The sequence below is a fragment of the Mesoplodon bidens genome (assembly GCF_964165515.1).
Source record: "Mesoplodon bidens genome assembly, chromosome: 3".
NCBI lineage: Eukaryota > Metazoa > Chordata > Mammalia > Artiodactyla > Ziphiidae > Mesoplodon > Mesoplodon bidens.
In genome coordinates, this window is record NC_138178.1 from 55,054,077 (window position 1) to 55,162,622 (window position 108,546).

Sequence of the window (108,546 nt, forward strand, 5' to 3'; positions counted from 1 at the left end):
CAGCACCAAAAATTGGAAACAGAAAATATAAATGGCATTATTTAGTATACCATATATTTTTCTTGAGTGCATATGGAAATCTATAATTCCATGGAAAAAGGCCTGGGAGGATACCATACCATGCAACAGCAATGATTACCCCTGGGAGAGGGACTGGGCTTGGGGCAGTTGAGGGGGGACCTCCATAATATTTTACTTTTTTTTTTAACAGTGAGAATGTTTTTGTGTATTGCTTATTTAACTTAAATTATTTTTATTTATTTATTTATTTTTAAGAGGTTAACTACTCTATATTAAAAATATTGATGGGTGTTCCAGGGAGTTCACATTCTTACAGGTATTATCTCTATGCCAATAGTTTTCTACATGTTTGGGACTGAAAGTTGGGAGACCTGAGTTTTATTTTTTATTTTTATTTATTTATTTATTTTGCGGTACGCGGGCCTCTCACTGTTGTGGCCTCTCCCGTTGCGGAGCACAGGCTCCGGACGCGCAGGCTCAGCGGCCATGGCTCATGGGCCCAGCCGCTACGCAGCATGTGGGATCTTCCTGGACCGGGCCACGAACCCGTGTCCCCTGCATCGTCAGGCGGACTCTCAACCACTGCGCCACCAGGGAAGCCCTATTTTTATTTTTTAAAATATTTATTTATTTGGCTGCATCAGGTCTTAGTTGCGGGATCTTCATTGTGGCACATGGGCTCAGTGGTTGTGGCACGCGGGCTCTCTAGTTGTGGCACGTGGGCTCTAGAGCGCGCAGGCTTAGTTGTCCCGCGGCATATGGGACCTCAGTTCCCCGAGCAGGGATCGAACCCGCATCCCCTGCACTGGAAGGTGGATTCTTAACTACTGGACCACCAGGGAAGTCCCTTAAATTAATTTTAAAAAATTGAAAGGCATAGAGCTACTTGAAGAAGAACCAAATTGATCCAGAGGGAGGAGGGATATGGGCAAGAATAAGAGAAAATCCACTATAGACTGGAGTTGGGGAGAGAGAGAGGTTTGGAGGTGAAGGTGAAGCCATGAGATAATAAGGAGGAAGATGGTCAAAGAGAATATTCAGGACTCTTTAGAATATGACATGTAAAATAATTGATCCTCCAGCACCTCTTCCAGGCTGTTCAGCAAGCCCCATCAATGGTGGTCTCTGCTACATTGAGACAAGTCATGCAATGAGGCAGAAACACGGGGCTGCGGAAGCAGAAAGGAGGGAGCATTGGTTCTGCCTTAGAGTCACGACAGCCTCATGGAGGTATGAAGCCTTGACACAACCTTAGTAACATTCCAGAGAGAAGAATTGGGCAAATGCATCTCAGGCCACGATGGGTAGGCTTCTTCCCAAGGTTCAAGGTTGCAACCTGTGGGGCTGGAAGAATCCCAGAGAACGAGCTTCTCTGGTGGCCAGTGCTGACAGCGCCCCCAGGTGGAACCATTCACACTCCTTCCCTGCAAACCAGGAAGCCCCCAGGAGGCTGAGAATAAGCATTGGCCTTGGAGCTGGAAATCCTGGGTCCCTTGCCAAAAACAGCTGGCCCCATGGGCCTCCAGATATGATGCCCTACATACTGTAACTGAGCTGGAGCCTATGTGGCTTCCCCTCCCACCCTGTCCTCTGCCTGCTGCTTGTCTGTAGAAAAACTTTAGCCTCCAGGCCTTCCCCCAGTTCCAAAGAATACATTTAATCAGAGAAGTGAGGAAAATGCAGAAGCAAAGGAAAACAGTCAAATAAGACAAAACAATAATAGTTTAGCCATTAAACAAAGTCAAGAACCTTTAGTTCCTCCTCAAGGGCTAGGGATAATATCCTGAGCCACATCCTTTGAGCTGTTTTGCAGAGACTGAAACCCCCACCAGGTGTGAGAAGTTAACTGTCTGCTGTTCACAGGCACATAGACCCCAGACTGGTTGGAACCTGAAGGTTGATGATGTTGATTCCCAGTTACTTCACCACCAAGCAATCAGAAGAAGGTCCACGAGCTGATCACACACCCCACAACCCTCTCCCCAGCATGTAGCCCCTTCCTCTTTTCCCTATATAATTTCCGAGCAAAACCTGGGGAGTTGGTTCTCTGGGACATGAGTCCACCTTCTCCCCAGGGTTGCCAGCTTCCTCAGTAAAGCCTCTTTCCTTTTTACCTGACACTTGTCTCTCAGTATTGGATTCTTGAGCAACGAGTGGCCGAACCTGAGTTTGAGAAAAACAGGACACTCTAAATTGTCAGGAGGAAACATAAATCCACATGTGGGTCACTCTGCAAGACAGCTGACCTTGTTTCTTCAGAAACATCAGTGTCAGGAAAAACAGGAAAGGTTGGTGCTGTTCTAGAAGAAGGGAGAGGAAAGAGTCAGGATAACCAAGGGAGTGGGCGAGTCTCTGAATCCTGGATGGGGAAAACACGGGTGAGGGGGACATTGTTGGCACAATTGGGGACATTTGACAATGGACTGTATATTAGATAACAGTTTTGAATCTTCTTTCTTTAAACGATGGAAATGAGAAGAACATTTACATTGTTTCCCTGGGGTGGGAGGATGGGGGTGGGTGGGAAGAATCCATTGTTTTACAAGGAGAACAAAATCTTGGATTGCAGTCCTGGCCCTGCCACTTCCTACCTGTGATAAGTGGGACCAGTTTTGAGACCACTCAGAGCCTGTTCCATCATCTGGGAAAGTGGGAATTGAGCTCACACAGGAGAAGCTGTGGCTGGTGGGTTAACTCACTTCAATGGGCAAAGAAGGCTTAATGGGGACGTGGCCACGCTGGAAGCATCCGCTGAGTCAGGCCCTCTGGGGCTCCCTTCCCCCTGTGTGGGAGAGGCAGACTCCGGGGTCTGCACCCCTTTGCTTCCCTCCCCTACCCCACCCCCTTCCCCAACCGGCTCCAGAATAGGTGCTCCCAGCAAGATTTAAGAGCTGCAGGGTGCAGCCTGGAAATGTAACTTAGATCCCTTTTGTTGGTTTCCAGCAAATTAAAATTTCTCTCTCAGGGAGGAAATGAGGGGGTAGGGTTTTTTTTTCTTCCTCTTAATGGGCCCTGATAAAGGAAATGAATGCGAGGAAGGGATCAGAAACACGATCCTCCTCTCACAGCCTCGGAAAGGTCTGGGGGTTCCCTGCACCCGCAGAGGGGGCAGCTGGGCACAGTGTGTTTTATTATATAATTAACCTTGACCCTTCTGGGTTCAAAGAGAGAGGTTAGTTGGAAATAAATCAATAGTCTGGTCTGGTCACTTCAAAGGCTTCGGAACCCGCTGGAAAATTCCATGTGGGTTCAGTGTGTAAATTGGAATAGGGTGCGCAATTCTTTTTGAAAGGTTGCGGGGTGGTTAGGTCTAAAGTTGAAATGAATTGTGTATCCGCTTCCTTTCATCAAGCAATCAGGAGTCTTTATTGTGTGTCTTGTTAGGGGGAGTTGGGGGTGGCGCCCGTGGGAAGGCCTGGGAGAAAACACGACACGGTGTGACCTCTATGTGACCACTGGGCCCAGCTCTAGGACAATAGGCATCTCTCCAAGCTTAGGAAGCACGGCCCCTCCCCAGCAGTGCTCGGCCCTTTATTCTGACAGGTCTGGAATTCTTAGAATCACCGAACCATCACCATCATAATACACAGCATTTATTGAGTGCTTACCATGGACCAGGTGCCAGGGATTTTCCAGTTATTTTTTCATTTGATCCTCGTAACAACCCAATTAGATAAGTACCATTATTATCTCTATTACAGATGAGGAAATTGAGCTTCAGAGGGGCTAAAGAGCAAGTCCAGAGCCACTTTGAGGTTTCCGGTTTTTTGGGTTTTTAAAAATATTTATTTATTTATTTATTTGGTTGTGCTGGGTCTCAGTTGCAGCAGGCAGGCTCCTTAGTTGTGGCATGCGGGATCTAGTTCCCTGACCAGGGATGGAACCCAGGTCCCCTGCATTAGGAACATGGAGTCTTTACCACTGCACCACCAGGGAAGTCCCTGAGGTTTTCGAAGTCTGTTCCAATGCCATGGCTCAAGGGATGAAAAGGAGACCCAAGGAAGAGTTGCAAATGACCCAAAGTCTCCAGTCACAGCATTCTTTTCCCTGAAGTGGTTGGAAGCTGAATGGAGCTGGTTTCTCTTCAGGTGTCTCTCGGTTTCCTCTCTAGTCCACCTTTCATCTCTCCCTCCTTCTTTCTCTTCATCTTTTCTTTCTCCGTCCCTCCCTCTTTGCTTTCCTGCTTTCTAAATACTCAAGCATTTATTGAGTATTTAGTGCTGCTCCATGGCAGCACAGGAGGGTCATAAAGAGATAAGAAACCAACACCTGTCCTTAGGAAGCTCACATCCTAAGTTCTCCAAGCAGGCACGACTGACACACATCATGTGCATTTTATGCTACAGAAAGAAATAGTTCTGTATGAGAGGATGCAGAGGAAGGAGAGGTGGTTCTAGTCAGAGAGGATCAGGGAGGATTGGGAGGAGGTGATGTTTGGAAGGATCTGGAAAGAAGAGATGATCGAACAGTCTCATTCTAGGATGAAGGAACAGCTTGTAGAAAGGCCTGGAGGCACCACTGCCTGGCATGTTCTGGAGAAGCCAGGAGCCCAGCTTGGAGGATTGGTGTGGATGACAGACAGAAAATTAGGCTCTGCTCTGATTAATAATAATAATAATAATAGCAAGCACAGTTCTGACTGCTTTTCATAACTGACTTCTTTACTGCTCTCAACAACCTATGAAGTATGTGCTATGCTTGTCCATAGTTTATGGAAAAGGAAACAATGGCACCAGAGGTTAAGGGACATCCTCTGGGTCACACAGCCAGTCAGTGGCTGAGTGGGGATCATAAACCAGTTAACCCATGCTGTTAACCATTGGGTCACATCACCTCTTGTGAGAGGACCTTGAATGCTAAGCTAAAGACATTGGACCGTTCCAGGGGCACTGGGGAGCTACGGCAGGTTCCTGACCCAACATGCATTTTCGGACATGCCCCAACTCCTCAGCCCTCCTCTTCAGGGTCTGACATTACTGGATCTTTCCTCAGTGTTTGAGAAGAAAATCTCCGTATCCGCCAGTTTAGACCATTCCTCCCCCCATGTTCCCCCACCCTGCCTTGTCCTCAGTCAGCAGCCAGCATGGGCTTAGAAAAAGGAGGCCCAGGTTCAAGCCCCAGTTCCACCACCTCACATCTCTGGGCCTCCGTTTCCTCATCTGTTAAATGGAAGGATGACAGGAAGTGCAGTCCTGCTCACTACAAGGCTGTGAGAAGACTCACAGGAGGTAATGTGGAGGTGTTCTGTTAAACGTCACAAGAAGTAATAACAGAGGAATCATTATCACTGTGGCACAAGGACTCCATAGAGGCTCTTTCCCTTCCCTGAGGAAACTGCAGGCTATTTGGCCTTCTTGCTACTTCCCTGTCCACCTGGAAAGCCACATAAGGCTTTCCTCAGATACATCAGAAATGCAAAAAGCATACGCTCTGGAAATCTAGTAATCGTTCATTCATACATTTATTGAGTATCTACTAAATGCCAGCCTCCATGCAGCAAATGATAGCCTCCTGGCTGCTCTGTGATCTTACCTGCGCTTTGCTTACCCTCTGCCTTCAGCCTTGGGTGTCCTTTCCCTCTTCTCCACTCTTCTTTGAAGTCTTCCTTAATCCTGGCCTTCAATGAATCACATCTTCTTCTGCTTCCACAGCTTGCCGGTACCCATCCAAGCAAGTACTTGGATAAACTGCAGTTTTTTAAATTCAAGCCCATATTGTCAGCTCACCGAGGGCTGAGTCTGTCTCTCCTGTGTGGGGCTGAGCGCATCTTAACTGCAAGCTTCAGTCAGACGTGGGTTGAGATCAGGCTTTCATCCCTGTAGCTGTAATCCTCGCTAAGTCCACAGGGTGGCAGCAAAATGCTCCAGTCACAGCCCTTGTCCCAGGAGCGCAGAGATTGCTGGATGGGATGCTGCATCCAGAGGCTCCCCCCAGCTCCAGGGAGGCCAGGCTAGGAGTAGAGATCCCTTCAAGCTCACTTTCTTCTTTGTCTCGTTCACCAACCCCTTCCGCTTTGGGTCACTTTGCTCTGCCCACCCCAGTTTCTCTGCCTGTAACAATGGGATCATTTGAACACAAACTGAACTCTTCACTTAAATGAACTGAGTCCTGTCAGGCACTCCTTTTTTTCTTTTTTTTTTTTAACAACAGCTTTTTCAAGTTGTAATTCACAAACCATACAATGCACTCATTAAAATGTGCAATTCAATGGTTTTTAATATACCCACAGAGTTATGCGATCATCACCACAATCAATTTTAGAACATTTTCATCACCCCCAAAAGAAGCCCTGTTACCCATTGGCAGTTACTACCCATCCCCCCACTTCTAGCCCTCAGCCCTAGGCAACAACTAATCATCTTTCTGTCTCTATCGATTTGCCTATCTGGACATTTCATGTAAATAGAATCATATAATATATGGTCTTTTGTAACTGACTTCTCTCACTTAGCATAATGTTTTCAAGGTTTATCCATTTTACTGCTAAATAAAATCCTATTGTATGGTTATACAACATTTTGTTTATCCACTCATCAGCTGATGGACATTTAGGTTGTTTCCACTTTTTATCTATTATGGATAATGCAGCTATGAACATTGCTGTACAAGTTTTTGTATATACATGTTTTCATTTTTCTTGTTTATATACCTAGAAATGGAATTTCTGGGTCATATAGTAACTGTATGTTCACCCTCTTGAGGAGCTGACAAATTGTTTTTCACAGCAGCTGTACTGTTTTTCATTCCCACCAGCAGTGTGTGAGGGTGTCTGTCTGTACTATTTTCCATTCCCACCAGCAGTGTGTGAGAGTGTCATTGTACAATGATGTTTCATTGAGACATCACCATTGTGTCTCATTGTGGTTTTACTTTTTATTTCTTTCATGTGCTTATTGGCCATTTGTGTATCTTTGGAGAAATGTCTATTCAGATCCTTTGTCCATTGGGATACTTGTCTCTATTATTGAGTTATAAGGGTTCTTTACACATTCTTTTTTTTTTTTTTTGACTGTGTCGTCTGGCTTGTGGGACCTTAGTTCCCCAACCAGGGATCGAACCTGGGTCCATGGCAGTGGGAGCACTGAGACCTAATCACTGGACCGCCAGGGAATTCCCATCTTTATACTTTCTAGATACAAGCCCCTTATCAGAGATGTGATTTGCAAATATTTTCTCCATTTTGTGGTCTTTTGTCTTCTTGATGGTGTCATTTGAACCACAAAAGTTTTACATTTTGATCGTGTTCAATCTATTTTTTTCTTTTGTTGATTGTTCTTTTGGCGTCATATCAAAGAAACTATTGCCTAATCCAGAGTCGGGCCAGGCTGTGGGCATTTTGGAGGGATGGCAGGGCCAGTCCCTGCATCTTGACAACAGGAACATAGCACAGGGTGACCAACAGGCTACCTGTGAACTTGGGAGCTCCTGTTTCAACTACACCCCTCTTGAGCTCAAGGAGCAAGGCCCTATCCTTCCTGGTCAGCCTGGCTCCTCCTTGGGCCCTCCTCTCAGCCTCTCCCGCCCCCACCTCCCTGACCCAGGTGGCTCCATGAGGGCCCAGGGGAGCAGTCCCTGTAATACCTCTTTGTGGGAGGGGCATGGGTCTAGATGTCCCACTCCCTGACTCTAGCCTGAACTCAGCTCAGGACAGGCCCCTCATCCTTGGTTGCTCCCACTGCCCCCTTCCTGCTGCCAGCCCAGCTTCCCCCAACCCTGTCCTGAGCAGGGTGACTACTCTCCTCACTGCCCCACCCCTCGTCTCCATGTTCACATACCCCCAGCCCCATTCTTTTCCCTCTCCCCTCCCTCGGGGCTCTGGGGCTCAGTCTAGTACCGAGCACCCTACTGTGGCCTGACTGTGTTGAATGCACAGGGCTCCAGGTGGGGCGTGGCTGTCCTGTCTTCCACCCTGCCTCTGCCTCTAACTTCTCTGGGATCTTGAGCAACTCCTGCACCTCATGGCTCTCAGTTACCTTGTCCGTCTCACAAGGGGGCCAGTGGTCCCTTCGACCTCTGTCATTTTGGGGTCATTCTGGGTCTACCGTCCCTGGTGGGTGGGGATCTCAGGTTAGCACCAGCTCTCCTGGGTCCCTCACCCCTCACTGCACTAGGAGATGGAGCCGGCAGTGAAGAGGGGCCCCTGCTAGGTGTGCACAGGGGCGTGGTCCTCCCTCCCTGTGACCTCAGGACTGCCCCCGCCCCCCAGACCAATCTTCACTAATCATAGGGATGAGACCCACAAACAGGGCTTGGCTAGGAGTTGGGAGCACCCCTTGTCATCCTGCGCCCCTCCCATCACACCCCAGGGCCATGGTGGGGAGCCTTCCCACTGCCCAGCCTCCCAGTTCACATTTGTTCTCCACCTGTCCCCCCAAAGTGGTCCCGTGGTCAGACAAGTCCACAACGTCTTTGACGCTACTCCCATCCCAAGGCGGAACCTAACTCTCCTCCCTGGAATCTGCCGGCCTTAGAGATTTGCTCCTCAAGAACAGAACACGGCAGTGGCACTGTGGGTCGTCCAGGGCTAGGTTCTAAATGATGAGGGAGTTTCCGCCTGGCTCTCTCTCTCTCAGGACGCTGATCCCTGGCTCCCAGCCACCACCAGGCTGTGAGGCAGCCCAGGCCCATGGAGAGGCCACAGGTAGGTGACGGGGCCGAGGGCCAGCGTCAGCCACCAGACGTGAGACCATTGAGCCTTCAGATGATTCCAGCCCCCAGGCTTCAAACTGCCTCAGTGGAGCAGAGACAGCTATTCCTGCTGGGCCCCGCCCAAACTGCAGATTTCTGAGCAGAAGAGATGTTAGGTTAAACCACTGACTTGTGGGGTGCTTTGTTACAGAGCGTTAGGTAATTGGAGCAGGTTGCAAGCCCTGGCTGCTGCTGATTTCTGCCCAAAGACTCGTGTGTGTGTGTGCGTGTGCGCGTGTGTGTGTGCGCGCGCGCGTGTTGAGCGGGGAGCACAGTATTCAGCCTGAGGCTGCTGGATCGTTTGAGACCTCAGGACCCAGATTCCAGCTGGGCCACTCAGCTGATACCAATTTCTGCTAAACTTACTAATTGGAACCCTGCTTCTCCCTTTACCGTAGCCTAGTTCAGGGCCTTGTTAGAATAGGCCCTTCCTGTATTTGCATGTGATTTGTGTGCAATTTGCATACATCTACATGAGTCATATTAGGTGGTTTTTAAAGGTTTCGGGGTCCCTCCCTGGGGGAGGTACTAGCATCTTGGACTCTGGAGGGACGGGGCACTGGAAGTTACCTGGTCTGCTCTCCCATCCCCTCACTGTCTGCTCCACCACATGACAACACATCACCTCCCCAGGTGGTCCTTGGATGGCTTAGGTTGATGAACAATTCCTGTGTTTGTGGAGTTCTGTGTAAAGAAAGGTGAGGTATTATGTCTACATGTGAACTTAGTTCTTTCCTCTGGGAAAATGAATCAACCACTTCCCCCAAGACTCAGGACAGGCACCATGGCAGTCTCAGGCTTCTCTTTCTCAGCTCAGCATCCACAGCACCATCACTGTTTTTGGTCTGACATTGGCCCCAACCACCCCTTCTGGCCTCTTCCAGAAGTGCCAGGCCAGGGGCTTTCAAATGTTTCTTTTAGGAGCAGTATCCTGTTTTCAAATGAAATCTCATGTGGAGTCTAACATGTAAGACAGGTAAAATAGAGCTGCTCTAGGTGAGGGTGGGCAGGGAGAGGCTCCCCCAGGCCCCTAGCCAGAGCTGGAGAACCCAGCTTGCAAACCACTATCCTCTCAAAAGATGCCTCTGGGTATAGAACCCCACCCTCCAGACTTGCAGAGCCTCCCAGGGGTGAGCTCTGGCTTTCCATTTCAGCAGCAGAGGGGACACTGACAGTCTAAGCAGTTGCATTACACCATTGCCTCTTACTAAGCTTGAGGCCCGCTGAGACCTCCTGATCTTTGTCAGCACAACACCTTTAAGCCAAGTCTCTCGTGGTCTATCCTCAGCCTTGGCAGCCCCAGATACCTGGCTTCAGGAGCCTGGACTGAAGAGAGGACAGGGAGGAATAAAGAGGGCTGGCCAGGGGTCTGGCTGTGTGCTCTGAAGACAGTCACACAGTCAGAGCCCCAGTTTCCTCAGCTTCAGGATGGGGAGGAAAACAGTCCTTTCTCACAGACAGTGCATGAAAAGCATATAGCCCCGCCCAGCAGCTGGCTCAATACTGGTGGCCTGTCACTATAGGGCCAAAGGACTGGTCTCGGACTGCCAGCTAAGGAGGCACAAGCAGTGGTCAGAATGCAGACTCTGGAACCTGGCGACCTGGCCCGGACACAAACTCTGATCCTGCTGAGACTGGCAGTGTGAGATTTAGGATGTTTCCTTCATTTCTCTTATCCTTTCTCGGTTTCATCATCTGTAAGAGGAAATGATGATAACTACAACATCGACCTCCCAGGGGGTTGTGAGGACCTAGGCAGCCTCCCCACCTGTGGAGAAGACCCAGCATGCACGGTGCCTGTAAGTAGTACCCCGGGGTCTGCTGTTATCACCAGGGGCTCTGACCCTGTCAGGGTCCACCTGGCTCGCCACCCTGGCTCCCCTAATCCCAGCACTCCCACCCCTCCCCCAGGACCTGACACAGCCACCAAAACACCCAAGATCCACTTTGGCAACAGGACTTTTATTCAGTCAAAATGAGTGTGATAAAACGCAAGACAGGCCAGGTGGCCCCCCTCCCCCAGACCCACACTTCCCTTGGGAGAGGGGGTTCCAGGATGAAAGGAGATGCAGAGAAGTCGCTGCAGGGACAAAGGGGCACTGCCTGGGAGGTCTGAGGCGCCTTGGGCTCAGGCCCAGTACTGGGGAGAAGGGACGATAACCTTCCCCGAGTCCACACAGATGAAACTGCAGTCTTCCAGGAAAACACCACCAAGTGTACCTTCTTCAGCTAATTCACTAAAGTTGGGGGTGGGGGTCCCTAGAGGGTTGGGGGTCAGGGACTTTATAGTCTAATCTCATACTTAAGAAATGCACATTTTTTTCCTTTAAAAAAAAGTTTTCTTTCTGCTATTTAAAAAAATGTTTCTGAGTGTAACCAAAAATAGGTATATGTTTCCTTGGTTTTTTTTTTTTTTTTTTTCTTCACCTTTAAGTCTTTCAAAGAACAACACAACAGAAAAGAGAAACAAGAAGTCACAAGAACATAAATCCTTAAACACACCTTATAGAAAAATAGCTTCCGGCCACATCTGCTGACATTGGTTGTTCCACTGTCCAGGGGCTGGGTCCAGCTGGCAGTGTCCCATGGGACAGTGGGCTGGGGACACCCCCACCCCGCTTGTACACACACACAGTACATTCCGGAGGCCAGTCTGCTCCAGCGGCTCTGTGGGCAGGACAGGAGGCAGGCTGTGGGGTGACAGCCCACCCTCCCAAGGCCCACGTGCAGAGAGGGTCCTGGGGGTCCCAGTTAAGGATGAGTTGGTGGAGAGGGTCAAAATGGGAGTGGACAGGCAGACAAGACGGAGCGCTGGCAGCGTGCTGGGAAGTGGCTAGTTTTTGTTCCCAGGAACAAATTCTCCTCTTATTTTTGGCTTTTTTTTTTTTTTCACATTTTCTTTGACCAATTCCATCTTTCTTTCTGCAGGCCCCGAGAAGCCCACCCTTGGTGAGGAGCCAGGAGGGAGGGTCCAATGATACAGCACAGGCCCGGGAGCCAGCGAGCCTCGAGGTAGACATTTTCTTTCACACCTGGAAATGGGGAAGTGCTTTTTTTTTTCTTTTCTAAACTCTGGACAACAATGTGGGGAGGGAGAGGGGGTGCCCCTAAAGGGGCTCGAGGTAGGAGTACATTTGGGGCTCTGTGGGGCGGGGGGCTGAGGCCACGGCCCCGCTCCCCTGAGGACATTCATTCCGGCTGAGGTAGGTGCTGAGAGCCAAAACAGCAAAAATCCATCCTGAGAAAACAAGTCGTGGAGGGTGACAGTGTCAGGGGCCCAGCCACAGCAGGGGCACATGTTTGGAGTCTAATTCACCTTTCTCTCTCTTCTCTTTCCCTCTCTTTTTTTTTTTTTTTTTTTAATTTTAAAGTTTGTTCTTTTTTTAAAGAAAAGTGTTACTTCAGTTCCAAGTCATGTGGGTACTAGGCAGAGGATGGGGGGCCTTGGCCCAAGGGAGGGGCTCCTGCAGGAACCCCTCCGGGTCCTTGCAGGGGGTCCCCTGCCAAGGCTACTCTAAGTCTTGACAATCAGAGGAGCAGTCAGGACAGAAATGTTGGGAAGCCCCCATCCGAATCCCACGTGACAGAAGAAATCTTGCCTTTGACCTGAGAATGGGGGGTCGCTCCCTCCAGAGCCTCCCGGACGCTGGCTACTGTCTCGAGCGAGCTGGCAGGGTGGCTGGTCCTTCACTCAGGAGGCCGGGGCCTGTGTCCTGGGGTGGCAGGGCAGCGAGGGGGCCTACACAGGGGGCCTTGGCCTCCGACGTCATCTCCTCCAGAAGCCCGAACCCCTGAAGCGGCAGCATGGAGAACTGGGTCTCCTCACACAGGGCAGGGGCCTCGGGGTCCTGCTGGGGAAAGGGTCAGTCACACAGGCATCAGCAGGAGGGCCACAGGCCCATGAGCCCCCAGCCAGAGGGTCAGGCTCTGGAGCCAATCCCACTCGGGGGTTCATTCTCCAGGCTTCCCTGCCTGACCCGGGGGCACAGAGAGAAGCACCAGCCGCCAGTCTTGTGCCTGGAGAAGCCCTGCAGCTTGGTGGAGGCTGGTGACCAAGGCCTGTGACCAAGGTGAGGAGGGTGGAGCCTGAAGGAGGGGGTTGGCTCGGGGGAGGGGGGGCACTCACCATGGGTCTGGGGTTAGGTATGGGGTCGGGCTGCCCCACGGCCCCCGCTCGGGGGAATAGCTGCTCCAGTTCCTTCATGTCCACACGTTTCCCATCTCGGCCCAGCTGGCCCCGCTCTCCCCGTCCCGCCCCATTCAGTGCCAGGACGCCAGGGTCCCTCTGGCTCCGGGGGCCCTGAGGAGGGGAGAGCTGGTTTTCTACATCCTTACACAAGAGGACCCTAGGGGGTGAGCCAAGAGTTAGGGGGAGGGATGTGGGAGGAGCAAGAACAAAAGGATGGAGACAAGGGGCCCCAAACCCTGCCTCCCCTGTGGTTTTCCTGCTCCAGGCCTGCCCACCCCATGCTGGCCCAGGCCCCTCTCCCTGGCCCAGGACCCACCTGCCCCTTTGGCCGAATAAGAGGAAGAGAACACAGAAGATGATGCAGGTGACCCCGATGTGGATGCCGATGACGATGCCTGTGGTAGACGTCTGGTTGGTGGGCTCCTCCTTCCGGCAGTCACATGGTGGGCTCAGGGCTGGGGGTGGAAGCAGCGGCAGGTTGGGGGCTGTGGCTCCCAGACACCCAGCCCTTGAGGGTTACTTCTCCCTCGGCTGCTCGACATACGATTTGCCCCTGTCAATGGGACCCCAGCCCAACCTTTAGGTTCTTTTTACCAGTTACTGAGCACTGACTTTGTGCCAAATACTAGGAATAACACTTTACATGGACCATTTCATCCTCCATACAGTTCTATAAAGCGGGTATTACTATCCCTGTTTTACGAAGGAGAAAACTGGGGCTCAGAGAGGTTAAGTAACTTGCCCAAGGTCACATAGCCAAACATCAAACTCAGGTCTAAGCCTATGTTCTCCAGGGCTGCATGTACTGTTATACCCTCTTACTTTCCCTGGATGCCTGCTCCCCTCCTTCCTCAGCCTCTCTTCCTGAGGGCCAGTCTTTAGTCAGACCCCATCCCCAGCCCTCACCTGTCCTCTCAGATGCTCCCCTCAAAGACACGAAGCGGACTGTGGCATTGCCATCCCCATGCTGGTTGTAAGCGAGCAGCTTCACCTCGTACACTGCAGTGGGGTCTGGGGGGAAGGCCAGGATGCTGAGGGACCGCCCCTGGCCCCACCAGGCAGCTGTCCCCGGGGTGAACTGGAGGAGACCTCTGTGAACCACCTCCTGGCACCAGGCACCACACCCTGCCCAGCTCTCCAAGCCCCAGCCGTGTCCGCCTCACCGAGCTGGCTGAGGTTGTAAGAGGAGACAGTTCCAGGCAGCAGGATGGGGCCGGTGAAGGAGGCCTTGCTTGCTGGGCGGTAAAACAGCTTGAAGCCGCCCTCGTGCTGGGCCAGCCGGGGCCAGGGCTCCCACAGCAGCTGCAGGGTGGAGCTGCCCAGGACTCGAACCGACAGTGGGGGTGGGGCGGGGGCTGTGGGCGGAGAAGGAGGCCGAGATGTGAGGACTTGGTGGTTGAAGCTCTACACTTCCACCTGCTACCAATGACCCAGACACGGCCCCCCCCCGCCAACCCAAGAGCCTGACCGCTCTCTGACCTCTAACCCAGGGCCTCTGCTTGGTCAAATAGCACCCTTATGTGAATTAGAAAACGACACCCCTGGGACTTCCCTGGTGGTCCAGTGGCTAAGAATCTGCCTGCCAATGCAGGGGACACGGGTTCGATCCCTGGTCCAGGAAGATCCTACATGCTGTGGAGCAACTAAGCCCGTGTACCACAACTACTGAGCCTGTGTGCCACAACTACTGAAGCCCGTGCACAGCAATGAAGACGCAGTGCAACCAAAAAGAAATAAAGTGTTGCCAGGTTTTTAAAAAAAAAGAAAAAAGGGGCCTCCCTGGTGGCGCAGTGGTTGGGAGTCCGCCTGCCGATGCAGGGGATACGGGTTCGTGCCCCGGTCTGGGAGGATCCCATATGCCGCGGAGCGGCTGGGCCCGTGAGCCATGGCCTCTGGGCCTGTGCGTCCGGATCCTGTGCTCCGCAACGGGAGAGGCCACAACGGTGAGAGGCCCGCATACCGCAAAAAGAAAAAAAAAAAAAAAAAAAAAAAAAAAGAAAAAAGGAAAGGACACCCCTTCCTCCAAGTAGACCCAGCCCTGACTCAGCCTCAGGGCGAAGCACTCTGTGCAGTGCACAACCTGAACAACGGTGCACAGGGGTTCTGCCCTAATACCCTGAGTGTCTGTGGTTTTGTGCTCCACACCCACACCTCACCTTCACCTAGAGTGCTGGCCAGGGTGGGGGCAGAGGCTGAGCTGGCCCCCCGGGGCGTGTAAGCTTTGATATAGAAGCTGTAGGCAGTGGAGGGCTCCAGGTCGCTCACCAGGTGCTGAAAGGTGCTCTTGCTGACTGCTTCCTGATACTCCAGCTCTGGTGGGTCTGGGGAGGCCAAGGGTAGGGCAGGGGATTAAAGGGGCATGAGGGAATCCCACCCACACTGGTGAAATGAGGGCAGCCAGGGTGCAGCCAGGAGAAAGAGGGAAGGTGTTGGGTCAGCACGTGTGGGATCGCGGGGGATGAGAAACAGTGAGTAAGAGGAAGGGGATGCAGAGGCAGCCTTGCCCTCCGGGGCCCACCCACCAGCAGCCTTCCTGATGTGCAGGACATAGCCGATGATCTCCTTGGTGTGGACCAGGGGCTCGGCCCAGGACACGCGGACCTCAGTGGACGACACAGAGACCGCCTGCACGTTGACGGGGGGCCCGGGCAGGCCCTCGGCCCACAGCACAGTCAGCCTGGCACTGGCCTGAGAGGAGCCAGCGCTGTTCTCGGCCATACACTGGTAGATGGCCTCATCTTCAGGGCCGATTCCAGAAATAGTCAGGGTGCTGCAGGGGGAGGGAGAGCCTCAGATCCCCTCCTCCTTCCGGAGTATCCCTTGGAGGTTGGCCAAATCTCCCCATTTGAAAGATGGAGAAACTGAGCCCCTCCAGAAGACAATAGGCTTGTCTGAGATCTCTCAGCAAGTTAGGGGCAGACCTGGGACTCAAACCCAAGTCTCCAGACCCCCAGTTTAGTGTTCTTCCCTGGTAGGAGGTGCACAGCCTCCTACCGTCTGGGCCTCACTCACTCCGGCACACCCACCACACACGTGCCTGTTGTTATTCTTGAGCCTGACGTGGCCTCCTGGCCCCAGCACCTGTCCATTCTTCAACCACGTCACATGAGGGGGCGGCTCACCCTGGGCTTGGCAGGTGAACATGGCTGTGGTCCCAGCCGGCCTGGAGATGGACTGGGGGTGCTGGACAAACTCTGCTGGGGCTGGGGTTGGGGCGGGGGGGCACAGAGAAGTATAAGGGTCACGAGGGGTCAGGTGTACAGGGAGGGGGCAGCTGTGAGTGAAGGACTGAGGAAGGGGAAGAGGGTAGGGCCAGAGGTCTGCAGGGAACAAGTGGGCAGGGGACATACACACCCACCCCGCCCCGGGGAGAATCCTCCAGGTGGGGCCCACCCTCCACCCCCAGCCTAGCCTCTGGGAGATGGTGCCAGCCCTCACATCCCTCCACCCCAGAGAGGCAGACCCAAGAGAGGACTCCATTTTAATGACTATTTAAAAGACTGACATTTGTATCCGAAAGCAATCAAGCTGAGCTCCCTGTTCAGGAAATTGTTAAATAAATAAATGTGCTAATAGGTTTGGCTGCACCTCGAAGGCCGAAGGCCCGTAATGACGGGGAGATGGATGAGCCCTCAGTACCAGCCCCCCTCACCCCTACATTCAATTCCACTCTCCTCCAATCCCAAGCCTCAAACTTCCATTAACACCAGAGAAATGAAATGCTCCATCACTTTCATTTGGACAGATTAACAGCACATGGAATGCTAAACAAATGGGCATTTAAGTTCCTAATTCCCCTCTCTCCCATCTCGCTGGGAGGGAACAACCACAGAAAACCCCTGAGAATGGGACTTCCAAGCCTGTTCACGGAGACAGTTGAGCCCCAGGGCAGGAGGATGGACAGAATGACCTGGTCAGCTGCAGAGGCCCCACATACCATGGGAGTGGAGGCCAGCTCTGTGTGTGTGTGTGTGTGTGTGTGTGTGTGTGTGTGTCAGGAGCTGGGGTGTGAGAGTGTGAAATGACAAACACACTGAGAGTGTGCAGGCAGGTGTGAGCATGGAAGTGCCACACGTGTGAATGAGAACAGCACGTGGAGGGAGGGACACATGGGGGTGACACAGGTGGGGGAGACCAGCTGAGATGACAAAGTGGAAATGACTGCGGGGGGGTGGCGATGGCACCTGAAGGGGCCGATGACCAAGAATGTCCTTGCATTCCCAACATACACATTCCTGGGGGAGGGGGAGAGAGAGAGAGCTGCTGCCTTTGGCCTGGGCTGGGGCCCTGGAGAGGGGGCAGGGGCAAGGTTAGGGCAAGGATAGGAAAGTGGGTGAGTACACGGCACTGGACTTGGGCCAGGGATGTCGATGAGGCAGGGAATGTGGGGTGGGGAGGTCTGTACCTTGCACCACCAGCCGGCCCTGTGCCGTCCTCCTCACCCGGGTGCCGGGCCTGTTGGCTGCACAGACGTAGACGCCCGAGTGCTGGACGGTCACGTCTGAGATGATGAGGTTCCCCGTGCCCAGCACCTGGATGCCCTCCACCCCAATGGGGCGACCATCTGAAGAGGAAGGGGAGGGTCAGGGAGGTAGGTGTGCAGGAATGTCCGGACTTGGAATCGGCCACCATCAATCTTCCAGGGAGCCCCAGTCTTTGACTCTTTCCTCTGAGCATGATGGCATCGTGGAGGCAGCCAGAGCAGCACAGAAAACTCTCACCCAGCAGGAGGGAACTGGCTCCTGATCCTAACATTGTCACTGCCTCACTGGTGACCTTCAAGTCCCTTCCCCTCAATTTCTCAAACAGGAAAGTAAGGAGTTTGGGTTACACGGACATTTCCCAGTTTGATTTGTCTCTCCTGAAAAAGGTTCCTTGGTCAGATATCCATTCCACTCCTTGACTGTCACAATGCGCATTAATATAAAGGCTCTGAGAAGTCCCGTAGCAAAGGGATCTGGTTTACTCTTTCCCAAACTTGTTAGACCACCAAGCCATTCTTTCCCCATGCAGATTTCGCTTTGGGAAATGTTGCACCAGATGGTCCTTGCAGGGCCTATGGGCTTCTCCTAATGGTGAGGCCACTCTTTCCAGCCTCTCCCAGTCCCCGGGCCCTCCCCCGACCCAGGATCAGATTAGCACAGTCAGAATGCGAGGAGACAGCTCCCCATTCAGTCCCTGAAGTGGTGAAATCTACTCCATTATCCTGCCTGCTGCCCCCTCCTTCCCGGATCACTCAGCTGCTACAATGTGGCACAGTCTCCTTGTGAATGCGACCCCACCCCATCCCCTCCAGACTCTCCTTCCCCCAGTGACCTTTCCACTCAGACAATGTGGGCCCATCTGCACCCTTTCATTTCTCTCCTTCAGCTGCCTAGGGATTTAGGCTGGGGATTTAGGGGGCCAGGTTAGAGACTGGGGGGCCCAGAGAGAGGATGTGACAACTGGCTGAGATTTTGAGGGGTTTGGGATTGCATCACTGGGGAGGATGGCCAGGGTGTAGATGGCAGAGATGAGCCGGACAGGAAAGAGACTAGGGGTGCTGAGAGCTGCAGAGGGGTTCTGGAGGGCCCGATGGAGATGCCCAGAGTGAGGGGAGCATGGGGGAGGGGAGCTGGCGCAGGACTGCGGGGACTGGACGAGGTAACCTGGGGAGCTAAGCCATCTGCACAGAGGGAGGGAGAATGCAGTGGGCAGGCGGACCTCCCTGGTCCTGCCAAGGAGAGGGGAACCCACCCCCTCCCCAGGCCTCAAAGAGAACGGACCCCCACGGAGAACAAACAGGATTCCAAGTTCCCCGCGGAGCTGGGTGAAGAGACTGGCCCTCCCAGGGGTGGGAGAGGCAGGGGCTGCGGGATGGGGCTCACCCAGGCGGCTCCAGGACACAATGGGGCGCGGGTTGCCCGTGGCGACACACTCGAGCACGGCAGTCTGGTGCACAGTCAGGGTGAGGTTCTCAGGCCCCACGAGGATCGTAGGCTCCTTGTAGGCCCCAGAGCCCGAGCCTGGGAGGAAGATGCCATACTTCTTCACTTTAGCTGGGACCCTTCCCACCTCCTCACCACACCCACCCACCCCCAATACACAGCCTAGGACATGGGGGGTGGGAGACAAGCTCCAGCCCAGAAGCTGGGTCCCATGCATAGAGAGGAGAAGCCAGCGGCCCCAGGGCGTTGCTCACACTCATCTCTCCGGTCAGGCCCCGCAGGGCCTCTAGCGGTGGGAAAGCCACCCTCACCCAACCACCCATAAGCAGAGAGTGGGCTTCCTCAAGGAGAACTGAGCCAGGGAGGGGCCTTGGACGCCTCCTGAACCCTCACCCCGAACAGCACAGAGCTTTGTGCTCACAAGGTGCTCTGTATGCACTTGGCTGTCCAGGCTCTGGGGCTCAGTTGAAGAGGGACTGATTTGAGGGTGGGGAGAAGGAACGAGACAGGGCCAAGGACCCTCACCTGACACAGTGAGGCTGGCCCCATGGCTGACCCGGACACTGGCGACATTTGAGGCTACACAGTGGAAGACGCCGCTGTCCTCAGCCTGAAGGCCTGTGATCTGCAGGACCCCCTTGGGCAGCAGTGTGTACCTGTGGCGGGAGGGCATGGTCAACCATAAGCAAGCACAGCACCACTGGCCACAGGGTCACTCAGCATCACGGACACAGCCCAGGACCCAGCCACTACCCCAGTGTTACTTTTGTCATCACAGACACACTACGGGACTCTCACAGGTGGATGCACCTGCGATTCTAGCCTTGACAACAATCACACACAGATCTTCGCATGCATTCAACTGTTGCATCTGGGCTCACAAACCACACAGATACTCAGTCGCAACAAAGTTGCAGAAACACCACCCTGGAGGCCACAGGCAGGCCTCCTTCAAGGCCCAGACACTGGACTGGCCTGCCTCTTGGTCATCCCTCCACCTTCCCCACCCGAGGCTCACCTCTCATTGTCTGTGTCAATGGGGACTCTGTTCTTCTCCCAGGTGATCAGGGGTTTGGGAAGCCCGTGGATTTGGCACTGGAAGCGGGCCACACCGCCCTCCTCACCCACGGTGGCCTGGGGGTGCACGTGGAAGTCGGACATGGCTGGAGAAAGAAAAGGAAATGTGCATGGGGAAGGCACACTGCTGAGGTGCAGAGGGGACGGGAGAGGGCATGGGGGGCCTCAGGCCTGTGTCCTGGAGCCCTGGAGCTCACCCGGCTCAGGGGGCAGGGTGTCTTCCCCCGAGCTGAGCTGGCAGGTGCAGGGCAACAGCTTGCTGGGGGCACATCAGCACTTACCCTGCCTCCTACCTGTGGGAAACATCTCCCCCTAAGGGGTGGTATAGGCCGAGCTGGGACACCTTGAGAAAGGACTGGACAAATACTTGGATGATAAACCTCTAACACGGAAATCTTGGGCTGCGGACCCACGAAGGCTAGTCAGAGAAAAGCCTTGCTCCCAAGGCCTGCTCCACACTTTTACAGCTGCTTTCGGATGTATTTTTATAAACTCCCTGTAAGGTATGCAAGTGCTAAGTATTATGCTGTACATTTTACAGAATAGGAAACAGAGAGGGGAAGCGATTAGTCCAGTGTCACCCAGCAGGGACACTGGTCGTTAGAGCCTGGTTACCAGCACCCAATGGCTTTCTTTGCCCTTCATCATCACCCCCTTATCTCCAGTTCTTCTGCAGCTTCTCAATGTACCCCAAGAAGGTGGTGTACCATCCAAGGTGACAAGCCTCTCAGAAGACAGTCAGACCTACCAATCTACATTTCAATGTGTCATAAATATTCAGGGGCCGCCTCCCCACCTTTTGGGGATCTGAACTAACTGCTTGAGCTCTGATCATGGGAGGGGCCGTGGTGCACGCCCCCAACCCCCTTTTAGGCTGGTGAAGTGTTCCTGCCCACCCTCACTCCCATCCATCCCTACTCCCCAACCTGTAAAGCCTGGGGAAGGGGCCCCTCCCACATGGGTTCCCAGCTTCAGCACCAGGGCTGTGATTTCATTAAAATCCACTTTGCTTCAAGTGCGGGAAGGAGGCTCACCATCTGTCCAGGCAGGCAGCCCCTCCCCTCCAACACTCCATCAACTGGGACAGTTGTCCCCTCCCAGAAGGAGCCCTCCCTCTCCCCACAGCAGCAGGGACACTGGAGTTTGTCCTGGTTGCTGCTCCTGGCTCCCTGGTGCGGGTGGGCACACCCCGTCTCAGGCCCCCTCAATCCACCGGTCTGTTCAGGACTCCAGGGCAGCTCAGAAAGGCCGAGCCTTTGTGCCCTTCTTCCCAGAGTCTCTGGGGGCTGACTCTTTTGTGGCACATTCTCCATCTCATTTGCATGTGGTTCATTAAATATAAACATGCATAAAAATCCCCAGCCCAGCCTCCTCCTCTTTCAGGGCCTCCTGGGAGTATGGCTGATGGGTGTGAGCGCCTCCTTGCACGTGTGTGCAGAGCTGTGCTCGCCAGGAGGACATGGCTGCCTCTGTGTATGTGGTGTGTGTCCAAGCTGGATGTGAATGGGGGGGGTTGTATCCCTCAGCTCCTGTGGCTGGTGTGTGATTCTGGTTCTGTGTAGGTAATCAATCACACATGTCCCTGTGTAGGTATAGTCCTTACAAAGGGCACCTTGGGGCCCTAGGGGCGGGAGATGGGGGCAAGTGCCCAGCTGGTGTCCCCATCAGGCTCAGTGAGATGATCCCCAGGGAGCACTGTGAGGTCAGCCTGCCCAGTCTCAGGCCAAAGGCTGTGTTTGGCCAAGGGCCTGCAGGTCAGCGCAGAGGTTTGGGGCAGGGGCCCGAGGCACTGGTAGGGCCCCTCTATTCTTCCAGGCCTCAACATCTAGGAGGGCAGGGCTGGAGGCAGGCCTAGCGAGCGGGAGAGGGCACCCCGGCTCCTGGGTCAGCTGTCTATGCCCCACCCACCCAGCCCTGCCCTTCAGGAGCTGGGGAGCTGCCTGCCCCCTCCTCACTCCAGCTGGAGAGGAGCTTGCAGCCCCCCAGGGACTTGGGGCGGGGACTAATGGCTCTGCTGACTACAGATGCCTCCTCATTAAGGAACCCGAATCCTTTTGTGTTTCTAACCCCCATTCTGGGCTCCCTGGAGGCACCTAGAGCTAGGAGCTGGCCTGAGGAGAGATGCAAGGGAAAGGGCTGCTTCTCATCAGGGTGCTCTGGATGGAGAAAGTTTGGCCCCTAGCTTCTTTCTCCCCCTAAAACTAAACAATGAAAAAGCATGGGTTGAATGTGATGCTGCAGAGGAATGCTCGAGCAGAAAGGGGTGGTAGTTAACGAGCCAGTCTGATCATCTTCACACTGTACAACAGAGTCCGAGGGGTCCCCAGGGGCCCCTGGGATGCAGCTGGGGCCCCTCCCCACCCAGGGCTTCACATCTCCCCTCCATCAGAGCAGCACCTTGCTAAACCTCTCTATCAGCTTTACTTAATTGCAGTTCTGCCAAACATTTCATTTGAAGGGTAGCTTTGCTTTTAAAAGTGCTTGAAAACCACTCATCTAAAGCCAACACATTCATTTTATGAAAGGGAAACTGAGACCCAGGCCCAGTTGGTGGCTCTACTAGCCCCAAATCAGAAGTTCCATGCCCCAAGCCCTCTGCTGGAGTGTCCCCAGCAAATTTTTCACTCTCCAAGGACAGGTGACCCCAGGGCAGACTGCAGGCTGGGCCAGCCTCTTCTCACTGGCTGCGAGTTGGCACTGTGTTACAAGTTGCAGGGACGACAGTGAGCCCCAGAGAAGGTTCCTCAGTCCCATCCCTTGGAGCCCAGCTGGTTAGGCAGTGTGGTCCGGGGGAGGTGGTGCAATAGGAGGGTGTGGTCCTCTTTATCTGCGGCTCCTTCTTCCCTCCCCTTCTTCCCACCCCTACTCAACCCTTGGGTCAGCCCTGTATATCCCTTCGGTGTCCTGGGGGATTGCAGTGAGACCGTGGGCAGGCAGTGTCAGGGTATAAAAGGGAAGAACAAACCTGACTCCATGTTGGATCTGTTTCTTTTTCTTTAACCTTTGTATTCTATTACTTTAGCTACAAGTTAATTGCTAAAGGGATGTTGCCTAGAGCTTAAAGGATACATGATGGCCCATCTCTGGGAACCCTGCCTCCCATAATAGAAGCGCTGGTCCTTTCCTCCACAGATGAAGGGGTGAACAGGTACACTGCAGGGCCTCCCACCTCAGACTCCTGCCGTCTTCCTGTACAGGCCTTTGTTCACACTCAGCTGAGCTCACTCCGAGTTCGTCCACTCACTCTGAGTTCACTGATGACTTTTTTAGGAAGTCAGGGGAGAAAGTTTCTCAGGGCCACTTAGATCTCCGATCTCTCAGAGGGGGAACACGTTTGGTTTACATGTCTGTTTTGCACTGGCTTGTACAAGCAGGCCATGGAGCCAGCTGTCCCTCATCGTGTCTCTCTGGGAGAGGGTCCCTGGGCAACCATGAGGATGCGGGGCTGAGGACTGGACCTCAGAAAACGCTGACCTCTGAGCAAGTCATCCTGGAGGCCACTGTGTGGTTGACAGTGGTGGGCACAGTGGCTGGAGGCACTATTTGTTAATAGTTTTTTATTATTATTTTTTTAATGTATTTTATTTATTTTTGGCTGCGTTGGGTCTTCATTGCTGCACACAGGCTTTCTCTAGTTGCGGTGAGTGGGGGCTACTCTTTGTTGCGGTGCGCGGGCTTCTCATTGCGGTGGCTTCTCTTGCTGCAGAGCACGGGCTCTAGGTGCGCAGGCTTCAGTGGCTGTGGCACGTGGGCTCAGTAGTTGTGGCTCACGGGCTCTAGAGTGCAGGTCAGTAGTTGTGGCGCACGGGCTTGGTTGCTCCATGGCATGTGGGATCTTCCCGGACCAGGGCTTGAACCCATGTCCCCTGCATTGGCAGGCGGGTTCTTAGCCACTATGGAGGCACTATCTGTGGCCGGTGTGGGTAGCACTGTGTATGGGGCTGGTGGACATGAAGGTGGTGCTGTGGCTTGCGGCTAACGATGCTTTATCTTCCTGCTCACACCTGTTGGTCGGGTAGGAGCCGTTTTGGGTTCCTCACTTCAAGCTGGGTTATGGGAGGGGGTCGTGTTGGGACGCCCCTCCTGTGTGAGGACCAGAGAGAGTGACAGGGAGGACAGAGGGCTGCTTGGGGGTCATTATGGAGAAAGGAAGAAGAAAGCACCTTTGTCCTCAAACAGTCTGAGAAGGAATCTCCCAGCCGCTCCCTGTCCCCGCCAGGGGTACAGCTAGGCCGTGGGGAAAGAGGGTTCACAGAGACAGCCCAGCAACCCACTGGGCTGGAAGGGAGCAGAAACCAGCAGGAAATGGCTCCTGGACACCCCTATAAATCACCCGAGGGGAGGGGAGTCTCCTGAGAGCCAGATCTAGAGCGGCTCAGGGAGGGGAGGGGGACTTTCCTCCTGGTCCACGACCTCTGGCGAGGTCAGGCCTGGATCTGATTAGACAGGCTCCAAGGGGACGCTGGGGGGGCAGGAAGGGTCGGGGCAGAGTGCTGGGAAGGAAGCCGGCAGCATACCCCAAGCCCAGCCTCCAACCCTTTGGCTACAGCCAGACTCCTATCTGATGTGTGATGACAAAGAGACCAGTGGGCTTGTTGGGATGGAGAGTTCAAAACACAGCCTTTGCAGAAGCCAGCGGCACTGGGGGTCTGAGGCACCGACCGCCCCTACTCATACCGCCATTCAAGAGGGATAACCACGACCTGCAGACTCTTCCAAAGGCCATCCAAAGTCCCCTTCCTTGTATCCATCCCTGCCAAGGACCAGGGACACCCCGAACGCTCGGCTCCTCCTCACGCAGCTCAGATGATTGTAATGTTTTTCCTTATACTAGAGGCACAGCTGAATGCCATATGCTTCCACCCAATGCCCCAACTTTCCCCTTGAGAATCTCATTTTTTAATAAAGTAAGTAGCCAGCTATTAAGCACTTGAAATGTGACCAGTCCAGACTGAGTTGGGCTGTAAGTGTAAAATACACACTGGATTTCGAAGATTTAGTACAAAATAAAAAGACACTAAGCATTGGGGAAGTGCAAATCAAAACCATAATGAGGTGCCACCTGACACCCATTGCGATGGCTACTATCAGACCGATAACAAAAGACAACAGAAAGTAGCAAGTGTTGACAAGCATGTGGAGAAATGGGAACCCAGGTGCACTGCTGGTGGGAATGTAAATTGGTGCAGCCACTATGGAGAACAGTATGGAGGTTCCTCAAAAACTTAAACATAGAACAACCATACGATCCAGCACTTCCACTTCTGGGTATATACCCACAAGAATTAAGGGTCTCGAAGAGATATTTGTACAGCCACATTCATAGCAGCCTTATTCACAATAGCTAAAAGGTGAAAGCAGTCCAAGTGCCCATCAACAGGTGAATGGATAAATAAAATGTGTTTATACATACAATGGAATATTACTCAGCCTTAAAAAGGAAGGAAATTCTGACACATGCTACAATGTGGATTAACTTTACGGACATTATGCTAAGTGAAATAAGCGAGTCACAGAAAGACAAATACTGTATGATTCCACTTATATGAGGTACCTAGAGTAGGCAGATTCATAGAGACATAAAATAGAATGGTGGTTGCCACAGGCTGGTGGGGAGAGAGGAACAGGGAGTTACTGTTTAACGGGAATAGAGTTTCACTTTTGGGAGATGAAAAGAATTCTGGAGATGGATGGTGGTGACAGTTTGCACAATAATATGAAGGTACTTAATGCCACTGAACTGCACACTTAAAAATGGTTAAGACAGTAAACTTTATATTATGTGTATTTTACCACAATTAAAAAGTTGGAGGGACTTCCCGGGTGGTCCAGTGGTTAAGAATCCACCTTCCAACGCAGGGGACGCAGGTTCAATCCCTGGTCGGGGAACTAAGATCCCACATGCCGCGGGGCAACTGAGCCAGTGCGCTGCAACTACTCAGCCCATGCACCACAACTAGAGAGCCCGCATGCCGCAAACTACAGAGCCCACGCACTCTGGAGCCCACATGCCACAACTAGAGAGAAGTCTGAGCACCGCAAGGAAGAGCCTGTGCGCCGCAATGAAAGATCCTGGTGCCACAACTAAGACCTGATGCAGCCAAAAAAAATGAATAAATGAATAAATATTTTTAAAACTTGGAAAAATAATATTTTTAATTGATAATAGTTAATAATTTAAAATATTGATAACAAGCTGAAATGATAATATTTTGGATTTTAAAGACAGTTCAAAAAATGTAAAAAGTATTAATAATTTTAAAATAATGATTATATGTTGGAATAATATTTTGTATATGTTAAGTAAAATAAAGTTTATTAAAATTATCTTTACCTGTTTCTTTTTTTTTACTTTTTTTGTAAATGTGACTATTAGAAAACTTAAAGTTACCTATGTGCTTTGCATTATACTCTCATTGGACAGGGCTGTTCTAGAAGACACAACCAATTTTGTTCTTCACACAACAGATCTTCAAATACTTGAGGTCTGCATTGTTCCCTGAGAAACATCTTCTGAGGGGAAACACCCTTAATTCCTTCAGCCACTTGTGATGTGAAATGATGTTCAGATGCCTTGAGCCTGAAGACCCTGGGGATGGTATGAACCCAAAGGGCCTTACACCAGCAGGGGACTTGGAGAAGATTTCAGCCATCATCTGTAGTGAGCATCCTTGTGTTGTCCAATATGACAGCCACTAGCTACATGTGGCCACTTAAATTAAAATTAAATTAAAAATTCAGTTCCTCTGGCTCACTAGCTACCTTTCAAGTGTTCAATAGCCACAAGTGGCTATAGGCTACCTTATGGGACAGCACCAATAAAATACTTCCATCATCACAGAAAATCCTTTTGGACAGCACTGGTCCACACCCAAGGCAAGGCCTCAGACCCACAGCTGCTTTCTGTCTTGCTCCCTCTCTCTTGCTGCCCCACCAGAAAGCCCCCTTTCTTCTTCATCTTCATCACTAGCCCAGCTTTGCCCCTGCCAGATTCCTCCTCTCCTGGCCACAGGGACTCAGAGACTGCTGACAAGGCCCGCATTTGATTGCATCCTAAGGCTGTCACACTGCATGGCAGAGAAGGCCTCAGACAGCATGATTTCTACTTCTAGTGGGGAAATACTTGCTGAGAGCATTTTGAAGGAGCAATGCAGTGAAGAGGTTAATGGTACAGGCTCTGGAATCAGACAGAACTGGGTACAAAACTCACCTCCGCCACTCTTAGCTCTGTGACCTTGGGCAAGTGAGTCTCTCAGAACCTCTACTTTCTCACTTATAAAATAGGGATGACAAGAGCTCATGTTGCTAGAGATGCTGCACTGGTGGGAATCAAGGAGATTTATTTGTAAAGTGCTTGGCACAGTCCTTGAAAAATAGCAAATACTTGCCAGTGATTGTTGACGGAAAATAGTAGAATCTTGAGTTAAAAGGTGCTGAGAGGTTATGGAAGAGCGTGGTAGGATTGGGGTTGGGTGGCCGTCTACTCCAAGAGGGTAGCCGTATTCCCACGGAGAGGCAAAAGCTCAGAGAGCTAGTGGCAGAGCCCTCTGGAGAACTGAGTAAAGACAGAATTTGCAAGGCCTGAATGGTGAGAGGATCAGTGCAGGGGGAAGGGGGCAGCCCGGTATAAACCAGAGCTTGGCTTCTATTTCACTTCTGCCTGGGGGCTTCACAGAGGCCCCAGTAGGTGAGCTGTCACTTGGAAGAAGCCATTGGGTAATTGAGGCCTTGATTTCTCTAGTAAAATGTTTATGAAGCCCATAAACTCATGCCTTTATTGGCCAGGCTCATTCCGGGGGATGGATGTGGCTCTCCAAGGTGTAGTTAAAGCACCTGCTGAACTCAGGCACCCGATGGCTACTCTGGCCTCTGCCCAGACCCACCAGGCAGAGTGACTCCTGGAGGGCGAGGAGGCCAGCCAAGTCCACATGCTCTTTAAACTCCGCAAAGCACTTGTAAATGTCCTCTCTAAATGCGCATGGGAAGGAGAGAGGTGACGGCAGAGAACCCTGAGTCTTGGGGAGGCTGGCAACTTGCCACAGTCCCGGTGGGATATTGGTTTTGTCATCAGGGTTCTCTGGGCCAGGCTTACCCTCTCCAACACGCTGTCCCAGTCTCCCCAATATCTGGGTCCCCACCTTGCCCATGACTTTGGCTCTGTTAGGGAAGATCCCCTACATTGATTGGCTGATGACTTTTGGAGTGGAGGAAAGTATGAACTTAGAAGAGCTGTATTTACTTCCCTGGCTCTCCAAAGGGAAGTCTGAGAGTTGAATTAAGGTTCTGAATCCAAAGAGTAGGTGTTTTTTGCGGGGGGCGGGAGGGAGGCACTGTGTGGGGTTTGGGTGTTGGATGGGTGTGGGTAGACGGTGTCTGGAGCTTACAAACAGCCCCAGAAGACAGCGATGGCTCAGAGGCCCTGCTCAGCTTTGCTGGGGGTGATTGATTCATCTGGGTCTTTGCCTGGTGACCCTGCTCTGAGAAGCCTCTGGAACCTTTTGTCTGCCTCTTCAAGCCCCTTACCCCCTGCCTTGGGCCTCCCAACCCCAGCCCCTCCCTCCCACCCTCCCACACCACCACCAGCTCACCACTCTCCGCCCCCCCCAATTCTAACACAAAAGGCAACTTTGTCTTTCAAGTCAGCAGCCATAAATCCACGTCTCTCCCCACCCTCCTGGCAGCCACCTCTGACAAATGGGGGGGAGGTGGGGGACAGTGGGGGGCCAGACTCAGCTTGGGAAAGTCCTTGCATCCAGCTGTTGGCCCACTGTAGGCTGGTGAGCATCGAACCTTTATGGTCTGATCTTCGATTCCAACGGAAGCTAAGACCCAAGGCACAGCTGCAGGAGGGGCAATCTGGGGCTCTCCGCAGCCTCTGGGCTGGGCTTTTTACAACCCAAGGAGAATAAAACCTCTCAAAACCCTACTTTTAATTATTCAGCCCACAATTCAGAGGCTCCGGTTCTTCCTCCGAACAAGTCGTGTGCTCCCCTGCCTCCAGCCCACCGTGGAGGGAGTGAAGTGTGCCTGGGGGAGAGTGTGCTGTGGGACACAGGTGGTGTGCCTGCCCGATGCGGCATACTGGATGTGCCACTGGGTGGATGTGCCACTGGGTGGGTGTGCCCCGCTGCTTTCAGTGTGGACCCTACGCATTCAGGGGAGGGGAAAGGGGGAGGAGTATCACCCACCCCTGTGACCACCCTACCTCCCCCACTGCTAGGTTTTCAAAAGCAGTCCCAACTTCAAATATTTCGCCCTATTTTTCATCCCACATATCAGGCAATGAGTCAGAGGATGTGTCCTGGTTTGGGAAATACAGTTCTCTGTCCTATTTACACAGCATACCCACTGAATTAACTCTAAACATTCATTCAACAGATACTTACTGACTGCTAATGTGTCCGAGAGAATGTTCTGGCACTCCTGGAGTAAATTCCCTTCATCCCACAGGCCCTGTCCTTAGGTTTTCCACCCAAGCTCCTAGAAATATCAGAAGGGTGAAAGCACCAGAGCCAGGGTCTTAGGTACTATCATAGTAAGGTGGTCCTGAAAAACAGAAACCTGCAGAAGCCATGATGGGCAAAGGTAAGATATTATATCAGTATAACCCTGAGAGGTAGGGATTACTATCTTTTCTGAGGTGCAGAGAGGTTAAGTAACTTGCCCAAGGTCACACAGCCATTTAATGATGATCACACATTAACATTTAATGATGCTAAAGCAGGCATTTGAACTTAGAGTGGTCTAACTCTAAATCCAGTGCTCTCTCCCTACATCACAACTGTGAGACACACACACACTCAAATGCTGCTCAAACATGACTAACCATACCTGCAAACACTGGCACAGAAAATCACAGAGGCACACAACACGCTAGACCCTTAAAAGTACCATGCCTACGCACATTCAGAGACACCCGTGACACAGCAGGCTTCACTTTAACTGAATTCCCCCAGGGTTTGCGGTAGGTTTCATAGCCCGTAACTAATGCAGATAAGCACCATGATAAGATGGTGTTATTAGCCCACTAGCGGTCACTGAGCCCACACGTTTCCTAAATTCTATTAACACAGGTAAATAAACAACCCAGACGCTAGTCTCCAGGTAGCTCTTCTATGAGCATTTCCAAGTCAGCAAACCGGGAAACCAGGCTGCAAGGATGGGGCCTGCAGGGTTACTCCTGTCACCTGTTGGGCCTTATAAAGTAAAGAAGTAATTTATTTTCCGGGTTTTGCAGGGGGAGGACAAAGCATTGTGAGATGCTATCAGCGTCCGTGGGGTGAGTGGGGGTAGGGGGCGGGGAGCTGGGAGGTGGGTGTGCTAAAGGGAAGGGTAGCTGTGACTGACTCAGTCCGTTTAAAAACTGGATCTTGATAAAGCCAAAGCCCCTCTCTGGGCCTCTGTTTCCTCCTCTGTAAAATGGGGGAGTTGAGTTGGACAAGTTATAAAGTCTTATCCGGTTGTAGCCTTTGAGACACATGTGCTTCCAGGCACCAGCCAAGGGTGCAGGGTCAGGGAGTCAGCTTGGGAATCTCTTTCTGCCTTAGACTTGAAAATGTCCAGGCCCAGCAGAGCCCCTCTCCATAGACTGCATGTCTCCGCCCGTGTCAAGGTCACCAATCTTCCTTAGGTAAACCTGCCTGGGCCCACAACATCCTTAACTTCCGTCATTCTGGTCAGGATACCGGATCTCCCTCACCTCCCGGAAGGGCGTCTGGTTAGGGGGCCCAGGCTGGAGCTATTAAGTAAATTGCTTTCACATGACCATGAGGACCACTCAACAAAAACAGATACTTCCCCCAAATTTCCAGAGCCATACATTAGGATTTGTAGGGACTAATATAGCAGGCATTAGGTAATGGAGAGGTGACCTGGGATCATGCCTGGCTCTGTCACAGATTCTCTATGTGACCTTTCAATTCCAACCTTGGATTTCTCATCTGTAAAACAGAGGAGTGGAGGAGGACAGACAAGAGAATCTCTAAGGTCCATACCATTAAGAGTCTAGGATAACACTAGGTAAAATAGTCTCCACCCATGAAAGGACCCTCTCCTATTCTCAAACCTTGATCTGATGCTGTATTTACCTCTCATGGCTCTACAGGACCTCTGGCAGCTCAGCACTGAACCCCGACAGTTTAAGGCCTGCAGATCCTCCACCCCAACAGCGCTCCAGAAGTAGCCTTATCAGTTTTGGGGAAGAGGGAGGCCTACATTCCATGGGAGGATCATGAACCTTCGTGGTTGGTTAGGGCTACCAACTCTTGGAAGTAGGCTTATTTGGGAAACTCCACTGCTGCCTTCTAGTTGTCAGAGGTCTCCTAAAGCCCTAGGAATCGTCTGTAGAGGGTTTCAAAAGCTTTCCCTGAGATTTTTTGATGATGGCCCTTCTGACCGGTGTGAAGTGATACCTCACTGTAGTTGTTTTTTGTTTGTTTGTTTGTTTTTTGCGGTACGCGGGCCTCTCACTGTTGTGGCCTCTCCCACCGCGGAGCACAGGCCCCGGACGCACAGGCTCCGCGGCATGTGGGATCTTCCCGAACCGGGGCACGAACCCATGTCCCCTGCATCGGCAGGTGGACTCTCAACCACTGCGCCACCAGGGAAGCCCCTCACTGTAGTTTTGATTTGCATTTCTCTGATAATTAGTGATGCTGAACATTTTTTCATGGGCCTCTTGGCCATCTGTATGTCTTCTTTGGTGAAATGTCTATTTGGGTCGTCCACCCTTTTTTTTTTTTTTTTTTTTTTTTTTTCTTTTTGCGGTATGCGGGCCTCTCACTGTTGTGGCCTCTCCCGTTGCGGAGCACAGGCTCCGGACGCGCAGGCTCAGCGGCCACGGCTCACGGGCCCAGCCGCTCCGCGGCATATGGGATCCTCCCAGACCGGGGCACGAACCCGTATCCCCTGCATCGGCAGGCGGACTCTCAACCACTGCGCCACCAGGGAGGCCCCGTCCACCCATTTTTTGATTGGCCTGTTTGTTTTTTTTTGATATTGAGCTGTTTGTGTATTTTGGAGATTAATCCTTTGTCCGTTGCTTCGTTTGCAAATATTTTCTCCCATTCTGAGGGTTGTCTTTTTGTCTTGTTTATGGTTTCCTTCGCTGTGCAAAAGCTTTTAAGTTTAATTAGGTCCCATTTGCTTATTTTTGTTTTTATTTTCATTACTCTAGGCGGTGGGTCATAAAAGATCCTGCTGTGATTTATGACTTAGCCATAAAAAGGAACGAGATTGGGTCATTTGTAGAGATGTGGATGGACCTAGATTCTGTCATACAGAGTGAAGTCAGAAAAACAAATATTGCATATTAACACATGTATGTGGAATCTAGAAAAATAGTACAGATGAACCTATTTCCAGGGCAGGAATAGAGATGCAGATGTAGAGAACGGACTTGTGGACACACACAGCGGGGGGAGGAGAGGGTGGGATGAATTGGGAGATTAGGTTTGACATAAATACACTACCGTGTGTAAAACAGACAGCTAGTGGAAACCTGCTGTAGAGCTCAGGGAGCTCAGCTCGGTGCTCTGTGATGACCTAGATGGGTGGGATGGAGTTGGGGGGGGTCCAAGAGGGAGGGGATATAGGTATACATATAGCTGATTCACTTCATTGTACAGCAGAAACTCACACAACATTGTAAAGCCATTATACTCCAATTAAAAAAAGGGCTTTCCCTTAAATCCAAAGGAATCACCACACCCACCCCTAACCTCTCCCTTTTCCTGTGCCTCTTATTAACAGCCTCATCATGCATCAACTACCCAAGCTAAAACAAACCAAGGTGTCACTGCCACATCCATCTCCCTCTCCCCCACAGCTAACTGGTCACCAAATCCTGGTCTAACCTCCCTTTTCTCTCCCATTGCCTTGGCTTAGGCTCTTATCACTCTCAACTGTTTCTGTAATAGCTTCCCCTCTCCAGCCTTCCCACTTCCAGTGCTCTCTCCCTCCTCTTCTTCCTCCATCCTGAAGCCATAATTATCTTCCTGAATATCCAATATGATCATTAAACATGTTTGGTGGTTCTCCATTGCCTTGAATCAAGGCACTCTCCTTGGGATGGCATTCAAGGTCTCCGTTATTAGGTCCTGATTCATATTTCCAGCTTCAGATGCAGCTAATTCTCTCTTCAGGTGATTTGTACTTTGACTGTGTGAGACAAGTTTGCCTTCCCTAGACATATCATAGATGGTCAGGCTTATATTCCTTTACTTCTGCTGTGCCCTTTGCCTGGAACTCTTTTGCCAGTTTCTCTACTAACACCCCACCTTCCACATCCCCCAAAGGAGGCAAAATTAATTCCTGCCTCGAATGTGTTGCCTTGTGCCTCTCTCCTAGCTCTTATCAGACTTTATTAGAATCAGTTGCTCACACATCAATCGCCTACTAGTAGCCTATGATGAGTCCCTTACCGGCACAGACCAGTCTAATTTACTTTTCTACCTCCAGCACCTAGAACAAATACTAGGTAAATAATAAGTCCTCATTAACTGTGTCCTGAATGCTGGCTTTAAGGATCACATGGTCTTGGGGATCATTCCCCGTTATCTTCTCTTCCACCCAAGTCCCCACCCTACCGCAATTCATTGTCTATGGTGGGCAAGTTACTTCCTCTCCTTGAGTCTCAACTTCTTAAATGAAATGAAGGACTTGGACCAGGCACCCGCTACCCCCTTCTCAAACTTGACTGTGTATCAGAATAACCTAGGGTGCTGCTGGGTAACAATGCAGATTTCCGGACTCCACTCCCTTGGTCTGGCGTGGTGCTCAGGAACCTATATTTCTGTGAAAGCACAGGAGGCTGCCTCATTATGCACGGCCAGAATTGGGAACTCCTGGCCTGGCAGGTTCTCGAGAACCCTGATCTCGCCTCGGGCTCCAGCATCCGACGAGGGCAGATTCTCAGCCCAGCACCGGCCCGCGCACCCCCCACACCTCCCACGAGCAACGGGACCGGCTAGTCCAGGCAGTGTGACTCCGATGCCAGCAGGCGCAGAGCGGGCGGCGGGGCGGGTAGAGGAGCATGTGGGAGCCCGGCCCCCGCGGGGCCCCAGTGCAGGCATTCGGCTGCCGGGCGGGGTCAGGGCCCTGAGAGCCGCTCGCTCGGCGGCAGGAGTAAGTGGGACCATCTGCTCCACTCCGCAGAGGTCATCGCTTTGTGTCAAGCTCCCATCCCCCCCTCGCTCCTCCCCCACCTTCCCCTCTTTGCCCTTTGACTCCCGGGACTCCAAAGAAAAAAGCACTTGAGGCCCTGATGAAAGTGGGAGTGTGATGGGGAGCGACGACGGCCGCCGGAGCTCGGGGCCCGCGCAGGGCCGGGCCTGCTCCGAAGGAGAGCGCGGCGGGCGGCTGCGGGACGAGGAGGACCGGCCGCGTCCCGTCCGCAGGGCCCGGGCCCGAGCCGGCGGCGCGGCTCCCGAGGGAGGCGGCGCCGGTTCCCACAGCCGGCCGGGCCGCCGGGCCCCTTTGAAGTGGCCGCAGCTGCACACCCCGACCCGCGGCTAATCCCCGCCGACGCGGGCGTCCTCGCCCCCCCGCATAGCAATAGTGTCCGCGCTGAATGGCGCTGGCTAATTACCTCGCTCGCACCGCCGCGGGTGAATGAGAGAATCCGGCATTGTGCGCGGCGAATGGAGAAAATAAGACAGCCATTGTCCTCGCAAGCCAAACGAGGGTTTGATGTCGCTGGGGCGAGCGAGGCACCATTTCCCGCCACCCCCTCCCCCCGGCGGGGGCAAATTCCCCGGCTGGGCCCGGGTCCGGGAGGACCGGGCTGGCCCGGGGAAACTGAGGAAGCAGGTCCGGTCTCCCCGGGGAAGAATCCCTCCGCCTCTCGTGGAAGCCCAGCGGGCGGACACAATGACAGCCCGGGGCTCCCCTCTCCACCAGCAGATTCTTAGCGGCACCTACTGCGGTCGCCCGGTTCTGTCCCCGACTTACAAAAAAAAAAAAAAAAAAAAAACAGCAAAAAATACAGGCACGGCCCTGCCTTCGACAGCCTAATTAGATTTCGTTGGGAACACATGAAACAATCGGAGGAGTCGGGGGTTTGTATCCCTCAGTGCTCAACTGTGTGCCACCAGCTGAAAGGGCTGGAGAAGTTCAGAGAATGGCTGGGAGAGATGTGAGGAGAGGAACAAGACCCTGAAAAGAAGGGGCAGGAAGATGGGGAGCTGTGGGGAGCCTGGACTGAGGAAGGGACTGGCACGTTCCGGGAGGAAGAGGGAAATGGTTGGAAAGGGGAGGTCCAAATTATCCAAGGTCTGCAGAGCCAGGTTTCAGGATTCGGAGGTAATGCCGAAGCACCAAGGCCACTGTTTTGATCCAAGAAAGGTCCCGATGAGAATGGTGGATGGAAAGGTAAGACTGGAGTTCCAACCACTTGCCTATGGAAGCCGACTCATTATCAGGAACCGGACTAGCTTCAGGCATTTCCTTTTTTTCCTGTATAAGGATGTGAGGGGCTCAGCTTAGAAATCAGCACTAAAGGAAATCACGATGCACATGGACAAGCTGATGATCACACTGTTTATGCATTCAACAGTTTCTGTGCTTTATCAGGCTGCCTTCTCTTCATGGTCACCACCAAGTAAGGTTGCTTTTTGGTGGGGGGGGAAGAGGAGATTACATCCTTCAAGATCAGGAGGTGTCTTATCTTTCTATCCCCAGTGTACTCAGCTCAGAAGCAGGTAGGTATAGGACAGATGCTCTTTGAGATGTGCTGATTTGAGAACTGACCTGCTTTAATATCCTTCAGTTCCAGTATCCTTTTCCTGGGAAGCACATACTTCCTAATCCCTTCGGATGGGCTCTTAGACTACTTCTGCCTAAAGGAGGAATGTCATACATAAGATCCAATGTTCTATCAGGCTTCTCAAGTGATAAAAAGGTCTGTTGCTCAGATCAACAGTAGGCTGTTGGGCTGACCCAGTAGCCCTTAGCTAGCACCGCTTACGATGCATGTTACAGAGCTCTTTCTGAGGCAGCAATCTTTCCTAATGTTCTGATGTCCACGTTACCACGACTAGATTATAAGCCCTTTGTGGGCAGCCCATAACTAGACTCTGAAACAGGACCATCCATCCATCCATCCATTTATTAGAGAATAAAATTAAAGAATGGATAACACTTGTTCAGAGACTAAACAGCAGCCAAAATGGTTCCTTCTTTTGACTGATCAACCACATTTAACATTACCTAGCACTGGTTGTAGCAGTGATACATGAAAAGCATGCTTTTTAAAAGGAGAGAAAAATCTAAGTATAGGTCATTGTTTTTCTAACCCAACTCTGAATCAGGGTTTAATTTAACCCTGGTCATGACCTCCAATATGATCATAATGTTTTTCTTTATAATTCTCCTAAATCTGCATCTTAGAGTCGTATTTCTTCTGCCTAAGGCTCCAGAATCTTAAGCCCACTTGGCGTCCCAGCACCTGCTGCTGCTGAACTACTCCCCTGCTTAGGCCCTTCTGCCTACTTAGTTGATCTGCCTAGTTAGTTGGTTTAAAGAACTCCAAAACAAAACAAAAAGATAAAGCAGAGCTGCTGTGGATGTGGTAGATGTAGGAAGCCTGGAGCCCCACCAATCTGACTTTTCTCTTTCCCCCATCTCCAGCCCCTGAGCCCCCTCCACAGACCCAAGGACCCTTAGGAATGATGCTTAAGGTCCCCTCATCTAGAGAAAAGAAGGGGCTTATCCAAGGAAGCAACAGCTAGTTGGTAGTAATCAGAGATCATTCTAATGCTATACAGGCAACTAGCTTCATTTTACAAGGCTAAAATGACCATTCAAACAGAAACTACAAGTATAATTGTTATTATATATTACTATATGTGTGTCCTTATGGTTTGTCCAGATTTCAACAAGAGTGCCTGAATGTCTAAACTCCAGAAAATTATACTTTGGAAATGATCCTCTATTCATAAAACGTAAGGAGCCTCCAGGCCCAAATTAGAGATTCAATACTTTTTTTTTTTTTTTTTTTTGCGGTACACGGGCCTCTCACCGCTGCGGCCTCTCCCGTTGCGGAGCACAGGCTCCGGACACGCAGGCCCAGCAGCCATGGCTCACGGGCCCAGCCGCTCCGCGGCATGTGGGATCCTCCCAGACCGGGGCACGAACCCGTGTCCCCCGCATCGGCAGGCAGACTCCCAACCACTGCGCCACCAGGGAAGCCCGAGATTCAATACTTTTAACTAAAAAAGTGCTTTTTTTAAAAAAGGAAGCCTGTTTCTCCTCGCATCTCTTCTTTCCCCAAACCCAAGACCATAAGTAACTTTAAAAATAATGCTCCATGGGTGACTATTTTGATAAGAAGATAATGAGTAAAATAATGAGAGTGTGTTTTTTCTCTTCTTACCCATTCCCACAGCAACATGCATTCACAGGATGCTTTGTTATCATGGTTATGACTTTTCAAGATAACACGAAGGTAGGCATGTATATGCAGGTATAGTCCTTCCAAAGAGGATGCACATGAAGCTCGAGGGAAGAGGGACACTTCCCAGTATGGAACTGGCCTGTTAGCTATTCTGGGGGTGAGGCCAATGGTCTGGCATCCTGGGACTTTCTATAGCTTGCCTGGAAGGGTGTTCCACCCTGAGGTGACTGAGTACCAGCAGCCACCTCTCCTGGGGTGGCAAACCGGGATCTGAACTCACCAGGCCAACCCCTTCCCACTCAGCACTCAGTCATGGCACCTGCAGCTCAGTCCAGTCCCAATCCTCCCCCAAGTGGTCAGCAGTGGGACCCTGGAAGGGAACAGAATAGGGAGACAGGGGTGCCTTTTAAGACTAGAAGCTGGAGTAGGAGACTCAGTATACAGTTTGATGCAGACATGGCTGCTCTTAGCTCCTGACAGTAGGGACTTGGAAGCCTTTGGAGACTGGCTTAGGTGAAACCACCCAGTAGGCCCTTGAGTAATATCTGACTCAGTTTTACCTGCCCTCCCCCAAGTCCAGGCTGTTGAGCTCCAGAGGGTGGGTGGTCCTACCCTCCTTTTCATATGCCCACAGCTCCCCATTCTCACCCTCCCTAGGCACCAACTCCAGGCCAAGCCGTGTGTTTAGTGCTGAGGATGCACAGAGGAGCTATAGCCCCTCCTGCCAAGAACTGTGCAAACCAGTGGAAGGAACAAGCTATATACTCACTGTCCCAGAACAGACCGGTGTCTTCTGGTTCTCCCCACCCCAAAAAAGCAAAGCTGGGCATACAGCTCAATGAATCCTTCTTGAATTGATGTAATAAAAGCTATATAGCTTTATTTCAGGAAAGCCTTGATCCCATCAACCTTACACTTACCAGCCTTGCTTGTAATAATCTTGATTTTGTCACAGTTAGATGGGAAAATGATTTGAGAAGCAAAATCAGAAACACAGGAGAGCAGGAATATCAGACAGGCTCAATCCTGAGGCTCATTCTATGTAATATCATTCATTATTGGTCTTCTGATATAGTGGAATCAAGAATATTCTAACCCAATCTTCAAGTAGGACTAATTTAGACAGGGTTTCTCTAAGGTACTAGAGGTCTGGAATACAATTTTAAGAGACCTCAAAACAATTAGGGTGGGCTTCCCTGGTGGTGCAGTGGTTGAGAGTCTGCCTGCCAATGCAGGGGACACGGGTTCGAGCCCTAGTCTGGGAAGATCCCACATGCCGCGGAGCAACTAAGCCTGTGAGCCCCAACTACTGAGCCTGCACGTCTGGAGCCTGTGCTCCACAACAAGAGAGGCCGCGACAGTGAGAGGCCCACGCACGACGATGAAGAGTGGCCCCCACTTGCCGCAACTAGAGAAAGCCCTCGCACAGAAACGAAGATCCAACGCAGCCAAAAATAAAATAAATAAATAAATAAATAAATAAAAAGATGCCTCTCAGGCTTCCCTGGTGGCGCAGTGGTTGGGAGTCCGCCTGCCAATGCAGGGGACACGGGTTCGTGCCCTGGCCCGGGAGGATCCCACATGCCACGGAGCGGCTGGGCCCGTGAACCATGGCCGCTGAGCCTGCGCGTCCGGAGCCTGTGCTCCACAGCGGGAGAGGCCACAACAGTGAGAGGCCTGTGTACCGCAAAAAAAAAAAAAAAAAAAAAGATGCCTCTCTTTAAAAATACACTTAGGGTGAGGGGAATTACTGCAGAAAGAAGGTGACATTCCATATAAGCTGGGATATAAAAGGCAAAACAAAGATAACCCACGAGGGGGTGGGGGGCGAGGTGAGGAAAAAACAAGCCAGATGTGAAGACGGCAGAAGGAGATCCAAGAATTGTTTATCACAAGCCAAATACTGGGTTTCAGTTTTCTAAGATCCTGGCTCTGAAGTTAGAGCCCAAATTCCGTTTGGCCAATCGGCACATTGGAAAGAGCATCTGACCGCTTTCAGTCCCAGTTCTGTACACCCAGGACTTGCTTGGGTCAAGGCCCTCTCTGGATCTCAGCTTCCACAGCAGTGATGTGAGAAACATGGGTAAGAGGCTGGGGGAGAGGGGGAATAGGGTCAGGGTGAATCAGCAAAACCTGGAAAGCTCCCCTCTCCCCATTCCTGCCTGCCCCTGGGTGAGTGCACTCCCCAGCACTGTCAGGGAGACAAGCACCCACCTCTGTTCAGTCCGCTGTTCTGTGAAGGCTCTGGGACCCGCTCTGCTTCCTTTCCCTAGTAGAGCTTGCCTGTTCAAAGGTTTGCCCACAAACTTTTGTCCATCTCCCGCCCCATGTCAGAAATGCCTGGCCTATACCCCAAGCCAACTGGGAGGAAGGGGTCTGGGAACCCGAGACCTCCACTCTCCGGTTCCACTTTGCTCCCTAAGAGCAGCTGGAGGCCACCAGTTAGTGGGAGCCAGTTCCCGAGTTAACAGGTGAAGGCCAGGGAATTAGTGACCCTGAGGCACCATGCTGGAGCTCCAGCGAGGACACGTGCATTCGCAGACCACAGATACTCATACGCACTTGCACACGCATACACGTTCTCACAGCCACAGACACACGGGGCTGGGGCTTGGTGACTTGACAGGTCAGAGGCTGCGCAGCGCGGTAAGGTTAATTGAATGTGCATCGATTCCGCCGTGTGCTGGCCAGCCGAGCCAGCCGGGCCTCCTGGAGCAGCAGCCTCGCTTGGTGCTGGAGGTGGGGGGCATCCCTCTTCCCCGATGCAAGGGAGAGGGGTCGTTTTTCGGAGCGCGGCTTCCCCCCACACTCCTCCCCGCACCGGTCCACTCTCTTCCCACCATGCTCGCCCCAGGGCGGAGAGCCAGTCCCTGCGCAGGATGGGCGAGCACACAGCCCCGCCCCGCCTGGGCTGTGAGGACCCTGCCGGCCACTTCGGACACATGCGCTGCCGCCGGGAGCCAGGCGGGTGGCGACTGGGCTGGGGGAGCGACAGAGGGTGAGGATGACAGGAGAGCTTTGCTGCAGAACTTTGATCCCGATATTTCAAAAAGGAGGAGGCCAAGCCCAGCGCAGGAGAGAGGGGAATGGGAGAGGGAGATGGAGGAGAGAGCTAGAGCCAGCCTGGGGACAGGTAGAGAGGAGAGCCGGGGAGGAGGGAACCGTGTTCAAGACAAAACAAGTCAGTGTCTCAGCATTTTAGACGTGGGAAGGGACTTTAGGAACCTTGCAATCTGGTCCTCTCCACACTACCTTCCACCTATGGGGAAACTGAGGTCCAGGAAGGTAAACTTTGGATTTTCTGGATCCCAAGTCACACTGGGATGAGTTGAATATTTACATATTAAAAGCAGCTTCTTGTTGAAGTGGGAGCCAAGGAGGGCACGGAAGTAATGATGATGTCCATGTCAAGTCCAGGCTCCTCCCATGACCCTCAGTCAATAATGGTGAGGCCAGAGGAGATGTCCCCTCCAAACCAGGCTAAGTCAGGAACCTCCCAGAAAGTCCGGTCTCCAAGACTCAGCCCTCCCCCTAGCTTCTCTGCCCTGCTGACACCAATGCCCTCTGAAGCCTGAATAAAGGGTGCCTCCACTGGTGGATGGGGGGCATAACCCTACATTCTACAAATGCCCGGACCCTCCTCATCCTCTCCCCTTTGAAAGACAGGCAGGGCAGTGCTCCCTCCCATTTCCCACCAAGACAAACTGAGGCCCAACAGCTTTAAGGGAAGGAGGAAACTTGAACCCAGAGCTGGTCGTCAGTGCAAGTCTATCTGCATCTCACACTGGCTCCAACTCCCTGAGGGTGTCTGTAGTCCCACCACAGTCCCACAGCAAGAGCAAGCGGGGTTTTATTACAGGCAGGGTTTGGGGATGAATTCTAGGTTGTCCTTGATTTCTCCCCACACAAGTGCCGTCTTTGCAGACACCATCTCAGGTGGGAAAGGGCTATGTGGGGAGGATGACATGGAGGCAGGTCCATGGTAGGCAGGGCCACAGGCCAGGGCATATGCCCCATGGAATTATCAGCCCCCAAACCAAGAGCCTTCAGGTAGGGATGGGGGCAGGAACCAGGACCTACCCCAGAAGTCAGGTTGCCGAGAGTGAGGGTGAAGAAACGCTGAGCACCCAGGGCTGCTGCTGGATCCCAAGAGGGTCTGGTCTGGTGCTCCCTCCCCAACCCCCATTCCTGGTTCTCACCCAGAGACCCAAAGTCTGCCCTGTTCTAGGGACCCCAGACGCAACTGCCCATTCCCCTTGCCAGTAAGGCCCTGTGCCCTCCCAGCAGGCACAGACTGCCCTCCCCGTGGTACTGCTGGGTTTACCATGAAGCCCCCCATCCAATACATTGTTCAGTGGGGCCAGGGGAGCAGGGGCCTCACACAGACCCCTCACCCAGGTCGGGGTAGTGGCAGAATCTCCCAGCCACCACAGCAGGCAGGGACGGTGGTCGGGGTGGGGGCCACAGAACTCCACGAGGTCTTAGGCCAGCTTGCCCAGGCAAGGGGACAGCACAAGGACAATCAGCAGCCTGGCTCCTGCATCCTCCAGGCTGATTACGTCTCTTCCCTACTACCCGGCCCCCACCTCCAGAACCCCTGGGGAGAAGGATCCTTCCCCGAGCCACACCAGTTCCTCTCCTGTGATTTGTTCTGAATTTTCAAACAAAGAGTAATTATGACAGATGTGAAGCAATCAGCGTCATTATGTGGGAAACAAGAAAGGGAAAGGGAGCTAAGGGGGCCTTGGGGGGCGGGGAACGTCAGGCAGGGAGCGTGTCTTTCCTGTGTCTTTCCTCCTGGAAAGATGTAACTCCCACCTCTATCTCAAGCTCCCCAGTACCCTCCCAGCTTCCTCTCCTGCTGGGAACCCATACCCAGCCACTCTGCCCAGCCTCACAGGTAGGACAAGACTTCTCTCTGCAGAGCATCCCAGCCCTCCAGACTCTCTGCAGGCCTCCAGCAACAGCTGGGGCTGGGGGCATGTAGCCCCGTCTGGCACACCCGGAAGTGGCTCCCACTTTGGCCAGGGTTCTCAGCTGTTCTCTGTTCCCAACGCTCCGGCACACCCACCCTGCATGTGCCCAGGTACCTGGCTCTATTTCTGAGGCAAAAATACTGATTATGTTCTCAAGGGACTCACCCCCACTAAGGACACTCAGGTCATTGAATTTGGGGTCAGGCAGACCGGGTTTCAATCGCAGCTTCTCTACTTACTGTGTACCCTTGGGCAAGTTAATTCACCATTCTGGGCTTCTGTTTACTCATTTGTAAAATGACTAGTAATAGGACTAGTAAAATAGGACTAGTAACGCTACCAATGGAAATGCCGTGGGAATTAAGTAAATTAACACACAGAGGGCTTAGGACTGTGCAGCCGCATATAACTAGGACCACTCCCACTACTACTGGTTAGTTCATCACCAGCACCAGCACTTAGGTAGCCCTCAAACCACTCAGCTCAGCATACAGGGTGCTTTGGAAACTCAGACGCTCTCTGAAATATGCCATGGATGTCAGAAGCCCATACCCGAGATCTGCTGGCTAACACTCACATCCAGAACTACAACCACAGACAGAGCCTGGGGTAGGGCAGGACACACACAATAAATGGAAATATATGTGCCAGTCTGCCCTGGAGGGGATATAAAAAGATCCCCCCCTTCCCCAACCAGAGAGCAGTGAGGCACTGGGCAAGCCAAGAGGCACAAGGGACTCTCTAACCTGCCCAGGCTGGAGGACCAATCACATCCTTGGGCAGGTTACCCTCTTGGGGCCTCAGTTTTCAAGTCTGTAAAATGAGAAGGTAGAACCAGCTGAGCTCCAAAGTGTCCCCTGTAGTCTGGATGCCTGTGATTCTACTTAGAAGCTGGGAAGACCTCCAAGGTCCTAGACGAACCAGGAATTTTAGGATTCTTTTGCTGTAGCCTGCAACTCAGTGAAAGGGCTAGAACTTGGTTCTCTCTCCTCCTCCTCTCCATTTAGGTGGTCTGGTCTCCATCTGCCCACCCCAAGTCCCTGGGGCCTCTTGCTAGTCCCCCCCCTCACATTCCAATGGCCTTGGGGGCAGCAGCCAGACCAGAAAGTCCAGTTCCTGCCCATTATCACTGCTCGCATCTGCACTGCAACCCAACACCAGCATTCCAGAGAGCAGCCCAGGGGCTGCCCCCACCCACCCACTGTGGTCAGTGTCCGGGCTCAGAGACAGGCCCCGAGCAGGGGCCAGTGTTCTCAGATTCCTCTCCGGGAAGGTGTGCCCCCAGGGAGACTCTGACTTGCTGGGGAGGCCCCAGACCCCTTCCTTCGGGGTCTTCTTTGAACCTCACCGTCTCAGACTCTCCTCTTCCTATCTCTTTGCTCTATGCTGAAGTCTGAGCTCACCTACTTTTGCTCCTGAAACACTAGTATCTCCCTCCAAGCGCAGCAGAGGATGGTGGACACAGGAATTGGAATTGCTACAACTGGAGAAAGAGGCAGGAGGAAGGACAGAACAATAAAGAGAGCCGGAGAAAGGAAGACGGTAGGGCCGGAGAAAGGAGGACTGAGGAGTGATGAAGACAGAGACCCTAAACATGGCCTCACAGGAAGGCAGAGGTGGGGCAGAGTGTGGGAGTGTCAGAGACTGAGGAGCCCCGAGACTAAGATCCAGAGGAGAGACAGAGAGCGTGAGCTGGAGCCCTCTGCCTGAACCAGGTGGCGCTGGCCTGGATTAAGCCCGTACTCCCACCCTCTCCATCTCCCTGTGGTCTGGGGTCTGGCCTGCAGTTCCTCCTTGCTTGCCCCTCTTCAGGCCCTTGCTGGGCCCCCGCCTTTCCACTTTCCCTGGGTCACAGTGTCATCTGTCCAGTCACCCCTCTTTAGGAAGCCCCCGGGACTGCTCCCATCCATAGAGGTCACTCTCTTTTCTGCTCCTCCCTTGCATTTGCAGGCAGTCACAAAGGGTTAGCCTTTCTTGGAACAGGGTGAACAAAGTTGGGGGCAGGGGAAGCGAGCTCAGAAATCAAAGAACGGTCCTTTGGTGGGGAGGTGGGGGGTTTGGGGCAGGGGAGGGAGGATGGAGGATGGAGCAGCCCTGGCCAGCAGGCTCGGATTGCAGCCAGATTGCTGGCACTCGTCTAATGAGTAAGAAAACTATGGCCTAGACTCCCCAGAGGTACTATGGCCGGGCCCACATGCCTGTCATGTAAACCCCACGCTCCACCAGTGACCTAAGGCTTTTTCTCCCTCCTCCCTCACTTCAGCTGCAGGACCTAATAGAATTATCTACCCCTCCCTCTTGCCCTGCACCAGTTCTGTCCACTCTAGATCTCTAGCCTGGTCACACTGCTCAAGGGAGGAGGGGTTCCCACAGGAGCCTCCTTTGAGGAGAGCTGGACCCCAATCGTAAGCCCTGTGCACCTCCTTCAACACACACCTGTGTGCTCAGGTACCCACAGAGGCCCATGTGGCAATATACACACACACTACTGGTCTCTACATTTCTTGTTGCAACAAGACTACGGCCGGAGATCTTAGGGAGGCATAGGTTAGTTACACAGGCAGACATTTTTGGAATCACTTGGTCCAGTTTAAACAAAGACAGCAGTGAGCTGTTTGGTTTTCCATCCTGGGTGCCCTTCTGTTCCATTCTACTTTTATTAAAGGCTGTGTTGAACAACCTTCAAGCTGCTGTGAAAAGTCTCTTACACACACACACACACACACACACACACACACACACACACACACACACACACACACACACACACACACACACACACACACACACACACACACACACACACACACACACACACACACACACACACACACACACACACACACACACACACACACACGGCTGCAGGGACTTTGGAGAGGAGAGGGAAAGGCAATACAAGAAGGCCAGAAGTGAAAAAGTCCTTTCTCCCTGGGGGTGGGGAGGGAATAGGGGGCTAAGGGGGACTGGGGGCCTGTTTCATTTGCAGGCTGCAAATGCCTCTCCTATTCACCGGCCCACATTCCCAGCCAAGGCGCCCGGCCACGGACAATGCCGGAACAGGAACAGAGAAGATTTGCACATTGTGTTCAAGGGGCCAGCTGGCTGCCTGCGACAGTGGAGCCAAGGTGTGGGAACCAGAAGATTTCGACTTCCACACTCAAGTCCTGCTGGTGGGGTGAGGGGCGGTCCTCCCCCCACAGTTGGGGCCAGTGGGCCTGGGGACACAGCCTTCATCCAGCCAGGGAATAAAGTCCAAGGCAGGAGATCCCAAGACCCAGGCATGAGGACTACCAAGCAATTTGGTCTCTGATTCGCACCCCATCTGGTGAGGAAGAGAGAGTCTCAGCTCCTCTAGAGATAAACACACAGCAGCCGCCACCCCCATGATTTTGCTCCCAGTGTGTTATAGTCCCCTGCCGATCCTCCCCGTTCACAAGCTTCTGTTCCTATGAGCTATGTTATCAATTACGAGGTAGGGAGAAACAGAGAGAAAGCAAAAGAGAAGCTGAGAGAGACAGAGCTTTGCACCCAGAAGGCCGCATGTTCATTTAGTTTTTACCAAGCTCCACAGGCAGGGGAGGTGAGAAATACAAAAGGAAGAGAAGCCCCTTAGGAGCTTAAAATCTAGTTGAGTAGACAGATGGACTATCCAGCCACAAAACAGTTACTTAACAATGCAAGCAGCCCTCACTGAGAGGAGGGCTGAGCCTGAATGCCGCAGACCACAAGTACTCCCCCCCTTAGGAGCGGGAAGAAGAAATTACTCTAAACTAAGTGGTCTTTGGGGAGGGATCGGGTAAGGGACGAGCAGAATAGACTGGGAAAAGGCTCAGGGAAGGCAGGCATGTCCCAAGGACTGACTGGATGGAAAGGAAGCCTTAATACGGTAGAGCAGAGATGAACCTTGGTCCAACTGCTCAATATTACGATGAGAAAAGCAAAGTCCAGAGAGGGTGAGTGACTTGCCCAGAGCCACATAGGACTCCTTGTGTCCAGGCAAGGCCCTTTCCATCACACCTCACAGCTTCTCAGGAACACCAAATGGGGTTGGTCTGTGGAGTCCTGACTGGCAGGGAGAAGGCCCCGACCCTCACCCATTTGCACCTACCTCTGCGCCATAGCATACTTATGGGTGACCTGCCTGGCACGAGAGAAGGCCTTGTCATGGCCACTCATCACACCAGCAGCAACTCAGCTGCAGCGCCTGCTTCCTGCTCTAATGGGTAGGTAGACGCGTGCAAGGGGCAGAGGGGAGACTTCCTCAGGGTTACTTTGGCTGAGCTGCCCCTCAAGGGGGAAAGAAAAGCTTGGGTGACAAAGGCCTCCAGGTGACAAAGGCTTCCAGAGTTACCAGATATTGTGCCAGGAACCGCTTCCCTGCACATCCCACTGTCTACACTGAGGCCCTCCGGGGTCCCCTCACACAAGCTGTACCACCTAGCAGCTCCAGCCCAAAGTTTTCCCAACCCCCCACCCAGACCTGGTTCCAAAGACCTATGCCCAGACCCTGCCCCCAGATCCACACAAGCATGGGTCTTGCTGCTGAAAGAGATTCCAGAGTAGTTGGTTAAACTGCCCTCCCTCAGACAGGCTGAGAATGATTCAGCCTTTAGGAGTGGGTGACTGAGGGCCTGAGACGTAGGTGACTTACTGGGGTGGAGACAGCATGGGACTAGAATTGGACTTCCACTCCTCTCACCATACTCCGCTGCCTCTTTCTAGGAGTCTGGGCTCACCAGTGCCTTCCTGGAACCACCACATCTAAAGGAGCTTAGAACTTCACATTTCTCACCTGTTACCTCCCCAGAATAATCATAGTATCTAAGGAACACTTTCTACGTACCCTGCACTGTGCTAAGTTCTTTACGCGTATTCTCATAGGTAATCCTCATAGCATTCCTCCTCGGTAAGTATTATTTCTTCCAATTTAAAGATGAGGAGGGGCTTCCCTGGTGGTGCAGTGGTTGGGAGTCCGCCTGCCGATGCAGGGGACACAGGTTCGTGCCCGGGTCCGGGAAGATCCCACATACCGCAGAGCAGCTGGGCCCGTGAGCCATGGCCACTGAGCCTGCGTGTCTGGAGCCTGTGCTCCGCAACGGGAGAGGCCACAACAGTGAGAGGCCCACGTACCGCAAAAAAAAAAAAAAGATGAGGAAACTGAGACTCAGAGAGTCCAGTTACCCAAGTCCCTCCAGCTGGGGGGTGTGTTTGCCTCCACAGCCCACCCTCATAACCATTGTTGGATACCCCAGTCAGGATGGCCCCAGACTGCAGGGGAGGCATTCCTGGCTCTTTTGAGAGCCCTGCCTGCATTGGAACAGGCTGGTCCTCATCCGAAATCAGAGCTCAATACCTAGTACTAACAATAATACGTAATGAGCATTTCCTAGAGGCCAAGTCCTGTGCCAGGTGCTTTCCATCCATCATCTCATTTAATCCTCCAACGGTCCTGATAGGCTGATGGGATTATGCTCATTTTTTTCAGATGAGAGCACAAAGACTCAAGAGAGTTAAAAGTAACTCTTGCTAAGGACACTTCATCAGTGAGTGGCAGAGCTGGGGTTCAGACCCACCTAGGTGCGGCCCTGAAGCCCATATTCTACGGACTTCACTGTGCTGCCCACAGACCCCCCCCAACCAGTGATTCTGACATGGGAGGGGGCTCTCCACCGCACCTGTGGGCCAGCACCATTGGCATCACCTGGGATCTCGTTAGACCTGCAGAACCCCAGGCCTTGGCCTAGACCTACTGATTCACAATCTGAATTTTATCAAGATCCCCAGGGAACTCACAGGCATAGTAAAGTCTGAAAAGTCCTGATCTAGATCATCTAGCTCCAGTTTCCCAAGGGGCCTGAGACCAAGAACTGAGGCCAGGAAGTGAGAGGCAGGAAATGAGGGCATCTGCCTGAGGAGAGCTGGGGGTGGGTCTCCCTCCTAATCATCCCCCCTCCTTGTAGCTAGCCCATCCCTCTTTGGAGTCATCCAGCCACACAGACCTCAACAGGTGTGAGCCAATGCATGTTCCCACTGGATCGGGTGACCCACATGCCCTTCCTGGAGCCCCTCCAGAGGGATGGCAGAGGGTCTCACAGGCCAGTCAAGCTTCAGACAATGCTCAGAGGCTTGGGAGAAACCCCAGGCCCTCCCACGAAGGGGTTAAAACAGAACAGGTTGCACTCCGGCTCCAATAATTCTACTCCTTGAGAGATTTCCCTAGAGTACTCCCTAACTGAATCCCAGCACGGGAGAAAGCTGGGGCCTGGGAGCGGATTCAGGCAGTCTGCTATTGCTGGCAACATCAGCGGAATCACCTTTAAATGAAGAAAAAGGTACTGACTCCATTACCAAGCGCCTCCTCTGTGCCAGGCAAAGCATGGGGTGTGTTAGTCCTTACAACCATCCTACAAAGTAGGATTATATGCACATTTCACATGATGGTGAGGAAACTGGGCCACGGAGAGATTAACTTGTCCAGGGTCTCATCCTTAACAAGTGTCTCAATTTTCAGCCCCCAAACTATAAACACATGGAACGGCAAGGCAGAGAAACCAGACGTGCTGGAAGCACGAGTGTTCCTAGGACCCTGAGCCACTCTGTCCTAAAAAAAGAGATACTTGGAACTAAAGCCCCCAAGGAATCAGCCTGTAGCCTAGCCCATCCTGGGCAGGCCATCTTTCAATGACAGCATCCAAGCCCACTGGGATGGGAGAGGGGGCATTCCCAGCCATCGGCCTCTGGCCCAGAGCTTGGATGCCCCAGCAGACCTACCCACACTCACCTGGACCCCGAGCTGCCTCACTGGGTTAGTCGACTGGGTGGACTGTGTGTCTGTGAGGGGTGCTTAGCATACCCCCGCCCTATCAGCCCCTGTGGAGCAGGCAGGAGAATCAGGGGCTCTGGAGGGCACCTCACACCTTTTCAGAAGGCACCCTCCCATGTCACACAACATCTGCCCTGCCTGCAGGCATGCGGGCAGGGAGTTATTACCAAAGGAGAAAACCCAGGCAGCTAATCAGCTTTGGAGGTTCCTAGGGACATCAGCCTATGAAGTGAGAAAAGGGGATCCAGCCACCCGGTTGCTTGGTATCCAAGCATTCCTCATGGGGCCACGAGCCTTGTGGGGGAGAGAGGCTGCATCAGACTGCCAGTGTTTGGAGGCAAACCCCCAGCTGTCCTCAGGACCCCAAAGGATTAACCAAGCTGACCTCGCCCACTGGCCCTTCCCCCAGCCAGAGCCCACAGCTCACTTTTCTTATACTGTTAGGAGTTTAAGGAAGCCAAACATCTTGAAGGAATTACCATTTATAGAAAAGCACATTTACAATTAGCTATATATAAACACCTGGGGATTCATCTCCCAGAATTCTAGGCTGGTGATGCAGGGGCCATCTAACTTTCAGTGTTGACACAAGCCAGGGAGCAGCTCCCTGAGAAGTCTCTTTTCTCCAGCCCGAAAATCTTCCTCGGGTCCCTACACTCCATCCACGCTTCTCTTCCTCACACCCAGCCATCTGCTCAGAAGCTGCACCAGCCTTCCCCTGCACCGCCAGGAGGACCGGGGGATGAGGGGTCGCTCAGCCAGAAGTGATTCAGTCTCAAGGTCCAGGGCTGCCTCCCAGAGAGCTCCATATGGGGGCCTGGATGAGCCTTCCTTAGAACAAAGGGGCATCTTAAACCCAACTAGAGGGCTCCTGCCTCAGAATGATTCATCACTCACCAGCCGTTCAGAGCAACTGTGCAAATGCCCTCAGAGCCAGGAAGAAACTTGTCAGCGATCAGACGGGGAAGAGGCAGCGTGCCACAGGAGCTAAGTGGGACTGTGCAGGGTTCAGAATACCTAGACTGCAGTCCTGCCTCCTCTGCTCACCAGAATGTCACAAATCCCCCTACATCTCAGTTTTTTCATCTGTAAAAGAGGGATGATAACTGCCTATCTTCCAGTGTCATCACGATGACTAAATGAGATAATTCATGTAAAGCACTTAGGCAGGGAGCCCAGTATGCAGCAATTGCTTTCTTTATAAATATTAGCTAAAATGATTACCAACCAAAGTTAAAGCAACCCCTTTAAGGGACACCCCCCCCCACACAGAAGCATAGAGATATGGGATGGAGAACATTTTCCACTTGGCAAAACTTTTGCCCTTCCTCAAGAGCAGTGGTTCTCAACCATGATCACCCACCCTCACAGCCTGCCACCTTCCCACGATACATAAATAATTTTGGTTTATGTAAAAATTCATTGTTTTGTAACAATGAGTGTATACAGATTAAACAACAACAACAACAGACTTTTTGCAGGAAAGGGCAGTAAAGCACGGCCATCATTTCATTATCACAATTACTGGTGGTCCATCAGCACAAGCAAAGCACAAGTCTAGGGCTGAAACACCTCTTCTCTCCCAATCTAAAAAGCACACCAGGGCTTCCCTGGTGGCGCAGTGGTTGAGAGTCCGCCTGCTGATGCAGGGGACACGGGTTCGTGCCCTGGTCTGGGAGGATCCCACATGCCACGGAGCGGCTGGGCCCGTGAGCCATGGCCACTGAGCCTGCACTGGAGCCTGTGCTCCGCAACGGGAGAGGCCACAGCAGTGAGAGGCCCGCGTACAGCAGAAAAAAAAAAAAATCTTATAATTTTATGGTCAATTACACCTCAATAAAGCTGAAAATTTTTAAAAAGTACACCAGCATGAAGGTGAGTGGGAGTAATGTCATCATTGTGTTAACCCTGAAATTATTCTATCATATTTTTGTAAAGCAAATTGTTGACAAGCTTCAGAATGTCATCACTGGTACAGTGAGGTTTTATTCTACCCAAAAGGTTTGAAAGTCAGCACGTAATGAAAAATTGCATGTAACCAAAATTACCCTTCAAAAATCTCTTAAATTACCCCCAAAGTATGACAACTGTTTATATTTAAACACAAAAATCATACTCGATAGACTGGGATGCTCACAATATACAGGCATATGGAAACTAAGACACACTGACCCAAGAACTGGATAAAGCTTGCTGTCTCTCTCTCTCCCTCTTCCCACAACAGTGTCTGGCTACATTCTTGTCAAATTGCATTCCAATCAGTTAAATGAATATATGATATAATTCCACCACCGCAAATTACTGCTATGCTCCTCTCAACTGACCCATGCTGAGAAATTAGGGCTCCAGAAGCTGCATAAGATGGAACTGCTCCCTCTATCCCCCCATGGCCTGGAAAACAAAAGTAAGGGCACCCACTTACTTGCAGCCTGGATTCGAGCCTTCCGGCTGACCACCAGCCCAAAGCGGTTCTGAGCCACACACTCATAGTCCCCCTCGTCTGAAGGGCTGCCTCCTCCATCCAGCAGGAAGTGGCGGATCATCAACGAGCCATTGGCCAGCACGGTGGAGTGGGTACTCTCCGGCAGCTCCACCCCATTCTTCCTCCAGGTGATTCTCACTGGAGGGGTCCCCTCCACCCTGCAGCCCAGCACTACAGGCTGCCCAGGGACTGCAACATCATCGCTTGGCTCCACAGCAAATGCCAGTTCGGCAGAGTGGCCAAGACCTGCATCAGGCAGGGGAGATGAGAGGAAAAGGAGAGGTTAGTGTGGAATGAGCAGACACAGGTGTTCCAAGTTCTCTGGATCTGTGTACCCCATCCTCATCATTCTGTGATGTTAATAGGAATCTCTATTACTATATAGACCTTTGTGCATCTCATGCAGTATAGTTACTTAATCAACAGACCATCTCAGAGAGATGGATATTGTTTCTACCATCTTTTTTTTTATTTGTATCTTTTACAGAAAAGGAAACTGAAGACCAGAGATGTTAAGCAACTTGTCCGAGGCCTCAGAGTTAACAGCTGCAAATCTGGGATCTAAAAGCAACACTGATTCCAATACAGCCGCTGCCACTTCTGTGGTCACCCTCGTTAAGCACTGAAGTCTCACAGACTTTCAGGGTGTGAGCTCAGGTAAAGTATTCAACCTTTGCGGGCTTCTTGGTACTCGTCTGTTTAAATCAGGAACAACAATATGGCTTGCGTTGTATGGTTGTTAAATATGACTAACAGTTCAAAGGCACTGCACTATGAAAAGTTAAAAGTTCTAAACAAATATAAAGTGAGATAGTAATAAATCACTGCTTCATTTTGCTGGCAAAACCATCTGAGGCCTGGTCCGATGCCTGGCAGGGAGAAAGGTGTGTGGGCCCAGTACCGGGTACAGGCTAGGCGATGGTCCAGCTCCACTGCCCCACCCCTAGGATGCTCTGGGTTTTGGTTGCTTTGCTTGTTTTGCCTTTGTCATAAGGAGGAAGAGGGATACAAAACATGTACTCAGATTTCCCAAAATTTAGAAGGAGGGAGGTTCCTAGAATCTTTACTCCCAGCAACCTCTTCACTCCTGCAGAAGAGGAAAGAACTGGAAGAGGAGGGGAAAGAAGAGAAGGCAGACGAGGGTGGTCAGGGAATCAGAAGAAGCCGGAGAGGAAGGACAAGAGCTCCAATCCCAGGCATGATGCCGAGTCTCCGACTTCTCAAGCGAGCAACTTACCAGACCAGTTACAACTTCACTCCAGGAGGAATGAACCCACCTGGGCTGAAAAGGCATCCACAGACCCCTCCTCACATTTCCAGGGAACTAGCGATCCGGGAGCTGGTCCCTCCCTAACAGACCAGCGCCCTCCCTGGCTGGGGGGAGATGGGGCGGCGGGTGGGGAGAAAGAAGGAGGAAGGCTGGGGTTAGGGGCGTTTCCCCCACCCTCAGGGATAGGTGATTCGTATTTTAAGACATTTGAGGGTCACGCCCCTTCAAACCCCTACCCATCCTTCTCAGGAACTGCGTTTCAGCAGCCTCAGCTCCCCACCCCAAGCCCAGTACAGCAACTGGGGGATAAAGTTTCTCCTAGAGGCGGCCGCGATATTCCGCTTCTCCCGAGCTAAGAAGGGAGAGAACACTGCCCAAAGGAGTGTCTGTTGAGAACTTGGGGTGGGAGGGGAAGGGACTAGATTTGCGCCCCTCTCCCGTGAGATGGGCCTGTTACAGCCACTGAGGGAACTGGATGGTGGTGACGGAGCTCCGGGCGGCAAAGCCGGCAAACCCCGAGCTCTGCGTGTGCACCCTCCGGGGCAGGGCGGGTACGTGAGCATCCCCGCCTCTCGCTAGCCCTCGGTCGGCTTCTCTTCCCCCTTCCTCAGCTCGCGGGGTGTCTCTCGGGTTTCTCCCTCCCCACGCGCGGCCCGCCGGGAATCTTCCTTCTCCTCCTCGTCCTCGGTCTCTCCCTCGCACTCCGTGTCCCAGTCCCGGCTCCAAATCCACGACGTGCCTCCGCCCAGCGCAGCCCGCTCGGTCCCGGCCTCCGCCCCCGGGGTCTGCCGTCTCCTGCCTCGGCTGCCTCGGGCCACTCTGTGCCCACCCCTGGGCTCCAAGCACCCCAGCGCGCCCCCTCGGACGGGCCTCAGCCCTGTGGTCTCCCATGGCTCGTTTCCCCCTCTCCCCAACTCCAGCCTGCCCGCCGAGCTCCTGCTTTGCCGCGCTCCTTGCCCCTCAGTCCGGGCTCGGGCACTGCCCTGAGTCCTGAAGACGCAGCGGACGGAATGCCGGTCTCTCTTCGGGGGGCTCCATCCTCAGCATTCCCCTGCCGCCCCCGGCAACCCTGCCTCAGCGCCCCGTCCCGTTCGCCTCCCCTTCTCGGGCAAGTCCCTCCGACCCGCAGGTCCGCGCCGCTCTCCTCGGGTCCTCCCCTCGCGCCCGCTTACTCCCTTCTCGCCCTTCCCGGGGCTCGGTCCTCAGCCGCTGGCCCGCGGGCGCCCTAGCTCACCGTCGCTCGGCGCGGGCAGCAGCAGCAACAGCAGCAGAGGCAGCAGGAGCCGGGGCCGGCAGCGCGGGGGCGCGGCGCGCGGAGCAGCCATGGGGCTCGCGGTCCGCTCGGCTCGGCGACGCGCGGCTCTGGGGCCTCTCGCGGCTCACAGCGTCCCGCGGGGCCGGCGCCGGGGCCGGGGCCGGGGCTCCGGCCGGGGCCGAGCCCGGGCGGCTGGGGGCTGGGGCCACATGCCTGCCTAGGAGCGCCGGGGGCGCAGAGGGAGCGCGGCCGCTTGCGCCATCTTGCACCCACCCCGGCTATCTGTCAGCCTCGCCCGGGGTGCGCGCTCCGCACTCGCACCGCCCGCCCCTCCCTCTTCCCGCCGCCCGCCGCCCCCCTTCCCTCCCCTCCCGGTCCCCTCCCCCAGCCCCCTCTCCCCGGAGGCCCGGTCTGGGGAACAAAAGAGCCGGCGAGCGCTTTAAGCGGCCGGACATTCCCGGCTGCGCGGCGGACGCGCCCCCTGCGCTTTGAACTGGGGCCGGAGCGGCGGGCGCCGTCCCGAGCTGCAGCCCCGTACCCCTCCCCCGCGGGCCAGCCCCGGACTTGGGGGCGACTGGGGAAGTGAAGACCCAGCGGACCGCTGAATGGGTCTGGGCCGCGGAGAAACCCGCAAAGCTGCGGGATTCCCTCTGACCCACTCTTTCTGCTGCGCCCTCCTGCACCGTGTCCAAGTCTATATTGTCGAGATAATTCCCTAAAAGCTGCACAAAGTTGTCAAAGATTCGGTTTTCCTTTGGTTTCCGGTCCTTCCAGCCAAAGGCTAGGACGTTTAGCTGCAAGACTGGCCTCTTCAGACTGAAGAGTTGTGGCGCTTGGGTGGACAGAGGTGGGAGAAGTGGGAAGACAGCTTCATCCCGGGCCCCGGGAGAGCGGAACCAACAGGATAATGAGAACACTTAAGTGACCCGGTTCCGATGTTCTGCTGGCTGTTTAGCCCCGCAAACCCAGACAGTCACTCTTGGAACTCATCTGAACGATAATCATATCTCCCCTGCTCACTCATAGGGAAATTTAAAGGACACAGGTCATGACAAATAGCCTGGTAACTGGGAAAGCATATTGAAAGTTAAATTTCCCAGTAACATTTCTATGCCACAAAGAAGACTCAAGGTTTCATGTCAGAGGACATACAAGGAGACAGCACCAGTCTCGGGTAAGAAGTGTTAAGGAAGATAGGCATGCCTCTTAGGAGATACATCCCCGTGCTCGCCCTCAGAGATCTTCAGTCTTGGCCACTCACTATTAAATGATCTTCTGTTGGGTCCAGCATGATGTGCTTTGCTAGTCCATCAAAATTACTGAGCATCTACTAAGTTCAAGGAGCAGGAGGCTTAAAGAGAGTAGTCTCTGCCTCACTCAGCTATTGGCATTGGACTGGTCTGGCAGAGGAGTAATTACATCTCTTTCGATACCAACTCCGGAATCTTGGAGCAGGAATGTTAACCATATATAAAACTAACTTTGGTGCAGATGAGTAAAGAAAAGGCCTCCAGAAATCAGATAAGTTTACTAATGATGGGGTTTGTGCAGCCCAGGGACTCCTTACTCTGTAGCAGCAACTGGAAGGTGAGCTTGAGAGGCAGGACTTGAGACACACGAGCAAGCAGTAGGAGGCAATGGAGAAATTCAGGGTCGGGCACACACCGAAGCTCCAAACCAATCTCATTATGAGGAAGGGCAGGAATGATGAGCTTCTATTGGCCATAGGAAAGGGAGGGGAGGGGGGGCACTCCTGTGGGCCCAAAGTCCTGGAACTCCCTCCTGCAGGGCTTGAATTCTCAACAACCCCTTCTTGGCTTGTCCTAGACTCAGGAGAGGTCAAATTGGTGTCCTGGGATGCTGTCATTTTAAATTCATTTTGACAAGTGTTTAATTCTTCTTTATCACGACGCTTGCTCTGAGAGTGATATGCAAATAATGGCTATTCTCCTGCATGCAAAATGTGCAGTATCTCTCCCTATGATCTGTCAATTAACTTGGGGCTGGCTCACTAGCCACTTTGGGGGTGGTCCTGGGCAGGGCAGCCTCTGGCTCTTGGTTCCCTGCAGTAGAAAAGCAACCACACTCCAGGCACTGTAAATATCTTAACAGAGCAGCTGCCAGCTGTGATCCTGAGATGTGTGTGGGGTGTAAGTGTGGAGTTTGGTGTGTGACTATTGTGCTTAGTTTTGAGTTAATGGACACAAGGGTGTTTGTGAAGGTGAGAGTGCATGTATGGGTCTCTGAGTTTGTAGGCACAGTGCCCACATGTGTGAACATGCAGCCATGGGCAATTTTGGAGACCAGAATTAACAAAGAAGAGTTGTTGAGCCCAAATCTCCGGAGTTGGTGGTTCACTCCTCCCTTGCACCCAAGAAACTTAAAAAATGTGTGTCCAGATGGAAAGAGATCCCCGAAGAACCTAAAAGAGTGTCATCAAAGAAAGCATCTTTCCTAAATTTAGGTGCTTTTCTGAAGTGCCTGTTGAGGGAGGGAGATGGTTCAGTTCATTTTTGTTTTTGTTTTTGTTTTTTTGGTGGGGAGGGTTCCTATCCTAGGATTCTGAGTAACCAGTTCTCTTTTGAAATTTTATTTTATTGAAGGATACTTGATGTACAATATTATGTTACAGGTGTACAATACAGTGATTCATAATTTTTAAAGGTTATACTCCATTTATAGTTATAACTATATTCTCTGTGTTGAACAATATATCCTTGTAGCTTATTTTATACCTAGCAGTTTTTACCTGTTAACCCCCTACCCCTATCTTGCCCTTTCTGCTTCCTCTCCCCACTGGTAACCTCTAGTTTACTCTCTATGTCTAATGGGTCTGTTTCTGTTTTGTTATATTCATTTGTTTATTTTTTAGATTCCACATATAAGTGACATCATACAGTATTTGTCTTTCCCTGACTTATTTCACTTAGCATGATACCCTCCAAGTCCATCCATGTTGCTGCAAATGGCAGAATTTCATTCTCTTTTATGGCTGAGTAGTATTCCATTGTATATATTTACCACATCTTCTTTATCCATTCCTCTGTTGATGAAACACATTGCTTCCGTATCTTGGCAATTGTAAATAATGCTGCTATGAACACTAGGGTGCATGTATCTTTTCAAATTAGCATTTTTGTTTTTGTTTTGATATATACCCAGGGGTAGGATTGCTGGGTCATATGGTAGTTCTATTTTTAGTTTTGTGAGAAACCTCCATACTGATTTCCACAGTGACTGTACCAATTTACATTCCCATCAGCAATGTACAAGGGTTACCTTTTTTTTTCAGAGATAGATCAGTTCTTTCTTATAACCACCTGCTCTTTCCCTCAAAAACCAACATTTCCCATCCTGGTAGGAAATACATTCTCTCGTGCAGAAAGGCTGAGGAAATTCTAGTCATTTGGTTCCAAAAGAGAACATTTTTGGAAAATAGTTTATTAACTCATTATAGAGACAGATACATGATCAATGCCTTGGCTTAACACTAAAGAATATCATACTTGTAAAGAGAAAAAAAACACTGGAAAAATAATTAAACAATACAGCAAAACTACAGACAAATAAATGAGCAGGTACCGATTACACTTGTCATGCATCAAGAAAAGGTTTTTAAATGAGACTCAAAAACCGTAAGGCATCGATGGTAGATGACAAAGGGATTAATACCCTGTAAAAGGCCAATGGACCCTTTTCTAATAAAAATACTGTTGCAAAGACACAAACCTAACACTTCCAAATTACCCAGAGCCCAAATCATATATAATGCTAGTGAGTAATGGCCACTTTCTTATCAACTGTGAGTTATAGGCAGATACCAGATTTATTACTTATTTGCTTTTGAGAAACAATTTTCCACCCAACCTAATGGGTTATAAATTGTTTCATTTGCAGCTATTTAATTTAAACCAGAACCTCACTGCCTGTTAAACAAGAACATGAAAAATGACTATGTGGTGTAATGCTAAGAGCCTACTGTTAAAACAGCCATTTAATTCAGGGCAGTTTTTTTTTTTTTTTTTTTCCTTTAGAAAATAAAAAAATCAAACCAGCAAAATAAAATGAGGCTTTTGACCTTCAGAGCACTGATGAAACATATACAGTAGTGTTAGCCACAGCAACGCTGAATGCTACAGAAATAGTACAAGTGACAATTCTGTCCTAATGAGATACAAAACCAACATTAATAATCTTTAGTGTTATCATAGGCTGCCTGAAGGAGGGGGAGGAGGAGGAAATGTAGGTGCGGATGTCAAACGTGAGTGACACCCGAGTGTAATAAACACAGATGCTGAAAGGGTCTGAGAAAGCTGCAACTCCGCTGAGAGACATTTCACCATTTAAAAAAAAAAGGAAAGATAGACTGGTTATTTCTAATTTGGCCCAGAAGCCAGAGTTAACCCTTGATGTGCTGCTCAGTTAGAAAAGATGAATGCAGGGAGAAAAGACCGCATACTCGATGCTCCTATGAGAGGCTGAGGTGCAAAATCAAATAAATGACCTTGTTTTCTCTCCACAGGAAACAGAAGTCAAGCTTGTCCCTGTGTGGTGGGTCAACAGAAAATGACTTCAGGATTGAATTTAAAGAAAAGACAAAATGAAATGAGCCCCTCACCCTTGTCCTGTGTGAAGTCCTCCCTTCCAGCACCGCAAGAGGATGAGATTCCTTCCACCTCCATGCCGTCAGCTCATGTTCAAGGTGCACAGAGTGGGAAGCGGTGGGGCCATGGAACCCCTAATTTCCGTCCCCTTCTACCCTTCTAGCTTCAACTGGGAAGGAAGGTCCCCAAACCCCTCCGTCCAGCAAATCTGCCTGCCTTCCTAGAAGGGAGGGAGTAATTTTACCCCAAGCTTCTGGGTCGTGTTCCCCTTTCCTTGTCTCAAAAACCCCCTTGTATGACTTGCATTTATCCCCTCCAAGGAGAGCCCTCCGATCTCAATCACAGGCAGAAAGATGCAAGGGAAGCTGAAAGGTCTTTTCCAAACCTGCACTGGGGGTAGGCAGTTTGCCTGGGGAGGGGGCCAACGGAGGCACAGATGGGAAGGGGGTGGGAGGATGACGGCTGAAGTGGATGGCAGACACAGGAGTCATGCTCTGGCCTTGAACAGACATGAGGTAGTCACGTTGTTAGGGAAGGATGCAGAGATTGAACCCAGGCAGGAGAACCACATGACACAGCGTGGGAGAGGTGGGAGAGACAGCAGAGACAGACGGAAAGAGGAGGCAGAGAGAGCGCAGAGAGGAGAGGAAAGGGTATCAGGGAGGAAGAGAAGGGCACTAGGATTGGGAGAGCAGGGCGACTGGGAGACAGACACTAGAGGAGTGAGCGGGGAGGAAGGAGGGGAGAGCAAGAGAAAGCAGATTTTCAAAACCAGGCACTTCCCCAATTACAACACTAGATGCAGAGTTGCTCTGAGGGGAGCCAGAGTCACCCTCTCAATTTGGGCACTGGGGACATGGCAGAGGTGATGCAGCTAAAGCGTTAGGCATTCAGAGCCTGCTTGCACTCAGCCCAGCCAGACAGGAAGTGGGCTGGGGCTGTCTCTGTCAGACAGGGCACTGGAGACACTCTCAGAGTGTGTAATAAAAGGCTGGGTGACGGAGGTGGGGGCCCACAGGGCTGGGCACTGTCCTGACCTGGAGGACGGAGTAGGCCGTAGTGACCACTGCCCAGGCCAAGGTTTCCCAGCTCACCAACCAGCACACGCACACGTGCTTCACATGTGTACAGCACGTATAGCTGTGCCTCACGTGTCTCTCGCCTACCACACATGATATGGGTGGGGAAGAGTGAATAATCCACTTCTTCCTCTCCCCTGAGCCAAAGCACCCTAGGAGGCTCCAAATGGCTTGATGATGGTCAGTACCTGCAGGCAGACACGTGTACATGTGTGGCCACACGTGTCATGTCCCATGATCCATACCAGCCTGCCCCAAACTGTGCCCTTGAGGGAGCTAAGCAGAGGAGGAGACTGGGGCTCTGGGCAGGCCTGGGCTGGCTGCTGGAGGGCAGGGGGCCTTTGGCTGGCAGCTGTTCCCTGGGGCCTCCTGCAGAGCCTCACTGGGCTGGAGGTCCGGGTAGGGGCAAGAAGCACTGGCTGCCTCTGGCAGGCAGGTAAGTCTGTCTGGCCCAGGGCTTGCCTGCTCACACCCTCCCAGCTCCCTGTCCAGCCAGTCTGCCCCTTGCCTGAGATCCATAACACCCAAAGTGAGGTCAGCAGCCTCTGAAGGCAGCGGATCCTCAGGTTCCAGATCTTGGAGGTGGAGGTCAGGGTTCCCTTTGGATGCACTAAAGTCAGAGTGGACAATGACTTCGGCCTCCACCTGGTTCCTGCAGGCTGGGGGCGGCTTCTTCCTCCCATTGCCCTGGTCAGAGAAGAGAACACAAAACCATCACTGAGAGTGACCATCAGAAGAATGACCATCATTCTTGGGAGGCAGAGAGACTGACCCCCAGCCCAGAGCCCGTTATATATTACATGGGAGTTGGTAAAGGAAGAACAGTGACTATCCTAAAAGAGATGATGATCAGATCCATGGGAAGGCAGGGAAATACTACACATTTGCCCTTGCTGAGGAGTTCCAGAAGTACCAGATTCAGTCAGGGCCTCAGTGAATAGGAGGAAGGGCTGAGTGCACTCAGGCCGGGTGCACCGTCAGATCCATGTAATTCTGCTGTGGCCCACTTACGTCTAGGTTGAGGAGGGATTGTCCCCAACCCAAAGAAATACAGATTCTCCTAAACTGGCCTGCCCTCCATCCGCTCACCTCTAGAGGCTCCAGGGATCTGCTGGCTAGACTTTTAGCCCCAGGGAAGTTACCACCAGGGCTCTCCAGAGGATTCACTACTTGCTCTGCACAAACGCGGGGACCCTCCTCTCCTTCCCTCCCCCCTCCTCCCAGGACGCTGACCTTGATGGCGTCATACACCAGAGCCTGCAGCAACAGCGTCTGCCCGGTTCCGGCAGGGGGCAGCAGGGCCCGGGTCAGCGAGGGCATGGGGCCTGCCTGGGGCAGCTCACAGCCTGCCCAGGAACCTGCCCAGCTCAGCCCACCGTGCTGAGCCCAGGAGATCTGCACAGGAAGAGAAGTGGGAGCACTAAGAGCTTGACTGTGAAGTATGAGAGGGAAGTGGATGGAGCTCCCTTCACAGACTCTCTTGGCCCCCTTGCTACCTCCCTCCCCAAGGCTGTAGGGAGGAGCACAGAATGGGCTGAGAGTCTGGGGGTGAATTTGAGGATAGAAAGATCCTCCTGCAGAAAAGCCCAGAGGTTTCTGAGCCAGGCAGGGTCTCCTTCACCACAGAGGCAGGGAAAGGATGAGGAAAGACTCAGGGGTTTGAGCTGGCTGGTCAGGGAATGCAGGATGAGCCACCACTGCTAGGATGGAGGGGACCTGCCCTATGTGGGCCCACCTTATCCGGATCCCGGTCCCACTTGACCACCTCCAAACTGACCAGCCTCTTTTGCCCAAACTGGGGAGAGCCGGGTCTTAGAGGTCTCCCCAGCTCCCAGGGTGAAGAGGGATTTGGGTGTTCTGGCCACCCCGACAGCAGACAGCCCATCGGGGGCCCTCCCCTCCTTCCTGAGAACCAGGCTGACCTATTCTGCCAGGGATGGAGGCCCATCTGCTTCCCTGCCCTCCCAACCCTTTCAAGGAGGAGGGAGAGTGTGCCTTTTCTTCTGCAGCTGGCCCAGGAAGGGGAGGGGGGAGGAGGGAAGGGGCTCTCTCACGGGGTCACACATTGCGCTCTCGCGCCCCCTGGTGTCCTATTTGGGCATGAGCCACACAGTGTGGAGCTCGGACCTACCCAGGCTCACCTTTCTCTTGGAGTGACCCCGGCAGTCAGGACCGCCACCACCCATAAGGCTGTGCACTTCAGCCCTGTCCTCGATGTCTGAGGGCGGTGGGGACCAATCCTGGGGACGGGGGTGCACAAGGGACTCCAGTTCATGGGCAGCCGGGGGGCTGGGGGGGGCAAGGCGGGCTCGGGAGTACAGCGTGGGGTTCCCAGCAGTGGCCGTGGAGGATAGGCCCGGGAGGGCTTCCCTGGAAGGGAAGATGGGGGACAGCACAGTGGTCAAAGAGAGGGGTGGGGATGAGACTAGTATCTAGTCCAGCCTGTATCCCTGGGCAGGTTCCTACCCATCTCTGCGACTTAATTTCCCAGTCTGTGCAATGAATAAGAAATTCTGGGATTGTTCAAAACAGCTGTGACACTACACTGGGGTCCTTCCTCCCTTGGCTCCAGTCATCTGGAGATTTGGAGTCCCTCTCTGCAAGATGCTGGCAGCTACCAAGGAAGCGGCAGAGAGGCAGCTCTACCTACGCCTGCCCTTGCTGAGGGGATATGCTGGGGGGCTTCCGTAAACCCACCCCCTACTCTCATGAGGTCATCACCCCCAACCCCTTCATCCCAGAGTCAACTTTAGTGGGGCTCCTGGGAGTGCCCAGAGCAAGTCATGGCCACTTTCCCTGCTCCGTCATCTCTGCAGCCCTTCTGGAAACCTCTCCTCTGTGTGGTCAGACTGGTTCCTTCACCCACCGGTGGGGGCCACGGCGCAGGCCAGCGCACATGCAGGCCAGGAGGCAGAGGAGGCCCAGGCAGACGCCCACGATGATGCCCGTGACAGAGTGCACGTCCAAAGAGTCTGGCGGGGGAGAGGGAGGGAACAGAACAGATGGAGGACAGGAGAGAACCCAGGGTTCATAGACCAGGACTTGCAGCTTCCTCCAGAGACCCCTGGCCTGAGTCTCACCCTTTGGACATGTGAAATCTTCTCACGCAAGGACAGGAGGGCCCCATGGACTCACAGAGACCACCACTACGTCTCTCTCACTGGACATCCGGAAGTTGTAGTTCCTCCCCATCAGCCTGGCCTGAAACACACCTCTTGCCTGCCTAACAGGGCTGGTTTTGCAGGTGTGCAACACCTGCAGGGGCACGTGGCCCATGCTTAGAAGGGCTCTGGGCTTGGTTCAATGCTCTGCTGTCACCATCTGGAAATTCTTCCCCCTTTTTAAATAAGGGACCCCACATTTCCCTTTCACACCGGGCCCTGCAGATTACATAGCCAGTCCCATTGCCCAAGACCTCCACCCCATAAATCTCATCACCTTTCCAAGCCAGTTCTCCAATCAAAGCAATCTCCCAAAGAAACCAAGCCAGTCTCCCGCAAATCTGACCTCTCAACTGAATCACCACTGAACCACACCCATCTTCCCTTCAAATTTGTCCTCTCCACACCAGATGAAGAGGGCACTTGTCCAAAACAATGAAAGTGTAGTCATGCCCAGAGGCAGGACCTTGGAAGAGATGGCTTGAGGGTTAGAAGTCAACTGTGTGTGGGGGGGGCCTCTGGAGAGCTTGGGCTGCCCCAGGATGGACCCCACCCCTTCCTGCCTTCCTGCCTCTTACCTGAGAGCTTTTCCTGGAGAGTAATCACATCCTGCAGGCCAGAGAAGGGCCCAGGCCCCACCTCCGTGCGCGCCCCCATCTTGAAGAAGTACCTAGTGTCGCTCTCGAGGCCGTGGACCTCAGCACTGAAGATGTTTCCTGTGGGGGGGGGGGCGTGGGGAAGGCAGGGAGAGCAGGGTTGGTGAACTGGGTTGGGGTGGGCTGGGAAGTGGCCCTGAGAGAATCTGCTTCTCCCACTCAGGCAGTAGCTTCTGCCTGCTCCTCCTAGAACAAACCTCAGCGGCGAGCTCACTACTAACCAGCCACTGGGGAGGCTGCAAAGTGGGGAGAGGGTGGGGAAATTCTTGCTCAGATGCCCTGGGGCGCGAGCCCTCACCCTCGGTGGTGAGCAGGGTCCACTGGTGCTCAGGCTGGGTACGGTTGCTGCTGTAGAGAATCAGATACTCCACGATCTCGCCGTTGGGCTCCGAGGGGGGGCACCAGTGCAGCCGAACGGTGGATGGCGTCAGGGGCCTCAGGCGCAGGTCAGATGGGGGTGTGGAGGGCCCTGGGGGTCAGGAGGGGAGAGGGGGAGAGGCAGGGTCACTGACAGCCCCAGCTCTGGGGGCAGCTGGGAGCCAGGGCATGAGGACATAGCCTCCCTGCTTCCTCCTTCACCGGAACAAACCACAAACCACAAAGCAGAATGAGGTCTGGTCTCTCACTGGGGAAGTTCTGGAATACAGTTGAGGAGGGGGCTTCAGCACCATTCCTCCCCTCTCAGAAGCTCTTTTCTACTCCTTGGAGCAGAGCTCCTCAAACTTCCACACCCAAATACTTCCAAGGGTTGAAGAACCCTCGGTATTCTAGGGACCTGGGGGCAGAGCTCAGAAGTTTTCAGAAGGCTTACATTTTCTTTTAAATTCATCTATTCCGTGGTAACATTTAATATAAAAATAGTGTTCGAAATATTTTATCATTTAGCGTTCCTAACTCCCCTTGCCACCCGAAATCTTCAAGTAAAGTTGGTTGATGCCCTCTGTAGCCTCTGTCTACGCCTTCCCCTGGCATAAGTCCTCAGGGTCAGGGGAACCGCAGTGGGAGAAGCAGCACCTTGGAAGGCTTTGTGGTTTTTATTCAGAGAAGAAGTTGATCCTGGGGGGTGGGAGTGAATGAGGAAGGGGGAGAAGGAGGGACACAAGGTGGCTGGTGTGCTGGGAAGGGACAGAGATTTGGGGGCTCAGGTTTTCGAGGCCCAACAGAGGGTGGGATGGGGACCCAGGGCTCTAAGGCATAACAGAGCCACAGCACCACGGGCTGCCAGAACCCTCCTTTATCCTACGTGACTTTCCGCTTCTCAGGCTCCAGTCTCCCCACTTGCGAAAGGAGAAAACATGCCCCCCTCTGTAGCCTGGTCAGTTGTGCTGGGGATCCAGTATCACAGAGTCTCCTTGGAGAAAACACCGGGGTCTCCCTAAACTCCACACGCAGTTTAAGACCATAAGAACTGAAGTCATGTGTGGGTGAGAAACAACTTGCAAGCAGTTTTTTAAAAAGTGAATCCATGAGGGTAGAGGGCCTCCCCACCCCACTCTACACGCGTCTTCCTATTTCAGATCAGGGACAAAGGTCTGTCAATAGAAAGGTGAGCAGTCTGAGGACTGGAAGCACCAAAGAGCCTCTGCTGTGAGAACAAAAATCCACTTGTCTTCAGATGCATTTCCAGAGGGTTCCAGAGTCACAGATCTGCAAAGCGAATGGTCCCATCCTCTCTTTTGACAGATGAGGACCCAGAGGCCCTTCGTGGGGAAGGGGACTGCCTAAGTCTCAGTGTGTGTCAGGGGGATGACGGAGACCCAAACGCAGAGCCCAGGATGCCTGCCTCCAGACCTGGCCCCCCTCACAGCTCGCTGAGGTCTTCCCACAGCCTCTTAAAAGAAACCACTCCTCTAAATCTTATGTTATGATGTCTGTGAGTAAACGGTTAAGACCAGCACAAGACTGCCTACAGAGATGCAGAGCAAATGGGGTTCTGAGGGGCGCTTCAAAAGAGGGATGCTGGGGCAAGAAGGAGTTCCCTGAAAGATGGACTGGTGGCCACTCACGGTCAGGCAGGGTGGAGCGCTCCACTATGGAGCCGAAAGGCCCATCCATGTCCACGCCGTGGGACTGTACCGCAAACTCGTATTTGGTGAATGGCTTCAGCCCGCCAATGAGGATGTCTTCTCCAGAGCTGCCGAGGCAAGAAACATGACAAGGGCTCTCAGGCACACCCTCCTAGCAGGGCAGGCCCCTCCAAATCTACTCCCCTACCCCAGCCCCATGGGGTCCACTAACACCATCCAGAGGACCTGCAGAGAGGTCTGGATGTACTGTATGTATGTATCAGGCTCCATGTCCAATCCCCAAGCCAGAAACATTTCTGGATTAATCCACATCATTCTCTACCCAAGGGACCATCTCTGATGCTTCTTTTCCTTGACTTAATTTTACTTCAGCTGCAGCTGTATATATCTATTTCTTTTTATGCTTTGGTTCCTCTGCCAAACAAACAGCTCCCCAGGTCAGGGTCTCTGTCTCCCCATCTAACTGGGGACCTCTCAGGACAGCAGCTGGGCTGTCTCTTCCCCATCACGTGAAGTTGAAGAAATAGGTCTGTCCTGCGTGACGTTTCCTAGGGTTGAGTACAAGGCTCTCCTGTGAGGGGACGGGACTGGATGGACGCCCCTTTTCCATCTGTCACCATCTGGTCATCAGACCCTCAATGTGCCCCCAGTTTAACACATGAGTCATGAAATGTCCCTGAACCCCCAGGTCCCCTCTCCTCATCACCACCTTCTGCCTTCTTCCCCACCGTCTGCTCTTCCTCCCCCTTCGCAGCATCAGCCCCCTCTTCCCACCTGGTGTAATAGGTGACCAGCGAGGCATTCCTGAGCCCCCAGGGGCTGAAGCGCACCGTGTAGTTGACAATCTTGACTGTGGTGAAGTCTGGTTTTTTCCACCGAAGCCAAATGGATGTGGAGCTGTTTGATTCTGCATGGACATGGGCGGGGGGCAGGGGTGGCCCTCTCTGGATGGGCAGGTCTGGAGGGTGAAAATTAGAGTGTGGGAATGGAGGAAGGATACTCATCCCTCAGTATGTATAGTGGTTTGCAGTTCCCAGGGCACTTTCTTTCACCCAGTCTCTTTTGATCCTGTGAGTTGGGTGGCACCATTCTCACTTCAGAGATGAGGAAACTGAGGCTCCCAAGAATTTAAGTGATTTTTGCCAAGAGTGTACAGATAGCAGACTGTGGAACACTAGTATGTAGGAATGTAATAGAGAGAGACAGCAAATCATGGCAATTAAGAGCACAGATTCTGGAGCCAGGCTGCCCTGATTCAAATTCCAACTCTGCCACTTAGTAGCTGTGTGACTATGGAGAAGTTAATTAACCTCTCTGTGTCTCCATTCCTCATTCTGTCAGTGGGGGCAGATAATAGTACCAACACCTCATAGGGTTGTTATGAGGATTAAATTAGTTAATGTTTGTAAAGGACATGGAAAAGTTTCATGGAATGAATGTTTGTGTCCCCCCAAAGTTCATATGTTGAAATTTGAACCTATGGTGGGTCCTGTCTTAGGGATTAGTGCCTGTCTTTGTCTGTTCAGGCTACTATAACAAACAACCGTAGACTGGGTGACTTATAAACAACAGAAATTTATTTCTCACAGTTCTGGAGTCTGAGATCAGGGTGCCAGCATGGTCAAGTTCTGGTGAAGGCCCTCTTCTGGGTTATAGACTATTGACTTCTCACTGTATCTTCAGAGCAGAAAAGGGAAGCAAGCTCTCTTGTGACTCTTATAAGGGTGCTAATCCCATTCATGAAGGCTCCACCCTCATGACATCATCTAATCCTAATTACCTCCTATTACATCAGATTGGAGTGGAGGGTTTCAGCATATGAATTCTGGGGTGACACACATTTTCAGTCTATAACAGTGCCCTTATAAAAGAGACCCCAGGGAACTCTCCAACCCTCTTTCTGCCATGTGAGGACACAGCGAGAAGATGGCCTATGGTCTATGAACCAGGAAGCAGGTCTTCACCAGACACTGGCTCTGCTGGGGTCTCGATCTTGGACTTTCCGGCCTCCAGAACTGGTTGTTCAAGCCACCCAGTCTATAATGTTTTGTTGCAGCAGCCCCAACTAAGATCCTGAGCCTCAGTTTCCTGGTGGGCCACAAAGGGATACCCTCCCTGCCTAGAGCAGAGGAATAATCTGATAGACGGTGCAAATGTAGGTGGATGTATTTTAAAAATTGTTTAAAGGTCAAACTTGGGAGTCAGAAGTCACTGATGAACCATGGGGTTTTTCTCTGTCCAAACCTTCCATATTAGCACTGTTCATGGATAATGAAAACACGGTAAGCAGACCTACAAGACAGTTCACAGGCTGGAGCTTCTCTCTATAACCTAGAAGAGACTAGTAGAATGGGTTTGCGGGTGGCTGAAGCTTCCAGACAACCTGACCACCAGAGCTGGCCCAGAGGAAAGGGAAAGGAGGCCACACACAGACCTGTTGACTGAGACCTCCTCCCCCGCTTCCCCAGCCCCCTCACCTGGGGTGGGAGCCTTTTCCGTCTTGCCCTTCCACACTGCCGCATAGCCATCCTCGTGTTTGTTGAATGCCACGAGCTTCACCTCGTACAGCTGGCCAGGGACTGGGGAAGGTCATGGGGGTCACTCACTGGCTAGAGGAACCTCTGGGGTCATCTCCAGCCACTGACCCCGCTTGTCCAGTCTCCCGCTGGAGCTATGTCCATCTCATCCCTCCCCACCCGGCCCTCCTCACCTAGCTGGGTCAGCTCATACTGCTTCACTTTCTTCTTGAGCCGGACAGGCCCCACATCCCAAGGCTGGTCTCCACGGCCCCCTGGAGGGCCCTCGCCATCTGCCTCCTCCTCCTCTGTCCCCACCTCTCGCCAGTACAGTTTGTAGCCAGAAATCTGAGCCGGGTGAGGGGGTGGCTGCCATGATACGACCAGGGACTCCATCCTCGCCCGTACCTTCAGCTCTGCAGGGGCAAAAGGGACTGCAGGCAGAGGAGCAGGAAGGGAGGAGGGAAGAGACATGAGGAAGCAAAAAGCAGGAAGACAGCGTTGAGTGACAGCCTTGCCAGCCTTCTCCCAGTGCATCACCATTCAGCCACCGGCCTAAGGGCCAGGCCCAGGCTCGGTCTAGAGGACACCTCACTCTTCCACAAGTGCAGGGAATGCAGGGATGTCTCCTGGGCATTTGCAAAGAGGTTAGCAAGGAGCACCTCTGGGGCAGGGCTGACAGCACCTCGCTTAGAGTAGGGCTCTAGAATTCTTCTGAAGGAATGAATGCATGAGTACCGGCAGGTAGGGGATCACAGGGATTGCTAAAGCCGGGAAGGAGGGATGGAGCCATTGGAAGTGGGGAGCCCTACTTGGAAGCCTAAGAGTGGGGCAGCTCACTATGTGTCTGATGCTGTTCTGAGTACTTTGTACCATGTATTTCAACTTTATTCTCACAACCCTATAAAATAACAAAAGTACTATTATCCCTGTTTTACAGATAAGAAAACTGAGGCTCGTAAAAGTAACTTGCCCAACGTCACACAGATAGTATGTGTACCAGGTTTTGACTGCATTTAACCACTCTACTATTGGGCCTCTCAACCAAACCCACAACGATCATAATCATGGAAGCAGCTACTATTTAACAAGTTTTAATTATGTACTAAACATTTTGTTTACATTATTTAATCCTCATGCCACACCTGGCAGTAAATGAAGTCTTAGAGTTGTGAATGGTCTGTCCAAAGTCACACAGCAGATGGAAAGGAAACACGAGCTCAGGGGTGTCTGCAAAGGCCAGCCCTTCGCCTCTTCACCCATCCTCCCTTGCCCATCGAGCAGGGGGAGCCATGGAACGTCTCTGATGGAGGAGGCGGCTGGGTCTGGGTTCCAAGGGCAAACATACACATACATACATAGGTACACGCATCACCCCGATTGTCCCCTCTGACCCCGTACCGTGGCTCTGGTTGTGCACACTGGGCGTCCTGTGCTGCATCCACTGGGAGGGGGCCCCGTAGCCGGTCCCTGTGCCGGCCGATATCCGCACTCGATACACCTTGTTGGGCTGAAGCGAGTTCAGTGTAAACTGTGTCTCGTTCCCTGGCACCTCGGTGGAGAAAATCTGATCTGCTGGGACAGAAGAGACTGGCTCTGGGTGGCCACCTAAGGACCAGGACTCCTAAACTCCCCTACACCAACTTTTCCACCTCAGGTCCTGGTTCCTCAGGGCCCATCGGAGACTGAGACCCTCAGTGCCCAGACGGACGCCATGCTCCAGGGCTGACTCCTGGGCCTCCAACTCTGGCTGACACAGCCATCAGCCTCGGCTCAGAGCGGGGAGAATCATGGCACACACTCCCCCCGGCCCCAGGAGCTGTCAGTAACCACCCCCTCCCTGCACACACCAGGGTGCGGGCACGAGGCGCTGGCTGTGAAGGCCATCAAGCACCACCTACTTTCCGGAGCCCTGCCAACCACCCAAGCCCCCTTCCTCACCCTTCCCTCCCTCCCCACCCTCATCCCGGCCCCCAGCCACTCGCCTTCTCCAATCTCTCCATCCCTTTCACACCTCCTCCCCTAGATCCCTGACATCTGTCCTAACACACACACCCCCATGCCTCATTTCTCTCAGTCCCACAAGCACACCCTCCACCTCCCTATCCCTCATCTGCTTTTTGAGCTGGAAGGGACCCCAGGGATTACCTAGGTTACCTGCCTCATTTCACAGACAAAGAGACAGAGGCAGGGACTCAACAGGATTACGCGCCGCAGCCGCAGCCGTAGAGGAGCTGGGGCTAGACCCCAGGCCTCCCCCTGTCTTGAGCTAGCCCTCTTCGCCTTCCCTTTCTCTCCTGCCCTCCCAACCCCCAGCCCACCTTCCCCTTTTCCAGGTTCACCTTGCCCTACTCCACAGCTCCGCTCAGGCCCCCAGCCACTCTGATCAACCCTTCACGCCAATGATTCCCAGCCAGGTGGAGCCCGGGTCCTGCCCCCACTCACCTTCCTTTCCCAAACCGTACTCTATCTTGTACTTCACCACCTGCCCATTGCTCAGGCTGGGGGGCAGGGGCAGCCACACCACCCTGACGTCCGAGGGGTTGGGGCTGGACAGGGAGAGCTGGGGCGCTGCACTGGGGACTGAGACAGAAGAACATCAACGTGAGCTCTGCTCCACCGACGTGGAAGGTTGAGGCCCAGGAGCGGTCAGAGACTTGCCCAGGTCACACAGCAAGTCAGAAGTAGGCCCAGGACCAGGATCTGAGGGAGGAAAGGGAGCCTCTCAGGGGAGCCCCAAGCTGGAGATGAGGGGGCACCCTTCCCACCCTGAAGCCAGAATAAGGTTGGGGGCACAATCGTCTACGTCCGATGGATTGTCACTGGCTCCTGTCTGACTGGATGGTACGTGGGTGTCGGGGAGAAGGGCCATCTGACACAGGCAATCATGAGACCTGGGCTCAAGTCCCAGCTGCACTACTGACCTTGGGCAAGTCACTAATTTTCTGGGCCTCAGTTTTCCCAACTGTAAATTAAGGAGAAGAACCCTCGCCCAGTCCCTTACAGGGCACAAAATATGGCATAAGGCAGGTAAAAGTGCCTTGGCGAACACTAGTAAAGAGGAGCTGAGCTACCATCCCCAGGGAATTCTCTGGGCCCCAAGGTGCCCACTGCAGGTGCAGAGGCCCTACCATCATCCAGTGTGTGGACCAGTGCTGGGGTGGAGGTGCGGCTGGCCCCCAGCTGCGAGTAGGCCACCACGTAGAACTCATAGTCTGTGTTGGGTTCCAGGTCCCGAACCTGTAGCTCAGTGGTGTCATTGTTCACTGCAAACTGGTATTCCACATTGTCCATGCCTGAGTGGATTAGGGTTAGAGGACAAATGGTCTGTCACAGGGCAACCCCTGAGGGCTTGCCAGCTGGAAGCTGTCTAGGGATCCTTCATATTGGTCCAGTCCCTAGAATAGTCTCTTTATAGCTAAATCATTCCAGATAATCTCGGTGGGAGAGTATAAACTCCCCTGACTTCTAGTCCCACTGTATTAATTCCTCCACTGGTTAGGAAGTCTCTTCTAGCCTCTAACTGAAGTGACTCCTGCTGCAATTAACAAGCTGGCTCCAGGAATGCCAAGCCATTTTCCCTGCGAGGAGAAGCATCCTCTCTCTCCTCTCTTATAACAAACTGTGGCTGAGGGAGAAATGTACTACCCCATTTCTACACAGGTCTCTCCTGTGGGCTCCCACCCCATCCCGTTGTATCCTATCCCCAAAGGCAACCCTTCAATCATCCAGCCTGTGCCGCGCCCCTCCCCGCCCACCAGAGCCCCCGCGTAGGTCTTTGCTGGGGCCTCTTAGCCCCGGGGAGACTTACCCCGTGCCTTCTGGTAGTGGAGGGAGAAGCCGATGATCTGCTCGCTGTGCAGCTCCGGCCGCTCCCAGGCCACCAGAACGGCGGAGCTGCTCAGCGGCGTGGCGGTGACCCGTGTGGGGGCGCTGGGCAGCCCCTCGCGCACCACGACTGCCAGAGGCGCGGCGGCGCACGCCGTGCCCGCGCCATTCTCGGCCACGCACTGGTAGTAGCCAGCGTCCTGCAGGCCGATCTGCGTGATGACCAGGCTGCCGCCGCCGCCCTGCACCTTGACGCGCCCGTTGGGCCGCAGCGGCTCTCCGTCGTGCAGCCAGCGCAGCGTGGGCCGCGGCTCCCCGGACGCGCGGCACACGAAGCGCGCGGTGCTCGCCCGCGTCCGCGACAGCGCCTCCGGCGCCTGCGAGATGACAGGGGCGGCTGGGGGAGGGGAGGGGGACGCTGACCGCGCGCTCCGGCCACTAGGGGCCCCGGCTCCCGCCCACCAATACCCGACGGACTCCCGCATCCCCTCCACTCATTCTAACCTCTTCCTGACTCACCCGTCCCCTCAAAATACCCTCGGCAGTGCAGCTCTAGCTCTCTTCCGCCTTTTACCCCAGCCCCACACTGACCTTTCTCTTTCTCTCTCCGAGTTGTCCCCAGGCCTCCTCGGCCTCCCCTAAATACCCTGGTTCCTCCTGGATCTAACCCTGCTCCCGCACTTACCATTTCCTTCTCCCCTACCTCCCAGTATCCCTTACCTATCAGATTTACCCCTCTGCCAGCCCTGAGCAACCCTGCCCCCAGTTTTCTCCACCCAGACCACTCCATCTCCACTCAATAACCTCAGTCCCACCCCTCCCCACATTACCTGGGTCGCACCCAGACCACCCCTCCCCTCTGCCCCCACTCCATCCTCCAATCTCTTTCCACCACTTCCTCTCCTCTAATTACCTAGTCTGTCCCCTCCAATGCCCCACCCCACGCCCTATCCCTTCTTCATCCTCCAGCACCGCCCCTCAGTCCCTCTGACACACCCACTCGCCCCTTTACCCCCCTCCCCTCTCCTCCCGGCCTCGCCCTAGCTAACCCGCCCCAGTCCGGTCTCCCCCACACCTACTCCGCGATCCTCCGCCCTCCCTCACCCTCCTCCCCTCCTCCCCCTCCTCCCCTCCTCACCCAGCACGCGGAGCTCTGCGGCTGCGGTTGCGAAGTCGCGCGTGCGGGGCTTGTTAGCTCGGCAGACGTAGACGCCAGAGTGCCGGGGCTGCGCGCTGGTGATTAGTAAGTTGGTGCGGCCCAGGACGATGACATCGGTGGAGATGGGCTTCCCATCTGCGGGAGGAGGGAGAGCGCTGGAGTGGGGAGCTGAGGGCTGCCCCTCCATCCACTCTCCGGACCTCGGGAGACCCTCTACACCCGGGTTAAGAGAACACAACAGTCGCTGGCTGGGATCTCAGTTCCTCCACTTGCTAGACCGATGACTTCCTCTGAGCCCTTAGTGTCTCTGTCTGTAAAATGGGGAGATGGTCCCTCGCTGGACAGGCTGCTCTGAGAGTGTAACGAATAAAGCCTGTGGGACTGGCTGGCACAATGCAGGCACATAAGAAGTGCTCGGTATACCAGTCAGTTATTACCATTACCATTATTATTAAATTCATTTCTCTCAAGAAGGACACTCCTCCCATATGGTCTTAGCCCAGTGCTATGGTGAACATACGGCTGGAAAGTTCTGGACCAGAACCAAAGATCTGAATCTGTGCAGGCTTTTATCTTGATGTGAAGTGAAAACCATTTTAAAAGCCCTTCCCTTATGGACCTGAACAGAAAATCCAGGGAAGAAATGCAAATGGTCAATAAACAAAAAAGTGTTCAACTTCACAAAATCAAAGAAATGCACATCAAAACACAGATATTCGTTTTCACCTATCAAATTGGGAAAGTTTTTAAAAATAGTATGTTGCAATGCCTGAGAAAGGGTACATGCTGATAGGGCTAACAGGGGCTCCACCTTGACCTTGAAGCCAGGATTCCACTTGTGGGCACTCTGTGGTGGGGAGCTGTGAACGGGGCTGATCACTGCAGTGTTAACTGTAATAGTGGACAACTGGGAAGGACTTAAAAATTCAACAGCAGGAACTAGCAACTTAAATTATGGTGACATTCAAATGATGGACTATCATAGTTATTAAAATTATTTTCGAAAAAGTCTTAAAGATGGGGAGATGTTTATGATATATTGTTGAATGAAAATAGGACTTGGAATTTTAAGTATAGCATGCTTTCAATTTTGGGGAAGAATGTACACGTGCATAGAAAAAAATCTGGAAGAAAATATGCTCATATGTTAACAATTTTAATCTCCGAGTGGTGGGATGTTTTCTGTTTATCCTTTTCCCTAGTTTTCTACAATGAATACTTACAACTTTTGCCATCAGAAGAAAACAAAACAAAACAAAACAAAACAAAAAAGCGATGCCCCTCCTCTGACTTAGTGGAGTAAGTTCCTAGAAAAGGAACAGTGCCCAGGGGCAGGAATGAAGTCCATTTCCAGCTTCTCTCTTCCCAGTCTCTGTCCAGGAGTGCTATTAGCAGAGTTTCTCCAAGTGAGATCCCAGAGCCACAGGTGTCAGGACCCTCTGGGACAGCAATTCTCAAATCCTTACTGTGTACACAAATCACAGAATCTCAGGAGACCTTGTTAAGATGTAGAGGCCTAGGGCACCCCAGATTCTGCATTTCTAACTATGCCCAGGAGGTAGGTCCAAAGACCACACTTTCTGTAGAAGGACCTCGGACACTTGTTAAGCATTAAAAATCCTGGGTCATGACTCTCCAGGCATAAATGGAGGGAGTCCGCAGTTTAAGACACTCCCTGGGATTGGGATTGACATATAGTACACACTACTATATATAAAATAGACAACTAATAAGGACCTATTGTATAGCACAGGGAACTCTACCTAATACTCTGTAATGACTTATATGGGAAAAGAACCTAAAAAAGAGTGGCTATATGTATATGTATAACTGATTTACTTTGCTGTACACTTGAAACTAACACAACATTGTAAATCAACTATACTCCAATAAAAATTTTTTTTAAATCTAAAAACTAAAAAAAAAAAAAAAAAGAAGCTCCCTGGGTCATCTTGATGCCTGGTCAGGATTTGGGAAACACTGATAATAGAACTTCTGGGTGACACCACAGGCTTACTGCAATAATAGTATGAGGGTCCTGCTGGCCCCAGGATCCCCCTAACTAGGCAAGTGTCACAAGTCCAAGGAGGCCGGGCAGGTCAGGGAGGCACAGATACCAGCACTGTTCTTTCTCATCAGCTCGGTGGGGGTATGTAGTCATTTGGGTTATTATTTTTCTTTAAACTCTATGTACTCATCATGATATAGTCTTGAATGTGAGATACAAACTCACAAAAAGGAGGCAGTGTGGGGTCGTATACTGAACCAGGGGAAAAAGGGTAAAAAGAGCTGGGTTTGGGACTTTCTGGTGGTCCAGTGGGTAAGATTCTGAGCTCCCAATGCAGAGGGCCCAGGTTCGATCCCTGATCGGGGAACTAGATCCCACATGACACAACTAAAAGATTCCGTATGCTGCAACAAAGATGCCGCGTGCTGCAACTAAGACCCGGCGCAGCCAAATAACTAAATTAAAAAAAAAAAAGAGCTGGGTTTAAGACTTACTTCTGCCATCAACTTGGCACAAGTCACTTCTTATCTCAAATGGAAACAAAAGTAATCCTTGCTTTTCTTCCATACAGGGCTGTAAGGGGTGGTGTACCAGAAAGAGAACAGGCTCTAAAGTTTGGGTCCTGGCTTTCCACCTTCCTCTCTGAGCCTCAGGTTCCTCATCTGCCCACTGGGAATAATAGCCCTGGCCCCTACCCTCCTCCAAGGACTCCAGCAGGAGAGTAGGTTGCATGCTCAGTAGACTGCAAGGTGACGTTTGGCCGGCACCCTCATTACCCTGATAGCATCGATAGCATCGCCTGTAACGCATTTCCACCTGGCACTCATCACTTGCTGCCTGATACTGTCAAGCGTCTCGTCATGGATGTGTGCTTATCTCCCTGGCACAGACTGTGAGTTCAGAGGGTAGGCCCCCCCTTTTTTATTCACTGTGCCCAGCATGAAGCCAGGCACACAAAGGCGGCAGCACACTGGGTGGACCAGGAGGTGCTGTGTAGTTAAACAGACCAGCAGCGGGTCCAAGTTCCACCTGACTCGCTGGCCCCTTTCCAGCTCTCACACATTCAGTGTTGTGAGGACTGGAAACATAACGTGGAAAACCGAGCCCAGTGCCCCACCCCCCAAGTAAGGTCTCAAGAGTGCTTTTGTTGAGTGGAAGACTTAGCGTGCTTCGTAAAGGAAACTTGCTACACGGATTGATGATTAATTTTGTCCAGGCTCCCTACCCACACTCAGCCCTGGGACAGGAGTTAGTTCCTACCACACCAAAGGTCTGTGACCATTGCATGGTCACCCTTAGAGCTCCTTGACTTGGGGATGTGTGAGATGCCACACCCTTCCTCTCCCATGCCCTCAGGTCCCTTCCCTCCACTTACCCTGTCGGACCCAGGACACGAAAGGGGTGGGGTCAGCAGAGGCCACACACTCCATCACCACACTCTGGCCAGACACCACGGTGGTGTTCTCCGGGGCTGCCACAATGACTACGTCCTGCCCCCCGATGGATGCCAGGGACCCTGGAGAGAGGGCAGGCCAGCAGGCAGCCTTACCATCAGGCGTCTTCACATGCAGCACCTCACCTGATGCGCACAGTCACCTGGTGAGGCAGGTGGGGCAGGGAGCAGCCAGGGTTCCATCTGACAGATGGGAAAGCAGCTGCGTAGTTCAGCAGAGCTGGGACTGGAACTCAGAGCTCTTTCTCTGGGAGCCAGGAGAGGAATAACCTGACCTCTGACACACCACCCCCATTCTCCCCTGTCAGATTGAACCCACCCTCCAGGCAGAGAACCAGCAGGGTCAAGAGTAGACTTGGAAACAACTATACCCCAGTTTAAAACAAAAGAAAAAAAAAGAGTAGACTTGGAGTCTGGACTTGGAGTCAACAGTTATAGCTTCTAGTTCTAGCAAGTCGTTTCTCCAGAGGGCCTCGATTCCCACGTGGGAAAGGCAGGGGATGGGTTCGAGTTTCTGCCAGCCTGGCAGCCCCCCGAGCACTACTTCTCTGCCAAGTTCTGTGTGACCCTGGGTCCCTGGGTCAACATGGTGAATACCCTGTTTGTCCAGCAGGTGGAGGCAGAGACCCCGGGCACGGGAGGGAGAGCGCACCAGACAGACTCAGCGCGTCAGCTAAGCCCTAAGAAGCAGGGTAGGAGTGGAGGTGTAGGGGATGAGGAGGGGGATGAGAAGAGATGAACGGAGGGGCGAGGGGCGAGGGGAGATGCCATGGCAAAGGGAGGCAAGGGAGAGGCCCTTGTCGGAGGCCCGGAGTGAGATCTACTGAGCACTTGCTAGGCACCAGGCACTTCCCAATCTTATCTCAGCGATTCTCACCACCTCCCTGAGCTGGACATTTGATAAGGAACCCAGGGTCACGCAGATGGTGAGTAGAGAAGGCAGGATTCAAACCAGGTCGTTCTGACCCTAAAGCCTGTGTCCTTCCTACTGCATCACCCTGGGACGGGAGATTTTCAGAGAAATGGAGAGAACGCGAGCCCCAGACCATCAGGAGCCAGAGGCACAGCAAGCAGCAGCAGGGTGAATCCCCTTCAGGGCACACAGAGGGCCGGGGACCAGGGCTTCAGGGCACCGACACTCCTCCACGAACGCCTCACCTCCCCAGCCCTGGACGCTCCACCCAACTCAAGAGAACACAGAGCCTCGCAGGAAGAGAGCCCTGAACTGGGAGTCTTGGGTTCCTGCCCCAGTTCTATCTCTGACTTGTTGGGTGGCACTGCCTTCTCTGGGCTTTATCGCCTCGCCAGTCACTTATTTGAAGGCAGGCCTTGGACTACTTGAGGCCCCGCCCAGCTCCAAAATGGCCGACTCCAGAAACCCCCAGGTTTCCGCACCCAGCCAGCCCCCTTACCTCTGTGGGCCACGCGGAGGAGGGCCTCCTGGCTGAAGCGCTGGTTTGCGGAGTTGGTGGCCACGCAGCGGTAGGAGCCTGCATCACCTTCCTGAACGTCCAGGATCTGGAGGACCCCATTGGGAAGGGTGATGAGCCTTGGGAAGAGAGAGAGGGCACCTGTGAGGTGGGCAGGGGCTCCTCAGGGAGGGTAGCACGCCCAAACAGTCCTGGACCCACCTTCCCCTCTGGCCTGAAATACCTAGAGCAGTTCACTTTCAAGCTTCACTCATAATAAAAGAAATGCAAATTAAAACTACAAGATACCATTTTCACCTATCAGATTAGCAAAGGTCAAAAGTGTTTTTTTTAATTAATTTATTTATTTATTGGCTGCGTTGGGTCTTCGTTGCTGCGCCCGGGCTTTCTCTAGTTGCAGTGAGTGGGGGCTACTCTTCATTGCGGTGCACAGGCTTCTCATTGCAGTGGCTTCTCTTGTTGCGGAGCACAGGCTCTAGGCGTGTGGGCTTCAGTAGTTGTAGCACGCGGGCTCAGTAGTTGTGGTTCACAGACTCTAGAGCACAGGTTCAGTAGTTTTGGCACACGGGTTCAGTTGCTCCGCAGCATGTGGGATCTTCCCGGACCAGGGCCCGTGTCCCCTGCATTGGCAGGCGGATTCTTAACCACTGTGCCACCAGGGAATTCCCAAAGGTCAAAAGTTTTTGTTTTTTAAATTTTCTTTCTTTTTTTGGGGGGGGGCACATAGCTTGTCCAATCAAAAGGTTTAATAACACTCTTTGTGGATGAGGGAATGGGGGAAGGCAGTCCTGTCTTGTTGGTGATCACGCCAAATCAATACACCCTCTTTCAAGGGCAAGCTGGCGATATCTTACGATCAAACCTGCATGTGCCTTTTGAACCAGCAACATCACTTCAAGGACTTCATCCCACAGATATTCTCGTACATGTACACAAAAACGTATGTCTAACGATATTGACTCCAGCCCTGTCTGTAATAGCAAAAGACTGGCAACAGTCCAAATGCCCATCTGTAGGGTGGGAACTAGCTAAATTGGTCTGGGTACATTCACACAATGGAATGTTAGGCAGCTGTTAAAAGGAGACAGTTCCATGTGTACTGCTATAAGACCATCTCCAAAATATGTATGGTACAGAACAGTGTGTGTATGACGCGTACACTTATATGCTTTTGCACTGAATGTCCCTGGTAATAGTGGCTATCTCTGGGGAGGGGACCTGGGATCCTGGGACCTGTCCGTGGGAGATTTAATTTTCATTAAATAACCTTCTGTATAGTTTGAATTTGTTTACCCCCTGCCTGTATTACCTCCTCTCTCCCTGATAAAATCCCTTCTATTCACACTATCTCATCTGAACCTCGAAACAAGCCCAAGGGATAGAGGGGATCACAGCCTTCATTTTAATGGTGACAAAACTAAGTCTTGGAGGGAGTAGGGTATTTTCCCAGGGACTCACAGCTCGAGCAGAGTTAAAACTGGCACCTAGGGCTTCTGGTGCCAAATTCCACGTTCTTCTCACTTGTCTCAGCAGCCATTAGATGGCTGAGAATGCCAGTGGAAGGGACGTGGTCTCCAGTAAGTCCCAGTCAACACGTACACTACTGAGGAGGGGCAGGATGGGTGAGAGTGTTGTTCTCTGCCCTTTTAGTGAGGGTTGGAAAGCAGTTTGGGCTAGAAGGGCCCAGAGACCTTGCTTGAGAGAAAGTGCAATCCCAGGCAGGGAAGTGCCCATGGGAGCCAGGGTGGTGGGAAGCAGAATGGGCTCTGGCCCAAGCAGGGAGGGAGTGGGTCTTCCTGAATCCGCTAGCTGTGATCCCTGCAGGGTCAGCTCGAGGGTGAGAGTTCTAATTTCTCACTAGAGCAAGTGGCCTGTGGATGTAGGCTAGGCCAAGGTCAGGGAGGGAATGGGGCAGCTGTGCACTTGGTGAAGATCCCTTGGCTCGTGGGGAAAGCAGGGTATGAGAAAAATATAAACACAGGAGGAAAGAACTAGCTCAAGGGTGTTGGGAGAGAATTCTGGCCGTGAGCCTAGAAATCTGCTGTGGCCCAAAGACTTAGAGAAAAAACATAAACCTGCATCACTCCTTCCCTCAGCTCACAGGCAAACCCATCTCTGCCCCAGAGTCTTACCCTCAGTTCCAAGAGCTGCCCACATCAGTGCTGGGACCCACAGGGGAGAGGGGACCAGAAGGGGCAGGGTGGTTGGAGAGAAAATCCTGGGCCAGGACCCAGCCTGCTGCCATGGAAAATGTGATGGGAAATGACAAGTGGGGAAGGACAAGCAGGACCCATCTCAGAAACAAGGCCCCCATCCCCATCCACGTCTCCTCCACCTAATATTCTCTTGCCTGTAAGACCCTTCCTCCTTCCTCAGTCTCCACAGCTGTTGTCAGCAGGATTCACGCCAGGAGCTGCCCACACTTCCTAACCCCAAAGTTTCTCACTCTTTCCAGGGAAATTGTGCTCCAGGTATCCAAGAGCTAACACCTCCTTTGACAAGTAACATTGCCTTAATTACGTGTGTTGAATGAATGAATGCGGGTGTGGTGCTGTTGCTAGAGCCAACACAAGTGAAATGGAACCACTTTTAGTGTTCATTGAAAATCTCTTCTGCTTTGTTAAAATGTATTTTAAAAAGCTCTGTCCTTGGAAGAACGTCCAAGACATATTGGTTAGTGGGGGGAAAGAATTCACAAATCAGTGTTTATGAAGCAATTCTATTTTTGGAAAATAGATAAATGATATGCTAGGATGTGCGCAGAAAAAGTCAAGGGTGGTAAAGCTCAGGTCATTCGTGGAGGTTTTCTCTGGGAGTGGGGTTACTGTGGGGCTCTTTTTTGTTGCATTTTTAAATTTCTTGGTTACAGTGAACATTTATTAGTTTGGAAATATAAAACTTAAAAAAATTTAAATGGAAAAAAGCATGTGCCCTTGTACACTTTGTTTTGTAACTCCTGGCTCTAATATAAAGGCAGCTGTGGCATAGAGGAGAGAATTGATTCCAACATGTGATTTTTAGCAAGTGACATCACATGTCCAGGCCTCAGGTTTCTAATCTGAAAAATGGGTTTCATAATTCTTGCCTACTTCACAACCCCGACCCTGGTAATGTGTCATAAGCTCTCATTAGATAATGGTAACAGCTATCTGTGCTCAGTTTGTAGGTGACTTTTTTCCCTTTAAGTTAGTATGTTTTATCATTTTAAAATGAATTCAAATTTCAAATAAAACAAAATAGCTACTTATAGAATGAAAAGCAACCTCTAGCTAAAAGGAGGGGACCGTTCTCTTTCCAAGCCTGAGCCTCAGCCTGCTGCCCATACCCGCAAAAGGCCACTTGGACCCAGGGATTCAAGAACAGAGGAGAAATGACAGCTGCTCTGAATTTCCTGAGGGCCAAGGAGCCTCCACCCTGAGCCGTTCAGAGATCCACCCAGGGAAAAGGGACACTAGCCGAGGGTCACATGAGGCTGACCGACACGTTGGACCCTAGGAGATGGGTAGGGCAGAGGACTGGACTAGGGAGCCTGCAGTAATTAAATCCATTAGTGCCATGGTTTTCAAGTGTGAGTGAATGTTGATAACAAAATGATTTCAAGTGGATCTAGACACAGGTTTTTATTCCAGTGGTTATATATTTATTTTTATGGCTACCTTCTATTTAAGGTCAGTGCTGCCGGTTTTCCATTTTACTGCAGTGAGATAATGTTCCTTTTTAGTATGTGTTAAAGTTACAAAAGAGAGAGTTGATTTGAAGAAATGTATTAAGTGCTGTATAAATGGCTGAGGGATGGCCAAAAATATGAGAGGGGTTTGTGAATGCCTGCGATCTGGGAAACATTGCTCTCATTGATTACTGGTTCCCGTGGAAGAAAAATTATCCCCTATCATTAGAAATTAGTAAAAGTATCAGGGAATTGCCTCAGGGTCTAGTGTTTACCATCAGTTCCCAAAATATGAACATAGACCCTGACAGAGTGTGCTTATTAATTGCACATGTGCACAGCCTACACCAAGGCATATGGTCTCCTTCAAATCACTGGGTTGAGTTTATGAATAGCATATTTCTATGTGAACTCTATCTGAGTATGTGTAAAAATACATACCTTGGGCATAATCAAGCTGCTGTTCTAGATATTTCTTTATTCCCCCCCACACACAATGTGCTGGGACATGTGAGCCTGGCTTATTTATAGATGAGGATCACTTTTCAGAGGACTTGGGGGCAAACACTCCCAGAGGCCAGGAACTGGCAGCTCCAGCCTCCTGGGAGAGGCCTGAACTAGATGTTGGGAGGTGAGGGAACTCCTCTGTTTGCTGAGAAACGTTGGGGAAGTAACTTCTCTGCTCTGAGCACAGCTGGACCACTCCAACTCTAAGCCAGCCTGCAATAGGAGTTTCTTCAGACCCTGTGGCTTCCCCACTCTAACCACCAAATCATCCACCCCAGGGCTCCGCTGTCACATACTCTAGCTGTGTGACCTGGGGCAAGTGACTTCTGTCTCTGATCCTCAGTTCCCTCATTTAAGAATTCAGATAACAGTATCTGCCACAGCCATACAGATAGACCTGGAAGGGGGTTCCTTATGTGTTAAGTGAAAAAAAAGAAGCTGCAATATAATCCCATTTTTGTTTTCTAAAAAAAAGGTGAGTGAACAAAAAACCCAGTATGTACAATATGATCCAAAATTTTAAAGAGAATATTTATAAACATACAGGGGGAAAGTCCAGAGGATAGACATCAAAACTAACAGAGGCTTTCTATGGGTGATAAGAGGACGAGCCATTTTTGTTTCTTCTTTTTTGTCTATATGAATTTGAAAAATGCATCTAATAGGAATATAAACTATAAGTAAATAGAGGAAAATATGAAAAATAAGGAACACTTACCTTGAAGGATCATGGGAAGGATTAAGTGAGGAAACACAGCTCTAATTAAGTGAAGCCTCTTGTGACTTTTAACGCGGGGAGAGTTTTCTGCTCTCTCCCACCCTCTCTGGGGGCTGTCCCAGGAGTAGACTCTCACTTGGTTCTCATCCAACAACTCTCTCACAGCGGTGAGAGGCTCCACATTTAAAAGGCATAGAACTTGGGACTTCCCTGGTGGTCCAGTGATTAAGACACTGTGCTCCCAATGCAGGGGGCCAGGGTTCGATCTCTTAGGTCAGGGAACTAAAGTCCCACAAGCCATGCGGCGCGGCCAAAAAAAAAAAAAAGGCATAGAACTTAAAATGTCAGTGCTAGGAAGGCTGGGTTAGCATTCCCAAGGTCTCCTCCCTGGAATGCTCATTCCTAGGATGTTAACGGGGTTCCTGCAAGAGGGGCTTTGGGCAAATGAGTCTAGGAAGCATTTGGTTAAACAAGTTAAACAGGTTTCTCAGTACAGGGCTTCTCAGGGCCCTGTCAACTCCAAGAGGGAGATTTATAGGCAGTTTCCTCATCTTATTTGACTACGGAATACTTTTTTTTTCAAGAATCATCTTTAGGGACTAACGTTCTAAAAAAGAACACACTTTGGAAACCATGATTAATCCAACCCACTGGACCAGTGGGGCTGACTGATCACCAAAGTCAACAGGATCACTTATATCTTGACCTCTCGCCCTTCTTCCTCATAACTGTTACAGAGATGTGGCCTGGGGCTTTTCTATCTAGAAGCTTCTCTTACACTCTCACCCCTACCTAGACACGGGCAAAAGTCAGAGGAGATGGGACAACTCAATACACTGAAGACAGGTTAGTTCCAGGGCAGGGAGAGCTGGAAACCAGTGTTTCTGAGCCTAAGGAATCCCACCTATGCTGGGAGAGGAGAGTGTGAGCTGGTAACTACAGCTAGAGAGATGCAGGGAGAGGACAGCAGCGTGGTTGGAAAAGGCCTCTGGAGCCACATTTCCAAAGGTGTAAGACTCCATGTGGTGGCAGCCGAGTCATGAGTCCAGTTCCAAGACCACAGATGCAAATGAGCCTCGTGCTTTCTGGACATGCTGTGTGTACATCTGGGCCTTCCCAGGAGGCCGCAGTAGGGATCAGGTCCTGCATTTTTAGGTATCTGCTTCTCTTCTGCCCTAGAAACCCTTCCCTAGGATTGCTCCATTGCCTTTATGGGGAGAGAGGAGGGTGAAACAGGAAGGACCTCCACAACCTGGTTATCAGATGCTGCACCCCACTGAATGGAACTGAGAGGAGAAGAGAAGTTATGCCTCCAAGGTAGAAACTCCAGAGGAACCTGCAAAGGGAAACCCTCCCAGCAGCCTCTGGGCCCAGAACGAACAACAAACGTTCTGCCAATGACTCACCGTGTGGCCTTGGTTAAAGCACAGCTCTTCTCTGGCCCTTGGTCTCCTTCTCAATAAGGCAAGTGGTTGGACTACATATGCTCTGAAGGACTCGATAACTGCTCTCTACCCAAGCCCCACAGCTTGGTGGGTGGCTTTCCTCCCAGGGAGCAAAAACTTCTGACCCAACTTCTCTTTGGGACCAGAAATGGGCTGAGCGTCAGGTGGTGGTTGGCTCCTAAGTCAGTTTGGACAAAGGGAGCCACCCTGGCTCTAAGAAGCCCAGTTCCTGAGCACATCCCAGAGCCCTCCTTGGCTGCCCCCTGGGACCCACTCTCCTCTTGCCCACAGGACACTCACCGAGGCTCCTCAGGCAACGTCACCTGGTCCTTCTCCCAAGTAATGACAGGTGCTGGCAGCCCTTCAATGTGGCACTGAAACCGAGCAGTCCCGTTCTCCTCTACCGTCTGAGACTGCGGGTGCAGGGAGAAGCCTGCAAGTGCTGGGGATGAGGACAGTGAGAAAACGCAGGGACAGGAGAGGAACACAAGAAAGGAGGCCACAGCGAGCAGAGACGGGAAACATGCACACACACGGACACATGCACACACACGGACACAGAGAGACACAGGTTGACAGAAACACACGCAAAAAGAATTCAGACCGACAGAGACACAGTTGGAAAGAGGCAGTCGGAGAATAAGAAGTGGTGATGACCGGTCAGATGCTGCAGGCAGAATGAATTCCAAAGTCCCCCTGCCTTACATCACCATATGGTTGGACTACAGTAAGATGTGCATTTCTTCTGGCCCCCAAATTGTTTCATGGTGATCTGTGCCTCCTGAGAACCCCCAAGAGTGAGTGAGCTGGACAACACACAGCTCGGGTCTACACACTCCACCTGCTATGGGGGTGGGGAGCACCTTTGTGCCCCTGACATGCTTACAAACCTCTCTGGCGGGCTTCCTGGAGGAGAGCACAAGTCGAGACTCTCAGACTCACAGGGAAGGAAAAGGAGGAGGAGCAGAAGAGCAGGGAAGAAGTGAGACTATTGAACAGTGAGGCAGACAATACCAGGAAGGGACCCACTGAGCAGCACAGGAGGCAGGGAGAGGGGGCGTGGCTCAGAGACAAAACTTTGTGCGAGTATCTAACTGCAGACCCCACTTCCCACACCCCACGTCTTATGGGCCTCGGCTCAGTCCAAGATGTAGCACTTACTGGCAAGCTTGACCACCGCAGCCTGGCTGGCCACCACTCCAACGGGGCTGCGGGCCAGGCAGGAATAGCTGCCCTCAATGACCTCTGAAGCCCCAGGGTCAGTGCCATCGGGAGCTGGCAGCTGGGACAGCCACAGGGAGCCATTGGGTAGCAGGCGAAGGTGGTTGTGCTCGGGCAGGACGCCTCCATCCTTGCTCCACGTGACACTGGGGGGGTGTCCTGCAGTAGCCGCCCCCAGACCGCAGTCCAGCACCGTGGCTTGCTCTGGGCCCAGGATCACTTGCAGCGGCCCTGCTCCACAGCTCAGTGACACGGTCGTCTTCCGGGGCAACGGCTGCTCCCCTGCGTAGAGGAGGGGGCACCAGGGTCATCAGTGTGTGTCCTCCTACATCCCACAGCCTCCGGAGCCCGAGTCACCCACCCCGGGTCAAGGAGGGCAAACCTCAGAGCAAGAGGTCTCACGGAGAGACCTGTGTCTGGATCCTGGCTCTGCCTCTGACTAACTGTGATCTTGGGCCAACGGCTGCACTTCGTTCCCATCCTTCCCCCGCTGCTCAGCTTCCTCATCCACAAAATAACACAGTTCTTAGCAAAAAAGTAGAAGCAACCCAAATGCCTGATCACCTGATGAATAGATAAATATATTACTCAGCCATCCAAAGAAATGAAGTACTGACACTTGCTACAACATGAATAAACCTTGAAAACTTTCCTCAAAGTGAAAGAAGTCAGTTACGAAATGCCACATATTGTATGATCTCATTTCTGTGAAATGTCCAGAATAGGCAAATCCATAGAGACAGAACGTAGATTAATGGTTGCCAGGGACTGGGGAGAGGGGAGAATGAGGAGAGTTGGCGAAGGGATCGAAGGTTTCTTTTTTAGGTGATGAAAATGTTCTAGAATTAGATAGTGGTGATGGTTGCACAACCTTGTGAATATACTTGAAACCACTGATTTGTACACTTTAAACGGTGAATTTTGTGGTCTGTGAATTGCATCTCAATTTAAAAAGACATAGTCATTCCTTCCTCAGAGGGCCGTTGTGAGTGCTCAATGAGATGTTGTGTGCTAAAGGGGTACAGCACAGTGGCTGGCCTGGCACAGAACTGGGGCTCAGTAATGTCATTCCCTCTCCTGGAATCCGACAGATCGTCCTGACCACTATTACCCAAACCACTTCTGCCGCAGTGACTGGGACAGGTAAGCTCTCCTTCCTGCAGCTGATTCCCCCAAAGCCACGCAGCAAGCCAGTGCAGAACCCAGTCCCTAACCTTTTCCAGATGCCCCAGAAGAGCCTGCAGCTCCAACACTGCCCTGGCCGCAAAGGGAAGAGCAGGAGAACAATGGAGGAAGGGAATGCCATCCCAGGGTCAAGGCAAAAACACACAAATGCCAATTTTTATCATTTTAACCAACATCTATCTCAGCAAGGCCCAGTAACCGTTATTCATAGAGAAATAGTTGGTTCTCTTCCAGACGGTTGACCTGCTGCCTTCCTGTCCCATAAAAGCTTAATGCCCCGAGGTGCCCTCTTATCCTCTGGCCTGACACCTTGCTTAAAGGCACAGTGGTGCGTCTGAGAATGAGCCAGGGACAGAGGTGAGGACAATGGTCCACACTCATTACAAGGAAGGCCAGGGCTGACAGAGCCCTGTCAGGGGCATGCAGAAAGCACAGTGGCTAAGGACTCCGGCGACCCTCAGTTCTAGACCCAGCTCTGTCACAGTCTAGCTGTGTGGCCTTGGGCCAGTCACTTCCACCTCTGGGCTCTAGTTTACTCAAATGTAGCGGGTGATGTCGAAGATTCTATGATGCTAGGATTGTTCAGTGAGCTGGACTCACCTACTCCTGAATAGATAGAGAACATCATCTAGACACACACACAAAACTGTAGACACAACCTGCCATACCTAAACACGTGCTCCCCCATCTCTGCCACACCCATCAACACCTGGACACACATATATGCCAACATTTAAACCCCTGAAGAGGGTCAAGACTGAGGGGAGAAGAGAGGTCCTAACTGGCTGAGATAAGGAGGCCAGGGCAGAAGCCAGGCCTCTGACACCACAGTGGGAAGGACAGACAGACAGGGTCTGAACAGGCCTCTGCCTTTCTTAAAGGCTCCGCTGGCACCTCCAGCTACACAACTGGGCTCAGCATTACTAGTGGGTGCAGCAAGGAGAAGGCAGCCCTTGCCCTCACTCAGTTTCCAGTCTAACTGGGGAAACCAAACTGGCATTCGCATCACTGGGGGCTATGAGCTGGGGTGGAAAGAGCATCTGACCCTGGGGCAGAAGATCAAGGTTCCAGTCTTGCTGCTCCACCTACCAGCTACGTGATGAGCCACTTTACCTCTCTGGGGCCCAGTTTCCACATCTGTAAAAATGGAGGCGATACTATGGAGCCTGTGAGGATTAAACACGATGATGTTGGTCAGGTCTCCAGCCCAGAGCCTAACGGGCATCAATCAAAGAATGGGAGCTCATTCTTTAAAGGCATTTCGTAAACTGGAAAGGGATGTACAAATGCAAATCGCTATTCTTAACATCCAGTCCCTTCTCTATCTGAGGCCCTAGATTCTGATGCAAACACGGTGGGGGGAAGGCCAGCCCGGGCTCTCAGCCCAGTGGCTTCCAATTGCCCCATTTCAGCCGCTGAGCAGTCGGTTTGAGTTTCAGGGGGGAAAAGCCCCACATGACACGAATCCCTGAGCCCTCCGGCAGCCTCCCTACCCCCCAAAGCACGTCCGGGGCTTGGAAAATCCCCCGCTGCGCTGAACAAACAATGTGAACAGTTGGGGCCCGAGCAGCTGCTGGGTCTGTCAGCAGCCTGGGCTCCTGCGGGCAGGACGGCGGCCAGAGGGGCTGGGGCTTGCTGGGGAGCCCAGAGGAGGCTCCGATTCCCTTCCTGAATATTCATGGATCAGCAGATGTCTGGCTGCCCCACCTCGGAGGAGCCCAGCACCCAACAAGGCAATGCGGAATGGGAAACCAACAGGGATGTAGATGTGGGGAGAACCTGGGATCCCTGTGGGGGTACAGGGCTGTGCCAGGAGCCCACGCCAGCCCACGTTGATGGAAATGTATGCAGAGCCTGAGATTGCTCATTTTATAGATGGGGAAACAGAGGCCCAAAAGGGGAGGTTCTCACCTCTCTGGGAGACAGTCTGGGGAAACTGTTCTTCTTGGACATCCTGGGCATGAACCAAGCATTAAGGAGACAGGTGCTCCCAAATAAGAGGGTTCTCTCTGCCCCAGCACCCAACCCAGCTTCTGTGCCCAGGACGTGCATCCTTAGGGGCTCACCGCAGGTGCCACATTCCTCCGTGAAGCTGCCCCTGCCTTCCCCAGGGAAGGGTTTTCCTGGGTCTCACATCATGTAGCCACTTGGAGGTCCCTTACCCATTCTTCCTCTTGCCTTCTTGCCTAAGGTGGACCATGGGATGTGGTGGGACAAGCCTTGGCCTGGGGTCAGAGTTCTGGGTCCATCATGGGTTGTATGACATTGGGTCCGCTTTCCTCCTTTCAGCCTTGGTTTCCCCAGTCTTAAAATGAAGAGTTGCCACATTTCTCATTTTCACCAAAATTCTCCCAGCGGCAGAGGAGAATGTACTCAGGAGGCTTGCTGACTACCTGAAATGTTTTTATTTTTAAACCTCTGGCACATTTTGCATCCTATTCCATTACCTAGCAGTGTTTGTTTTAATGTAAATGTGGTTCCTACACCACCATATCTTTTTGGAAAAGTGATGCTCTGGGGAGTGGACCTTGTTTGTCCAGTGGTTTCGTGGCTGCCACTTTCCTGCCACCCCCCAGGAGCACTTCTCAGTGCTCCCTCTAAGGACTGGGTGGACATAGCGGACACTTGCTGTTGGCCAGCTTTCTGCCTCGAGGGGAACTCCCTCTCCCACAATCCCTTCTCCTCAGTCTCCTCGGTGGGACCCTGCCAGAGACATGGAGCTTCTATGCTTAGGAGCCCCAGGGCCATCTCTCAGTCTCCTTCTTCTGACATTATTTTACCCATTTACAGGATAAATTAGATTTTATGAGGCCAATTAGAACCCAGACAGAAAGGAGATTTGCTGCTGAGCCCCAGGGCCAGCTCAGTGCTGTTTTGTGGGACTAGTGTGGGCCTGGCATAAGCCAGGGTTCCATTCTTCAGTGAACTCTCAGGAAAGAGGCTGGGACTGGGGGATGGGGTGGGGAACAAAGCCGAGATGCCTCCTTCATTAAGCCAAGAACTTGCCACAAACATCAATGCCTTGTCATTTTTTAATTTCAGGGCCCACCAGATTTACAACTTGTTTTCGGTCTACACGGGCAATTCTCCATGACGCCATCACCACACTCCTCTCCCAGGAGACACAAGTCAGTTTCTTCCAGAAACCTCCTTCCCCGCCCCCCACCTTGGCTACCTCCCTTACCACACACTAAGCCCCTCCCACAACAGCTGGAAGGAGAGCTTGGGATAGTTGCCTAGGACACAGGGAAGGCAGCGTTCCCTTCATCTGGGATCCTCAGGAGACAGGCTCAGCCTCAGCAGACTTGAGAGCAAAGCCACTCAGCTTGACCTGCCTACCTCCTGTTCCCTGTCACCCTGGGTCCCCACCAGACTAAACCACTTCCCGTTCTCTGAAAGCACAATGCTGTTCCATGCGTTGCTTATGCTGCTCCCTCTTCCTTCAGTAGCTGTGCCATCCTGGGGTCTGATTTAGACGCCTCTCCTTTTTTTCTGCCCCATAGGACCCTGGGCACCTGGGTCATTGCAATTAGCACTCTAGATTTTTGACTTGCTTTTCTGCCAGCTAGGCAACAAGCCCAAGATTATTGTCCTAGTCAGCATTCTAATTCCCTAGGACCTAAAACACTGTCTGGCACATAGTAGGTGCTCAATAAACATTCTTGAACAGATGAGTGGACATGCGGAGACACACTCAACAAGGTAAGACACAGAGCCCCTCCTACTTTTCCAAGCCTCAATTTCCTTATCTGGAAAATTATAGGAACTACCTTCAGGGCTGGGGATGATGTGGATAATATACGTGGAAACTGCCTAGCATACTATGTGGCACCTATGAGACATGTAACAAAATGCTTAAAAAGCACCAAGACAGGGAATTCCCTGGTGGTCTGGTGGTTAGGACTCCGGGTTTTCACTGCCGTGGGCCCAAGCTCCATCCCTGGTCAGGGAACTAAGGACTAAAATCCCGCAAGCCGCCTGGCGTGGCCAAAAAATAAATTAAAAAAAATAAAAAATAAAAAGAAGCACCGAGACAGAACAGCAAACTCACATTGAAAGAAACTCTTCTACTTAAACATTACCAGGACTGGGGAGCTCACTACCTCACCTCTTCTGCTATATGGATGGTCTGATTAAAAGTACCTTCCTCAGACGCAAGAGGGAGGAGATATGGGGATATATGTATATGTATAGCTGATTCACTTTGTTATAAAGCAGAAACTAACACACCACTGTAAAGCAATTATACTCCAATAAAGATGTATAAAAAAAAAAATACCTTCCTTGTGTGCCCAACCTTGTCTCTCTATGCTCCATTCATTTGCCAGAGCTCCAAACTATGTGACAAGGTAATGAGCCCCTATCGAGCCATCTGGAAGTCTTGGCTCTGCACCAGCTTCCATGCTCAAGTCTGCACCTGAGAGAGAATTTACTGAGCCTCGGCTTCCCGGACCACAGTGACCCCACAGCCCCTCAATTCCAGAGGAATTCCTCAGCTTCAGCAGTGAGGCACTAGTAGCTGGCAGCACAGCCAGCCCCAAGGACAAGGATTCCATTTCTCCGCACGTCAGGCCCAGGTCATGCTCTCTCTGGTTTTCTTCTCTCCCCCCAGGTGCCGTCACCTGCCTCTGACCAGGCTGCGGCTGGGGTCCTCCCCCATCAGAACCACTCTTCCTCTTCCTTCCCCCCAACCGGGGGAGCTGGGAGCCCCCAGGCCTGCTTGGCAATGACATCTGCTCTGCATCTGGAATTCTGTGTCAAGTCTGGTTTCTGTACCTCAGAAACAGCGGAGGCAGAACAGGATGTGGTGGGTGGGGATGGGTGGAGCAGAGTGGATTCCAGAGCCCAGACCCAAACACACCACCTGAGGGGGGCCAAGCCCAAAGTTGTTGATAACTTCTCAGGTGAGGGGGAGGGCATGAAGAGAGACTGAACTTGAGTTCATGTGTACCAAATCCCGGGAAAGTACGGCTGCTCCAAGAGCTAGGAGACTGGTTCCAGTCCCAGTTCAGTCCCCATCCATGTAACTCTGGGAAGTCACTCAGTTTTCTCATCTGTAAAATGGGTTCATGCTAAAATTATTTCTAAATTCCCCTCAGTGCTGACATTCAATGATGCTAATTGTGGGATTACTCAACTTGAAACAACGTACTACCTTTAGGAGAAAAGAAAGGAAATGCTGATTTACACATAATGTATGATTACTTGGGCCATGAAAATACATACAGGATCAATGAAGGTTTAGATAACTTCTGGATTATTTAGATTCACTATTAAGAGAAACTATTGGGTTGGCCAAAAAATTTGTTCAGGTTTTCCGTAACATTTTTCTTATGGAAAAACCTGAACGAACTTTTTGGCCAACACAATATATTTGACCTGGTTCCTAATCTCCAAGATGAGGTCAGAGAGGGCCCCAACACCCCAACTAACTGAAGTTGGTCTCTGAGCTTCTGGGCTGAGAAAGGGATGGAGGGGGGAGTTTCCCCAGTGAGGAGAAAGCAGCTCTCTTGTTCTCAGAGCCCTCCTGCTACTGACCTCTGGCATCACCACCCCCCAAATTCTGACTGGGTGGAAGGGAGAACCCCACTTCTTGCATGTGGTGAAAACAGAGCATTTGGCATCCCACCACTACCCCCAGACAGGAGTCCCATTCGCATACATCTCCCCAGTTCCCAAGCCCTGACCCAAGAGCAGTGTTCGGGGGAGACGGGCAGTCACTATCTTGACTCCAACACCAGCCCTTCATTTTGCCATGTCGAGGCTGCTGAAGTGTCTATTATGTTTTACTTCTCTCTCCCTCACTCCCTACAAACTCAATCTATCCTCACATCCTGCCGATTCTACTTCCTAAATATCTCTAGAATCCACTGTGGCCATCCCAATTGCCACTACTCTAGCTGCCAGCAACATCCTCTCTTCTGGATTACTACCACAGCCTCCCAAGAAGCTGCAGCTTCCTGCCTCCATCCTGTCCAATCATTCTCCACATCGGCTGGAGTGAGCTGATGCAAAGCTGATCTTAAAACCCTCCAAGGGCTCATGCAGGCTCTCAGGCCAGAAACCTTGGTGGGGCTTACAAGCCCCTTCATGAGTTGGCTCCAGCCTCCATCTTCAGCCTTCTCTTTTGACACTCTGTGGCCCCTGTCCCATTCCTCTCTAACCTGCCCCACCCTCCTGCCTTGTGCTCTAGACTCCAGACAGATTTAGCTTCATTCAGTGGTCTAAACGAAGTCACCCCTGAGCGTTTGCACATGCTGTTCTCTCTGAAAAACTCTCCCCATCATCACTCTCCTGCAGGGCCAACTGACCCTCTGAACTGAGCTCTATTATTTACCGCTTCCTGGAGGAAGCCTTTCCTGACCTTTCTAGACTACCTGTCAGTCTCCTCCTTATTTACTATATTTCAGGCACCAGTCACGTGCTAGCCGAAAAGGGTACTCAGTAAATATTTGTTGAATGAATGAATAAATGGCCTCCGTCCAGATCGGGGAGGCTAGTCAGAACTCTATAGGAGTGTCCCCAGGCCTAACGAGCTTTGCACACTCAAAGGATTTAGGACTGAGGGCGAGCAGAGTAGTTGCTTCAGCCACGCACACTGCTGCCAAGGGAGCCCCAGCTCGGGCCCTGCCCCTGCCTTGTGCACTCGGGAGCCCCAGAGAGGAAACTGAGCCCCTCGCAGGGAGGCCCCACCGATACTCCATAATGCCCGAGTGAGTGCAGTTCCCAGTCCTGATTCCGCTTTGCTAGATGACCCCGAGCCCGGTCCGGAGCTCTCAGAAGAGCAGAAGAGGGTGGGCCCAACTATTCGTTAATCCCCTGGCCTCCAGGAGGACAGACGCTCCTCTGGCACTTCCCCTCCCCCTCCACCTGACAACCCCAGGCCCCCCACTTCCCTAGCCTAGTCGCCGGGACCCCGCCCCCAGGCGGCCTCCTGCCGGGTCCGCAGTCAGGTCTGAAAAGGGGCGTGTCTTTGTAGGCAGAGAGGGGGTCCGAGTAGTTCCCGAGACTTTCTCACCCGCTGTTTGGGCTTCCTGGAGATGGGCCGGGGCGGGCCAGGCGGAGGCTCCTTCCCCCCTCCGCCGTCCCTGCCTCCCTCCCACGTGGCCTGGCTGAGTCTCTCTGGAAAGCCACAGCAGCTGGAGAGAAATCCCCCTCCCCACCCCCACCGTCAAGTCCCTCCCCGACTGGCTCCGGACACATCCTCAGCTCCCCCCTCGGCTGGGAAGGCGAGAACTAGGCGAACAAAGCGGGCAGCCCATCCCCCTCCCCAGCCCTACCAACCACCTAGCCCACGGGCCGCTCCGAAACGCACACAGGACCGAAAGGGAGAGGGCTGGGGGTGGAAGAAGGCTCCCTAGGCAGAGACGCTTGGGACTCCGTCACCCCATCCCCAGCCCTCTCTCCAGTGAGGGCAACTCTGACTCTTACCCACCGTCACCTCGCATTGAGGTGGGGGGTTGGAGGAGGCCTTGCTGACCCCGTCCACCCTTCTCAGATCTGCCCCTGGGGGTGGAGCAGGAGTGACACGCGTCCCATCCTGAGAGCGGGTGTCGGACAAGTCCACGAAAGCAACTGGTTTCCTGCGCCCTCCCCCAGCCCACTCCCGGCCTCGGTTTGGAGGGGGCAACACTCCCGCGCTCCCCACCCCCTCCGCCCAGCTCCACCCAGCTTCAGGGACCACACCCACCGGACAAAGTTGAGTATTTTATCACCACTATTCCCAGTCAATCCGCAATCTCATGCTTCTGTCCCCCCACCAAGGACATGGACACTCTCCGAGAGCCAAGGCCAAATATTAGCTCAGCCCCATAAACACAATTACACACGCTCTCGACACACAAATGGAGGTGCAGACACCCCACACACACACACCCCTTTACACTCCCAACCCGGAGACACGCGCGGTAAAGGCAGAGCCCGCCCTGCACAAACCACCGGCACCTCAGCCACGGCCCGCGATGCCACGCCGCGACCGGCCACGCGCTGCGGACACGTACGCCCTGCAGAAGCCCCCTCCCCATTCTCTGCACGCGGTCGCGCGCGCGCGCACACACACACACACACACTCACTCCGGACTCGGCAGACCAAGGACACACACCCCCTGCGGACAAGTACGCGCCGCAAACGTCCCCGGCCGCGGCTCGCAGACCCCAGAGCGCAGGCTTCGCGGGCACAAGGACGCGCAGCCCGCGCCCCCCGGCCCCAGCGCTCGCTCGGGACTCGGGACGCGCCGGCCCCACAGCCGGCGCAGCCCGGGGTGCCGACGCACAGTCACCCCGCAGCCGCTCCCGCCGCTGCCTCAGCGCCTGCCCTTACCGCGCGCGGCCAGCAGGCAGAAGGTCAGCGCGATGAGCCCGCCGCCGCGGCCAGCGTACCCCCGCGCCATGGGGCCGGGCCCGGGCTGCCGCCGCCGCCTCCTCCTCCCCGCGCCTCGGCCGCCGCTGCCGGGGGAGGGCGCGCCGGGCTTCAGTGGCCCGAGGAGGCGCGGCGCCGCGGGCGGGGGCGCGGCCTCGGGGGCCCCGGCCCGAGCGGGGGCCGGCGCGGGGGCCCGGGCTGCCGCCGGCTCGCCCGCCCCTCCATCGCCATCTTGGGCGAGCAGCCCGGACGGGGGCGCCCAGCGGGCGCGGCCGGTCGGGCCCCGCAGGGGACTCTGGCCCGCGCGCTGTGACCTGCGCCGCGCAGGGGCTCAGCTCTGCTGGGGTCTGCGCCCCTCTGCCTCGCCCTCTCCGGATCTCCATGGGCCCCCCCATTTGGGCAGCTTGTTTCTTGGTCTGTCTCTTCGTCTCTCTGTCTCGGGGTCTCTTTCTACCTCGGTGTCTCTATTTCTTTTCTCTGCCGCTGCCTCAGGGTCTCCAACATCTCTCGGTTCCAGGCTCGCTGGAGGCAGATTCAAGGCCTGGGTTTCTGTCCGATGACCCCATCTTGCCACTTGAGCCAGTCCATTCCAGCCCAGGTCCTGGCCTGAATCCTCATTAGCTTCTCCACCGGCAGACCCGCTGAAGACATGGTGGTTCCCTCCTCATCCCCATTTACCTCGCCCTTCCAAGCTGATGGCTTCTCTTGACCTGCTTCTTTTGCTCTTGGAATAACCAACCCCAGCAGGGCATTTACTCTACCCCAAGCACTGCCACACTCAGACCTCTCTGCAACCCTGGGAGAGACAAGGAAGGTTTGATTGCTCCCATCTTTACATGCAGGAAAACTGAGGCTGGAAGAGGTGAAGTGACTTGCTTAAGGACCCGAGGCTAGGGAGCAGCAGATGCAGGACCTGAACCCTGATTTTCTGACTCCAGAAGGTCATTTCCCACTCATTTTTCAACTGTGCTTTCTCTGTTCTAGCCAGACTGATTGTCTCAGTATCCCACAAACAGTTCTTTTTCTAAAGCCAGGGATTCAATGATCAGGCAAAGTGTAGGGAGAGGAGTACAGATTGAATGACCTATTTAATGTCCTTTCCAAGACCAAGACGCCATGGTTCTTCATCCCCTCTATCTCCAGTGTTCCCATGGCTTAGAGCCATTTTGTCTCTGTACCCAGAAGGTACTTCACCCATCTGTTGCTAGCTAACCCTCAATAATGACCAGCACTTTGCAGGTCTAACGGGTACTGGCATTTATTCATTCATTGCCAGGCCCATCAGCAGCATTTGACTTAGCCCATCACTCCTACTTGTTTCTCTTAGTGGTCTCATCTGGTCATCAAGGCTTTAAATTACATCTTTATGCTGAAGATGCCTACATTTATATCTCAGCCTGGACCTTCTCCCCTGAACTCCAGACTTGTGTATCCATCTACCTGCTCAACATTTCCATTGGCTAATAGGCATCTCAAATTTAACCTGTCCAGGGAATTCCCTGGTGGTCCAGAGCTTAGGACTCCGTGCTTTCACTGCCGGGGAACTAAGATCCCTGCAAGCCGCTCAGCTTGGCCAAAAAATTTAAAAAAACAAAAACAAATTTAACAGGTCCCAAACTGAGCTCTGATCCTCCCTATTAAACCTGCTTCTCCCCCAGTCTCCCCCATCTCAGATCGTAGCAGCTCCATCCTCCCTGATGCTCAGGTCAGAAACATTGGAGCCATCCTTAACTCTTCACTTTCACATCCTTCACACTTCACCTTCCTGCTACCACCTTGATCCAAGCACCATCACCTCTCACCTGGATTGTCACAATAGGCCCCTCACTTGTTTATGTCATTCTCCCACTTCAGTCTTATCTCAATACAGCATCGAGTGATCCTATTAAAATGGGAACGAGATCATGCCACATCTCTGCTCAAAACCCACCAGTGCCTCCTAGCTCTGAGCAAAAGCTAAAGTCCTTCTTATGACCGGAAAGCCTATGTGATCTGGAGGGCTGTTTTACCTCTGACCTCACCTTCTACGCCATCCCCTTTGCTCACTGCCTCTCCAGCCACACCAGTCTCCTTGCTGTAACTTGATAGCAGTCAGTCCCCTCCCTCCAGCCTCTAGACCTTTGCCCAGCTAGTGCAGGTCTAGAGCTCTGTCCTCCACCCCTCATCCTCACAACTCCCCACCACCACCGCCATAACTCGACTTTTTTTTTGGGGGGGGGTGTTCATTGCTGCGCAGGGGATTTCACTAGTTGTGGTGAGCGGTGGCTACTCTTCATTGCGGTGCAAGGGCTTCTCATTGCAGAGCACAGGCTCTAGGCGTGCGGGCTTCAGTAGTTGTGGCTTACGGGCTCAGTAGTTGTGACACACGGGCTTAGTAGCTCTGCGGCATGTGGGATCTTCCTGGACCAGGGATCGAACCCACGTGCCCTGAATTGGCAGGCGGATTCTTAACCACTGCGCCACCAGGGAAGTCACTATCTAACAGTCTTTAGTCCCGTCTTTCTAACATGCTCTATGTTTTACTTATTTTATTTGTAGTCTGTCCTCCCAACCAGAAAGTGGGCTTTGTAAGGACAGGGATTTTTTTTTTTTTTTTGCGGTACGCGGGCCTCTCACTGTTGTGGCCTCTCCCGTTGCGGAGCACAGGCTCCGGACGCGCAGGCTCAGCGGCCATGGCTCATGGGACGAGCCGCTCCGTGGCATGTGGGATCTTCCCAGACCAGGGCACGAACCTGTGTCCCCTGCATCGGCAGGCGGACTCTCAACCACTGCGCCACGAGGGAAGCCCAAGGACAGGGATTTTTGTGTGCTGGGTTCACTGCTGAATTCTAAGCATCTTGACCAGTATCTGACACTGTGTAGGTGCCAGGGGGCCAGGATAAAAGATACAAGTCACTGCTGACAGGAACAGTTATGTCCTAAGTGGCATGCGGTGGCAGGGAGAATGGGAGCAAGAGAAGGAAGGACTAACCGTGTGTGGTGGGGGACTGTTGAGGGAAAAGTCTTCACAGCATTGTTGATTGTTTTAGATGTTTGACCTAGGTCTTGACAATTTAAAGAGGGAAGAACTGATGGTGGGGGAAGAAACACCCTGTGCAGAGGCCCTGTGTGTGGCATGAGGGCACAGGAAATGGCAGAGCCAATAATTAACTGCATTGATATTCACAGGTCACCTGTTATGGGTCAGGCCCTGGGCACTGGGAGCAGGGCGGTGAACAAGATGGTTCTTGCCTGCATGGTGCTTAGTCTGAGAAGTGAGTCTACTTAGCCTGTAGATAAGTAGACAGGCAACTATAATACTGTGTGGGATACAGGCTGGGATGGGGTGCAGGGAGGAAGGGCACCCAGGCCAAACTTGGGGAAGGCAGAGAAAGCTTCTGGAGGAAACAAATACCTGAACCAGTATAAGCAGAATGTAGGAGGTGCAAACTGGGCAGGAGGGCAGGGGTGGAAGATGAAGCCAAACAGGGAGACCAGGGCTGGGTGAGCAGTCCTTGCATGTTGCCTAGGAAGCAGTTGATCAATCGAATGGATAAATGAACAAACAATCTGTCACCACATGAAGATTGTCACTAATTCCATAAGCCACACACACAAATCCAATTAATTTCTCTGCATTCATATCTTAGCACACAGGCTATGGGCGGGGAGCAGGTGTGAGGTGTGACAGGCTCATGCCAGCCAAACCCAGTGTAAAGAATAAGAGCCACGGTTCTCGTCCTGCATCTGTTACAGACTTGCTCTGGGACCTTGGACAACTTCCTTCCTCTCCCTGAGCCTCAGCTGCATCACTGAGAAAAATAAGAGGGCTGGGGGATGATGCACATTTCTAACCAGGAGTTCCAAAGAGTTCACACCATTAAAAGTGGATATGGCACTGGTCTTAATTTCTTTCTTTTTAAATCAATCACTAGGGCTTCCCTGGTGGCACAGTGGTTAAGAATCCACCTGCCAATGCAGGGGACATGGGTTTGAATCCTGGTCCGGGAAGATCCCACATACCGTGAAGCAACTAAGCCCGTGTGCCGCAACTACTGCAGCCCACGTGCCTAGAGCCCGTGCTCCGCAACAAGAGAAGCCACTGCAATGAGAAGCCCGAGCAGAGCAACGAAGAGTAGCCCCCGCTCTCCACAACTAGAGAAAGCCCACGCGTAGCAACGAAGACACAACACAGCCAAAAACAAATAAATAAAATAAACAAATTTATTAAAAATAAATAAATAGTATTCTATTATTTTCCCCTTTCAAATGGTACCATGGAACACCTCCAGGTGCATGTGTGGTGTGGTGGGGTTCATGGGTGGAGGGCCGACGGACACTGTCACGGTTTCTACCATTAAACAGCTTAAATTTTTTTCAGTCTTAGTTATTTATAGGTTGTTTAATTAATAGCCACGTTGGACCACGAAATCTATGACAGGAAGCATGAGGAGTACTGATGGCTAAACTACAAAACTCTAATGCTGAGGAGAGAATGATAATTTTGCAAATTTACCTGTGGTTGATCATCAGCAGAAAAGAATGTTATAGTCTTCTAATCAAAAGTCATTAGTGAGGGACCTCCCTGGTGGAACAGTGGATAGGGCTCCACGCCCCCTATGCAGGGGGCCCGGGTTTCGATCCCTGGTCAGGGAACTAGATCCCACATGCCTGCTGCAGCTAAGAGTTCGCATGCCGCAACTAAAGAGCCCGCTTGCCGCAACTAAGACCTGGTGCATCCAAATAAATAAATATTAAAACAACAACAACAAAAACAACAAAGTCATTAGTGACTAATATGTCAAAAGCCAGTGTTTAAAAAAATAAAGTCTAATGATAATTCAATCTAATCTGGCTTTTTATTTACCAGAAAGTCAGACCGATTGTATCTGTAATATGTTATTTGTTGACAAGTACCTCCCAATAGATCAGTGGTCCCCAACCTTTTTGGCACCACGGACCAGTTTCACGGAAGAAAATTTGTCCATGGACGAATCTGAGCGATGAGGAGCGATGGGGAGCAGCAATTGAAGCTTCGCTGGCTTGCCCGCTGCTCACCTCCCGCTGTGCAGCCCGGTTCCTAACAGGCTGTGGACTGGTACCCGTCCACGGCCCGGGGGTTGGGGACCCCTGCAATAGACCCTAAAATCTTATATTTCACATTTCAGAAATAAAACTAAAAATTTTTAGGTTATTTTTTCACTTTAGCACAAAATGCAATCATAAAATGAAAGCAATTTTTGTCTACTTTTTATCCTATAACATAGGATGAAATTTCAACTTGCATTTGGTCCCCATTTAGTCTTGTTTGCTGACTAAAATCAGCACCCATCACTTCTTAAATAGGGTAGAGTGTTTTTTAACTCAGTTTAATTAAATGTTAAAATTGTCCTCAATTAACAATATACTGTTATAATTTTTTTTCTTAAAATAACTTCTTTGAGATAGTCTAATAGAGAGGTAACATCTTGGGAACAGGTCAACATAGGGGTCTAGAAACTGGGAAAAGGCTAGAAGACTGCTGTTTTTATTAGTTTGACCAGGTGGATGGGACGTTATCAAATAAAGAGAACAGAAGGAAGAGCCAGACAGAGGAGAGGGGAGACAATTTGCTCTTTTAACATCTTGAGTGTGACATGTCTGCCTGGCCTGGCAACCAAGTGAAAAATGTTAAAACCCTGGAAATGCCGTTTTGATCTGAACAGAGAGATCAGAACCAGAGAAATTATTTAGTGAGTTGGTACTTCTATCAGAGCATCTAACACACTTTATTATAATATACTTCATTAAATTGTCTGGCTCTACTGCCCTACAGTAAGTTCCTTGTGGCAGGAACCATGTGTATCTTGCTTACTCTTGTTTTCCTGGGATCCAGCACAGCGCACAGCATATAGTAAGAGCCCAGTGAATGTTTTTTAAATGAATGTTTTTTTTTAAAGTTACTCCTTTATCATATACCATGTAAAAATGGTGAGTGTTTTAAATCACCAAGGGAGTTCTCAAATAGCATATTACTGTGAAAGGGGTTTGAGCATCAAAAAGTGTTGGCAAGTGTTTGTCTGAGTAATCTCTAAGACCTCAGTAGACTCTGTGACCCTAAATCAAGAATTTATGAACCACTCGCTCTGTAGGATGAGCTGTGGGGATCTGTGGCATTCACATCATTCTTGAATAGATATCAGAATCTACCACTGTAGTGATTTTAAAATACAGCCGCCCCTCATCCCTCGGTATGTGTGGGGTATCAGTTCCAGGACCCCCCTGGAAACCAAAATCTGTGGATGCTCAAGTCGCATATAAAATGGCATAGTATTTGCATATAATGTACATACAACCTCCCCATACACTTTAAAATATTTCTAGATTACTTATAATACCTAATACAATGTAAATGCTATATAAATTGTTTTGTTTTGTTTTGTTTTTGTTTTTGTTTTTTTTTGGCCACGCAGCTTGCAGGATCTTTGTTACCTGACCAGGAATTGAACTTGCACCCTTGGCAGTGAAATCGCAAGAGTCCTAACCACTGGACCACCAGGGATTACCCTAAAAATAGTTTTAAGTAAAATGTAAATGCTATGTAAATAGTTGCCAATGCATGGCAAATTGAAGTTTTGCTTTTTGGAACTTTCTGGATTTTTTTTTTTTTTTTTAATTTTCATCCATGGTTGGTTGAATCTGCAGATATGGAGTCCACAGGTATGGAGGGTGCACAGGTTCTTTGACATTCCTCCCTTCAAGTAGAGTCTGTTTCCCCTCCCTTTGGACAGAGGCTGGCGTAAGTGACTCATTTCTAAAGGATTGAATGTCATGGAGGTGGGACTGCATGGCTTCTGAGGTGTGTCATAAAAGAAGCCGCACCTCCCACCTGGCTTTCTCTGGAAGACACATGCCTCTGGCTCCCTGAGCCACCACGTAAGAAGTCTGGCCACCTTAACGCTGCCATGCTGGAGAGAAGGGACCATGTGGGGAGACCCCGTGGAGACAGAGGTGGTAGAGGAGCCCCAGCTGTTCCAGCCCAGGAGCCAAATGTGTGAGGAAACCTTCCCAGTGCACAGCCCCAGCCCCTGTCTGACTGCAACCACGTAGGAGACCCTGACACCAGTTAACCCCCAGCACTGTGAGCAACAGTAATAATAACGCATGGCTTTGTTGTTGTTTTATACCACTAAGTTTGGGGGTGTTTGTTTTTTATTACTAGATAAACAGAACAGCTGCTAGAGTCTTTACTGGGTTGGGTTCACTATTGGAACCACTTGCTGCCTCTTTCATTCATCCCCCCCCCCTTTTTTTTTTTTTTTTTTTTTTTTTGAGGTATGCGGGCCTCTCACTGTTGTGGCCTCTCCCGTTGCGGAGCACAGGCTCCGGACGCGCAGGCTCAGCGGCCATGGCTCACGGGCCCAGCCGCTCCGCGGCATGTGGGATCTTCCCAGACCGGGGCACGAACCCGTGTCCCCTAGCATCGGCAGGCGGACTCTCAACCACTGCGCCACCAGGGAAGCCCCCCCCCTTTTTTTTAATGAATGTATTTATTATGTTTCTCTAGCTTTTATTTATTGCCTTTTCCTGGTCACTCATCCCCCTTTGAGGAAGATACAAAAGGTAGGTATGTTTAGAATATTTTCACCCTTCATATTCAAAACCATCTCCCACACTATACCACTGCTCAAATCCTCTGAGCCAGGGGGATGGGTCTTTTCTCACCCTGAGATGACTTTTCACCCCTTTCTTATCAACAAATGCTAATGGTTTTGTGGAATTATGGGATATTTAAATTTTCTTCTTTGTGCTTTTTTTTTTTCCCCCCTAATTGTCTACATTGAGGGAATTCCTTGGCGGTCCAGTGGTTAGGACTTCGTGCTTTCACTGCCGAGGGTGCTGGTTCAATCCCTGGTGAGGGAACTAAGATCCCACAAGCCACATAGCATGGCCAAAAAGAAATAAGACAAAACAAAACAAAACAAAACAACAACAACAAAACACCCCAAAACCCTTCCTCATACCAAAACAGAATGGTAATGGAAGAGAGACTCTGGAAGGGTATATAAAGGAAAGAATATAAAGTACAAAAAAAAATTGTCTACATCGAACACATATTACTTTTGTAAACAGAAATAGTAAATGTAACTCAGGAAAAAATACATAAAAACTTCACTTAAGGATGATGAAAAAGTTCTGGAAATAAACAATGGTGATGGTTGCACAGCAATGTGAATGCACTGAACTGTACACCTAAAAATGGCTGAAATGGTAAATTTTATGTTATGTATATTTTACCACAATAGAAAAATATACACAATCCTTAAAACTCTACTTGAGTCTCAGCTCCTTCAAGGTTACCTTCCAGTCCTCACCAATCCGTTTGTACCACTCAATAGGCGCTGGATTATTTCTGCACTGTACAGTGGTTTCTTCATTTACATGATTCATTTGTCTCCGTCTTGTGTCTCAAATGACACTGGAAGCTCCTTGAGGGCAGAAACTGGAATTACACAGAGAGTCATGACTACAGTACATTTATAAACCAATTGCCTGGAAATCAGAACATATTTCCCTAAAGAATCAACACTACAGGGACTTTCCTCGTGGTCCAGTGGCTAAGACTCCACACTTCCACTGCGGGGGCGGGGGGTGCGTGTTCGACCCCTGGTCCGGGAACTATTAAACTCATTAAATATCTGGAATGTACATTGGCAATGAAAATGTACTTAATAAAAGCATTGGAGGGGCTTCCCTGGTGGCACAGTGGTTGAGAGTCTGCCTGCCGATGCAGGGGACGCGGGTTCGTGCCCCGGTCTGGGAGGATCCCACATGCCGCGGAGTGGCTGGGCCCGTGAGCCATGGCCACTGGGCCTGCGCATCTGGAGCCTGTGCTCCGCAGCGGGAGAGGCCACAACAATGAGAGGCCCATGTACCGAAGGAAAAAAAAAAAAAAAGCATTGGAGATACTAACAATTAGACAAAACAGAAAAATCAGTGGAAAGGTTGAGTTTGGGATTGAAATAAATACATATATTTTTAAAAAAAGATAATTAACTAGATAAAACAAAGTTCTGCATCAATGAAAATGATTCAAAACCTATTGCGTGACTCATCTCTGAATACGTTTACGTAGTTATAATGATGTAAACACTGAATATTTAATCTAAGTAAAGTTACAACAGAACTACTCTATTGAAAAGATGAGGGGGGGTGGGGAATGTGTGTGTTTGGTGGAAATGGGAGGGAAAACAGCTACATTCTAGTCTTTCACAGTAGGGTACCACTAGATAATGAATAAAAACTGAAAAAAAATCATAGAGTAATATTACAAACATGTTATTTAGAGATTTGTTTTAGAACTTGACTCCTTAAGCTATGTGCCTCTGTAACCATGATAAAATTAAAACTTTAAAAAAAAAAAAGGTGGGCCTCCCTGGTGGCGCAGTGGTTGAGAGTCCGCCTGCCGATGCAGGGGATACGGGTTCGTGCCCCGGTCTGGGAGGATCCCATATGCCGCGGAGCGGCTGGGCCCGTGAGCCATGGCCGCTGGGCCTGCGCATCCGGAGCCTGTGCTCCGCAACGGGAGAGGCCACAACAGTGAGAGGCCCGCATACCGCAAAAAAAAAAAAAAAAAAAAAAAAAAAAAGGTGATGCAGGTCTCTATATTGTTTAGATGGATGCCCTCCAGCCCTGAACCATCGTTCCTCCACAGCTCTCTACACCACCTTGCTAATTCCTGCCGGAACCACTGCTGTTTGACACCCACTTCTGCTCAAGGCCACCTTGCCCCAGCAAGCCTGAGATTCGGATGGCTCTTTCTGGTCCCCTTTTATGAGGGCCCCTGCACACGCAGTGCAGTGGGCTGAGACCTGCTCTCTCCCAAGGTCTCTGGATGCTCTGCCTGCAGCTGGACACACTGACCACAGCAGGATGGGAGCACTGCCTTCAGGAGAACTGAAGGTAGGTGATGCTGGTCACATTGTCCACCCATCTTTGGAAGCTGCACCCTCCCTACTGGAGACTGTGTCCTCCCCCAGCACTGGGTGCCAGAGTCCTCCCCCTGGGCCTGTCCTACACAACAGCTTTTTTCCTCCTCACTTTCCACATGAAAGTATATCTATTCCATGACCCGCCCTCTCCTCTGGTCTCTCAGACAAACTAAGCCTGTTGAGGTGAAGCCAGCAGAAGAGCGGGGGGCAGATGTCAAGTACACCTCGACTCTCACCGTACAAGGCCCTCACACTCTATCCCAGCACTCCCATCTTTTCCTCTCATATCACTGCCCAGCCCACACTCAGTTTCCTGCCACCCAGTGTGCCAGCTCCGCACCTTTATCCCCTCATGTCTGTGTGTATTCCTTGCCTTGAATGACTTTCCCCCACCTGGAGAAACTCATTCCTTAACACCTAATCCAAAAGCTGTCTCCTTTGTGCTGCCTTCCCTGACCATCCGCTTTTCCACTACCCAGAGAAAACAATTGCTCATGTTTGTTGAGTGCTGTGTGCCAGATATTAGGAGTTTTGCATGTGTTTTTCATATTGAAGCTCACAGCAACTCTTTGAGTACCATTATTAATTCTGTGTTCCAGAAGAGGAAACTGAAGCACAGAGGTAAGTAACTTGCCCAAGGCCACACAGTAGGAAGTGGTTCAGTGAGAGTCAAGAGGACAGACTCTCTGGGTCAAAGCCCACAGTCCGAACTGCTGTCCTGCCCTGCCTCCTGGGGACTCACACAGGACTCAGCACTCAATCTCTCTCTCTTTGTACTGACCCTCTTTAGTTTACACATCTATTTCCACTTCTGGATTGAGAACCCTCTGAGAGTAGAGAATGTGTCTGACTTCTCTGAGCATCCCTAGATCCCTGAATCCTTCAGCATGAGCCAGGCCGTGGCATCTGCTCAACTCATGTTGCTTGCTCAAGAATGAGTGAAGCCAGGATTAGCATTCTGCTTCTGCATTGTGACCTTGGGCAAGGCACACAACCTCTCTGAACCCTCATTTCTTTCTCCGGAGAAAATAAAAACCCATAGGGGAATAATAACACTGCCTAACTGATGTCTCGTAGCTTACTGTGAAGATCAAATTGAACGTGATGCTGTCATGAGGAAATATAGTATAATCAGGGGAGCACTCACCACACAGATGTTAGCAGCTGGTATTCAGAGGGAAATGTGTCACCTGTTCACAGGTAAAACATGTTATCCTAACAAGGGCCTTACAGTTAATTATACCTTCATCCAAAGTAATGTGTAATTCTGGAAGATCTGCCTTGGGTCAGGCAGATGGGAAGTATCTGAGGTCAAGGCAGAGTCTGGTCACCCCCATGGGAGGCTCCTGTACCCACCACCCTCCTTTACTCATGTCCCGGAACCTGCTATTCTTCCAAGATCCCTGGGGCTGAGTCATGTTCCTCTCCCTGCCCAGCATCTATCTTCTCCCCAGGGCTTGGGTCTAACAGCTCAGGTCTTGGAGAGCAGACTGCTCCCACTGGCAGCCCTGCACTCCTTGGAGGAGATGAGGTCAGATCAATATCAGGACTTCATAAATCACTTCCAACACATTGGCCTCACTGAGACTCTATGAAGAAGGTATTAGAACCCCACTTTAGAGTCCAAGGTCAGAGAAGCAAAGGGCTTGCTCAAGAGCACAACTGCTGGACTTGAACCCAAGTCTATCAGATTTCAAATACACTAGTCTTTCTCATGCTCCCCCTTCTTTCTCTGGGCAAGTTCAAGAAGATTCATATCCAAGACCCACCCAGTACAGGCTTTCTGAGCTCAGCATGAGCTTGGTCCCTGAAGGAACTCAGATTTCAGGCAAATACCATATTTCCTTGATTTTAAGATGTATTCTTATTCAGTTTTATATTTCTGATATGAAGATCTTAACAACGGTAATATCTGAGATTTTAGGAAATTTATTTTTTATTTTTAAAGATTTTTTTGAAGTGGACCATTTTTAAATCTTTATTGAATCTGTTACAATATTGCTTCTGTTTTATGTTTTGCTTTTTAGCTGCGAGGCATGTGGGATCTTAGCTCCCCAACCAGGGATCAAACCCACATCCCCTGCATTGGAAGGCAAAGTCTTAACCACTGGACCGCCAGGGAAGTCCCAGAGATTTTAGGAAATTTAGTAGGAGTCCTAGAGACTGCATTCAAGTGTCTCTGTTCAGCTACCAACTGGTTCTGTGCCTTTGTGGAAGCCACTTTACCTGCCTGTACCTCAAGGAATTGGTCTGATTTTTGGTACCAACTCTGCCACTTGACAGCTATGTGGCTTTGCGGTCCTCTCTGGGATTCAGTCTCCTCATCTCTAAAATGATGGGAGGGGTCACTGATTTTTGACCTCTTCTTTTAAACTGCAGAACAAGTTTCCCCAATCATATATAAGTGCAAAGCTAAGTTGCTGCTCTGAATGAAAAAAGGGTGGGAGTGCCTGGGAGCCTATGGCCTCTTCTACTCCCTCCACCTCTGCCAGGGCCATCCTGGCAGCACAGCCTCAGCGTCCTCAGTTTGGCAAATTTCTCTGTTAAGCTCTGGTTCGGGAGAACATCGCTCTGGGAGGTGAATACAGAGCTAGAAGACCTGGGCTCAAGTGCGGATTCTCTTTAAGCAGCTGGGATGGCTCCAGTATAATCACTTACCGTCTCTGGGCCTCAGCTTTCCATCTGTGAAGTAAAGCAGTAGATGAGATGATTTCTAAGAATCCACTCTGGCCCTTACATTCCATGAATGCAGTCTTTCATTGCTCTACCTCAAAGGTCGTACATTACTCTGGTTGTACCTTAGAATCACCTAAGGAGCTTATCAAAAATTAGTAAAATATGGCCCACCTCCTCCCCACCCACCAAGCTGATGTAATTGATCCCAGGAAGGACTCAGACATCAGCGTTTTTATTTGTATTTTTAAAAAATATTTACTTATTTATTTTGGTTGCACCGGGTCTCTGTTGTGGCATGGCGTGTGGACTCTTAGTTGCAGCATGCATGCGGGATCTAGTTCCCCAACCAGGGATTCAACCCAGCCCTCCTGCATTGGGAATGTGGAGTCTTACCCACTGGACTACCAGGGAAGTCCCCATTAGCGTTTTAATAAGCTCTCCCAGCAACTGTGACAGCAACCAGGGCTGAGAAGCACCACTCCTCCAGACCTAAAGCCTCAGTGGGGAACAAAGAATAAAAATTCCAATGACAAGGGCTTCCCTAGTGGCGCAGTGGTTGAGAGTCCGCCTGCCGATGCAGGGGACACGGGTTCGTGCCCCGGTCCGGGAAGATCCCACATGCCACGGAGCAGCTGGGCCCGTGAGCCATGGCCGCTGGGCCTGCGCGTCCGGAGCCTGTGCTCCGCAACGGGAGAGGCCACAACAGTAAGAGGCCCGCATACAGCAAAAAAAAAAAAAAAAAAAAAAAAAAAAATTCCAATGACGTTTCAGAGAAGGAATCCTAAAAGCTTAAA

The 108,546-nt window shown here is 51.9% G+C and overlaps 2 protein-coding genes across 7 annotated transcripts; both read right to left on the reverse strand.

The window, feature by feature from the left end:
• Positions 1 to 12,359: 12,359 nt before the first annotated feature.
• Positions 12,360 to 54,173, reverse strand: IGDCC3 (immunoglobulin superfamily DCC subclass member 3; the record flags this gene model as incomplete). The annotated part of the gene is made up of 14 exons (XM_081228241.1): positions 12,360 to 12,560; positions 12,836 to 13,055; positions 13,215 to 13,353; positions 13,805 to 13,909; positions 14,062 to 14,253; positions 15,055 to 15,219; positions 15,421 to 15,668; positions 15,930 to 16,101; positions 17,304 to 17,462; positions 18,766 to 18,903; positions 19,351 to 19,481; positions 19,844 to 19,988; positions 51,519 to 51,824; positions 54,083 to 54,173. The coding sequence occupies 14 exons, from the start codon at positions 54,171 to 54,173 to the stop codon at positions 12,360 to 12,362; spliced, it is 2,412 nt and encodes an 803-aa protein (XP_081084367.1).
• A 3,389-nt stretch (positions 54,174 to 57,562) lies between these two features.
• Positions 57,563 to 95,185, reverse strand: IGDCC4 (immunoglobulin superfamily DCC subclass member 4). Of its 6 annotated transcripts, none has more exons than XM_081228506.1 (20): positions 95,088 to 95,185; positions 85,523 to 85,864; positions 84,662 to 84,803; positions 78,007 to 78,143; positions 76,517 to 76,657; positions 73,113 to 73,268; positions 71,958 to 72,371; positions 71,278 to 71,442; positions 70,592 to 70,729; positions 69,548 to 69,718; positions 68,341 to 68,580; positions 68,108 to 68,209; positions 66,405 to 66,588; positions 65,610 to 65,737; positions 63,902 to 64,072; positions 63,526 to 63,663; positions 62,653 to 62,758; positions 61,928 to 62,156; positions 61,020 to 61,181; positions 59,986 to 60,473 (listed from the first exon to the last, which is right to left on the reverse strand). In XM_081228506.1, the coding sequence occupies exons 1-20, from the start codon at positions 95,155 to 95,157 to the stop codon at positions 60,063 to 60,065; spliced, it is 3,747 nt and encodes a 1,248-aa protein (XP_081084632.1). In that variant the 5' UTR covers positions 95,158 to 95,185; the 3' UTR covers positions 59,986 to 60,062. The 6 variants fall into 6 exon arrangements, with proteins under 6 accessions (XP_081084635.1, XP_081084632.1, XP_081084631.1 ...); XM_081228505.1 differs by having other exon boundaries at positions 69,548 to 69,721; XM_081228508.1 differs by lacking the exon at positions 68,341 to 68,580 and having other exon boundaries at positions 69,548 to 69,721.
• Positions 95,186 to 108,546: the final 13,361 nt, after the last annotated feature.

What these genes read in the sequence shown, in the direction of transcription:
- IGDCC4 (XM_081228505.1), bottom strand. Translation starts at nt 95,157, where the DNA reads ATGGCGCGGGGGTACGCTGGCCGCGGCGGCGGGCTCATCGCGCTGACC. An exon ending in CGTGTCCTGGGTCCGACAGG is followed by an intron (nt 73,269 to 76,516) that starts GTAAGTGGAGGG and finishes CTCCTCCCGCAG; the next exon opens with ATGGGAAGCCCATCTCCACC. An exon ending in CTGGTCACCTATTACACCAG is followed by an intron (nt 65,738 to 66,404) that starts GTGGGAAGAGGG and finishes TTGCCTCGGCAG; the next exon opens with CTCTGGAGAAGACATCCTCA.